A 144179-nucleotide genomic window follows, 5' to 3' on the forward strand; every position below is an offset into this window, starting at 1 on the left:
GTCAGTCTTGCTGAAACTGACTGAAGTTTCTACTTAAAGCTTACTTCTGGTAAATGCTTTCCCGCCATGCTGAGTTGCGATTTACTGACCTAGTACTAGGATAACAAGCAAGCCTTTTAATGGAAAATGAGGACCAGAATATTAAGGCGAGACAAATCCTTGCTGAATTGTGCAAACTCGTTTATCCTCGCAGATTTCTGTTTCATTTAAATTCCTGTCCTTCACGAGCCATGCCTCTGCATATACAGGCAGCCCGTGCGCTAGTCACGCTTTGTCCCACCAGCTGATTCCCCGAGTAATTCATTTCGGCGAAGACCTCTCCGGATCCTGGGCGGCACCTGAGCAGCGCCACACCATCCCGACCCAGCTCTACACGTCCGTGCGCGGGGGACGCGGCCGCCCCCCCGGCAGCTGGGTGGGTGAGTGGGCGGGCGGTGGCCCCCAGGGCTGCGGGGGCGCGGCGGGGCGGGGGCTGCGCAGGGCGGTGGCGGCGGGAGCCGCTCTCCCGCCTCCTCGCACACGCTCGTCCTTCTCATCACCGGCGGCGGCGTTCGGAGTCGCTCCCGCGGCTGCGAGGCGGAGGCACCTGCGAGGCGGTGGCACGGAGCAGCACGGCGCGGGCTGCCCGCGATGTCGGCTTAGCGGCCAAGCATGGCGCGGCGGCTGCCGGCCGGCAGGTGCCGGGGCGGGCAGGGCGGCGCTCCCCCGACGGGACGGACGCTGGCGCTGCTGCTGCCGCTGTGGCTGTGCGCGGCGGGCGGCGGCGCGGCGCCGGTGTATAACCTCAGCCTGGCAGTGGACGAGGGGCTGCCGGCCGAGACGCTGGTGGGCGACATCCGCGCGGGGCTGCCACCGGGCGCGGACCCGCCCGGGGGCTTCCTGCTGTCGGAAGGGAGCGGCGAGTCGGCGGTGCTGGCGGACTTCCACGTCCAGCCGGAGACGGGCATCATCCGAACGGCGCGGCGGCTGGACCGGGAGCGGAGGGCGCGCTACATCTTCGCGGCGGCCACGCTGCGCGGCGAGGTGGTGCAGGTGGAGATCGCTGTCACCGACGTGAACGACCACCCGCCGCGCTTCCCGAAGGACAGTCTGCAGCTCAACATCTCCGAGCTCAGCCCGCCCGGCACCGCTTTCCGCCTGCCGGCTGCCCGCGACCCCGACGCCGGCGGCTTCGGCACGCAGGGCTACGCGCTGCTGGAGGAGGGCGGCGCGGCGGGGGAGCCGCCGCTCTTCCAGCTGCGCTATGTGCGGCCGGAGCCGCTGGAGCTGGTGCTGCTGCGGCGGCTAGACCGCGAACGGGCGGACGTCCACCGGCTGGTGGTGGAGGCGTGGGACGGCGGCAGCCCGCGGCGACGCGGCCGCCTGCGGGTGTCGGTGCGGGTGCTGGACGAGAACGACAACGCGCCCGCCTTCAGCCGCGGCGAGTACCGGGCGCGGCTGCGGGAGGACGCGCCGCCGGGCACCGCCGTCTGCCGCCTGCGGGCCACCGACCCCGACCTGGGCGCCAACGGCGAGGTGCGGTACGCCATCAATCGCCGGCAGAGCGACCCCGACGGCTACTTCGCGGTGGAGGAGCGCAGCGGCGTCCTGCGCCTCCGCCGCCCGCTGGACCGCGAGGCGCGGGCCCTGCACCGCCTGGTCGTGGAGGCGCGGGACGGCGGCGCCCAGCCGGAGGTCTCCAGCGTCCTCGTCTCCGTGGCCGTGCTGGACGTGAACGACAACCGGCCCTCCATCCGTCTGCTCTACCTCACCGAGACCGGCGGCCCGCGGGTTTCCGAAGGGGCGCGGCCCGGCGACTACGTGGCCCGAGTCTCCGTCTCGGACGCCGACGAGGGCGGCGACGAGGAGGGCGCGGAGGGCGACGGCGGCAGCGTCGCGCTGGCCCTGCTGGGCGGCGACGGCGCCTTCGCCTTGCGGGCGGCCGGGGCCGGCGTCTTCTTCCTCTGCGTTGCGGGGCCGCTGGACCGCGAGAGCCGCGACCTGTACGAGCTGCGGCTGGTGGCCACGGACGGCGGCACGCCGCCGCTCTCCGCCGAGGAGCCGCTGCTGCTGCGCGTCGCCGACCTCAACGACGAGACGCCCGCGTTCCCGCAGCCCCACTACCACGCCGCCGTCTCGGAGGCCGCCTCCCCCGGCACCGCCGTGCTCCGCCTCAGCGCCTCGGACGCCGACGAGCCGGGCTCGCCCAACGCCGAGGTGCGGTACGCGCTGGAGGGCGACGCGGCCGCCCTGGCCCTGCTGCGCATCGACGCGCGGAGCGGCGCCGTCAGCACCCGCGCGCGCCTGGATCGGGAGCGGCAGGCGGCGCTGGAGCTGCGCGTGGTGGCGCGGGACAGCGGCGTCCCGCCGCGCGCCGCCGCGTGCCGCCTCAGCGTGCGCGTGGAGGACGCCAACGACAACGAGCCGCGCTTCGAGCGCGCCGTGTACCGCGCGCGCATGCCCGAGCACGCCGCGCGCGGCCGCCGCCTCCTCCAGGTGAGCCCCACACGGCCCGGCGCGGTCCGGCCTTGGTCGGTCCGGCGCGGTCCGGCCTCCGGGGCCGCTGCCCTGGAACGCTTGCGCTCCATGGCACCGCCGCCGCGCTCCAGCACTGCCGCGGGAAGCGGGGAGCGCGGCAGGTGGAGCGCAGCTAATCAGCGCGGCCCTCGTACCGCCATCCTCACAAGCGCCCTGAGAAACGCGTTCCTTGTCCCGTAACACTTGCAGCGTGGGCAATGAGCACAGCTCAGGTCTTCAGAGGGAGTCAAGTGTCAGCTCTGGTTAAACCTCAGAGGGAGTTAAACCAGCTGTGATACTTCTGAGGACTTGAGATGGTGTTCAGAGAGCCGGTAGGACCCATCCCGAGGGCAGCATGACCCAAACTGAGCCAGAGAGAAGGGCAGCCAGTGTAACACACAATTAAAATGCACTTCGGGATCTTTGTGATCGTTCCCGAGCTTTCTGCTAACGATGTGAATCAACTCACCCTGCCTTTGCAGAAACTGATTAGTCCTAATAGAGAAAAAAGTTCTACTTGTTCGTAAAAACCCCTTTTTATTCTTTGCAGGTGAGGTTGAATGGAGGCTTTGGAGGGCCAGAAATTGACAGAGAGCCCTTTTGCTTTTAGCTTGGAAAAGCGTTGCAGAATGCATACCTTTGAAATGAACAAAGCCTTTTCCATCAGAAGAAAATTCACAGCAGTTGGGCCTGTGAATGCTTCTGAGTTTGTGCAGAACTTACACGAATTTGGGAAAAACCATTACTTAAAGAGGAGACCTAGGGAGAACCGCAATGTGTTTCCTCAGTACATTTGATGAAAAATCAATGTCTTTATCTTCAGTTGGCCTACTAAATTAATTTTCTTCTTTTCATATCCGGAGTCACTGGTGATACTTTGGGTCTGACAATAGCTGATTGGAACAAAAGGTGTTTCCTTCTCTTTATATAATTTCTTCTCTTTTTTTCCAAAATGTACTCTGACCTCAAAAAGTACACAATTTGTACAGCACTAATACAATTTAATCGATATAATTTCTTCTCTTTTTTCGAAAATGTACTCTGACCTCAAAAAGTACACAATTTGTAAAGTGCTAATACAATTTAATCTATAAAACCTTGGGCAGGTTGAGCTCATGGAGCTTTTCATTTGGTATCCCAAATCAGAAAGAAAATCCCATTACTACCCTTTCTTTTTCGTTCAACACCATGGGGGGAAGAAAAAAAGAAAACAAACAAACAAACAAACCAACCCAGAACATCGTGCACCGGTGGCCCCTGGAAAGCCCAGAAGAAGAATAACAACATAATTTTGGGCGCTGGCGATGTCCCGGGGCGGGGCGAGCGGCGGTGCGGCAGCCCCGGCCCTGGCGCGGGCGTCCGTGGTGCTGAAAGGCAGCGGGGCCGGCGGGGAGCGCTGCCGCAGCCCGACACCGCGCCCGGGCTGATGGACGGCGGCTGTTTGCTTTTGATTGAAGCGGGTAGAAGCCTCCCGAAGGGTTTCTGAGGGTTTCAAATCGTGGTTTTACTACTGTTTTTTTCTTTAATGTTTTGATGCATTAATAGCGCAGATTTTCTAGGGCCGCACATGTCATGCACTGTGATGTCATGGGCGTGGATATCGCTCATGGTGCACTGAATTTTGGAAGTGTCACCATGCTGCCATAATCCTGTTTAGAGAGTAGAAAGTAATAGTCATGTCCTGATGATGATTTTACCAGGGGTAATAAAGCCACACATGAATGAGAAGGAGGCATGAGAGACATGCACAGGAGGAATAGCAGGTGAGCATCCTATGTATGGCCTGCCAGGAGAGGAAGCTGGTTCTGCTTGCAGCTTAATCCAGGATCATTGTAGTGATGTCCAAGTTTAATTCTACATTGTGTAGCAGGCTTAAACTTTAAAAATGTCCACCTTTTACAATTATCCTCGTATCTTTTCCCCCAGGAAAGGAAGCCTTCTGCTCAAAGATTGTGAGCAGGAAGGGCTGTCATGAAGCGGGCAGCTTCATTTATGTTGCCCCAGGAGTTGGAGTGAGTGATGAGAATGTAGAAAATAGGTTTTGGTTTGGCCAAGCTGTTTGTCAGGGTCAGTCAGCTCCAGGTGGGCTCATGAACTTCAGAGCTGGCATGAGAAGGAGGTAACCATGTTACTGTTATTGCTGTTCCTGGAGAATAGGAAACAAACCAATATATTGAAGGAGGCTACTTATGTCACATTTGCCTCTGCTCCACAGCCTGGGAGGTGGTGATAAACATTTGTTTTATGATGTTAGTCACCATCATGATACCTGGAAGTCTTCTAAACCCTCTAGTCTTTTCCCCCTGCAAGCAGAGGGGCTCTTGCAGTAGGGCATTACTGAAGTAGTCATGTTCATCAGTAACCTTTGCTTGGGGACCAGCTGGTGACAAACCATTGCCTTGTACACTGTTTGTCTAGAGCCTTCTACCTTAGTGCTTTGCTGTGCCTTTGCCCAGGCACTAAATAACTGCACAACTTGTTCTTGACTGCATGTGGATAATGGGGGATTTCTTTCCTTCTGGGAAATCTTGAACTCCTCCTTTGATCATTCAAGTTATCTCCATTTCCCCCCTACTCTCCACAGGTGTAGCCCATAATATGGGCTAGTCTTGTGAAATGGATCAACTTGCATGTAAGTCTGTATTAGTGGTTCCTCCTAGTCTGTAGGAATTCACCAATTAGAAGAATTAAGCATGTACTTAGACATATTTTACAACCACTTCTGGAAATACTGCTTTGTTCTAGGCATATGTCTGGGCTTTTCCTTGTGAACAAAAGACTCTCTCTTCCAGTGCCAATTGACCAGTCAGGGACAATCTGAATCCTGAAAAATAAATGGAATTCGTTTGCATTAACTGATGTAAGAAAGAAATGTGGCGATGTAATTATTGCATTCTCAGGGTAGATAGATAACATAGGTGGAGATCAGAAACCTGAGCAGACAAATGGGAGAAAGTTAAATGAAGAAAAGGGAAAATCAGTGGGAAAGTAGTGGGTTATCAGACTTTAGAAAGTAGAGCAGATGTATGCAGTGAAAGACCTAAGTAGAATTTTGAAGTCATTAACAGCATTTGTTTACCTTTGGCCTATTCTTTGATACTGAACTTCTGGTTTGTTACCAGTTGTTATAGACACACCTTTGTTAAAATGTAAGAATTACTGGGGGCATGCCTAAAAACAAAAAGTACAGGAAGGTAAAAGTGAACACAGCCAGAAATAAATTGTAGATCAAGGCAATTTGCAGTAACTAAAAGGGAAGCAGCAGAAGCACTCTTGGTGTCTTGTGATGTCTGCAGACATTTTAGTAATGCTTTGATTTTGGCAGATGTATCAACATCCTGGTTTCTTCATGGAGAGGTACTGCATGGTAATTTTGAGTGGCCACTGGCCTTAATCAGTTATTTTGATGATTTTTCAGCATAATACAGATCTATTTTCCTGAAGATCTTCAGCATGACCTAGAAATAAGATGGAGGAATGAGTGAGAACTCATTGGGTGCTCTCCTGTCTTTCTTACTGTACTTTCTCAAGGACCAATGGGATTACAAATGTTCCTCGACGGTTGAGTGATGGTGGTGATTGTGTCCTATTTCTGCACTCTTTAGTGTGAGCTTGACAATTTTAGGTAGATTTAGCATCTGATGATGTGTAACACTTTGATAGCTGCACCTCTGTGGCCTAAGGGTAAGGGGGTGTGACAAAGTGTCTCTCTTCTGAGCCATTCACTTATCCTATAAATGAATTAAGAAATAAAGCTCTGTCATAGACCTGCCTTGATACAGAGGTTTAATTCTGGTTACACATTTTATTTTAAAGCTTTTTTTGGTGGATGTAATGCTTCTCAATACTCATTGTTAAGGTTCTCTTTAGCACAATATATCTCGTAATTATAGTACTGTATTGCCAGATTTGTCAGGATTTCCTGTCTTCTAGCTGAAGTAGAGTATTGAAAGGCAATATTCTTTCACTCTCCTGTCTCTGAGCAGGCTACAACTTTATCTGAATTAGGAGAAATCAGCACATCATGTTGGCATCAATTTGCCTGGTATTTTTTACCTAGATGGGATGGAAACACCACATTCTCTTTCTTATCCTCCATGGACTCCTACATAGAAGAGTATTTCCCGTACTGGCTTCTGCAAAGCTTAACGATTTGGTGATGGTGACAGCTGTCAGTTCAACTCTAATTTTGAATTAATGAAGGTGTTTGTTTTGAGTTACATAGCACAGTACATTATGTATGTGTTTGGGGCTTGTAGATTAAACTTGCTTCCACTGCCAGAGTGTGCTGTAGCTGGTAGTGTATAAATGTGTGATGGTCATTCTCTTACAGTGCACGTGCATTCTTATGAATAGTCTATCAAGTTATGTACCTGTAATTGCATAGTGAAGAGAACATTGTCATGAATTAGTAACAGCCATGTCAGTAGCTTTTTAGTAAATTTATTTTCTTTTATGGTGTATTAGAAAATTCATGTTTATTGGCTTTAGAGTCATTGCTGAAAGAGCAGAGGAAGAGAAAAAACATATGTTATCTGGCAAATGATAGAGACTCACATGCATTCCAGTGTTATGACAACTTGTACTTTTCTGATCCATTAAGGAGTCTGTTTCAACTTACTGGGTAGAGTTTCTCTATTCTTTTTATTTAAAAATAACAGACTTTCTGATGCTGAGATTGTGGGAGGTTTGTAAATACTATGGTATCAAGGAAAGATTTTGTTTGAAGGTCTTAAAGCTAATCTAGGTATGCCAGGAATTATGGAATAATAAATCAGTGAGATTTTAGAAAATACTATTTAAAGGTATAATATATGTAAGAAGGATGCATGTGGTTTGAGGATTTAAGTGCTTAGTATATTTGAGAGTTATTATTTGTACTTTCTTGAAATACACATTTCCAAGAGCTACTTGCAGAAAGAGAGAATTCTAAAAAGATGTTATAACATGCATCTTCTCTAATTTTTCTCTGCCTTCTGCAAGATCAAAAAGAAAATTAAGAGGACAAAAAGGAAGGGAGGATACATTCCTGCTTTGAGGGATGGAGACTTAGAGACCGTAATCTGTCATTGAGACACTAAGCAGGTAGCACCAGCATTGGCTGCAGACCACATTTTTCTTCCTTTTCTTTCCCTGAATGTTGAAACAAGGAGCTAAAAGGACAGCCCTTTCCTTCTTGGTTTTGGTTCTGGATCATTTAAGCCCCACTGCAATTACAAAAAGCAGAAATGAACCCAGCAAAGAAGGTTCATGCAAATTCTATACAGTTATGAAATCCAACTCATCCCTGTTAGAGGTAAGCCAGAAAGAAGCTAAAGACGTCATGCCATCCATTCCTCTGCTTCTTGAGTTCTCCAGGTCTTGTTTTTCACTGTATTCAATTTAAAGTCAGCTGCAAAAAAGACAGATTTTTTTTGTTGACTTGAAATGCCACTGTGTTTTAAAACTAATACAGTTGACAACAGAGAGACCAAACCCCAGACTAAACTACAGTAACAGCAAAGAAATTTGTCATCTAATCTGTAACTATAATACAAAACTATTTACTTGTTCATCCAATTTCTATTCTTATACTGAATCTGAAAGCAGTTAACATGTCATCATTTATCGGTTAGATGTGTAATTTTGTAGTAATTATTTCTTTCTAAATTCACAACAAGTATCCCTTCTCACTCCAGAAGCTGTTCAGTAGATTCTCAGTATATTATCATATCTTTGTGGATATAAAATCGGTTTTTGTGGCTATGCACAGCTTTTTGTGATCTAATAATATGTAGCTTTAGGAAGTGTGGGTGGTCTGGGCTCAAAGAAAATAGATGTTTCTTTCAATCTGTGCAGCAGTAGTAGATGACCATGCTGAGTTGATTGCAGGAAGGAAGAAAAAAAAATCAACCCCCAAAATACATAATTTTAATCATTAGGTAACTTCAGGTGAATTGGAACTCTCCAAATACTTTTGCTTAAGAATTCTCTTACGGTGGCCTTTTAGCATTTTAAAAATAGAAAAACTGTTCCATTTAATAATTAAAGCATTTGTAAGAATGAGACTCTGTTCCTTGATGCAAATGGGTGCTTTGTAGATTTAAGAAGCTCTGATGCTGGGAAATTGGAATTGGAAGCCTTTCACTTTGCTTCTCTTAGTTTGTGGTTACTCTTAAATGTGGCAAGTGTTAAAATCTCAGTCTAACACCTGCAAAAACCAGTTCTCCAAAGGTAATTGCCCCCCATCTGTGTAATAAATCTACAGCTGTTTGCTACCTTAATCCATGATTTTGAGAACATATGAAATATTGAAACATCAAAACCACATTGTCATGGAAATATTTGGCTTTTATTGGAGAATTAAAAATTATGTTAAAGTTTAAGAACAAAAACATTTAAAAAGTTTTTGCAGTAAATTACCTTTTTTCCCTAGTTCTCAGGAAAATATTTTAATTGATGTCAACAAACTGGATCTGGAAAGAGGGAAGTTTTGAAAGCTTATGTGTGGCTAAGTCCAAAATTTTCTGCATACTTCAGTCTATGGCTGTGACAGAAACCAAGCATATCTGATAAAGATATTCTTGTTGGAGAAATTCGATGTGTCCCTAACTATGGAAGAGGAGTAATGATATTAAAAAGTCTTAATCATAGACTTTATATTGCAGAGAGCTGTGTACTGAAATATTAGCTAATAGCCTACTGAGAGCACCAGTGGCAAAGATAGAGTTCTTAAATACCTTTGGCTGCTAAATTTTTAGGTTTTTATGCAGCGTAATGAATAACATTTCTGTTAAGTTTCCAACAAGAGTTCATTTATAGCCACTGACCTTCTGGAGCAATGGTCCTTAACTACTTTTTCAGATGGAAGTCATCCCAATTCAGAACACTTGTGTAGTGAGGAATGGGGCTCTCCAACTGATTGTTCAAATGCTGCTACAGGTGTGAACAGCACGGAAGCAGAGATAGCAGCTAACAAAAACTCTTGGGGGAAAAATATCACACAGCTCATTTGGGACAGGAGTTATATGCAGCAGTCAGTATATGTATTGTATCAGACCAAAGAATTTCCCATCTAGCCCCATATCCTTCTTCTTATAGAAGCTAAAAGCATACACCCTGGATGAGTGCAAGAGCAGGGCAAATGTGACATTTTCCTTCATGGATTCTTGGTGTTTAACCATTTCCAGCTTGAGGACATCCCAGGCAAGGTAGTTTCTGTGCATTTGTAACCCTGAATGGGTTTTTTTTCTATGAAAATTACCTAGCCCTCACGTCAGCATTTCCCAAATATCATTGGCCCCAATATGCTGTGGTGGTGGATGTGTCAATCAGCTGCTTACTTCAGGAGAAAGCACCTTTTGCTCTCAGCCTAGAGACAAAGAGAATGTTGATCCAACGCCTTATGATTTCACACATCTGCTGTATCACCTCTCCATTCATTTCCATTACTCATTCTTGTTAGCTGCAAAAACAAAACAAACAAACAAAAAAAAAAGGCATCTGGCCAGCAGCTACTGTTTAACACCAAATGCTGAAACGTGCCACTGGTGAAAATATAAAATTAAGCCTTGTTTACAAAGGAAATGTAGCAGAAGAAAGTTCACACATTACAGAATTAATAGAAGATAGTGCCTTGCTCAGTCTATGAGAAAAGCATACTAATCTATGTAAAAAGGCACTTATTTCAGGAGGAGTAATGGATTTTTAAAATGATGCTCATAAATCACAGTTCATTCAATCAGTTCTAAGCTCTTTGAGACAAGTATATAAGAAGCTGTACAAAATCATTAATCTCATTGGCACTTACGTGACATAATTCTTCTCAGAATATTGAATTGCAAGGGATTTCTGTCATGCTTGAAGAGTGGTGGTGTATTTAGCATTGCAACAGAAGATGTGCAGCTACTTCTCACCTCTTTGTACTGAGCTACTCTGCTATGTAAACTTGTGTATATAATTTTATATTATATATTAATAATCTGCAGGTGATTAAATAGCTGTATCCTTTCTAACACATGCCTGACCAAATGTAGCAACTGTAAGGATTTACAGTAACTACTAGTGCACTCTAATGCAGAAGGGATGTTTGTAAGGACCTGTGTGCTGGCTGGATATGCTCAGATATAAAATCTCTGCTGACTCCTCTGAATACTTGTTAAGTGTTTTTAGGGTGGAAGCAGGAAATATGTACCAAAGTAAGTGGGTTACTGGTTAAGTTGTGTTGTGTATGGAGTCAAATCATATTCCTCAGTTAATCCCATTTAAATGAAATAGGATGAAGAAAGTTTTAACTGGGCTTTCTTTAAGTGGGTGAACTTGACAGTACAACCTAAGCTTCATTGTAACATCTGACAGGGAGAGTTAGCAGGACATTGTTTTAAGGGACAATGCTTATGTTGCAATCCTTTTTTGTGCCTATTTCCTCACTTCCACAAGCTTCCCATTAATAACTTGGGTTACTCTGGATGGGTCAAATCTATGGGCTTTGAAATGCTTTGAAGTGCTTTGTTTAGAAGTGGGTTTTCATTCTATAACTGAAAGTATGTTAGAGATGCAGCTCTATGTTCTCTTTCTTCCTGTTCTCTGAACTAAATGAAAACAAGCATTACATTTATGCCAGACTTTACTAGTTCCATTTCCTGTGGGATATGACTTAAAATAAAAATCAGGATAGTCGTGCCTATGTAGTTGTGCTCAGAGGCTACACTGCTTTCAGCATAAACTGTTGCAGTACTAACATTATTGGCTGTAATAAAAGCAAATGTACTAACTTCCAGCCCTGACAGATGTCTCAATCTCCTGCACTGACCTTGTGTAAAGTGTTTATGTCTCCCCTTCCCCCTCCTTGTCCTCAGCTACTTCCTTCATGCAGGGAATTAAGTTGTCATGCCTATGTCTGTTCCACTTCCACTGACTTGTGCCTACATCTGGTACTGGGAAAGGGGCAACAGGAAGGGCAGTTTTTAGCTAATGTCTGGCTAAACATATGTGAGACAAACAATTTGTGTATGCTCTTTTTTTAACAGTTATTAACAAACACATATGGTTTAATGCAGTGTCCAAGGAACTGGATGTATCTTACCAATCAAAGAAACTGCTGGAGATGACTGCATTCTGCTTCTGGTGCATTACCTTCCACATGACCTTTTGTTTTCAGTTGCACAAACCTCCAGTGCATAGAATTTTATTCTACACATTAAGTTTTTCCTGCTTTGAATTTTGAGCTCATGTCCAGACATACCAGAGTAATGATTTACCAAAGCCTTTTCTTCCGTGTGTCCTTCTGTATTGTGGCATTAATATTAAACCTATCATTTGTATGAAACTGTTTTCTCATAGGCTGTCACAGATATATTGATAGCTTCATCTCTGCTTCTTTACACCAGGTAAGGTCACATATTAAACACTCTGCATAGATACATAGATATCTAATTATTTTTACTTAAGGTTATTTCATTAATCATTGGATCAGCTATTGCATTTTTATTAATTAGGTAATTTTATAGATACATTTCAGTTTGGTACTTTGATCACTAAGATGCTTAATTGACATTTCTGTAGGATTAATGTGTGTTTACATGGACATGGACTCAATAAAGCGTGTCTGTTATTCTCTTCTGAAAAGATTGTCTTAAGATGCTCCCAAATGGAAGAGAATAATCTCTTGAGAGAGGGGTTATCTCTCTGTTAATATTTAAGCCATACATGGGACCATAAGTGCGTGTGGTCTAGATAGGGTTTGTGGTGTACTACTAGAAAATACATTTATCTACATACATGTATCAACTCAGAGTTTAAACTTTAGAATTTGCAGTTACATTCAGGGGAAGGGAAGCAGTAACCTTAAAGCACCAACTCAGCACTTGCTCAGTACAGTGACTAAACACTCAAAACCTGTTTTGTGTACTATACGGCTACTGCTGCTCATGAAGACATGCAACAGAACCTGATTTACAGCATTTTGAGAAATTAAATCACTGAAAGCCCTTTGGATGTTTTGGAGCATGCTGTGCTTACACTTGTGGTTATTCTAGTGAGGCTCTGGGGTAGCTGTTCAGCACCAGTAGTACCAAGAGTCACTTGGTGTTTGGAGCCCCTTCAGGATCTAGTCTCCAGCTCATGGTGCAAAAGTAGAGCAGAACAAAAATTGCTCAAATTGAACATTGTCTATTGAATCAGACCACAAGGTTTGGTAATGATGGGTTTTAAAATAGACAAAACCTGGTGTTTCCTGCCTCTGCCTTGTGCTTGTAGGTCTATAGTAATACTATACAACAACATCACTCCAGTTGGTGGCGGGACAAATTGAGACACAGTGGGAAGAACTGGGAGCATAATTTCAAAAAACTTCTGTTGTTCAAACATACAGGGAGCTCAGGAACACATGCTGCAATGAAATCAGCCACAGCTTGTCCTTTGGGGGGATTTTCAGGTTCTCTGCATTTTTAAAATCCCAGTTAGTTTAATGTTTGTCTGTGGGTTTCTGAGGGGAAGAGAGTGCTGTGTGCATGCCGTGTCGGAGCAAGGGATGAAACAGACTAATACTAAACAAACTAAATGTGACCTGCTTTCCCAGAGCCCAGAACCCTTCTTAATGTAACACATTTCAAAACAATGTGTTGTTGTCACTAGTAATAGTAAAAGAATTATTTTCCCCAAAAGATTAATTTGAAAATGAAGTCACAAGTTATAAAATTCTTTTTCCTTTAGTTTTAGATTTGTATAACTTTTAAAGGATCTAAGAGAGAGCATTTCATTCTGGTTTTCAAAAGAAAAAAGAATGGCAACCTCCCATGTATTTGGTCCTTGTTTGTTTGTTTGCTCCCTTTTGTTACTATGAAAGTAAAATTCCATATCCTGCAATTTGTTTCTTTTTCTTTTTTAGCTGTCTTTGAAGTTGGTGTCTTTAGCAATAATTTTGGCAGGGGTACAGCTTTATAATGATTTTGCTGATACCAGACTGCTTTTGTGTTTTCTTTCCATTCATAAAAAACAAACTCTAGGTCTCTTAGGTTTGTAATATTCAATTAAAGAAGTAATGCTTACATTTTCTCAAAACTAATCAAATTTTTGGTTGGGTTTTTAAAATTTTATTTTAATATCCACTTGTGTCAGTATCTGAGGATGAGGGAAAGACCTGACAGGTGAAACAGCCTTTTTGAAAGGCTAACTGCTTTTAATTTTCAGAAATGTTTGTCTGAAAGGAAGACCCTAGCCAGTATTTGGGAGTTAGACTAGACCATGTGTTACATTTCCAGAACCCTGTGATTGTGGGACACAAGTTATCCCTTGGTTTCTAAATGTTGTTGAAATGCCATGTTCAGAAATCACCAGGAAGCACAAATGTCTATTACATGTCTATGTCTATTACATCTTATTGAAGGCCATTTCTAGTGCACTTTTTGAGATTATGATTTTATGCTATGCCATCATTCTTGCTAATTGCTTCTAATGGAAACCATGTTTTAAGCCTATGAGCATGCACTAATAATGGTAGTTTTTCCTAGAAAGTATGGATGAAAATTAGAACCATTGGTAGGGATTATTGGGTGCAAATCTCAGTACCCACCATCCCCAGAGGCTCCCAGTGACTAAATGTCCCATTGCCTACCCCACATTTCTGGGAAACATATCAGAACTGCTCTGCCTTCTGGAATGCATGGTCAGGCAGGTGTTTTCATCAAGTCACTGGCTCTAGCCAGACCACTGGACCTCTCTGCTCCATCACCTATATTCAGTATTTTCCAAGTGGACAAATTATTTGCAGAGGAATGCTAGTACTTAAGTGGTAAAATCTCACCTCAATCAGTTTGCATTTATCCTTTTTTTAGGCTGGATCTCTTTAACTTATAGTCATCCATGTTTGTGGTTATTTTCTTCCGTTTCCAATGAATAAATTCCCAGGTCACAGCAAGAGATATCAGTTTGTTGGTATGTAATTTCATATTTTGTCATTCTTTATTTATTACTTCAGTCTTGTTCTTCTGTATAAAGATCCTCTTGATCTCCTACACTGATTGTGCTTTCTAGTTTCAGGAATTAGTGAATGTTATTGAGTTGCTCATGTTTTGGGTTTTTTTCTGGTTAATAGATTTAACAAGCTGGTTATCAATACAACCAACATATTTGTTAATTCCCTTTTTTGAGACAACTTGTTTTGATTCCTTCTTTACCTAGTTTTATAAAATATAATTCTTTGACTAAAAGCTGTGCTGTCTGTACTAAGTAGTATGTAAAGAAATGAGATTTCTATTGGTTGCTTTATTACATACAGATGAGCTATCTTCTGTACGTAGAAAAAATGTTATTGGAAAGATACTGAAGTATTTGACAAATGTTTTGTCTTCATTTTTGTATTTATTCCTTGAAAGTTGCTCTAATAGTCTATTTAAGTCAGGCTGATAGGATTGTAGTTGCCACATTCAGTTTTTCTCCTTTTCTGTAGTCCCTCCATTTGATATTTTTTAGGGAGATTGTTTTGTTAGGATCTAGAATAGTTACAGCTGCAAGCTTGCAGTTTGATTTGTCTGTTTTATAATAATTCTATATTAGGTCCTCCCACTTGGAATGCTGTTTGAATTTTACTTGTGAGGACCTGTTGTGTCCTCACTCTAGTTATGCTGGCCACCATCACTGCTGATAGCAGAAGTGCGGAAGGTACTCCTTCCCCAATGGCCAATTTTAACAGCATGCTCTCATTTCATCTTAGTACACACATTTCTCTTAATTTTCTTCTGTCCAGAAATACCTATAATTTTTAATATTAAAAAAAAATCACTTCAGTGGTTAATTGAAGTCCTAGGCTTTCCTCATATCCAGCCGTCCAGGTTTTTTTTGGTCTCTGTTAACTGCTCATTTGAGCATTATGTATTTATCACATAAACTTTGAGATACAGGTTAACTGTTCTTCATTCCTCCATTTCATTTAAACTTTAGTGATAAGTACATAGTCTGAATTTTCAAGTCCAATGGCTTTGCTATTTTCATTGGCTTATGAGTCTCTGAGAAGTCAAAGCGTCTTATAAAGAAATGATTCCTGGTAATATTCTTTCTCCAAGAGTATGGTAATTCTCTCTGTATATCTTCAAATCTAGTCTTGGGGCTAAGGAGACCCAGAGCAGATACTCAGCTTTATTCCATGTGATGCTGAGGGAAAGAATCCACCAAACAGCCGAATATCCTCTGAAGCATTAGCTCAATGCTTTGCAGCTGTTAAAATCTCATCTTCTTGCTCTGAGGACTAACCATCAATGTTTCTCTTGGCTTGTGGGCTTGCACATGAATTCATTCTGGTTTTTTTTTCTTTTTAATAACAAACAGGTTAACTGGGGTTGCCGGTAGAGTTCCTCCTCTGGTGAGACATTTCACTGGCTTATGTGTTAGGGATTTATTTCATTAGGCCATTCATTCTTTAAGCCCCTGGAATCTGAACCTCTGTGGGGTCTCTAAGCACCTTCTGGAGATACCATAAATCTTTCAAGTGACTGTTGGGATTCAGCCCAGCTCCTCTTGGCTTCTGCACTTTCTGGCTTTTCTTAATAACAAAGCTTTTCTGACATTTTGTTCTCACGTGAACTTATGTGTCTCCAACTAAATAAGACCACCTTCTTTCTGCTCTCTGAAAATGTCTGAGATTGCCCCCTATATAGGCTTTTCTTTCAAAGCTTTATAAGCTTATGTTTTATCTGCTCAGTGAATATTTCTTGCTTGGGTGTCCTCTGCTCTCTCCACTTCCTCCTTGTGGACAAGCAGGAGAAAACTCTTTACTGACTTTAATCAGTCTCTCTCAATGAAGCAGTTGTTATTCTTAGTGGCCAGTCATTCTGTCTGGTTCAAGTGGTATGGTTGGAAATAGTGTGTATGAGAGTTAGTCAATTAAAAAAACCCCAATAGTTATTAAAAAAATTCCAAATGTCAGACAGAGTTCATGAGTTGTTTACAGGGAGGATTCATGGACTGTCGCAGTGAGTGTGGATATTCTCATCCTGCAGTACTAAAATTGCTTTTCTTGAGTGGAATTGTTAATGAAGCCTTCACAGAGCCTCAAGAGACAGGCAGTCATCTGTCATATTCCTCACCCTGCTTTTTAAAATCTTCTAGAAAATTCAGGACCTCTGAATATTTAGAATATCTGTAATCCCTCTTCTAATTAATATTCATTGAATTGAATAAGACACATCACTATAAGCAAGAGATAGGATCTCTGACTTGGAAGAATAAAAATCTCAGTTGTATTCCTCTTGAATCTGTGAAGTTCTTATGCATAATGTAATTGAGGTTATAATTCAGCCTACTTTTGTTTATACCTTTGCTCTTGCATGTATGAAATGGGAGAAAAGATTACGCAGGTAATTAAAGTCCTGATGGAAGGTTTTAAAAACAGTTTTAAGATAATAGGAAGGAGGCAGACTAACAAATACAGAGATGAGACTGGAATATTAAGCTGCCATCCATAGCAGCTGGGAAAAAAGAGGCATTGTGTCATTATCATGGTAGATAGCACCCTTTAATACCATATCAATCTAAAATAATTTTTTCTCTTTAGATATCTGAATACTTTTTACCAAGTATACAGTACTAAGACCATTCAATATTCTTGCCCTATTATTTTGCAGCAATAAAGTGGTAGTGTTAATTCTTATCCTTTAAATTATAATAAAAATGGGATTCAATATAATACAGAACCATTAGTTGAGTCCTAGTTATTTGGCTACTCTCATTTAAAATGTAAACTTTAAGAACACTTTTTTGCATAGAACTCCTCTAGAATCATTCATCTCACTGGATTAGTTCACATTCTCTTCATATGTACAGTTATTGCAGGCCTTGGAAACTGTAATGTAGTACACAGATTGAGATTCTGGGAACATTGTGTGTTTTTGTGACAATTGCAGGGGGATTTTATACCTTCAAAGGGTTACTAAGCTATAAGTATATTGATCACACCTAGCTGCAGTATCAATGAATATGGATGATCTTTTTAGGTGATATATTATTCAAAACCTTAAAATACTAACATTGATTTGGTCGAACCATCTTTAATTTGCTCTTTCAATCTGTGTTTTGGAGTAATTTGTCAATTTCCAGTCACTCCAGTACCATTAGTCAGAAGTTGTTTTAGGTGGATTTTTTTGATTGTCAATATGGTTTTGACATTTAGATCAGCAGCACAAAATAAGTAGTAGCAAGATTAGGCTGTTGTTATCTTCTCTGGTTCAAATCCCCAGAGATAGGACTTATATTGGCTCTTTTATCACAATTACTCTGATTCAGTGCTTTAGATCTTATCCTGCCTTTTCTGAGCTGAAAAATTAATACAGGCTTTCACTAGAATGATCCTGAAACTTGTTTCACTGCTTTTTTTTTCTATTTCCTATTAAATATGAAGAGATGAATTTAACAAGGTGCTGCAGGCTGAACAAAATGTTGACATCCTTTGGAAATAAAGCATATTTTTGATCCTTACGGAAGCAAAGAAGTTAATAAAGTAAATGTTCTATCTCTCTTTTTTTTCCCTTATTTTTTTCTGATAGCTCAGTTGTTAATTCACTCATAAAGGGACAGAGGCAGAAATCAAGCTCCCATTTTCCTTTTTCTGGAAAGGGGTGTGTGATATGTGTAGGTGAAGGCTTTTCTTGTTCATTAAAACCAGAAAAAAATTCCATATGTTTTCCACAATCACAGCTGTAGACCTGTGCTTGGAAAGCATTTCTAGTCTTGAAGGTGTTCTTAATCACTGTGATATTAATCTGGTGAGATTATAGCATGCCAGGATGTTTCCCAGGAAACTGATTATATTAAATCCAGGACATGAAATTCATTTTGTGGAAATAAGACTTAAGAGAGGAAAATTGAAAGAGAAAGAAAAGTCCTGGACAGTAAAGCAAGGTCCTCTCTCATAAAGGAGAATTTACTGTGAAATTTCAGTTCTCTTTGTGCTCTCGCCCTACCATTGCTGTTGGTTTATTTACCCCACAGGCCTCTTTAATACTGAAAGCCTGACTTCATTATCTTGAATTAATTAGTTCATTGTGAAGTGGGAAACACTGAATATCAGTGATTGACTTTTGAGGTAACTGCAGGGAAGTTGTAGAAATGGATATAAAAACGTGAAAAGTCTTCAGGAATGCTTTTGCAGGATCAGCTGCAGGGAAAGGCAATGATTTACTTCCAAGCCTAATGGCTTTGTCCAGGTGTTGACAATCTGAAGGGGGACAGTTTCAGCTGTGATCCCTGAAGTGGGGATATAACACTTCAGGCAGTTAATTGCCTAATAGATTTAATTTCTGCAGGGGAGATTACTCATGTAGTCATTCCCATTCCCTAGAAATTTCACCTGTTCAGCATTTAATGTGCCGCTTGGCTTCACTTGCCACTTAGAGGACTATTCTATCACCAACCTGTTTCCTATGTGTTAGTCTGTCCCTGGTTATGGGTTGTGAACAGGAAAAATGGATTACTGGACACAGTAATTGCAACACACTAAACCTGTGTGTTGCAATTAAAACCTCTGTAAGTGTGGATATCATCCTGAACGTCCACTGATCCCAAAGTTTTCCATTTTGGTAGTTGTATGTTGGGAAAAATCTTTATTAATGTTAGGTGTTTGAAAGTCTCACTGGCTGTGTTTTCCTTTGACAAATACAGCCTTTTTGTGAACTCTGCTTCACTAGAGTTTATGCTGTTGTTTCCTGCAATTAGAAATGGATGGGTTTAAGTTACAGTAGATTATTATCTTGTAGTCTTTATTAATTTTGCTAGTATCTGAAAGGTATTGTTAAGATACTAAGATGTGGTAAGGGCATGCCCAATTTAAAATTCCCTGGCTGAAGATCATTAGCACAATGTGTTACAGTTATCCTGCTACCAGATGAAAGTAATCAACTATTCTGCCACTAGCAAGCTTTATTATTTGATTGGAAAGACCCCTTTACATATATATACCAGGTTGTGGTAAGCCTCCACAGCAAACATCTTAATGGAGGTAGTGCTTACATTGCCTTTTAAAAGTCCAGCAGGTATTTTAAAAAAAGGTCCTTACTGAATTTTAGATATCAGAATTTTCTATCAGAGCTGTGTAAAACACTGCACTGAATTTTCTTGGTGATGCTCATGTTTGTAATAAGGGGAGTTAAAAGTAATTAGCTACCTTTCCCTCTCTGGTACAGCTCTAAACCATGTTTAGCCTTGTGTAAAGCTTTTGTCCTCTAAAGCCTCAGGTTACTGAGGCTCTTCTGCAGTTGTACTTTCAGGTAAGAGTATATTAATGAGCAGCTTGAATGATAGTGGTTAAATCAGAATGGGAGGGAGGGTACTTTTCTCCCAGTCCTCTGCTTTAACTACAGAACTTAGTCTTGTTTCTTCTGTATTTTTAGGGATTTTTTTAATCAAGGTATCTAGTATGTCTACCCTAGATCATGTGACTAGTTTGTTTTTCTTATTTGATTTGTAACTGAAGCTGTTTCAACTTCTTACATGTGTCTTGTGTGGTCTGTATGAACAGGTACTTTCCTCAAATTCTCTTGTATAAAACACATGAGTTTGCTGCGCTGTGCTTTATTGTGTGAAACTTTTCATGTTGTGAGCTGTAGCATAGTAAAGTGAGACATAACAGACCATGAAGACTGAATGTGATAGAAAAACTTTTCCAAGTATACAAAGAAACTTTATTTATTACATGGGGTTTCCAATTGCTCATGTTAAGCTTTTGTGTTATAATATTCATCAGTGCATTAGAGCAGTAGAAACTTTCTTGGCATGAACAAGGATGGTGACTTGTTCTGTGTGCTAAAAAAAATTCTCCTATAAAAAATGCTTTTAATAATACAGCTGGCTTTTATGTTTGTCAGCAGTATTTACATTTCCATGTTTTAGCAGTCAGGAACACTTTAGTAACATCAATGTGACAAATGCAGAACACTTAGTCCTCTCATGCTTTTTTGTGTTTGGCAGGGTTTCTCTTTTTCTAATTAAGTCAACAAAAGATGCAATTTTGGTTTCTTTCTTGCCTTTGTGTATTGTGGTTGATAAATCTCAAATAGTCCTACCCAAGATAGTGGTCAGTCTGTTTTGTTCCTGTAGAGAATTGCTGACACACATTAGCAGACTTTTCCAAACTTCAAAGATCACATTATTAACTGCCAGGCTTCTCTGGTTCTGTCAATGTTACTATTTTTTCTATCAAAAGGTAAATTTTTCTCCTGTGTTTCTGGATGTGATGAAAAAAAAAAATCTGTCTTCCAGCTTATTCCTGTCTTAAGCCCTTGAACATGTTCAGTAGCTAGGACTTTACTGAGACATTTAAGTACCTGTAATTATGTGGTCACCTGGCTTGTAAATATAAAGAAGAAGACAAGATTTAACTTTATCTCTGAGGTTTTCTACATAATAATCTTTTTGTATTGTGAATTTTTTCTCTGTGTCTCTGATACTGTGAAGAGTATCACAACTTTGAACAAATTTTCTGATTCTCTGTGTTCTGTCTTTAGATGCATCTATAAATGAAGAGTTGCTTGATTTCATTGTCTGAGTCCAGAGATACTTAAGATAAGAATCAGGACTTGAATTCTTTGATAGCAGTGTATCAGCAGGAATTAAAAACTCTGAGATTATTTAGTTGACAGTAGTTGTCAAATTTCCAGGTGTCTATGGCAGAAAAATTCCACTCTAGCTGTGTAGATAGCCTATGTATCTTTCAGATACAGTTCATCAACAACAGTCCTAAAACAAATTTAAAGCCATACATTTTATACCTTCAGGATGACTATGGGCAGTATTTTATTACAGATTGAAATTTGCTTTCTTCCGGAGCGGAGCAGCTGTAGTGTGTCCAATTGCCTTCATCTAAGGAGCTCCAGAACCAGCAGGTCAGCTCCTATTGTGAAAAAGAAACCAGCTGCCCACTTTCCTTTGTAAAACAAGATACTGACTCCTCACGGTGAAATCAGGGCTCAAAGGAGAGTGAGAAATTTAACAGCTGCTTTTAATTTCTCTTCAGAAAGCTCACATGCCTCCGTGAGGCTTGTGCTCATTGTCTTTAGGCAGCAAAAATCCCAACTGCTTGAAAATACTCTCATTCCTTCCCTTGCCTGGGTATTATTCTTTGTGCTGGGGTGATAACTCTTTCCATGGCTGTTTATCCTCAGCTTTGCCTGTGGATGAGTAGGTGTGAGTAGACTTGTTCTCACAAGTAACGTTGTTCTGATGGCTGCATAACAAACACATGAAGGAAAGTCCACTGGGCAGAACTTGAAATAAACAGTAATAAGTACTTTTTTTTCATGCTGGAACTATAAGCAGGGCAGATGCAGTTACAGTAAAGGAGTTGTATGCATTATGTTCCGGGACAAAAGCAGGGAGTGTAGCTGCTGCTTCTTGAGAGTTGAGAGTTTATGGAACAGAGCTCTGGTGCTACCTCCTTATTCAGACTCTTGGATGGGAAGCTTGGCACTGTCAGATGATATATGCAAAGAAGTCATTAAAGTGCAAAACGAGGCACTACTGTGTGACATTAATGACTGGAAGAGGAGCCCATTAAGTCTAATTTATAAAACTTGTTAATGTACTGGGGTTTGTTAGTGTGAGAAAAAAATTCTATTTTTCTTAAGCACGTTGGATGATACTATAAAAATACTGTTTATACCCTCCTTGGGTGGTTTTCATTTAGTAGTTATGTAACTGCTTAGCCTGTTGAAATGGCCATATTGAAAAGGTGTGAAGTATTACCTTAATAACTTTAAAGGTCTCCTCTTCAACTATGTTTGTATGGTTTTTTAAGTGAAAGGGGTTTTATGTTTGTCAACAAGAGTATTTGAACTTAACAGATAGAATTGTACAAATAAGGTTGAAAATGTGAGAATGCTCTTCCATCTCCTCAACATTTTGTCAGATCTCATTCCTGTAATGGGTGTCAACAACATATTTTCTTTCAGCCCCAAATGATAGCAATTCTTTTACTGTAGTTTCCCTCCAGTGATTCTGTTATTTCATTTCCCTCTCCTTCTTTATGTAACTGTGTTGTCACCAAGCGGCCTTCTGACTCCCCAGAATCTGCCAGTGCTTCTGAAACCCTTCATTCTTGCACTGTGGGACCTGACTGAACCACAGCTGAAAATTCTTCCACTGAACAGCTGCTTCAATGTTTACTGCCTTGTTGAGAAGGGAAGTTCTGTAATCATCTGGAACAATTTCATTTTGTTCAAGGGAAAGATTTTGTTCAAGGACACATCTTACTCATTCAGAATCTAGTGGTGCTTTTAGCCATGGTTCTTGCAGGCCTAGTATTTGATCTGCTATTTATGGGAGGGGAGTTAGTCAAAGGAAAATAAACTGGGAGGAGATGAGCTGAGCGATTGTGACTGCTGAGCAGCTGCTGTGCTGTCATTCAGTCTAGTAGGAGCCCTTCCAGGATTTGAGGCTGTGGTCTGTTCAGTTATCTGCTCTGCTGCAGTCAAACTTGTGAGGCCTAAGGGTGGAAGAACTTGTGATCATTGTGATGAAATCCAGCTGTGGAAGGAATGGACCCCATTCCCCAGATCTCCCCCATCTCCTCCCCCACAGGTGTTCTGGCTTTCTGAGAGTTTGGGAAGGATGTTAAATTCGGATGAATACCAAAGCAAGTAGCCTAATGTTCTGTAGGGAGATTACATTTGATACGAAGGACACTTGAAAGGTGTTAGGGTTTTATAACAACTCTCCTTTTCCACTAGGACAATCTTAGGATTCAATCAGCTGTCCACTACATAGCCTACATCTTGGATACCTGTGAAATCATGCTCTTGTGTATCATAGTGGGGAGGGATGTTGGCAGTACATAAGCCATTATATTTCATTTTCCCCCAGTGATTTTCAGGAGAGGAAAAGCAGGAACCCTTTGATTTTCAGAAAAGAGCTCTAAAACCAGCTCACCACAAGCCCAGTGACCCCTGTGAGGTGTTTATGGCAGTAACAGCCTCACTTGGGAGGAATCCCACTTCTTGGCAGCTCCTGAATAGACTTGGAGGCAATTCTTGTCAAGCATTTCACTTGGATTCCTTGGGAACTGGGAGTTTACAGACAGTAAGTAAATAAGAGAGTCGAATAAATGGATAGCCAAATATTGTGAGCTTCAAAGGAGATCCTTCTCAAATGATTTTTAACAGGGAATATGACATAACTGAAAAACAAGGGGGAAAAGTTAAATTTACCCTGATCTTAAAAACCCAGATTCTTAGGAGGAGCTTTGTAGCATGTAACAAATGAACAGTCTTACTTTTATACAGTCTTATTCTTCATGAATGGGACTGGGTATCTTGGACTTGTTACTGCTGCTTCATTTGTCACAGAACACACTGTGAAAGAAACTAGTCCTTTTGGCAGCCAAGTGAAAAACAAAACAGCCCAAAACTGTACAGTTAGTGAAACCTCTGAACTAAAAGTGGGTTCCTTTGTGGTTGGTGCTGACACACTCCAGCAGGAGCTTGTCTTGTCAGAGTAGAGAAGGGGTTTCATTTTGCCAGGGCTGGCTGCTTGGGGCTTTTATGGGAACCAAATATATGTTAAGGTAATATGTGAGAGTTTCCCACAAAATTAATAAAGTTTCATAAGACTGTTGACATTAACATGTTCAAATGCAGTTGTTCACATCATTATCTGGTTGCACACAAAATGACTGTTGTGTGACCTTTCAAATTTGATAAAAGTAGCATGTGATTGTGGATAGGTTAACCCCATAGACAAAATAATAATAGTTACTTTACTGAATTATTAAAGCTCAAAAAAGAGGGAAAGTAGATATGTTTAGCTATAATCCAGCCAAAGAAAATAAGGACAAAGACCTCAACAGTAGCTCAGATTTATGGGATTCTGACGGTCACTGAAAAAAGGGGCTAGTATCAACTATATACTAGCTTAAAATTAATGCAACATTTGTAATTTTGCATTTATATTGTAACTGTATTTGTGTTGTTAAGCATGTTAATATGAGACAGCTGCTACTGCTTCATACAGAGACTATGTCCACATAATGAGCTGCTTTTGTATGCACCAGAGAGGATCTAATACTATTCATACTTTAAAGTGGTGTAGAAAAATCGTGTTTCACCTCAGAACTTTGTCTTGGCACTAAAAAAGCAGGTTTTTCTGATTTCCACTGATTCAAAGTTCAAAACTGTAAATCCTTGTTATCTGCAAAGCAGCAGAAACAGCTTACTTTCCCAGCTGCGGTTGGTAACAGATGTGAAGATGAGAAGCTTTTAAAAATTGTCAGTGTGTCTGTCAATGACCAGTAGGCCCACGGATGAAGCCAGATGATCTTTGGAGTTAGCATAATTCCTCAAAGAATGCAGAGGAGCTGCATATAAAGTAAAACAGACAAGCATAGCACATGTATGCTCACCACAGTAGTTGTTAACTAAAGGCTGTGACTTTCTACATTTGATCTTTTGAGTTATGTAATTTTCTGTAATGTAGTTATTGATTTTTGCATTAATGAGTTTGATTTCATGGTGAGGTCTCTGACAAACATGCTTATATGATAAGCAAGTATTAATTAAGGATCTAAATATTTTGTTAAGGACTGCTGTAATATTACCTGCTTGAAGAGACTTTGTTTCACTGTATTTTGCAGCAAGGGACATTTCTCACTTCTGTCATGGAATTATCCCATTTACTATTAACATGCCGTCTTTGCTTTTGATTTCAGTTTCACAGTGGGAGACTTTATACTTAATGCATAAACAGTACAGTCTGTTTAATTCCAGAAATGTATCTTTTTTTCCTTGTGGCATTCAATATTTTGGCATTGGCAGCCTGAGCTGTGGGCAGGGCTATTTGTAGTGTTACCATCGATAGGAACAGTCATGCTGGAAGCACTGCGCTCTCATGAAGCTGCAGTCCAAAAAACCTGATCAATCATTCAAAGCTTCCTATAATTTGTCTTTATCCTGTTATTTGTTTTACAAAACATTGTCAATATTTATTAGCAATTTACTTTTATTTTCTTTGGGTACATTATCTCAGTGTGCAAGTGGCAGATAAATACATGCTAGTATGACTTTGCTCATGGTTTATCACTGGCACTACTTGCCACAGAGTGATATTATTTTCTATATTAGGTGTAAAATGAGCCTTAATAAAAGCAGAAAATCTGCATTCATTTGCCTTTGATTGCCAAAGTGATAATGTTATAAGGCTGAAGGTAGTATTTCTGAAATTTCCCAGTCCGTGGCTATCATGTTAAAAAATAGTGGAATTCTTTGCAAGGGGAAAGATTATTAAAGGAAGGCAAATATGCCATGACACAGTTTTGTTTGAGTTTTGTATTAAAGCTTTTTTTATTAATTTCATAATGAAGAACAAATTGCATAAGATTTTATTAGTGAAAATTCTTAGTTTGAGAATTTTAAATCAAACACTGAACATGTATTTCTGTAACTAAAGGAGTCATTTAGACTGGAGGGAAGCTAGAGCAAATAGTTATTTTTCATCAGATTGTAGATTAGATGGCAGTAGAGAAAGGAGATACTTGCAGGGAAGAAAATGATGCTGAGAAAGAGATTTTTTTTCTGCATGCTGGCCTTTCTTTTGTCTGGAACCCACAGGTGTTGACAGTGGGGTTGGTTTCAAAATGTGTTGAATGCTGTCATGGTCAGTTCAAACCAGTCCCTCAGGAATTCATGCAGTAATAGAGAATACTGCCTGTGCTGGGAAATTGATTTTGACATACATTTTGCAAATGCCTTTGCATGCTAATGTGATAGTGTTATTAAAATCCTGAATTCCTTGTGCTGCAGAACAATTGGAATTCACAGCAATGTTGCCATTTTTTAAAAATCTTGTCATAGAACCTGTAATTTTGTTTTGCCAATTTTATTTGTCTAGTATAACTTCAAATTAATTTCATAGTGGAATTTCAGAACTACTTTCCTGCCTTTTGTTAAAATTGGGGAAAAAAAGCCCCCACCTGTAACTGCATTTTTGTCCTATTCTGTCCCATGGTTTTACAAAGTGTTTTATTTTTTTTTTCTTCAGATAGTTTCTACAGGTTTTTTTCTGTTCTTTAGTTGGTCTCATCTCATCCTTCTTTTATGTTATATGCTTTAGGAGATATTGGCCTGTGGCTGTATGTTTAACAAACAAAGATGAACTGGAATTTGCTCTTGGGATTTTAAGTTTGTGTGAAGCTGCACATCTTCCTGGAAAAGCTGTGGCAAGCAAGAGCAATGCATAGTGCTGGTATCACTGTCTTTACATGAAAGCTTATTCTTCTTCCCTTTAGTTGTTTTATTTCTTTACACACCAACAAAATTTGAATGGAATTTGCCCTTTTATTTGTTTAATTTACTCTACCTTTTAAAGTTATCTTTCTAATGTAATTAGATTAGGTTCCTAAACTTACTTTTTCTCTTGAACATTTTTTTTTTTTTTACTGATGGTGGGCTGATGTGGAGGAACCACAGTGACTTCAGAGAAAGTGGTTTTTGGCTCTGAAATTATCTTAGAAATTCATGTTCTTTGCTATGAATGGGTGAATTACTCTAATTTGCTGGAAGTGGATCTTCAAGGAATCAGAAAGTAGACTTTTGTATTGTGGGCTGTGAAAAGCCAGATGCTGTAGCCAGTAGGGTGTTATTGTTGAGGGCAGCTTTAGCACAAAGGACTGTACAACCTGCTACTCATGATGCATACCTGCTTCTTCCTCTTAAAGCTGGAGACCTGGATTTCTGTCATCATCTCATTTTGCTGGAGTTTTGTGCTGAGTTTGCCCTCTACTCCTTTCCTTCTTCTGTAATTCAGTTTCACAGCACTGTTTCATAGTACTCAACCCATGAGTTGATATTGCCATAGCTTGTATTCATTATCTCTAATTGTAGTAATCCAGATCTTGGTCTGTCCTGCAAAGTATGACTAAGCAGCTTCTGGTTTTGAACCATTCTGTGGCTTTTTAAGTTGTGCTTATGTAAGATGCCTATAGAACCAAGTGGAAATAAAGTAAGTACTTCTTCACAGAAAAAAAAATGGTGAATGGCCACAGGATTTAGTAGAGGATCAGTTTGTAGTTCCAGTTTTTTGAATTTACAGCAGAAGTAGACCAAATCCTGCAGTGGAGAAGGCTGCAGGAAATGACACCATGATGTTGGCATTGGACAAGTGATAGATTCATGAGTTATGCATAATTTAATCCTTAAAAGACTCTTCCCATCATCCTCTGACTCTACCTCCTTTGACTTCACTGAAATATATATATATAATCAACTCCCATTCACTGTAATTGTGTGTTCCAAGCACAATAACATGCAAAAGACACTTCCTTGCCCTTACAGCTTGGATTTCATATAATAGAGAAGTAGTAGGAGTGCGTGTCTGCAGCAGTGCTTTATTTGCCTGATATTTTCTCCTGATAATGACAATCTTTTGTGAGTAAAGAATACTACACTACTTCTGGACAGTTTTCAGAGACAGAAAAGCCATTTTCTATTGCTGTTAGTGAGAGGAAAATAAATGTAAATCTCACTGTTCCATCTTATGGTGCCTTTGGAAATTGCCTCTCTGCCAGATGGAGAATGTATTGTAACTTCAAAGAAAGTTTTGCACCATAATGAGAATACAAAGTATCATTTCTGTTGTTTATTTTTTTCTATAAATCTCTTTCTCTTGCTTACTTTTACTTGCTTATTTTTGAGTGTATTGCACAGCCTAGCAGATAATTATTATAATCAAGTAGTTGGCGAGAATCCTCTGCTTTGTAGTTCTGTTTAGCTCTGTTGCTGTCAAGAGGAAGCAGTTTCTTTCTTCATTATAGGCTGTTTATGTGTGTTAATGGTAAAGTAGTTCTACCAGGAATTATTTAAGACATCTCTCTGTTCCTGAGCTTTGGTTGCTACTGTTATGGTCACTGTATTCAGTTATTTCTAGATGTACTTCCAATCCATTCTGCATTTGCTTCAAAACATGCTCATTTTTATATGAGCCCACCTGTGCTCCCTGTGCACGCTACATGCATGACATTGCCAGATGTGTGTGTCCAGGCTGAGGCATTGGGTTACTGGTGTGAAAGCAGCTCAAATGACAGAGCTGTGAATTGTAATGGAGCACAGAGCATGGTGGCTATGTGGAGATCATGTTTCTGTTTCCTGTCCCAAAAAACTGCATCTGCGTTTACAGTATCTGACTATTAAAGTGCTCAGGCTTCTTTAATTCTCCAAGTGTGCATGTGTAGAACTGGTGGGCCAGATGGAGTATGCTTACTTTGTGACAGAGCAGTTGCTTTCCCACCAAGCCCCATTACTCTTGTCATAATTAATTCTTTCATAAACTTCTGAATTGTATTTCGTAACATCTTGTAGAAAGAATTGCATTTAAAAATATTATTCTCTTGCATTTAGTTTTCCTGTGAAGACTATTTTTTTTCCTCCACTTTAAGGTTTCACCACTTTGGAAAGTAGTTCTTTGATAGTAGCACATATGTATATTCATGATGATTTGTTTTGATTTTGTTTTTGTTTTTTTTTTTTCAACTTTTTCATTTAAGACAGTGGATGTCCTCCAACTGTATGACCCTTTCCCTACCATCACTTTTCTGCTGGAGTTAATTTGAGCTGCAGAGATGCTGTGCTCACTTTAGACTGCGTGAGTTGTTCTGTAATTCCATAATGTCAGTTTTTCTTCTTTAGCCTTTCTATGAGTTGATTTCCACCCTGCTCCATTATTGCATCCTACCTTTCACTTAGCTTACTAGAGGCTTCAAGTGCTACAGTAAATGGTGTATTTTCAAATTTGAAACAGCTGCCAATTAAGCAAGCTCTATTCTTCGTGGTGAAGTGAATCTAAATGTTAGAAGTTGTTGTGGAGGTGTGCTACAGTAGTGCCTGTTGATGCCAGATCCAACAGTGATAAAGGCAGACCAACCAGTTCCATCCTCCTTCTTGATGGAGGATTGGTGAGTTATTCAGTGTCAACTGAGAGTAGCTCAGTTAGTCAGAGCATGGTGCTGATGACACCAAGGCTATGGGTATAATCCCATTCATTTAAGAGTTGGACTCGATTCTTGTGGGTTCCTCGCAACTCAGAATATTCTGTGATGGGTTGAGATCACTCCTTAAGAGATCACTGTGTGACTGTTCAACTTCCATCCCTAAGTGATCATTAGCAGCAATTATTTACTAGTCATTACCAACATTCCCACAGGCAAAAGGAGCCTTACTGCAATCTGTAGTAGATCATTATCTGCAGAAAAGGATCTTTACTGGTACTGTTCCATCATTTTTCTAGGACAATGCTGGCTCCACGCTTGTTAAGGAGATAGAATTTTTAGTGCTTTTTGATGGGACTCTGCAGATACATTAGCCCAACTTCCCAACACAAGCTGTGACTGATGTCAAGTGTTTCCTATTTCAGAAATGGGAAAGAGAAGAGAGAGACTGGTATCGTTTATCTTGGCCAGAAAGTGAGTAAAGGGACACTGAGTAAAGAAATTATGAAATAATTGAATATTTCAGTGTAGATATTAGGAGATTTTCACTCATTGTCTAAAAATAGAAAATACTTCATTAATTGAAAGGCATAAATTAAAAAATTATGAGAACATTCTTCCTGGGAAGATTTGTAGCCATGAATTTTCTTGGCAAGGGTTTTTTTTTGAGAGAAGTTGTTTATTTGGGGATTTTACACAAGTGAAGACAGTTCATTTAGAAGAGTTTAAAGAAATAATAAAAGCCTGACCTTTGGTTATTAGCATGTTTAATTATTAAACTTACATTGAGCACTTCATGGTAGAGAGGAAGAGAGTAGTTTAGTTGACTATGCAGTTCTGCATCTTGCTCTTCAGATCTTCAGAATCTGGCACTGACCATTGTCCAGTAACCAGGTCCTGCACTAAAGGTTCAGTTGCTCTGCTCCAGTCTGGAACTTTTATATCTTTATAATGTTCCTTCAAAAGCTGCAGCTTCACTTGGGAAGGAAGGGGGGAAAATGAGATTGTAATGTGGTGAGACAAACTAGGAAATTAGCTCTGATTCTGTGTAGTGGAATGAGATCTTGAGAATAGAATATGCTGGTATATTTATGAGCCAAGTGGAAACCAGTGGTGCAAAGTGGAAAGAGCACACAGAAAGAGCCCAGATATTCCCATCTCTCTTCTGTGTTCTCTCCAGGATCCCTTGTGTGGATGAAATATAATAGTTCTGTTGTGAGACTTTAGTTGCTGTGATTCCCATTTCTGTTGTTTAGCAGGAGCCAGGTCTCAGCAAGACACTGTTTAAAAAGTTAAATTAAGAGACTGTTGCTATGCGTCTGCTGGTGAGGGAGAGCTGCCACTCTCTGAGGAGGTATGGCAAAGGACAGGGCTAGGGATGAAATGACATGGCAGTGGTCAGGAAAAACAAGCCATTTTTTTGGCCATCTGGTGAAAAGTTCCAATAAAGGCAGCTGAGAATAACTAACATCATGGACAGGTACCAATAATATGCAACATAGATGGAAGCAGTTGAGAGCAGAATCTCATTATTCAGTAGTTTGCTATTCTAATGTGTCTTTTTAGCTTCTCTAGAAAAAGGGGGAACATTACACAGCAATGGAAATTAAAGGGCTACAAATTTAGCACATAGATGTGACAAAACTGCAGGGATCCTTCTGTTTTAATCAGAATATCTGGTCTGTTTATAGTTTAAATACCATGGTTCAAATAGTCTCATCCATTAGTTTGAGAAAATTTCTCAAAGTAATGAGGAAATAGGGAATGGGTTGTCTAAAAGCAGCACATGTGATAAAGTGATTTAGTATTGGAGACATACTGTCTGAATATTCAGGGAGGCCTCAATCCTCCCAAAGATTATGCATGTATAAATTCTGTATATACCAAGTTGGACATACACTTCTTTTTGGAGTTGCTATGTTTCTAATTTTTGTTTCTGAAGAGCAAATACTGAAGAATTTCTCTACTTGCCAGCAGAATCTCATTCTTCTGATTGCTGAAGTTGAAATTCATTCCAGTTAACCCTTTTGATAACACAAGGGGCTAAATCCAAAATGTTCAGAACCAATTCCCAGAACAGAGTATTTCCTTTCCTAAGAGAAAACAAAAGACTTTGGAGAATTCTGGAGCTGAGCAAATGGACCTAACTGTCTGATTTTCATAATCTCCCACTTCAAAACAGCTGACTTCTGTGCAAGAAGTATAGGAACAGTATAGGGCTTCAGTGTCCTGTTTGGAGGAGAATTCCTAGTCAAATGAAAGGGATGCTTGTGTCTGTATCACTGATGTGGCCAATTTATACCATCAGCCTCTCTCATTTCCTTCCCAGAACTTAATACATCTGCTATTTTTACAAATTGAAAATTGCTGCTAGTACAGAGTGCGCTTCCTTAAATGTTACACTATGAAACTTAGACACTTTCTGTGCTTGTGTATTTGCTTGAACTATTCCCTTATGTGCTGTTCTGTAGTTCCTGTAGTAGATGGGGTGTATTTTCTAAAGGTCTTAAGGTTTGTCAGGTACTGGATCATGCTATTTAAATACTCTGAACTCATGAACAAAGGATTAATGTAGAAATTGGAGTTTGTAATGCATCTGTTATAATGGTGGGGTGGAGGGGGGTTGTGTACTTGTGCTGCGGGTTCATGACCCTTTCTCTTTGACCCTGTTAGTGGGCTCAGGACTGTTCTGGCCTTGAAGCTTTTGTAACTTTGCTTTTCTGTGTGGTGTGTGCAGCTCAGTGGGACAGGCTGTACCTTGGTTCCCATCTGATGGAGGTGCATCCCTTACAGTGACAAATGAAATATTTGTCACTCAGTGCGCAGTCTGGATGCGTATCCTGACTTGTGCACCTATAACATGCTGGTCTTGTGGCCACCATGTGTTTGTGTGTGGCAGCTGTATGAGCAGGGACTGATTGTAGAAGGAAAGGTGCATCTCGTGGTTTCATTCAGACATGTGGCCTGGTCTGAAAAGGGCATAGAGTACTTCTGGCCCCATAATTCTGAATGACATAGATGTCACTGCATTCACTCGAAGATCTGTAGCTTGTGAAAGAGAGTGTACATGCAATTATTTTTATTATTGATGTGCATGACTTAGTTCGCATGATAATGTGTTTCAGAAAAATTGTACTAGCCCTTCACCAAACAGAATTTCTGTTGTATGAGTAAATGTAATTCTCATAATACTAATCAGGACTTCTAGTTTGAGATTGGGAACTGTTTTATGGTAAGCTCAGTTTTAAGTATTTAGAGTGTTTAAAAGCTCTGTCTTGTGTTCAATTTAGAGTGGTGGTGAGTTTGTCATGCTTCTGCATATCATTGTTCAAACATCATAGATCATAGGTGATATCCTTTAACTCTGGGAGTGGCTCTGCCACCTCCATGTATTCAAAGCTGGGCCATCTGAATCGTGTTTGTAAAATATATAGCTAACTTAATTTGAAGAACTTGCTGGTTTAGTTACATTTATTGGCACTCAGTGGGTTTTGTATACCAAATAAATTACTAAAGGATTCTTTTTTTTATTAGACATTATCCCAGATTTTGCTTCATGTCATGCAATTGAGGTTAACATTTGCATGTTCTGTGACTTTTGTTCTTTCTGAGGATTGTTTATTGTTGCACATTGTCCTCTGCTAGCCCCTAGATTCTGCGAGTGTGAGGCTTGTGTAGAGCAAAAACAGCTAGAAATGCAGACAGGCAGTGTTGGAGAGAGAGAAAACAGCATTGGTGTGTATATGAAAAAATTGATTTAGAGGGAAGGAGGAGGGAAACGTCTCAATACTTTGTGTCAGGCTTCATTTTTGCACCAATTATCAGGAGATATACAAGATCCCTTGCTAATTTTTAGTCTACAATGAACAAAATATGAAAATATTTTTTCTCAAGTGCTGCGAATACAATATTCAAGCTGTGAGTTTGGACATGTTTTAAATTTTCCATAAAAGCAGAAGTGAACTAAGAGAGCCCTCATCTGCTTACTTCCAACTATAGATTGGACATGATTTACGAGACTCCAGTTACACAAAATGTATGCTTTCCTTAGAAGAGAGTTTATTCTTCTTTTAACACTTAGGAACACAACATTTTGCAGGCAATAACTGAAAGTTGTGCAGGCCATATTTCTGAAAGCCGAGCTAGAAGATGCTATTAATACTGTGATTTTGGACATAAGCACGTTAGCAGATACTCAGAAGGAGTCAGGACAGAAGAGGCCAGCTGTCTGAAGGGATTTTGGAAGGAATTTCATATTTGTTAGTATCTGTCAGTCTGTTTAAATGAGCATTCAGATTCTGAGCATTAGACATGCAAAGTGGTAGAAGCCTTTGCCTTCATTTACCATGTGTTCTGCAAAGCCTGTCTTGAAGTGGTGTTCTTGAGCCTCACCACGGTGATCAAAATAAAATGGGACAGATGATGATGATATATTGCTGTTTATAGAAAGACCTGCTTTTCAAGAGTGTGTGGATGACGAGGTAAATAAGTCCATTGTCATATAACTCATTGACTTGGGTAGCAGTCTGAAAGGTAAATAAATATCTGTAAAAAAGAGTATGGGCAGTAGGAAGTCTACCACTATTTGAAGAAATAAATAAACTGAAACAGCTGATGCCATGAGGAAAGCAAAAGAATTTGTCTAACTTTGATCAACTTGCTTTTTCTGAGGATTTTTTATTTTTTAAAATGAGGACTTCTTCCTGATTTATGGAAAGATGGTGACCAGTCAGCTCACTGCTGTGGCAGACACCTATGTGCATTGCATGAATACCCACAGCTGTAATCCAGATGGGCTCTGGGTTGACCCTCTCTGACCCTCTCTTGGACCTGAGAAAAACTGTACATTTTCTGAGTTAACCTTGTGCTAGGGCTTTTCGGACAGCTTTCTTCTCCAGTGACAGCAGGCCTCCTGCTGGCCTGCCATACTACCCTTTCCCTGGTGTTAAACCACCATATCTACCCAAGGAGTGCAGAAATTTACAAGTGCAGTTGTAAGCAGCAATTTAGGTAGGCCACACGTAGTCTTTGCTTACTGTAAAGGTGCAATAACGAATCCTTTCAGGCTGACAGCAAAGTTTGAGCTTTTAATCTTAGCTGCTCTCTGCTACTTGCTAATGTGACTTGGAAAAGAGCTAGGAAAAAATTTTCAGTAATCTGACTCTAGACAAATAAAGCTTCTTGGGTTTCATTCTGTCTTCTTTTTCTTTAAATAGACCGCTACTCTTAGTGATCTTGTTCACAACAAAGCTGCATAAATAATTGTAGCAGTCCAGTCAGGAATATTGGTTGGAGCATTGTGGTTTGCAGGCAGGATTCAGCAGCTCAGACTGGTTTTGGGGCTTGGAAAATGTTTGCACAAATGTGTGTAAGTGTTCAGATTTAGCCTCTCTTAAGACCATGCCACTACTTGAAGAGGGTTTAGGCTCTGCCTGGACTGAACTTTTCCTACCACCTTCTTACCATTTGCCTCAGGTCAGTTGCATCAGGAACTGCCTTGGCTGAAATCAAATGATGCACCAATTACAAATTTTTTATGATGAGCTTTTACTGGATCCTATTCTCGATCTGTCTCAAAGTCCATTTGCACGAAACTGTGCCAAAAGGAATGCAGCTGGGTGCATGGTTGCTTTTCGACTTAAGATTTCTTTCTCTCCTTTGTAGCATTGTCCTGCAATTTGTCTATCACAGATATGAGTATAATCAAAAGATTTTGTCATTAGTGTTCTAAGATCACATGCATATGCTGAATTCAGGATACATACTTCAATCAGTTAAATAATAGATCACATTACAGCTGTATAAGTATATACTTGTTACTATGAGTATAGTAATGATGTTAATTGATCCAAGCAAAAAAATGGAATTATTCTAAAATTTTTTATTCATCCTATAATACATGCTACTAATAATAAGTTACACTATTGATTTGCTTTTTTTACTAAGTTGCCCTAAACAAGATAGCTAGTACCTTGAGTTTTGCTTTCTAAAACAACTTACTAAATCTAAAATAATCCTCCCACTAAAAGTTAAAATATGCTTCAGTGTACAATTATTAAAATAGCATGTTCAGTATGAATAGTTATTTTTGAGATGTATATTCTCAATTATAAAACCCCTTGCTCCTTGCTTTATGCAATTAGCACAGAATAAGGAAATTTTTGTACTCTGCCGTTGTTTGGCAGAGGTATTCAGTCTTGGGGCTCTGTAGCTTACTAATGAATAAAAATGGATTTGTACTTAAACCCTTAACTGTGCATAGCAAGGTTTTGGCATGTTATAAAATCTAAAATTATAGCAGAGTATGTGAACAGAATTAACAAATGGATGGAGCTGCTCTCACTGAAAAGTAGGGGGTTTGACTTTAGATGATTAAATAAGGCTTTAGTCATGCAAATATTTGCTAGTTGCTGTTAATTCCTTTTTCTTTCCTCAGAAATACTTTCTTTTCACTTCTGTTCTTTCAGTTTACATTAATGATAAAATTAAGTTACTTTCTTTTTGATTATATTTGCACAATAAGAAGGAAGCCAATGTAGACCAAACAGACTGACAGAGTAGATGGTGCTTTTAGCAGACATTTTCTGTGTTGGAACTCAGGCTTTGTACTCCCAAAAAGACATTTTTTAACCCCTACTCTATCATGTAATAAGTAGGCATTTAGCAGTAGAGCTACTTGCTATGAATTCAGACATTAACAATTGTATTTTGTAGCAGTCCAATCCGATCAGTGTAATAAGAGTGATAAGGTCAGGCATTCCAGGTTGGACCTGCCTCCCACACCTCTGGATCCTGGCTCACCTCAATGTGATCAGCTGCCTGTGCTGTTTTGCAGAAGGCATGGTAGCACAACTTAAGGCATGACAGGAACAGCTGCATTAAACTGGAGTGAATTCAGGCTCTGGCTAGCATCAGAGCAGGATTTGCAGATTACAATACAGACTGAAATGCCTAGTTCTTCCTGGATCTGGACTTCACTTGCTGAATAGTGTCTGGTGTTCAGAATGAAAGAGTGATGCTGTAATGTACTTAGGCTGTTTTCTCCTCCAATGATTTTAATTTTTCTTGCTTTCTGTAGACGAAGTGAAAGCAGTAAATCAAAGATCTGTCAATATTTTTTATCGGCAGGTTTGTTCACAGTCATCAGTTAGATACACAGAAGAGCAGAGAAGGCAAAAACTAAGATCTCATAATCGTTCATCATGTAAATTAAGTTTCATTTCATTTGTTTGTTGTGGGGAAGATAGAGAATGTTGTAAAAATTGGTGTATTATAAAGAAGGTAAAAATCAGTATGATCTTTCATGAGAGATTTGTATGTGAAGTGGGGTTAGCTTTACTTTATTTTAAAACCATGTAGTTAATTGGAATTTCTGTATAACTCATGGGGGCACAAGTGGAGGAAAAAACCAAACATGTAGTTGTTTGAAAAGTCAAAATCAAAAGCCTTATAATTAAGAAATATTATATTTAGTTGAGGTTACAGTGAATACCACATTTCACATGCTGTCCTTGAACAGAGAGGCTGCCTGGCCTCTGTCTCTGCTTGCATTTAGGCTTTTCTCTTTTCACTTGAAAGGCTGTTGAGAATTATTGAATGTTTTGATGGGACTTGCTTCTTATTAGCACCTTCATAAAACTCATGGCAATTTCTAGAGTGAATCAGAAATCAACTGAAGGAATCAGCCTCAGCTTCAGTACAGGTTAGCAAGCTTGTGTCTGTGCAGTGCTTATTGTCAGTTGTTCAGCTGTGGTAGTCTCCATCCTAGCACAGATCAAAAGAATGCAGAAAAATTGACATTAGTCAAGTCCATTGACCTGACCAGCACAGTGAAGATTTTTTGTATCAGAGCAAGGATGAAGACTAAGGATTTTCTTATTTCTTGGGGATTTTTTGAGTATCTGGTACTGTGGTGGTTGACAAAGTAAGCATCAATGCCAGTTGAATTAGCAGCTTCAATTTCAGTTGTTATTTTGATTTGTGGCTTTCCAGATGCAGCCCAGTTTGAGAATGAGGAATGGGGCTTTTTCTGCTGTCAGTGCAATTGTCAAGGACCAGCTGTTAAGGCCTCAGGCAAACAGTTCCTGTTCTCAAAGTCAAGGCTCATGCTTTTAGGACTTCAAGTGGATCTGCCGCTTTATTCCCATTTCCATATGTTAAACCTGCTGCACTAGGGAGCAGGCTAATTGTGGGTGCTGATGCAGATAGATAAAATTCCAAAGTAATGTATTTATTACACTCTTTAGGTTTGGTGTCAGCATTATTGTCTGCACTGCCTCAGGCAGCTGTGAGGTAGAGATCATTGGTTTGTATTTGATATGCTATTTTTTCACTAACCAGGGTTGTAAGTCAGAGCACTGGCTTGAAGACATTTGATGATGTGTGATTGTGGCACACGCATGCTAATCTATCATACAGATACACCCAAGTAACTCAAAAAATGTAACTTCACTGCTAATATTTCTATGGTCACATGTTTCTAACAGCATGCCACCAACTCAGACTGCTCCTCTCATTCCCTGTGGTCGTGGACTGCATGAAACTCTGGCAGAGCAGATGCTTCCACAGTAGTTAACCGTTCTGGTGGTGCTTGGGCTGCCTACATGAGGAATTAAAAACTTCTCTGGTGAGGTTTGCCATCAGGTATTGCTGTACTGCCTGGAAAAGGCCTGCTGTCCTTCAGTATGTCAAATGTAAGGATGCTGGATTTTGTGCTGTTGATAACTGCAGGATAGATCCATGCTTACACCATTGATCTAACTCTATCACTGAACCTTTTCTTTTCAGCTCCCTGGTAGTTTCCTCTTTTTTTTTTTGTTTTTTTTTTTTTTTTTTGTTGTTGTTTTTTTTTTGTTTTGTTTTGTTTTGGTATTGTTTTGTTTTTGTTTTGTTTTGTTTTTTTTGTAGTTTCTTAAGCTGTGAAGAATTGATTTAATATTTCTTAGTCTCATTTAATTGCTATCACAGATGACCATGGTGAAGACTTACTTGACTGAATGGCCTGGTCTTTCCACTGGTCTGGTCTATCTGAAAGATGTAAAACTAATCCTGGCCACTCACATGTGAAATTCAGCATTGCCAATCAGTCATCTTTAAGGCTGCATACTCTAAATCCTAAGAATTATTTTTTATATAGGTTCTGAATCTTTGATCTGCAAGTAATAGGATTGTCTTTTCTGTTGTGGTTTTGTGTGTACAGGATACTTTCCCCATTTTGCATATAATGTAAAATATTTGATCTGCTTTTCAAAATATGTTCATTTTTAAGGAAATAATATCTAGGAAGCAAAATAAAGAAAGGTAAATATAACCACAGGGACTTGATTTTAATTCGTTGAGGATAAAAATGAGTGGAAATTTTAAAAAACCAAAAAAATAACGGGAGTTTTCTCTTAAAATGACTTTGTGTTTAAAGCAATGTAGAATTTAGTAGCAGATCTATTTCTCTATAATCTTGTTTACTATTAGTTTATTGGCTACACAGTTCAATGACTGTAAAATATGGAGACATTGCCCATTGCTACGAGTTGTCATCATTCCACTGAAGCAGCTGAAGATCTGCCAAATGTTGGCTTTCTGTAAGCTCTGAAGTCTCTGCTTTCTCAGCATAGAGCTAAAAAATGGTTTTGTTCCCTCTTATTTAAGTGCGCTGCCTGCATTTTTTTTTCCATTTAAACCTGGACATGTGTTACAGGGTTGAAGTGCACATGTGGGTGAGGGAATTAGGGTAGTTACCCCTAAAATCACAGATTCTTTGAGATCATCCCCTTTTTCCATATACAAATAGAAGATTATTTCTGCCCTTCCAACACTGTTGAATTTTATTTGTCTTCTTACACCCTTTAGTATCTACCACTTCACACCATTTATTTTCCTCTTGCACTAGTCTGTCTGAACATCACACAGGTGGGTCAGATTTTTTTACTTGTTCTGCACAACATTTCTCTAGGTCCCCCTCTTTTCTTCTCCTGAGACAATATCTGAAGTCTAACCACTTTATTGGTAGTGTCAACAGGACAGAACAAACTGGTTTTTTCTCTGACAGATTTTTAGTCTTGGCATTGAACAAGCTGACCAAAGGAGGCTACAGGAAGCATGACTGACAGGAGAAGTCCAGCCAGGAGCTATGGATACAGTGATTCTTGTTGGCTTTAAAATATGTTTCTTGGGGAAATACTTTGTCCTGAACTTAAGATTAACCAAGTTTACACTCCTTAAAAACTTGGATGTTGAACTCTTGCATTGAAAACAAATTTAGTGAAAGGAAAAGACCTTGGGGGCATAACCTTTCCTTTTCTTCCCCTTTATTTTTCTCCAAGATTCCAGTCTTGTATTAGGCTTGTCAGAGGTGTTACATATTTGGTACTCTCTTGCCTCCCACTTCTTCAAGGCACATAAATCCATTCAACTCTATCACCTTTGTGATATTGCTAACATGCAACTCTCTTGATCAGTCCACTGTGAAAATTCCTTCTGCTGCCTTCATTTCCTCCTGTTTGGGCTGCTGTAACTCACAGCTCTTGGGCAGTTAACAGCTGTTAATACTTTGTAGGATTGGTACTCACAGTACACTATCACAACTCAATGTTTTTTGGACAGTGACTACTGTGTAATTTAATTCCTAAAATCTTCAATAACATGGTCACTTAATTGTGTCAAAAAACTTGAATTCGTTAGCATATTTTCACTGAATTCCTCCTTCTAAATCAGCTTGCATTTAGCTGATAATCTTAAGGGTCCTTTTTCAGCCTCAATGATTCTATGATCATAGTTAATAGCTTCCCTGACCTCAAGTGTAGTGCCATTCGGTGTCAGATCTGTCTGCTACAGGAAATTTTTCGTTTGCTTTTAATTCCAGATCTTCCCTCTTCAGATCCAAGGTTCCATGGTGAGTGATTTAAAAAAGGACTACTAAGTGGGTAGAAATTGAATGGATGTGAGGTACTTGAACAGGGAGAAAGATTATATTTTTCTCAAAAAATGGATGCCACTTAGTTCTGCTGCCTGAAAGATGATTATAGTAATTTAAGTTGATCACAATTAGACCTTTAAATTTGCATAGCCTTGAACTGAAGCATTTTTATTTAAATTCATCACTCATTATGCCTTTACATGTACTGTTCAAAGTCTGAGGACTGCATAATTTGCAACAAAGAAAACAAGTCACCGAACGTAATGAGCTAAACTTCTAACAATACCCTCAAATTTCACCTGCAATTAATCACTCATGCTCAGTTGCAGACAAAAATGTCAGCATTTACACATGTAACTGCATGTAGGCACAGTCAGACAGAACCTTTCAGTACTGTCACCCCTGTTGGATTTCAGGCAAAAGAAATAAATTGAAATATTTTTCTTATAAGGGCCAAGGGAATTATTGTTCCATAACATTAGGGTGGTAGATTACTAAGAGCACACTAGACATATGTTCTGTTCTTGTTTTTATGACAGAAATAACAAAGTACGAGGCTGGAGAAGCATGCATGTTGTAGACTTGATTTACATTCAGCTGTAAAGCATTTTTAGAACTGGATCTTTGTTTAGCTGTGTGTGATTGTGAGTTTTGCCTTTAAATTGCCCAGAACGAGTGGTTGGACCCAGGTCAGGAGTGGCCACGCGTTGCACCCTGCTGCAGCTGTGGGATGCCAACTTGCCAGGGTGTGAAAAGGGCATGAAGGGCTCTGTGAGCACAGAGCCCCCCTAAAGGAGCTTTCTTTTGTGTGAACTCTGGTATGATGGCCTTTGGCATTGTGAAAAACCTTCCTATGGGAGGAAAAATGTAATGGAGCATGTGGTGCAGTCACAGTGGTACTTCTGAAATATAAAAAATCTTGAGCTTCCACGAAGAAGTGGAAAAGTCTGAAAAGCAAGCAGACAACAAACCACAACAAGCAAAAAATGATAATTGAAATAACACGTGTATCTTTTGGGCTGTCATTTTAAAATTCTGATTGATGTAGCTTCTCTAGAGTAAGTTTTAACTTCATGATTTGAGTTGGCACTTTTTATGTTGTTTCCTTTTCTCCACTTCCATGCTTTCCAGGCTTCTCAAGACATATTTTGTTCATTTGGTTTTAATTCAGTCCCAGCTAAGTATCTCAGAGCCAAAACAATTCCTGTGTGGACAAAGAAGGGAGCTTGTGATGCAGGTGCTCAATGGTCTTTATGGCCACATTTGTTCTGTAGGAGCAGCAGCCAAAGGCTCTTCTGGGTCCCATGGCCAAATGACCTGGCACAGCTTGTGTCCATACAACTAAATTAATTTATATCACCCAAACAGGGTGACTTAATCCAAACTTACTTCCAGGAATACTCTCTGGCCTGGACTGTTTATTTTGAAACTCTACCTAAAACTGTGCCAGATGGTTTTCTGTACAGGCAGACACGTGCAGACCTCCACCTCTGCCCTGGCTTGATGGCTGTGGGTCTCACCTTATCAGCCTGTGTCAGGTGCAGGCATTGACTGGCACAGGTCTTCTCTGTGGCCTCCCACCAGTTCTAACTCTTGGGCTTTCTTAATGCATGCATAGTTTTCACTTAAGTTTACAAACATTTTGGTAGAAAATAATTTATAAAAATATCACAATGGAATGTGCCAAAGAAGAGCCAAACTCAGCACAAAACACTTATTATCAAAGATCTCAGGGGAATAAAATTGAAGGAGCAATGTACCAAACTTCTGTGTTTATCAAATACCACCTGTGGGTCAAAAAGCATGAGTGCCACCAAGCCCTCTTTCAAGTGAAAACTAAATTAAGATCTGGGGAGTCTTTTATAGAATACATTAGGTAAGGATGTCGTGCTGCGCTTTTCTGATCCATGTGTGACATAAGAGCTTTTTGATTTCTCGTAAGAGCTACCTCCACTGGTAAAAATAACATAATAAAGTTATAAAACTATTTTCCCTTTATTATGTTATTTTAAGGTATAGCCTATGGACATGGCTGAAGAGCATGGCTTTTCCAGTCACAGGAAAGGAAGAGGATTGATATTTACACTGTCGGTAGCAGAGATATTTACGAACTGCTGGCAGCCAGCTTAGGTAGCAGAACATGTTTATATGTATTCTGTGTACGCACGTTTGCTTTTACAACACAAACAGGTTCAAAAATCACAGACACTTTGTTGTAATGAGTAATAGTTGCACTGGCTTCATTTTTATCTCTGTTGTCTCTTTGCAGGTCAAAGCAACAGATGCAGATGCTGACCAGTTTGGAGAAATTGAGTATTCTCTTTACGATGGATTTAATTTTTATGAAAAATCCAAAGCTTTCCAGATTGACCCACACACTGGTCAGCTCTTCGTGTCTCAAGACATTGACAGAGAAGGAGATCCAACCACTTATGATCTCTTAGTAAAAGCTACAGATGGGGTAAGTTTCACCTTTCTACACTGCCAGATTTGTGAATGCATTTGCAAATTTGGATGTCTGGTATACTTTTAAATGAGAATGTAGCAACTATGTAAAAATTGCATGAATTTGAATAAAATGTCTTGTCCTTAAAGAGAGCAGAAAATTATATTCATGAACTGTGAATTTTTACACAAACTAATACAATTGGCTGGGAAATACCCAATGACTCCTAAAAAAAGTTTGGAAAAATGTTTCTAGGATGTTATTCCTTGCTAATTTTCCTCCTCCTATTCGAACCAATGGACACCAAGTTACTTCTGCTCCCTGCTTTCAAGACCCCTGCAGCAGTAGTAAGACAGTACCCAGTACCATGGGCTAGAACTGCATGGCTGCTGTGGGTGACAGTGACTTTCCTGGGTAAGTTCCTTGTCCTTTCTAGGTGGCTGGTGCCATTGCTGTTGCTGTGGCTGGGTGCAGCCTCCCTGCAGCTGCATGTCTGCAAGTTTTCCAACTTCTCAAGATCTGGTGCTTGGAAGTGAGCATTCATGGTACAGCAGGGGCAGAGTAGTTGTATGTGTCTGAAATAGTCCATTGCAGCCCCTGGCAAGGAGGTGAGGAGACATTTGCTGTGGTGGGAACATGTTAAGATGTCTGGGGATGGACGCTTTGCCCACCTGATGCCATGTAACAGAAGATTTTGCTAGTAAGCTCCAAAAAATAATGGAAGAAAACTATTCATTGTATTTCCATTATGAAATATTCATTTTGTGATTTGCAGTCTGAGGTCGTTTGCTTTGTAAGGCCCAGTTCGTACTTGTCTTTACCTTCTTCAGCTTAATGGTGAATTGTGAAGAAGCTGAAGAAAAAGGTTATTGGTTGCCTTCAAATGTTAAAATTAACATAAGGACACTTTTTGAAATGTTATTCAGGTCACATTTTGCAGTACAATTTGTCCTGAAAAACATTGAAATTCAATTATTTCAGCCTAAGCAGTTTTTATTTCTTACTTTGAATATTAAAATTGCATTTAAGATAATGTCCTAAATGTATCTAATATAACTTTTTTTAAATGCAGTTGTGTTAGAAATGCTGTATTTTTCATTAAAATGCCTGTAGGTTTTTTTTGTTGTACACTGAAGAAACTTAGTGAACTATGATTTCTATACCTATGAGTAGATTAACTTAAACAGCTGCAGTTGATGGTTGTGTTAATTATTTCATTTTGAGAACGTAGCCATTGAGGGTATATCTGTTTTGTTGAATTCAGATATTTGTGTAATAGTTAAACAATGTTTTTTCTTTAGCTGTCCCAATTCAGTGCTCATTTCAGAGGCTACAGAAATATTCTTTAATTAATATTGCCTTTAGCAGTGTGCTTTTTATTCCTCATAGATTTCTTTAGAGCAGAAAAAATTACATAAATATATTGGTAGATTTGTTTCCATACTCATCTGATTTTAATGTCTAATAACTTGACCCTGCTCATTACAGGGAGTTTGGACTTGACAGCCTTTGAAAGGTCTCTTCCTACTCAAAGCATTCTATGATTTTAATGTAAGGATAGAAGAGTGGGTTTTTCCAGGAAAGTGCCTGTAATGTCTATAGCAGAGGTAGTTCTATCTGACCATTTTGGAATTTCACTGTGATTTCTGCCTTCAAAATTTATACTTGAATATATATAAAAACTTTGAGGAGTAAAGCAGTCTGTATTGAAATGTATAACAGCAGAAAATTAGGCATTCTGCTACACTTGATATTTTCATTTTTCCTATCATTCACATGTTTTGAAGATGTATAAATGTAAAGGACACATACACATGTCTGGAATATCAAGATTAATCATTAATAATGGTTATGTGAGAGCTCAACAATAGCAGTGAAATTCTGAAAAGCTTCTAAGATATTCAGTCAGGTACAGAAAATTATTTTGAAAATCTGAAAGAAAATGTTTGCATGAAAAAAAACTTGATGCCTTAATTTTTTTAGTTAAATTACTGCTCTATTGATAAATCTTACCTTAAATTTAAGGAAAATAGACAATGCTTTGAAACTATAGGGTATTTAATTTTTAAATTGCTCTATCATTTCTCTCTATTTATGGACCTTGTGTTTTCAGAAGTTCAGTAATGGGGAGAAAGGTTCAGGTTTTTATTGCCTTGTTTGTGACAGGTAAGGCTTGGTCTTTTTACTGGAGGTCAGCACTTTGTAGAAGTTTGCCTACCTGACACTTAAATACTAAAGTGCCTGAATTCAACATCAGCTTTTCAAAGTTTTTAGTGCACCTGAAATTGTGTTGAGCAACTCTCTACCTTTAAAGCAGAATTATAGTAGGTTATTTATCTTATTTCCTGATTTTCTGCTGCTGGTTTTGATGGATTAAAGATGTTAGGTATGGGGCTCAAAGTAGAGGCTGTGACTGGGGGAGAAATGTGCACAGAAAAGAGAGAGGAAGGATGAAAGGTCACTTGTGACAAAGAAAGGTAGAGACATGAAAAGGAAAGAAAATAACACAGCTAATTAGAAATGAGGAGGAAAATAAAGTATTTTCCAGGTGGTGTGCAGTTTATCTTACATCAAAACTATCAGTTTCCTCCACCTGTTCCTGGCTACTCCATTACATGGCTTTAGAACTTGTCAGTCACGTCTCTAATGCATTGTGTAGAAAATGTAAGGAGTGAACTTGAATTGCACACAAGAGCCCATGGAGAGGCAGGTGGGAAAGAGCTTCTGTTAAACTGGTTTTAAATAAACATCCTGTGAGAGCTTGTGGGAGCACTCTCACTGATTAAGCAAAGATGAAAAGAAGCATCCTTGTCTCTCCTGTATGAAATTGTAGGTCTTCAGTTTTTCAGCTTCTTCATCATCACTGAAAGGGTTCAGTACACCATCAACAGGCGTGTTAGTGACTCTCTTACTGCCTTTCTGCATAGAGACACTTTGTCTCTTGCTTTTTGGTAATCCACCCTGCCTATCCAATTTTATTTGTCTTTTACATTGGAGCAATTGAAACCTAGATATAAACACTTGACACTCACAGGCAAAGCTTCTGAAGAACTTAAGGCTTTTGAAATAATTGGAGACATCTCTCCACTTTGACAGCATTACTTCAAGATGACATATCCTTTAGGTTTGAAAAAAAAAGCCTCTGTGTCAGAGATTCTGTATCTAACGGTTCAGTTTGGAACAAAAATTTGGCAGCATGGTTCACTGACAAAAACTTTGGAGGCTGTGATGAAAATCTTGATAGAGTTTTAAGCATTTTACAGCACCAAAAAAAAGAAATACAGCTGCTCAAAATAGCATAATTTCTACTTATTAAGACAAAAGAGTTTCCCCAAGAATAATATATATTTTTTAAGAATGATAAAGAGGTCTACTAATAGTTTTAGCTATTCACACAGATTTGATCCTTTTGAAGTAATGAAAACATTAATTGCTGTTTGGACTTGATGGTAGTTTATGTCCCCTTTTTCTTCCATGAGGGACACAACCCTCAGGACTCTGACAGCGAAGTCATTGTAATTGTGACTGTTGCACCAGAGAGTACAACAGTAGTTAAAAATACTTGAACATTTGAGATAAGGGGTTTTAAAATGAACAGCTGTAGCTTTCTGCTCCTGTTAACACGTTTTGACAAATGTAATTTTCTGTCAGCAATAGATCTTATATAAGTCAGCCTTCATGTTTTGGAAGATAAATGTTTTGCTTGCTTCTGAGTAGATGAATTATATCCACATCATTAGAAGTAGAAGGAGCTTTAGTTCCTTCTCAATTGGAATGATACGTTTTTCAGTTGTCAGAGCAAGAATTGGGCCACAACCAGTTAATATCATTAAGTTATTAAGTAAATATCATTCTTGGCATATGAAGGTATACACTGCTTCTTCAGGAAAAGAAGGTTCTGTGTCCATCATAAAATACGATGGTGAATTTACATAGAGAATAGGTTTCCCTATATACTTAATCAATTTCAAAAGACTTTTCAGTCTTTACCTAACTCTGTAACACAAATACAAATTGGCTGAAGAATGGAGTTTGGGGATTTTTCATGTATGTTTAGCAATAATGAAGCTTGAAAGAAGCAGCTTAACACAAACTCTTATGAGCTTGGTTTCATGCTCTTCCAACCATTTTTTTTTCAAGATACTTTTTATTCTTGACCTCACTTCTTCCCTAGTCCTCTTCTCTTAAAAATACTTTTGATTTCTGTTCTAAAGTACTGAAAGCCATGGACACACAGAGCATATTCTGACAGTGAGTAGAGCACATTCCCTCCCCTTCCCCTGCCTTCCCTTTTTAGCTCCTGTGCAGGGATTTCCTTATCATGGAAATCAAGATACCATAGAAGGGGCTTGCCCTGAAGTGGGGGTGTTGGCATTGGGCTCACTGCCATCTCCATTTCTCCATATTGGCATGGGGTTTCATGGCAGTCCCAGTAATTTGTAGGCTGATTACTGTCCTTTAGAGTCCTGGTCTCCAGGCAAGAGTCCTGGCTGCTGGCTGCCTGTGCAGCAGCATGAGCCCTGGAAGCATGCCATGCCTTATTTTCTTCAGAAGCACATCAGGCGGATGTGGGATAGATCTCCCTGTTTGTGGGTGAAATACAGACACATGATGCATAAGATCATCTTAATTTTCCACTTACTTGAGCCTTTATGGGAATGTCACTTCACCCAATAGAAGTAACATTTACAACACAGAAAAAAAAAAAGCCAGGATAAAGCAAAAAATCACTATGAAAATGTGAAGGTAAATGCTGGTAATGTTTGGTTTTTTCCAAAAATAAGTCTGAACCTATGGACACGCTAAGCAAACACTCAAAAATAGTTTTGTGGGAGATTGTTATATGGCAGGCTAAGTCTCAAGGAATAATATCCAGTCTGAATCCTTGGATAGTTTAATGAAGGTCAGGTTTAAAAATAATTGATGTGAACAATTGGATCGCAGAATTATGCAGCATAGTTGGTTTTGGATTGGTGTGGTTTTTAGTGTATCACGGCTACTGTGACGGCAAAATGAAGTTTGCACTAGCTCAGCATTGTTTATGTGTGTGCATGAACATCTGATCTGTGTCAGCAGTTTCTCAAAGTGACTGCTACAAGCACAGCATGCTCAGTGGACTTTGAAGAGCTCAGGATTCTTCCTCCATCTGTATTTTAATGTACCACATAAAGCACATGCACACTGTACGTGCTGTGCTGCCTCATGCCTCTGAGCATGCGAGTGCCCTAGAATTCACTGTTATCACTGCCACAGTGGACCTGCTTTCTTTTAAAAATGCTTGTACTTCCTGTGGCTACAAAATAGTCTTGGAAAAATGAACCCCTCCAAACTCCTGGAGGGAGTCCTCTGAGAGTAAATTGCCACTAGTTTCACTCAGGTGCCTGTGGGGTCTATACTTCAGTACCCAGAGAATTGGGTTTTTTTGTAGATTGTCAGAAAATTCAGTGCTTTGTCATAGCAAAACAGTATTTTTCTGTAGCATGGTGTGATAAGCCAGCTTGTAGTCGCTCCTTTCTTCTCCAGTTTCACTCCAGAGCAAGGCTAAATGTGGTCCCATGTGATATTTTAGTGGGCTTTTGTAGGGCATCTGTCAGAAAATTGAGCATAGGTATTGTAGACAGCAGCTTGACAAGTCAGCTTTTGGCTGTCCTGCTTTTAGTTTGTGTCCCTGGTTGAAAAATCCTCATGTTCACTATTATGATGGTCATGCTTTTACATCTGAAAGTCTCATAGAGAGAAGTTATTTCTGCTTTACTGGAGCACCACAGTCACCTGAGGGACATGTCTTCCTGGACCATAAAGCCCTGACTTTTATCTGTGAAGGAATAAGTGGATTTTTGGAGATGTCAGCAGAAGCATGTGAGGTTAGACTAGCAAAGTTTTTTATGTGTGTTGCTCATTAACATTAACAAAACTGACTTTGTGTTCAGGCCTCGCTGTTGTAGAGAAGCTGAATTTCTTTATGCACTCCATCAGCCCTTGGTGCTGTGCTGAGCACATAGTTTACTTCTGTGCAGTGTTTTGGGGTATTGCAGATACTGTAATTTGCTTTTAATGGACATTTTCATTGATCAATATTGTTGCAGCATGCTCCATTTCCTAATGATGGACTGAAGCCAGCTGTGTACCATCCTATTTTAAAAGTTATCTTGATTTTTGTTCTTTTTTTTCTTATTTATCCAACAGGGTGGTCTGAGTGCCCAAGCTTTTGTTCGCATCGAGATAGAAGATATTAATGACAATCAGCCTGTTTTTGAACAAGACACCTATGTGACAAGTATCAGCAGTCACACACAGCCAGGAACAGAAATCATCAATGTTGCTGCCACCGACAGAGATTCAGGAATATTTGGCATTGTCACATATGAACTGGTCCCAGGAGAATTTTCTTCTTTTTTCACAGTGGATTCATCCACAGGTAGTGTATGTGTCTATGATTCAGAAAGGTTATAATTATACAATATATACATTCTCCTTGATTATGCTTTTTGTATTTGGAGTCATGTCACACGGGTGAAATTTAGATTCTGATGGAAAATAATTCTAGAGGTAGATGGAGGATTTAGGTTTAATGTGAAACCTTTGCATTCACTGGAATAAGCCGAAAAATGGAAAACATAGTACATGCCAGCCCAATGAAGGACAAGCAGCATGCCACTTATCCATTATTTTCAGCCCTAAATCTATAGATCTTTGTAAGAAATAATAAAGTATTGCTTTTTTACAAAAATATCTGCATTTCTTAAATTCTTACGGCTTACTCTTGAAGAGCAATAAAACACCCTTCATGATGTTCCTCCTTTCATTTTTTTTTCTGTTCTAATCTTCCTCTGTACTGTGCTAAATCCTCATTCTGCTCAGTCTTACAAGGCATATTTGCCTCCCTGTTTGACTCAATGTTTAGCTTTCTAACTGTGCTTTTCAATAAGTGATGGGCTAAACTGAAATTGCCATTTTTCTTGAGGGCCAGCCCTTGCATGTGAATGTATCCTGATCAACAGATGGTCATGGCACATATTATTTTATATGTTTAAGATCTTTTTAGGCTCTAATACATGTGTGTATATATTAGGTCTTTGGCATTTAAAATCTTGCAGTGTTCTATTCTTTCTAATAGATGTCTGTTTTTACACAATTCCCAAACCATTCTGATGAACAGAAGAAACTAATCTTCTTAGGAAGTTAGGCTGCTTGTCTTGGCTATTTCAGAATTTATTTAACTGTGGACTTTTAACTACCTGTCAAGTCAGGTTCTCAGGGGCATAACTGATGTCAAAAATACGTAGGTCAGTCAATAATTAGGGAGCTGGATCTCCACAGGCATTTAACTGGTCATTTTAAAACTGTCCCATCAGGCTTGTTGAAGAGAGCCCCTGTGGATCACATTAGCAGCACTGGCTTTGCAGCAACCCTCTGCTGAAAGAAAGCCCTTTGAAAGGTTTCTTCCTTGGATTGTGACCTATTGGCCTCTCTTTCCAGTTTGGCACTTTGTATAGGAAAAATGTCATGCTTAATGATGAAGACTCTATAAGCTTGTAAGTTACTATTACCTCATGGATCTATCATGGTATTTTATCAAAGGCAGACCAAATTCAGGGTGAAGTTGCTTGAGGTCATTACTGCTGACATTTCATGATGAGAAAAGCTCTTAGGTCAGACACTATTCCCAGCATTATAGTGCTTGGAATCTGATTGCACTTAATCAGATCTCCTGGGTAATTCACAAGGTCAGACTGTGTCTAATTTTAACTTATTAATATTAATGCTCTGGGCTTTTTTTTTCTGAATACATTTTTTCCATTTATAATCTTCCATATCTATTGAAAATAGGGCTTATGTTCAGTCACTGGTGAGGTGAATTATTTTTAAACTATAAGGAAAAAAAAACCATTTTAAACAAAAAAAAAGCCCCCAAAAAAACCCCCGAAACATTAAAATTGCCAATATATCACACAGAAGTTCTGCAATCTTTGAGCTCGAAAACCTGTCCAGAGAGAGATGAAACAAGTGGTTCACTGTTAGGGCACAGAGATTTTGAGCTCTTCCTCCTTACTGCTTGTTACAACAGAGACAATTTCCAGTGTTCATTTCCAGACACGCTGTGCTATGTGTCTTCATATGCTCTGATATATGTGTGTCCTAGTTTGGCTGTGCCTCTCTGAAAGTTATGTGAGGGACTTCATCTAGTTAGCTGGGCAGCATTTTGTGGACACAGGGCAACAGACAAATATGTGAAGGAATAGGCATTCCCCAGGAGATGGGTGCTCAAACAAAAAAGCGAAATGAGATGATATTACAGTTTGGTCTCTGTTTTTCTGACCTTATGGATGTGCAGTCTGTTTCTGTTGTGTTCTGCATTTTTTCCAATTTATGTATGTATGGCATATTCTGCTTCATCTGCTCTTCTCATTATTAGAGGACCTGAACAGAAGGACAATGATGGTGTTGGAGAATTCTGTGGATTTGGCTGCCTGATAAGTTTTATTTTTTAATTTTTTTTTTCTTGCTGATAGAGAATTTAGAAAGGAGAAATGAAAATCAGCGCATTAGTAATTTTGACTTACTATGTTCATTACAGCCCTTAATATTTTATGTGGACAGAGATATTTTCAGTATTATGAGATTTAGAATAATTAGTGGCACATTTGCTATGATACATTAAAATAATATGCAAGATGATACTATTGTTCATGATGTATGTAATTTTCCTTTTTTTTTTTGCATCTTCTCCTTTTCTTGGCAGGAAAATTTCTCACTGTAATTTTCTTCAGGGATGTTTGCTGAGTGCTGCTCCTAGAATACTCACTAAAAATTGACTTTTGAATTTTTGGAAGATAAATGGATAAAACAGTAAAATAACAACTGAAACCTGAATTCTTCATTACTGCGTCTTGCTTCTGGCCCTTGTTTGTTAAAGCTCTTAGTTTTTCTATGAGCTATGTTCAAAATATCCTACCAGTTGGTCAACTCCTCACTTTATAGAAAATAACAATACTGCTCTTGATACGTAGATATTAGGAGGTTGAGGCACATCCAGGCTCATTGAAGGGGCTCCATCTTTTGTTTTCAGTACTGGGACATGTGGATGTTGTAAATAGATAAATTCAGTGGGAGTGGGAAGGAACATGCTTTCATTGACCAGACAGACATTCCACTGAATTCTTTTTCAATTCTAAACAAGATTTTATTAGTTATATTTGTTTGCTATTTTAGCTTTTAGACACTGCATTTGTTGTTTGTGATATGCTCTTGTCCTCATAAATAACATTTATTATGTTTCCATTTTTGAAAATGTTGAAATGTTTTTCATTTGGTTGATGATAGACTTTCCACAAGAAAAACCACTTTAAGAACTGTATAACTAGAAAAATGTATGGTTAGGAAACTGTAAACCAGCTCCTCTGCTGGTTCGTGACTCTTGCTATCGTTTGTTTCTAGTGTTGGTGTAAACAACATCTTGGCTTCATTATGTTGCCTTTTGTAGATATCTGATCCATGCATGATCTATGAACAGTACTGGTGAATTGATTAGAACAGGGCAAGTTGAAGAGCTCTTCTGGCTAAGAAACTGTTTGAGCTATGTTTGTTTATTTTCCCATTGTTACCTAACAAGCTATCTGAAAGACAGTGTATTTATAGTTATGGCTGAGCTGGTAATTAAAAATGTAAGTCACAGAATGCAATCATAAGTGTGGCAGAAAACCTATGCAGTGCTTGACTTTAAGACTTTAGGATTAACAACTGAAATAGTAAACTTGCATTACAATAACAGCATTAATACTTACCTTCACCCAAGGGCATGTAATTAATTTTACCATTGATCTTCGTGATGCCCTTTTCGAGATTGGTAAAAAGATGGTTATCATCATCACCATCATTCTGGTTCAGAGAAGTTATTTCAAACCAATGAAACTGTAGTCCTTGAAAATTATTCTGGACCAGTGTGACTTTGTGTGTCAGTCTTCAGGTAAATAGTCTGTTCATAGTCTTAAAACAAATCCCCTTGCCTAGTCCCTGTGTGCAGAGAAAACTTCCATGGAGGCTAAGCAAAAGGCAGCAGCCATGGTTTGTCTTCATATGAATGTATTTGTTATTTAAACCTAGCATGAAAACCATGTAGAGCAAGTATCATTCACTCGTTGTACGTTACAGCAGTGTAAGCATTTAATTTAGCTTCTGTTTCTTTCAATTCTATAAGATATTTAGGCTCGTGTTTCTGTGATTCCTACCTAAATTAGATGCCTAGAACAAAGGCTATGACCTTCCTTTTGTGCATTTTATTAAGAACGTGTCTGTCAATATGGCTGATAGACCTGGGCTGGATGCCAGGTGCCCACCAAAGTCACTCTATTACTTCCCTCCTCAGTTGTGCAGGGGAAGAAAATGATGACAAAAGGCTTGTGGGTCAAGAGAAGTGCAGGGAGAAATCTCTCAGCAATTACTGTCACTGGCAAAAGAGACTCAATTTGAGGAAATGACTTTAATTTATTGCCAATCAAATCAGAGGAGGGTAATGAGAAATAAAAACTACATCATAAAAGACATTACCCCTCATCCCTCCCTTTTCCTGCACTTAACTTCACTGCCAATTTTCTCTATGTCCTCTGGCCCCAGCAGTGCAGGAGGATGGGGAATGGGAACTGTGCAGTTCATCACAGGTTCTCTGCTGCTCCTTCCTCCTCACACTCTTCTTCTGCTCCGGCACAGGACATTTCATCAGGGTTCAGTCCTTCAGGAACAGAATGATCCAGTGTGGGTTTCCTGTGGGGTCACAAGTCCTGCCAGCAAACCTGCACCAGTATGAGCTTCCCATGGGGTCACAACCAGCTTTGGGCATCCATCTGCTCCAGCAGGGGTCTTCCATGGGCTGAGGGTGGATCTCTGCTCCCCTGTGGACCTCCATAGGCTGCAGTGGGATAGCTGCCTCACCATGGTCTGCACCACAGAAGCCACTCCTGTAGTCCTGTAGCCCCCACATGGCCAAACCCTTGCCACATAAACACAGTACGCTGAGATACTTGGAGATCTCTCCATTGACTTGAAGATACTTGGATCACCCTTTTGTTACAATACTTTGTTACTTATTTACACCAAAAAACACATTTTGAGGAGAACAGACAAGCCTTATTGTGAGAGCTGGTTAGTAATTGAACATTTAAAAACATAAAAACATAGCATAAAAAAATAATTCAGCACAGAAGTATAGCTCCTGCAAAATGAACATTCTTTTGTGGAAATTTTGACTTTAGGACTCTCCCTTTAAGACGCACTCTGATTCCTTTTTAGATAAGGGCATCATGTGACTAAAATGTCCTGTAAATGATTTAGAACAGTCTAGGAGCTTAATCTGTTGGCAAAGAATAAATGGATGAATAGACCTAAAGATCATACAAATTTAAGGATGTAAGAAGTACCTCATCCAAAAGCCAAATTCAATTCCAGCATCTTGTCACTTTAACAGTGCCTAGTAATGGATACAAGAAGAGGAGCTGTGTAGAGCTTGTACAGAACAGTGCCTCACTGGTATATATTTCTTATGGCAGTGTGTATTTTAGTGCTGTACTACTTTAATTACTGCACTATGGAATTGCACATATGTAAATGCAATTTAATGGCAAAATAACTTAAAATAAACTTTGATTTGGTTCAGAATAGATTCATTCCAGTTAAGGATGCTGAAAATTTTAGTTTTATTAAAAAATAGAACTGTTTTTTAACAGCTGCATCTTCAGAAATTTTAATTGCTTTATTTTTATTGCAATACAGGTTGAAAAGTAATATTGAAATACCAATATTTATTTTTATGGGGGGAAAAACCCCCAAAATTTTGCTTAACTCTGTGTATTATACATTGCTTAATATATAGCAGATCGTATTAGGCATCAAAGTAAAATGGGGATGCACCCTTTCTAAAGCAAACAAGGCCCATATTTGTGATGATTGATGATGTTTTCATATGGTATTGTAGGAAAAAAATACTTTATTTTTAAACTACTTTTGGCATTTTCCTACAGCATATAGTACATTTGCTAAACATATGAAAAGCTTCACATAAATAACATTTAAAATTAGGAGTGCTTTATTTTGGAACATTTTGAGGCCACTTCTTTTTTTAAACTGCAGTTTCTTCAATTACTGTCTTTCTGATCTGTCATATGATATTGATAGTGTATTTGGAATGCTGCAAATCGGCGGAATATGTCTGAGGCGTTGGTTTGGCACAGTAAGTTTTCACCTTTGAAGAATTTTGTTTGAGTTAAATCGAACAGGAAAAATTAGTGGTCTCAGCTGAGTTATTGTGGGCATTTACCTTCACTGAGATTTTACCTGATGAGAAATTTACCATAAAGAATGCAGAAAATAGTATGTTGCCCTAGAAACACACAAAACTTGCTGTAGTAAGTGTAAGGGTGCAGATTTTGGCCCTGAAAGAAAGTTGTGTAGCAGAACAGCATGAAAAAACATCTATACTGCTAATGTATCTGTTCTTTTCTTTTATGTATAAAATCCAATAGAATCAACCATCTACAAAGAGAAATAGTCCTACAAGCTATGTGCCATAAACTCAACAGTGCAATAGTGGAGTGTATGTGAGATTATTTGTGCATGAAAGAATGCAAAGTATTAACAAAAATACTCTAGCCCATACTCCTATGTCCTAGTTAAGCCAATGCCAAACCTCAGAACATAAGAACCCACCAGAAGAGGCAAAGAGTGAACTTCCATGTCATTGCACAGATGATGTGGATTGATTTTTTAAAAAATGGTGAAAAGGAAAAAGTTATGCCCAAACCTCCCATTTTAGAGACGGTGAATAGTGTGATAATTATACAGTGAAATTCAGACAAGCAACCCTTTTCTTTGCTAGAGACTGCATGGGTCTCAGAGCACAAGATATATTTACTGTGCTTTGTGTTCTTAGTTAACATAAAGAGAAGAACAAAGTGGCAGGTCACAACAAGGGAGGAGATAGCTGTGGTACCATATTAGAATGAATGTGGCAGGGAAGTGTGTGCAGCAGAAAATCAGTCCATGTAAATGAACGGCAGCATCTGGAATGTTTTGTAATGCTCTTAATATAAGAACAGCAAATACAGCTTTTTTAGCTTATAGCAGGCTTCATTCTGTGTCTGTCCTGTTATCTTTTTCTTCAGTACCTTCAAAGAAATACTATCCCTGGTTACCATGGCAGTCGAGTTGTGTTACCAGGTTGTGCACTGAGCTATTTTTGGATCTAGAGGCTGGCAGCTTGATTGAAAAGGTCCTTGACTGAAAAGGTCATTGATTAAATAGACATTTTTGAAAAGCTTTGATAAGCTAAGCAAGGAAAGGTGACCTGTTGAGAAGGTGTGGCAGGGCTGGAGCTGTGCAGATTGTGGGGGAAGGTCTCTGCCTTTGTCTTTGAAAATGCAGCAATTCACCAGGCCAAAGTCCTGCCTGCTTACTGTGTAAGCTTTCATTTCTGGATGGACTCATGCTTGTGTGAGAGTGTTCACTTTGTACACAATTAAACAGCAAACAACCTTTGAGTTACTATTAGGTCAGATTAAAGGAAATAAACCAGGGCAGAAACAAAGGAAATCTCCTTGTAACAGTGAATTGTATCTCTTCAGTTATCTGTTCTACTGAAAAAGTAGAAATTTTCAGAAGGGGTTTTTGTGGTGTTGCTTGTTTGTTTGTGGGTTTTTTAGGGAATAATTATTTAAATATGTAATAAAACAAAATAGAGTTAGGAGGCACCTGATCTTCTAAACTGGCAAACTGTAGTCTCTAGGGACATAAAATTTTGCATCCCAAATTACAAGACTTTGTTTAAAAAGCACTTGTGTAAAAGAAAACAGCCTAGATGATACAAAACCATTCTAGTACTAAACTCATGCCTTCTTTTGCTTGATATTAGAGGCTGATGCTCAGGTGGGTATTCTGTTTGTGACTAACGGAACTGCTGTAATTAGAAATTTGTATTTTATGTGTTGATGAATACTTCTTAGCTCACTAAAACTCTCTGTAACCTGTAGTATTTGAAATAGTAGTGTCATGCTTCTGGGGGAGCTGCAGTGTTAAAACTGCTTATGTTAGTTTATAGATCCAGGTACTAGTTTGTTATGTGCAGACTCCATGACCAGACTTTCACATACTAAGCAAATTCTTGTGATTAAACACAGTGTGTTTATATCATATTGGTTGTAGACACTAAGTTCTTTTATAGCTATTTCTCTTTCTAAGAAGAAAACTATGAATTGAGCACAAGAATTTGCTACAGTGGGGCCAGTGTTGAAAGCATCTGCAGTCCAAGGGTATGAGACCTGAAAAGTACAAATGTAGCTAGAAGATTGATATGGGTTCAATCAGTCATTTACTACAAAAACATTCAAACACTGAATATTTTCAAACTGTAGAAGCCCTCTTCTTTGCTGAAATGCAAACCAGCATTTGTGCCATTAAAAGTAAGCTTTTTAAAGACTTTTCATGTGAGGTGAAGCTATGTGTATTACAGTAGGTAGATTGTAAATGACAGTTTAATTCCTTCCTTCCCCTGGCCGTTATTAAACCAGCTGTTCAGTGTATTTGGCAGTGTTTCTATGGTTACCATCAAGAATGCATCTTCACTAAAAAAGGTGCATTTTAAGTACAGGTGAAATGCTAAAGCTGGAACCTGTATGCAATGCCAAGATGACAGCATAGGCAATGAGTTGGACAAATTTAAATAGAAATGTCAAGGAGAAACACTATCATTCTTCCTTAAAAAATGCTAATTTTAATGTTAATGAAAAATGCACACCTCCTAACTGCATTGATCTTCTGGAAGATCACCCTGTCTGTGCTCATACTGAATTTTTTTTCTGACATATAAAAAGCAAAGTTGTGCAGGCACCCCTGTACTGGGAAGCTGCTGAGTTAGGGTGGGTGCTCTGGGCAGATCAGTGGGTCAGCTCTGACCTGCACAGTAGTGAACAGCAGGTGCGGTGGCCAGCTTTGAAGGTGAACTGGGGTGAGGAACCATTTGGACCTTTTGACCATCTGCTTGTTGTCTGAGCTGTGTCAGACAATGACAGCTGGCTCATCCTAGGTTATTTGCTGAAGAAATAGTGCCATCATTTAAAGTTTGTTAGGGTGTTTGGTTTCAAGGGCTTAGGTAAAACCGCCGGCAACTGTTGATTTGATTCCTCTTGCCATGTTCTAAAGTTGTTTGTTTATTTCATGAACAATTATATAATATTAGGAGCTATTTAAGTATGCATACCTATGCAATCCAGACTTTGTTGCTGAAGTTAGTGCATCCTGATTTTTGTCTTTGCAGCACTTGACCAAATGTGGAAAACGTTTGGTTTACCTACAAATGCCTACAAATGTAGGGCTGATTTTTGTTCTGCTTATGGGAGAACCCTGTGCAAAGCAGATTTTCAAAGTACTCAGATGGAGATGTGTGTGGAAATCCTGTTGGGTTTACCAGTATGAAATTTTCCCATTCAAAAATTCTTTCGGTGAGTGAGCTTACTTTGGTGCTGGATGCTGTAGTAAGATTAGGACTGAACACAGGGTCATGAATATCATAAAAACATGTATTTTAAAAAATCACTACATATGGATTCCAGTCTCCTGCCTTCAAATGTTGAGAAACAGCAGTTAACCCCCTCATGGAATAGGGTGCACCTCTACAAAAATAAGAACAACAAAATCCCATGAGAAATTTTGCCATTGCTAGAGGACAGGGGAGAGAGTCCTATCCTTCATTAGTGCATTTGCACTTTCTGGGCAAATAGGCACAAAGTGAAGAGCAAGACTTCTTGGAAGTTCCTGCCCTACCATGTACAGTGAGTGAGGAAGTATGAAGCAGGTGAAAGAGCTGGCAGTCATGATTTTGCCTTCAATAGTTCTAGTTCTCCCCATACATTCAGTGCTCCAAACCATGGTAATGATTTCTGCTAGCCCCTGAGTACACATTGTTCTGCAGCAAAACATCTGTGAATTCCAGCATGGCTGTGCTGACCTGCCTTGCAGCAGAGCTGTTCCCAGACCACAACCTGCAGTGGCAGTTGATGACATGCATCCAGAATTGCAGGTTCTGCCTGAAATCTGTATCCAGATGATATCCAGGCAGCAGGCACTCTGTATGTCATGCTTTTGATTTATAAGGGTTGGGATCTGCAATCAGTTATGCCCATATGGATCTAGTAAAAAAAAATGAGATTGCCAAGGTGTGAATGAGGCTGGCTGTTAATGCTTCTTCCAGTGTGTAATTACAGGATTGTTCACCTGTGAAGCAGAATTGATTCCAGCTCTCTCTCATGCAGAATAAGGAATTAACCAGGGATAAAATCTTCAAAGCACTGCAGTGATATAAATATTAATTTGAAAAATGGAAATTAAATGTTTTTAAAGGCAGCAGATATTCATTTATATGGTGAGTCAAGCTGCAAGAAATATGTCCCTTTTCTTGAAGTTGACCCACTCTTTGTGGTCCCCCGTTGGGAGCTTTGGTAAAACATTCCTTGCAGAGGACCTGTCTCATTATTCCCTTTTCATTGTCAATGTTTATAGAAACTGTTTTTCATAATGGAAGAACATATTCTGTACTAAAGCAACCTGATTGTCTTTTAAGTTCTCTGAAGCCTTGAATTGCAAGCTGCAAATGATTGTGGCAATAACAATAATAAACTCCAATTGTAATTACAAAATGAGGAAGAAAGGAAAACCATGGTTTATGTTCAGGTGGTTACTTAGTGAGACATGCCTCTGTTGAGTTTTGCACACTGAACCTGTGATTTTGACAGTTCCTGCTCCTTGAACTTTCCTCCATGTTTCTGCCTTTGCAGTGCAGTACTCAGGCACCTCCTGCACCATGCTGCAGCAGATGGAATGCACCCAGCCAGCCTGCTCTCAGGTGTGCTGGCAGCTGCTTTTGGCCCAAGTGGTCCTGACTGTCCATTTCAGTCACAGTCTGCTGTTTTACCTAATCATACAGAAAGCGAAATCCCAAACGCTGCTTTCTTCCACAGCTTCTTTCCCATCATGTGGTGCCATAATAGAGCCTAATGAGGCATGTTCACTAACATATGGCTGAGCTATCTCAAATGTCTCTATAGATTATGTATCACCAGATGCAAAGCTAATGCCCCGTCCTACAAATGCTGAAATAAAAAGAATGCACATAGTTAAAAGTCAAAATGGGTTATTAAATTTCTGCATACTACAGTTTTTGAGGTTGGAGGGAACCATATGGAAAATACATACTTTTTACTTGGATTCTGCCCTTGTTCTTATGGTGTCCCTGGTCCTGCAAAAGGGAGCTGAGTTGGCAAGATGTACTTGCCTGTTCCCCTTTTTCCCTATGCACAGCAAAAGAATGAAGGAAAACAAAGTCTTTTATTAATTTTCTTTTTGCTTTCTGTGACTGAACTGGCATGGAGCATGCTGCAATGTGTCTAGGTCAGCAGAGAAGGAGCTTTGGTTCTGAAATATTTCTGTTCAACAGGTCTTCAGAGCTCCTGGAGTGGAGCTCTGTTTGCTCCACCCTTTCATAAAGGATGTTCTGAAGTCTTTAGTTACTGCTTTGAGAGTGAGATTTTCAGTTTGATCATTTTCTGTAGAAGTTTTCTAGTTCCCACATTCCTCTTGAAGTATCTAAAATCAGAAGGACATATTTATATCCTTGTCAATAGAAAATATCTAGTTGGAACATTAGTAACATATAGTCCATTTGATTGGTTTAAATTAATTGGACAGAAATTATGTTAAAAATCCATGTGTATATGTTTATCCTTTGGAGAAAAATAGTTAAACCCATTTTTCCTTCAAGCTATAATTGCTCAGATTACCTCAGGAAATACCAAAAGTTTATGTCCTTGAAGGACTACTTTGTTGAGCTGCTGAAGTAATCATAAAACTCAACCATCAGAAGAAAAAAAAATTTTAAAAGCCAAAATAAGGTTGTTTCTTAGAATTGCATCAGTTGTTAGCAAAGAAGCTGAATCAGTACTGAATCCTGAATCTATCTGTATGTATCACTGTTGAGCTTTTAGTGTGATTTGTCACACTGGAATAAACTTCCCTTTTTGTTAGTGAAAAGTGTTTTCCCATGGTCCTGAAGACCCTTTTACTTCATTTTAAGCATGTCAAAACACAGTTTTTATAGTGTCCTAGCAGTATATTTGGAAAGTATACTGCATGCACATTTGAATATTTATAAGAATTTTATTTATTTTCCATTACTCTGCTTAAAAATGGATTGTAGAAAGTTCACCCTAAATTCTGAGAAGATATATTCTCAATGAATCATCCATTGATTCTCCTAAGGCACTTTGAGCTAACTCTAGTTTTACCCTGTCTAACCACTAAGTGTCCAACTTGAATGGCAGACATCATCCCTACTAAACTTGTCTTGACAGCCAGGAGATTATAAAGGTAGCCCAAAGTTTAAAGGTTTGGTTTTACTGAACTGCCAGAGGTTCTGTGTCTTCACCAGCTTCTACGAAAAGCTAGGTGATTTCTTAAAAAATATCTATAGGTATGTAAAAGGTTGTCCCTGTTAGTTGAGTTACTTGAGTTTACTGCAATTTTACTACTTAAACACACTGTGATTCTAGCATTTAGTGTGTATTTAGTTAAACATACTCATTGCTAAGAAAAATTTTCCTGCATTTGGTCACCTTTCATCTTCATTTTCATGTTGAAAATTTTACTTCACAAATGGATTATCCTGAGGAATGTACTTCCAAAGCGCTATATTTTGGGACTGAACATTGTATTTTCTTTTCAAATAATTACTTCATAAAGTTCATATAAAATGTAATTGTTAGCAGCTTGCAAATTCAGTGGACCTTAGAATTCACTATTAAGGGGTATTTTGACAGAAACTTGTGATCAGACTGCAGGTGATTTCTTTCCAGATACTTTCCACAGAGATCCCTACTCCTAAGAAGTATATTTTGGAGCTTTGACTCCTTTTGTGTGTATATTTTATTTAATGAGTTACTTAGACAAAATGTTTCTACAGCCTGTTTGAAATAACATTAACTTTACCATTTGTAGAGATAAATTAATCTTCTGAAACAGTACTTGTTTTCCACCCTGATGCATTTCCAAATTGGTATCGACTAGTAGTAGTAGTAAAATTTAGCATTGTTAAAGATTTAACTAAATCTAAAATTAGATTTTCTAAAGTGTTTCTAAATTAGAATTCTGTTTTTAAACAGAACTTGCTGTCTTTCAGTGGCTTGGTGAATGGTAAAGATCACATAGTTTGAAAAGAACTTGGCTCTCAAAAATTGAATTGGGAGTGCTGATTTTTTTCCACATGGTCTGACCTTCTCTTAGAGTAGCGATACATGTTGAAACTCTTTTGACAGCCTGCTGAATTTTATCTTACATCTCTCTTAAGTGCTATTTTATTTCTGTGTACTCTCAGGAATTATTTACCTGACCTCAGCTCTTGGCCACCTGGCACATTCTGCACTCTTCCTGACTGTTTCTGCACGGGATGGGGGTGGCCTTCCCTCTGCCAGCAATGCAGCTGTCAAAGTAAACATCCTTCAGACTGTTTTGGTCCCTGCCATATTTGAGAGATCCCGGTATAGCTTTTCTGTTCCAGAAGATGCACCTGAAGACAGTGTGATTGGCACTGTAAAGGCCAGAGAGCCTCCAAGTAAGTAATTCTTAGTCAGAGATTATGTTGTATTTTCGTTGTGACCATTAACTGGAAATAGCTGTTGATTTTTTTTTCCCGTGAACCTCTCTGTTATTCATTCAGTCTGTCAAGCATTAAATAGAATTTACCTTTGGTATTTACAGCAGCTGGTGTAATGGCTGGTTTATCAGGATGCTCTTTAGAACAGTTGGAGATTTTTGGTACTCTCCTTGGTGGTACATGGAGATTGGCAATGGCCTCCATTTTCTTCCTGATGGATTTCTGCAATTGTAAATGAGGAGATAGGAAGCATGCTGTGAAAGTTTAAGTAAGTGTGACAGTCTGGCTCAAGTTAAAGCATTAACCATGCAAGGCATATCTCAGAGCAATACTTAAAATCAGAGAGTATTCAGAAGTTTCAGAGGATCTGCAAGAAGTGCTTCTGGCCACCCCTCAAAAAACCAAACCAGAACCAACCGACCAAACAAAACCCCACATTGTCTCAAGTTAAGTGGAGAAGTCCAGATGAATGTTTGCAGGACCTTTGGAAAATATATTTAATCCATCTGGTTTTGTTATCATTTGTAAATGGAAATGGATTAGCTCCTGACAGTCCTTGGTCATAAAGAACCCTGTCCAGAGAGCCATACATATTTGGTTCCTATGCAGAGCAGTGGGATCTGTGAGTCCACATAACAGCCTGATGATGCATCTGTAAGTGTAAGGTGGTAGATGGCAAGGTTTCATACAAGCTTCATTAGTCAGGTCCTCCCATTTCCTTCTTTTGGGAAGAACAGTCCTCAGGGTGGAGATAGCACCCACTGTGTGGCCTTGGTAGAAAGCCTGAATCTTTAGACAGCTTGTTCTTAAGCTAGCATCTGATGTATAAATGTTACAACAATGGTCACCCATGAACAGTAAGTTTATTAAAATACATTTTTTTTCAGAGAACTGCCACCTGTTTCATTCCTTGCTATAATGAATGCCTGTGTGTAGTGAAATTGCTCCCACAAGACTAATTTATAGGCATGTTTTTTCTGTATTTTAGATCAGGGAGAAACAAGAGGCTATTATGTGATTTTTCTCTGTGGAGTTTTATAATACCAGTGTGATGAAAATCGAAGACTGCAGAAGTGAACAAACTGTATAGATTCATATTTTACTGAAGGGGCTCCAGGGATGGGAAGAAGGGACCATAAAAAGCCCAAGAATGTCAAACATCTGTGCAGCTTACATTTATTCCATTGAATTTAACAGCATGCATTCTCCCCAGATGTTCTTGCCAATGTTTATGTTATCACTTCCATTTTTTTGGTTACACTTCTTGTTGTTGTTTCCATTTCTAGATTCACTAGAAGTGGTTTCTTACAGAATTTGCTCCGGTGATCCGCATGGGAAGTTCTCTATCGACCCCCAGTTTGGCATTATCCGCACCAAGAAACAGCTTGACCACGAAGCTCAGTCTGTTGTGGTGCTCACTGTTCAGTCACAGCTGGGTGACTCCCCCATCTACAGCAGCACTCAAGTCAACATATCTGTGACAGACATCAATGACAACCCTCCAGTGTTTCTTACCAAATCTGATAAAGTAACCATCTCACATACCCAGCCTCCTGGCACTGCTGTCTACATTGCTCATGCAGAAGACAAAGACAGTGGCCTAAATGGGGCAGTCAAATACAGCATTGCAAGCAAGCAGTCAGATGCATTTAGCATTGATCCAAGTCTCGGAGTGGTAAACCTTACCAGGACAGTGTTTGCGGAAAAGCAGCAGGAATATATTCTACATATAGCAGCCAAAGACTGTGGAAGTCCTCCTCTGACTTCTTTGTTGATGTTGACAGTGGTTATTGAAGAGCAGAAGATGGGCCCTACTTTGGTTTTCCAAAGCTTGGTGTATCAAGTAGAAGTCAGTGAAGCTACTTCTCCAGGTGCCCAAATCCTTCAGGTTCAAGCCCACTCACTTGATCCACACAGCATTACCTCCAGCCTGATGTATTCCTTAGAGCCTAGCACTGATTCTGTTGCGTTTGGAATCAGCTCTGATACTGGCTGGATTTATCTTCAGAAACATTTGAACTATGAATGCGCACAGATGCTGAGTTTTAGAGCCTTGGTCAGCATGTCTGAGGACGAAAACCTTAGGCAAAATGCAAGTACCTCTATAATAGTTAATGTCCTGGATGAAAATGATCATTCTCCCATGTTTTTGCGTGAGAGCTACTTCTTCGAAATTGAGGAAAATCTGATTCCCAGTGGTGTGGTTGGCACGGTTACAGCTGTTGACAAAGACTCGGGAAGAAATGGACAGCTTTCCTATTTCCTCTTGTCTGATGGAAAGTATTTCAAGATGAATTCCAACACAGGTAGCATTTTATGATTTGTAATCTGCCTAATATTGCTTTTGGAAAGCAGCCTTCCCTAAGGGTACGGAAGTAAAGTATAAAGCTTCCAGAAATTGCTGTGAATCTTTTGGGTTGATATATGAACATTTTAACTTAGAGTGTCACTATTTGGGGAATGAAATAAATCCAATATATTTTCATGAAGAATGAACTAGCTCTTGGGATTTTTTTTTTTCATTACTTTGTTCAGGTCACTTGGTCATAAGTTTTGGTGTTTGGCTGAAACAAATTAAAAGGAAAAGTTTTAAGTTATAGCTTCAATAGTTCATGTGAGAAAAATTTTTGCCTGTGATCAAGTAGAGTTGAAAAGTACAAATCAGCCATAACTATAAAGGTACTTATGAAGTTAGACAAAGTGATTTAAAATACTTGTGAATGCTTCTGTAACTGATGTCAAAACTGAGTTCATGTTGTACACGGCATCAAAGAAGTCAAATTGGCTGAGAGAAATTTTTCACAGCATAGGGTGTACTCTGCAGTGAATCCCAAATGCCTCAAGTAATAGGGGTTATGTCTACACAGTATAACACCAGAGATCAGAGCATGGAGAGCCTAAAGGAAGAGAATCCTTCAAGGGATACAGGCACCGTAAATAATCCAGTTTAGCAAAATTCCATGTAGGAAGCAATGATCTGCTGTTTAAAATTCCTATTTCCAGATGTCCAGTCCCCATGGGGAGTGAATAGGCTTTCCCAGAATTTCTCTGTATGAAATTCCTAAATAAAAGCAGCTTTTGAGTACATTTATGGAACTTTATGGGCAAACAGATTACTAGGAGTTAACCAAGAAGGTTTTAAAAAACTATGTGGTTACCTGTGTGATGAGCTTTGGTCAACCGCAAATCTCCGCCTATATTGGGTATGGCTAAGCAGACAGGGAGAATATTGGTCAGATTTATTTGCTGGGTTTACCAGAATGTGTGGGAGACATAAGGGCTTATGATTAATGTACATAATTAATAAAGGCCCCTTGTCAGCACTTAAACCCCTATGCTCATGTGTTATCTGTCCTGGAGTGTGGTGAAGGCCAGATGGATTTCTTTGGAAGGTCAGCACTTTGGTTCATACTGTTTTATACCTTTGCTCTGGGGCACCCAGTGTACAGTAAAACAGGTCAATAGGGCACTAAAGTACACATGCAAAACTGTGATTGACAGAATGCTTCTGCAGGATGGGGTTTGGAAAGCTGAGGTTTTCATGTCAGTGATCAGGTGTATCAGAGGGCATGTATTGTTATTTCACATTAAATTAAATGCATAATTGCATGCACCGAGTGCTAGCACACAATAAATGCCTAACTCCATTTCTCCCCCCTTTTCTTTGGCTGTCAGGTGAAATCATAAACTGGGCGGCGCTGGACCGCGAGGAGCAGGCACACCATGAGCTGCGGGTGCTGGCGACGGACGCGGGGCAGCCCCAGCGCAGCGCCACAGCCACCGTGCACATCGCCGTGCACGACCGCAATGACCACGCGCCGCGCTTCCTGCAGGGGGCGCTGCGCCGACAGGTGGGGCGGGGCACTGCACTGCGCTTCCTGCAGGGGGTACTGCACCAACAGGTGGGGCGGGGCACTGCACTGCGCTTCCTGCAGGGGGCGCTCCGCCAACAGGTGGGGCGGGGCACTGCACTGCGCTTCCTGCAGGGGGTACTGCACCAACAGGTGGGGCGGGGCACCGTGCAGTGCTTCCCGCAGGGGACGCTGCGCCGCCAGGTGGGGGGGGCACTGCACTGCCCTTCCCATAAAGGGGCGCTATGCCGACAGGTGGGGCGGGGCACCGTGCTTCCCACAGGGGGCGCTGTGCCAACAGGTGGGGTGGGACACCGTGCAGCACCGCCCTGTGGCCACACTGCTCACTGCAGGTCCTTCCGAACTGGGGAGCTGCACACAGCCAGATCTGAAGAATTGCACAAGACTAACTCTGTTCACGTGTGCGCTGGAATTCCTTTTGGTTTCTGACCTCTGACCATAGTAAAGATGTTCGAGTTAGTGCTCTATGCAGACTGTGACAGAGGATTGCTAGAACTCTGTTGTTTAACCATCTCCTGAAATGCTCATTGAACACTAAATATTACTGAAATGGAAAGTAGTGCAGCAGCTAAACTCTTGTGTTATGGCAAGGGATTTGTTTTAAGATGGGTTTATCCACGTATAATTTCAAATCATTTATGAACTGCTTGGTGACAGGTTTTGGAAGGGCAGCCATCAGGGACACTTGTTGCCACCATCTTTGCAAAAGACTTCGATTCTGGAAACAACGGTGTTGTATTATATTCAATAGAATCAGGTAAGAATTTCAAGGGTTAATTAATACAAAAAGGTACATTAAAATAACTAGCATTTTAGAAAAGCCATGTATCATGCAAGATTTTATGTTTATTTTGTGTCAGGTAGAATAAAGCTGCCTTTGTAAATAGGAATCAGCACCACCATGTGTCTTATGAAGTATTTAATGAAGCGCAAGCAGCTGCCTTTCCTTCCTTTGCTCTCTGTCCCATCTTTCATGTGGTTTGGTTGCTTCTGTGGCTGGCCAGAGAGTGTTCAAACAGCTCTCAGAAAGGACTAGGACCATGATCTTTTACTGTACAGTTTAGTATTTCAGTCAGTTTAACATCTTAAAGGAAAAATTAACTCCCTTTTCCCATGACCAGTTGAAAATTTTCCTGCTAAAATAACAGTTTGTGACAGTCTGAGACAGGGATCAGAGGGATCAGCAGATAATCTGGGCAAACAATGAGGTTTGTGGGTTTTAGTTCAGGTTTCACCCTTTGTTTAATGTCAGTGTGTTAACCTGACATAGTGTGGCCCCTTAAAAACACTTCTCTTTAGTTTTCCCCATAATTCCTACATGTAATAGTTCACTTCTGGGGTAAGTGGTAGGATCCAGTTTTGTTTGCAGTGAAATTAATAACAGAGCAGTCCCAAGTTAGAACATGAGTGGGACTGGGGCATTAATACTGGTAGGAGACATAGATGTGATGTCTGTATTTGCTGCGTACCACTTGCTATGCTTCCATAAAAGTGAGAACTCCATCGATAACCAGGAAGAAAAACAGGTCTTTTCTTCCTGCTTTCGTTCACTATTGCTTCAAAACAGTAAGAGTTCCCAGGAACAGGAGTATTTACTTTTTTGTTTGGTTTCTGTTCTATTCTACCAGTTTTATGTAATCAATACTTTTTAAGCTTGGGATTTGTAATCTATGGTAAGTTGCATATAGATCTTACAGTTTCATCAGAGCAAGAAAACATAATTCCCTTAATTTGAATATAAATGACTGCCTGTTCCAGAGGGAATTGGATGGTATCTTAGACTTCTGCATAGTGAGTAAGAATATTTTGCACAAAAAAGTTCCCCCTTGTTAAAAAGGGAACGACTAATGTGCAACCCTTTGTTTGAAGAGTGATAGCCAGGCAATACAGTAAGTGTTTTTCAGGGGTCTCTGCCTGTTCGTGTATCTAACTATATCCCCTTCCTTCAAACAGCACATTGGATTTTCTTACTGGCTTCACTGTAGAGCCCCCAGAGGGGAATAAGTAAGAGTTCAAATTATAAAAATGACTAGCAACACAAAATATGACTAGTCTTGCAAAAGCCGTCTCTGGAAAGAACAAAAACATAAAAACAGCAGCAAACACACCCCCATCTCCCCCCATTTCAAATGCAAAAAAACCACTAAAAATCCCTCCCAGCCTTGGAACTAGATGTTTTCCTGATAAACAAATCCAGAAACAGCTGAGCTTCTCTGATACTAATTTTTGTTGTTGTTAGTTGGCTCACAGCCTTTAACATCTGGTCTTCTGTTTCTTGGTGAAGTTTTTGCCTGGTTTATATTTTAAATAGTACTTTCTTGTTCTGGGACACTGTTTGGTACTTAAATATGAAGAAGAAACATGATCTGATTTACAGCTATATTTGTTAAACAGAGAGACAGCAGGTTAGTTGGAGAACTCCATGCAGACCAGTGCTCCATTCTTCAGTCATGGGGCTGCCACAAGATGGAGAGCTGCAAGTGTCAGTGTCAGCTGTGAAGCTTATAAATGTTGCTGGGTAATTTTTAATGTTCTTGAGATCATAAAGAAATTTCAAGATAGGAGCAATATATTAAGCTATTAGGAATGTTAATGACAAATGCCAACAAAATACATGAGGGCAAATCTGTAAAAGAACTATGAGGTTTACACACTAGATGAATTTTAGGTTACAGGGAAGTGTTTCCTTCAAAACGCCCCTTCCTCTTCCTAGAAAATCAAAGCAAACCATCCTTTAAAAATGTATATGCATGGAAGTGGGTGGTCTCATGACCCTACTTCCACTTCTGTGCTATCACTAATTCAGAGGGATTTAATCCCAGTTGTGTGTACTGTTTATTCCTTAGTGATGCTGGCAGTCGGAAAGTGATTTGCCTGGTCTGCTTATTACTGTCAATAGGATATAGTATAGCATTTATAACAGAAATTAGTATTTATAGGGCATCTGGAACTACTGCTTTGTGTGTTAAGTCTAGCATTGACAGAGGCTTTTGCAGTTATATTTGGAGCAATTACGTGAATGCAACATTAGCCCTTGACTACACAAGTGCCAAGAGAAGCCTAGTTACACTGCTAACATGGACAAATTGGGAAGTGCTGTCCATGTGTCTGTGAAGTCCTTGTTCTCCAGAATGGCCTGCAAGCAGTGTGTAGGGAGCATTTATAGACTTGCAAAGGGCTACATTTCTGCACAAGCCCTGATCATGTTCAGGTTCTTTGGGAACCATGGCCTTGCCTTCCTCCTTTCTGTTAAAGGGAGCAACTTTTCCATCATCTCAAAGGAGAAGGACATGGTCAGGGCACTAAGTATTTTAACGCCTAGGAAAGGAACAGTTGTTCAGGAAATTAGGTGAAAATACGTAGCTAACTATGACTGTGTGCTGAGGTCACTAATCTCTGAGAAATCTCTAGTGTTATTTTCTGTCTGCTTTCTGGGCCATTTTGCCTAAATGACAGTTTCTGTAAGGCCTGAATGTTCAGCCAGCCAAAGTTCACAGTAACACATTGCTTGGTGTTTCTGAGGGCACCACTGGTTTTTTCTTTTTGGTTCTAAACTACAATTTCTCTGATCATCTTTGAGAGCACAGAGCTGAAAGAGTGTTTGAGTTTTGGGGAACCTCATGTAAATGAAAGTCTGGCTGACAGTTGGACAAGACAGAGGTGAAAAATTTAATTGTAAAAACATGTATTTATTAGCAGGTTACTTCTGCAAGCTCAAGAAGAGACTGGGGCCCTTGGAGTCTAATTTATGAGACATTCAATTTTTTCTGTTCCATGCTTCATCTGCTTTTTCCAGTTTCCTTATTTCTTATCCATTTCTTCTATACTTTCTTCCTTTTCTCCTCAGATACAAAAGGACATATTTAGGGTGTTCGATATAAACAGCAGTTGTCTAATTCAGGTGACTTATGGAGATGAGAGCTAAGGAAATATTTCTGGAAGTGCAGTGAGCATGAGCTTTTAGACCAATGATTGTCATGCTGTGTAGGTGTTAAACTTTTTTCTCAGTGTAAAAGTTTTTTCTGAATTTCAATCAAATGGCTACAGTTGAAATACATTTTTAAAAATGCCAAAAAATCAGACATGGGGCATTTCACTTTTGACTGTCTTTATAATGTAGAATCAGATAAAAAAATGAAAATGTGAAACACTTAAAAAATGGAAGTCCCAAGGGGTTTTTCTTCTATACAATGTCTCTTTCCAATATTTTCAGACTTTTTTGCCACCAAAATATGCACAAAACTATTTCATGCAATACTTAGTGTAGCTGTAAGTGTAGGTTTTAGCAAAATACTGAAAATATATGCATGCAATTCACATTGTGTTCTGTTTCTCATATCTCCTGTGACTTTTACTTAGCTGGGATTTTGTGTCATTAAACATTATATGGAACAAAATAGCAGATCTGTGACTGTAGCCATATTGTTGGGACCTACACCAGCAAAGTAAACCAAAAGCTATTTATGAAAAGAGTAATATAGCATTAATATTTTGAAACTACCATGAAAAATGCAAAATGCAAGACTGTCGCATTCAATATAATTGTCTTTATCTATTGTTTCCTTTTGTTGGCAATTTCCTTGTTAGTGTTCCAGACAGCAAGACTCAACTCAGAAAGGACTGATGGAGAATTAGAAAGCTATACTCATGCAAAAAATAGCAGAACAATATTGAAAAAAACTCCTATTTGTTGGTTGCGAAAACTGGGTTAATTAGTTTGTTAAATGTTTTTTTCTTCAAATGTTGCAGGTGCAAATATTTTACTGTTGCAGATGATATAATTGGATACAAAAGTGAATATCTATATGTGCAGTTAACTAATTTGAATGTGCAGAATTGGGGAACATAAACAGCTTCATGCTCACTTAGGTGCCTATGGAAATATAGTTGTTTATGTGTGTTTTGTGTGCTACATCTGCACTGAATTTAATTTTACCACAGTTGCTTACTGTAATAGTGGCTGTTATGCTGCAGGACTTTATTTAACCCGCTAGTGCACCTTATTGAAAATTCACATAACAGAAAGCTGCTTAGTAAAGCTGGATAGTATTCTAAGAGAGAAGTACTTATAACAATTGCGATTTTCTCAGTGTCTAGTGATGTATACAGAGTAATAGATACTTTCCCATTTTACTAAAATTTGAAAGTAATTTGTATTTTATTTCTTGAACATGGGGGAGCTATGTATCAGTCTCTTTTCCCATGGGAGCTTTAGATTGGAAAAATTTCTTTACTTAATGGTTTGTCAAGCATTGGTACAGGCTGCCCAGGGAGGTGGTGGAGTCATCTTCCCCAGAGGTATTTAAAATGCTTGTAGACATGGTACTTAGGCACATGGTTTTGGGAATTTGACAGTGTTGGGTTAAAGGTTCCATTTGATGATCTTAAGGATCTTTTCTTCAACTTAAATGATTCTCTAATTCTAAGTCAAGAAGAGCTATCTATTAATCTGTGGTAAAATTATTCTTTGCAACTCTCAAATAAATGATGTGGCTGCAAGTAATAACTTTAATTAAAAGCCACTTATTGTTAGAGTGCCACCAGTCCTCAGTGAAAGACATGAGCATATTTTCCAATATTCACATGCTGCTCTGCAACAGCTTACAGATTGTGTAAGATTCTGTAAGATTGTGGCTACAATCTGGCTGCTGGTACAGAGCGCAGGGAGGGCAGGTGGCATGGCGGGCTAGGGGTCAGCAGTGCTCTTTGCTGGCCCCATGATCTGCAAGTCACAGGAGATACTTTACCCTTCATGCCAGTTTGGAGACTAAGACTTAATTCTTTCTCTGGCCCTGTCTGCCAAGATTAGAAATAGGAGGACCAGTCCTGAGTTGTCACCCTCCTGATGCACACACCATTGGTGTGAGTAAAGTTGGTACAAAACTGGGCAGTTGGTTTAGTACTCTGTGGAGTTAAGTGGTTTATAATAAGTACTCAATGAAGGAAGAGGAGGTGAACCAAAAAAGCCAGAGACATCCAAATGAGTGCAGCAAGTCCCTTTCCTCCAGGTCCTGCTCTTTTTCACTGTTCATTACAATGTTCAGTACTATGTAGTCAAGCTATTACTGATTTGCAATAACACATACCCATTTTTACCCCACAGAAGAAGATATAGGATACTTCCAGATTGATGCTGTCAGTGGAGAGTTAAGAACATCCCGGCCTCTGTCACATGCTGAGAGATCTGACTACAGAATGATGGTGATAGCCAAGGATCAGGGGATGCCTTCGCTTCAAGGACGTACTGCTGTTTACATCCAGGTACTTATTTACCTTGTACAGATAGAACAATTATGTTAAATGCTTTGTTTCTTTGAAGAAAAAAAAACAATTTTGGAAGAAGGTTGGGAAATAAACTGAAAAAAGGAAGAAACTCAAAATTGTAAGCACCTTGTCTCATGGTAATTTAGCTTAGCTGTTTTTTTGTTAAGGGAGGAAATGAGGGCAGACTCGATTAGTTAAGAATGCACAACAGCATTCTGGATCATTTTGCAGATAGATGGTGCTTGTGCTTTAGGAGATAATTGGAAACACTGGGAAAGAGGAGGAAAACATCCAGGTAGGCAGAGAGAAAAATATCAAGTGGGACTGAAAGTGGGGAAGAGAGTAGACTTGTTTGTTTTCTCCACTAAGTTGCTCTCTTTTCTAAATTCTGTCTCTATAACCTTGTATAAGGATATCTTATTTCTTTGTGCTGATTTATACAAGGCTGCTCTTCATGGGAGTGTGAAATGCAGCATGTGCTCATTCCATAGCCAGCCACCTGCTGTTCATCGAGCCACAGTGGGGCTGCTTTGTCCAGGCCACCTGTGCACTCCTCTGTCAGAGGCTGAGTGTTATTGAAGCTGCTATGTTCAAGTCACCCCTAAGATGGTTAATTTTGAATAGTTTGTAGCTTCAGTTCGGGCAAGGCAAATGCTGTTCCTACAATTAAAGAGAGTTAAAGGACTCCTCTCCCTGAGCAACGGGAGAAACACCAGGTGATGAACTGACTGTAAACCCCATTCCCCGTCTCCCTGCACCCCTGGAGGAGGAAGGAGGGGCTGGGAGGAAGGTGCGTTTTTAAGCTCTTTTGTACTTCTCATTACCCTGCTCTGATTTAGTTTGCAATAAGTTCAGTTAATATCTCTATTTCTAGTCTGTTTTGGCCGTGATGGTATTTGCTGAGTGATCTCTCCTGGTCCTTATCTCAGCTCATGACCTTTCATTATGTTTCCTGTCCCCTTTCCAGTGGCAGAGGGGAATGAGGAAGCAGCTTTGCTGGTACCTGGCATCCAGCCATGGTCAGCCCACTACACATTACACTGTTCATAATGACAGTGGGAAAATATTGCAGTCTTTGTGTTTTGGTTGCAGGTGATCCCACTTCCCAATGGGAGATCTGGCTTCTTTCAGAACTTCAAGCACTTTGTCGTACCTGAAAATTTTAAACCTGCGCAAGTGTTGCATTCTCTGAAGGCATCGAGTAACCATCTAGAACTTACAAGGAACCTGCATTTCAGTATTGCTAAAGATGATAATGTTCATTTTGAAATAGACAGCTTAACAGGAGACCTTTACCTTTCCAAGGAGCTTGACTATGAAACAGATTCACACTTTCTTTTGCAAGTTATTATAAAGGATTATAATAACCCCCCACAAAATAGCACTGTCTTCCTAAGTATTGATGTAGAAGATAAGAATGATCATTCTCCACATTTTCAAGATGACTTTGTAGTGATTGGCATAGAAGAAAACGTACCTGTTGGCACTTTGGTTTACACATTCAATGCAAAGGATGGAGATGGCGGTTTTCTGAACAGCAGAATAGAGTATTCCTTAGAAATAAGTAACACAGGTGAAAATCCATTTCTTATGCACCCTTTATATGGCACCTTGACCACAGCTTCTCCATTGGACAGGGAGATTACTCGTTCTGTGATCTTAACGGTGTTTGCAGAAGACCAGGCAATAAATCTGACTGATCGTCGGCTGGATTCCCTGGCTGTCAAAATTGTTATTTTAGATATCAATGACAACAGTCCCAGTTTTATGTCTTCACCTCTTTCCTATGTCATGGAGGATGTGGAGGTGGGCTTCCTTGTACACCACATAGTTGCAAAGGATCCTGATGAGGGAAGAAATGGACAAGTTACATACCACATTCTTTCAGGCAATGAAAACAAAGCATTTGTACTGGATAAAATCACAGGTACCATGACTTCTCTGGGGTTTCTTGTGTTGTGATTCTCACAGTAACTTTTGGGAGTGCATACCATACAATAGTGAAATACCACATTCATGTGGCACTCTGCTGAGGTGACTTATTGTCCTCAAGGGTGATTGCCTTGGGCAGAGCACCACGCAAGCAGAGCAGTGCAGAGCACAGTAGTTAAACACTGTGAGACTCAGCTCAAAAATTTTGGCATAACACTGTTACTGTGTTGTGTAGGTGTACTGGGGCATCTTCCAATAATGTATTGAGGAAGGTGGGAAGAAAATGCAGGCAGTGAAATACTTTGTTCTGATTTTGGCATGATGCATACTTAAAGCATGTGCACACGTGTATGTTATGATATGTGCACATGAGGAAAGGCAAAGTTGAGATCAGGAAGTCTGCATCACTCTGTGAATGGAATGTGTTCAGTGGAGGCTCAAAGTGCTGATGAATTTCATTCTACAGCTCTCTGAAATTCTCTGCTTTCTAACTATTAGCTCTCACAAATGCTAATATCACTTTAATTGTTGTAATATTTTCTGGTTTTTATTCTGATTTTGAATCTATTAGGTGATGCAGCTGACACTGATTTGTGGAGCTCCTAACTGCATAACCTATGTGCAAAAGAAGACAAATATTTAAGTTAAATATAGTTAAAAAGTTAAACCCAAAGTTAAATAAAAAGCAATTTCTGAACTTCACTTGAATTTTCCATGAATCCCAATTTCCCTGGATACCAAAGGCAGTATTTCTGGGCCAATTAGCACTGTAGAGGGAATCACAGGTAATGAATGACTGCAAAGTCCAGAAGCCTTGCAGCAGTGGCATGGTGAAGCTACATTGGAGCTGTGAGTGCTGGAACAGCTGGGATCCTAACCTGGAGCAGAGTTCTTTTTTAAAACCTTTTTTCTTTAAACTAGGACTCTTAACTACAGCCCAGTTTCTAGACCGCGAGGTTCAGGAGCACTACAGTTTGACAGTCATGGCTCTTGATGATGGCAGCCCAGCTCTCTCTGCCACACAAGTTCTAACCATCATTGTTCTTGATGTGAATGATGAGGCCCCGGAATTCCTGAAGCAACTTTATGAGACTGCAGTTCCTGAAAACAGAGATCCAGGGGAGTTTGTCATAAGAGTGGAGGCTGTGGACCGAGATGCAGGTAATTTGTGTCCTTTTCCTTGTAATATACTTGTGAACCATAGTAGACCAATCTGTTCTTGATGCCTTGTGTGTACAGCTGCTGTGCTTTTCCCAAGGTAATGTATGTCTTTCGAGTTTCAAAATATGAGTTTTGGTTCAGACTCTCAATCTTTAATTAGAGCTTGGAGCTATTCTGACTTGCACTTTGGGATAGCTTCAGCTCTGATGGGTATATTAAATGTAAAATGTGTTCTTGTGTGACACAGCATGTTGTAGGTTTCACATGAAGAAAGACAACGTTCTCTGGTTATAAATCAGCAAACAATATTCAACTCAAATTTTATATCTGAACGTTTTGTCCCTCTCAATCAGAACATTTTGGATAAAGCAGTTTTAAAGCAGTTCACTAGTCAAGAGTCCTGGTTTTGTAAGAGCTGGCAAATGTGCGCTTATCTCTTCTGACCAGAGAGGGGCACTGTCATCCAAGATTTTCAAGCTGGTTGAGCTGTGAAGGGATAGTGGAAGCTGCTCCGGGTTTTAAAGAGGCTTTTTCATGCTAAAGAGTGTTAATGCATTGCATTTCGAAAACACACAGAATGGAGAAATAAGATGTGGGGATGGTTCATCTCCTCAGTGAATCACATGTGAGGACTAAACCTGAGAGAATCTGCTAAGCAACAAAAAATTCCCTCCAGTTCTTCAACTACCTGCTCTTTTGAACTGTTTAAAATGCATAGCATACGATGTTACAGTTCATCCGTGTACTGAAGCACTTATACAAGGTCTGTGTGATAAATAATAAAATCTGGAAAGAGAGTTAAATATTACAATACTGCCATCTTTGGCCCAAAGGTAGTCTCAGCTCTGTGAATGACTTCATTTTTACTGTGGGTTCACTTTCTGTATTTCTTTAGAATTGTGTAAGATTGTGCTCTCTTAAAAACAGATAATGGAACTTGTTAGCAAAATAATCTTATGTATTCAGTAAGATTTGTAATTTTAATGTAGAACACTTATTGATTACAAAAGGCTGATGTGGGCTCAGTAAGAGGTATCACATAGAAAAGACATTTCCCCACGAGTATGTCAAGTATTTAGAAATTAGGAATGTGTAGGTATCCCAGTCTGTTTTGATTCCACAGCAGCTGAGCTGTACTGCAGTCTGCCTCTGTATCTCACTCTTCCAAATATTTTCTTTTGTTTGTGGATCACAAAAAAGGTGGTACTTGAAGAAAGGTTTGGAAGATAAAGGAGGCAACTGAGAATTTGCTTGAATTCTTCTCCCTCCTTTTCCATCCCTTATATTTTTTTCACATCTTGTGGGAAATACAGCAGAAAGGAACTTTCCAGAGCAGTTAGTGGGAGGGAGTCAGGGTGGCTTGGCAGGGTGGAGAGGAAGGGCATTCCAAGTGTACTGTGTGGCACAGTGTGTGCCAGCCTGTGCAGACAGTTTGGGCTGGAGTACTGTTGTGGCTGATGGTTCCTTCCTGCTAGTTTTTAAAGTTCATTTTCCAGTAACCACAATCCTTCTGTTGGGTCTTTTTCTTACATTTGCATGACTTGGCCCCATGTCATGGGTGTGTCATACTATTGTGTCAAATTAATATTGAAGTGATGTTCATAATGTAAGAAAATTTGATTAATATAGGAGTCATATAAATAGAATGCTACTCACTTTTCTTATGTTTTTGGAACACAGTTTTGGAATAAAATTACTCCTGTCATGGTGTCCTCTTTTTTGTTTTTCCATCATATATTTTTTTTACACACTCTTTAAATTGCAGTTCACATCCCATTAATAGTATCAGTGGAGGACGTTTTCCCATCACACTTTTTTGTTCACTTTGTATGTTCCCTGAGTGACCACTGGGAGGAACCAGTCATTATCAACTTTTTGTTTTATTTTCCTTTCTTCTTCTTCATTCTCTGTGACTGGAAGGAGATCTTTTTTTGGGGAAATCACAAGTAAAACTTCTGACTTTGGAATGGTTTTCTTTCACATGAATATCCCTGAAAACTTTTGTTCAGCTACCTCCCTCCTTGACATTACAACACCCGCACTTACTGCATCTCTATGTGGCATGACTTTGGGAGCCTTAAGGGATCCCTCCATGCCCTCACCCCTACCCAGCTGACATCTGACAGCTCAACATCAGCAAATGCAAGTGTAAAAGACGGTAACATTGGAAAATATGCCTGTTGGAAAAATGTACATGGCAAAGCAAAGATACCAGCAGCATATTTAAGATAGGTGAGGGCTTTTTCTTGAGGTAGGTCTTTGCAGAAGACTAAACTAGCAAACCAAACTAGCATTTGGTAAGGTCTTCTTTTAATCTGATGTGCACCTCTGTGGTTCAATAGTTATGTCTGGAGCCTTAGGAAAAAAATCTTGAAAGGTTAATAGGAACCATTGACTTTGAGTTATGAGACAGGGCTTACTGCCATCCATTGGACATTATTGTAAAGTCCTATAAAGATGAAATTTGAATCTGGATTTGGGACAGGGAGGAAATTTTTTATTTCAGTTTGTAATTTCAGCTTCTAAAGTGTGACCAGTGCTACTGAATAATTAACCAGCAGGTTGGATTGAGTGCAAATGTACTAGCTGCTGTGCTGTGGTGTGTGCATGTGTAGAGTCAGCATGCTCCTCTCCTGGACAGGGTGTGCAGCTTTTTCCTAATGCTACTTTACACTCCTAGCAGTTGGATATGGGAAAGAAGTCAGTAAATGATTGGTAAATAAATGTAATTAAGATGTCACATATCTGTGTTCTTTAAGGGTTAAAAGTTTTAATTTCAGCATTGTGTGAATAGTCAACTTGGATGGCACCCATGTTTTTTCAGCCCTGGTTGTGAATAGTGTCCATTGTGGAATCTGCTGGCGAAGGAACTGGGTTGAAGCAGCTCAATTGCAGGAGGCAAGAAGTTAATACTATCAGACCTGCAGCTTTGTGTCTCTTTTTTTTCATCTGTAGCGTATTGGTGATAAAGGATAGATAAATGCAAGCAGAAGTGTGAATAGCTTTTAAAATTTATTTGAATTTTATCTGATATGGGCAGATCAGATAAATATATGTATGTAACCTGAGACTTTGAAGGCATTCACTTTGACTGTCCTCACTGATGTGGTTTTTCTTCCTTCTTCTGTAAAACTGAAAGGATTTCTGTAAGTCATTTTTCCTCCTGCTGTGTGTTGTATACATCCCTCCCTTGACTTAGTATAGGTGTGAATGCATTCACAGTAGTAATTCTCTTAATCAAATTTCAGTAGCACTGTCAACCACTTAACAAAGCTATTTAAAGGCAAATTAGATTAACTATGTTAAAAACTGTACACTCTGTTTCTTCTCTCACATGGGTGTTTCTCCATCAACTCCAGTGCAGATTGTCTTGTGCTTGACTGCAGCAGATGAGAACAGGCAGGCAGTGTTTGCAAATGACTAGAAGTGTCATGTAATTTTTCAGGTGTACCAACTGTCCTTACCCTACTCAAGGACTAATTCTGGGTGGGAAAAACACAGAATGGTTGACTGGAATGTAAGAAAATATAAAAAAAAATAAGGGCACAGTAGTTAAATCCTTCAGGTATAATGTAGGATTAAACCCATTAAAGGTAATAATATAGGTGTGATGGAGATGACATTATACTTTCCTTGGGAGAATGTTTCAACTCGAAGAAATATGAAAGTAATTATCTTACAATCATAATAGGTAAGAATGTTGAGTCTCATTTCCTGTTCAACTAAGGTGGGCAACTTTGAAAGAAAGGTTTCTAAAACCTTTAAAAGTTTTAGCCTATTTCCTAGAGAAAGATGGGAAGGCTAATATCCCTGCACTATATACAACTGGTAGGTCTGATCAGGAACTGTATGGAATTATCATTCAGAAGAACCTGGAGGGGAAAGAAAGAGACAAATAAGTAGACCTGAATGTGAGAAGAGTTGCTGTGTTTTACTAAGATTTTCATTCTGTTTTAAAGGGCTGAATTCATTGCTTCAGTATGAAATCTTACCAGGAGCTGGTTATGAGAAATTCAAGATGACCTCAGACAGTGGAGAACTCGTAACAGCTGCATCACTGGACAGGGAAACCCAGGAGGTTTTCAGTATTAAAGGTAGCAGTGTGAAATATCTATGAATGCCTCTAAAGTGGGAAGTGAGAGTGAGCGAGGTGTTACTATCAGCATTACTTTTTTCATGCCTTCTGAATTCAATGCACATAGTAAGATTTTCCAGTACAGAAGAGCATATGGCTTTTTGCATAGCATAAATAACTCTCCTACTCTGATATTATTAAAGAACGTCTATTGTTGCAACCACAACCACTGAACGAAAATTGCTTTCTTTTTATTGATCTTAGTTTTGGTTCGAGACAATGGAACTCCGTCGCTGTCGAGCACAGTGACAGTAATCTGCACAGTGCTGGATGAAAATGATCACTCTCCCACATTTCTTCTTCCTCCCTCTGAGATCTTTATTCCAGAGAACCAACAGCTTTCTGTTGTTTACATTATCCGGGCTGTAGATATGGATGCTGGCAATAATGGAGCTCTAAGATACAAAATAACTGGTAAGTTATATTCCATCATTTTGTTAGTATAAATCAGGGAAATATTTATACAGCAGCATCCAAGTTTTAGGCTAGTCTTGATTTTACCAGGCCTCCTAAGCTCCCATCTTGTCCACATGCTTCTTTTATGTGGAAAAGAAAAGAGATCTTTCACCCTTTTGTAAGCACTAATAAGCACTTCCCAGGCATACTTTCATTCTGCGTTCTGGATTTGAAATAGTGCAGAACAGAGAAACACAAAAAAAATACCAAATGCTGGAATGAGGCATTAATCATGAAGGCATAATTTTTGTCCATTTTGTTATAGTTTTAGAAGTCTGAATGTAAATATTCCCTTGAAAATATACCCAAGAAATAATTGAAATTTATTTATTTAATGCCATTTATTAAATTTTATTTTGTGAGAGCTTCTTTCACCCAGCAATTAGTAATGTCATACTTGGCTTCCATCTTGCCAAACTCTCCCTGTGTCCACTATGCCAATGTAAGCTCCACAACTGTTCAAAGCCTCCTGTAGTATCTTTGGACAAGTACAAGTTTGCAGTGCTTTCTTTGGGTTGTGGCTGTCAGCAATAGCTCAAATATGGGCAGAGAGCTACTGTGGTTAAAACCAACACATTTTTATTTGAAGAAACAGTTATGAGTTCCTTTGTTTTCTTGGTTTTAATGTTGTGATCTCTATGACATTTAATTTAGTTACCTTTGGTCTTTCTGCATGTTATAAACTATGTAAGCCATTCACTGTTACTAAAAATGCTGGCTTTTCAGTTGATTGCTTCATATTTATTCCCAGTGCTCCCAAATCATGACCTTGCCCAGCTCTTGAATTCTAAGAGATAGGTTTGTAGAAGAGAACTAGGTGCAAGCAATTACAATTGTCAGCAATGCTTTATAGAGTTGTGGAATTTGTAACTAAGGTTGTGGAATTTGTAACTAAGGTTGGGAAGAGGTCACTTCATGGAGCAGCGCAGACGCATGAGATTTTATAAGGTGGGCTGGTTTGGGAACAAAAGATATGCATCTGGCCAAAAGGCCAGTCTGTAAATTGTTATGACATTCTGCATTTCCTATCACTGCCACTCACTGATTTAAATGAAACACAGGTTTTAATTTGTATGAGAAATATAATATGTGAAAGGCACACGAGCACACCAGCTCTATGAGCAATTGGACCTTGTTACTGCAATTAGCATAGAATATTCACAAGGGTTCTTTTTTAAAAGTAGTTTTTTGTGATCATTTCATTTTTTATGTGTTTGAAAGGTGGAAATGTTGGAGAATACTTCACACTAAATAACACGTCAGGCAAGCTGCTGGTCACTCGTAGCTTAGACAGAGAAGACATCGGCAATTTCACTCTTGTAATTGAATGCCATGACCTAGGCAGTCCCTCGAGAAGCTCCACTGCACAGCTCTATCTAACAGTCTTGGATGAAAATGATCACAACCCGTTGTTTGCAAAGACCCAGTATCAAATCTCAGTGACAGAAGACCTGGAGGAAGGCTCAGCCATCCTGGACCTCTCTGCTTCTGATGAAGATGCTGGCCTGAATGGTGAAGTTATGTACTCCCTTATTGATGACACCTATGGAGCATTTGCCATCAATACTGTCACAGGATCCATCATTACTACAAAGGCACTGGACAGGGAGACCAAATCCCAGTACACTTTTAGGGCTGTGGCAAGTGACTGTAGCACCCATTTTCCGAGAAGCACCACTGTCAGTATTGTGGTGCACATTAATGATGTCAATGACAACGATCCTGGTTTTTTGCAGAATCCTATCAGGGTCTTTGTGCCTACTGAAACTGCTGTGAATGAGACAGTAGCCACTGTGAAAGCAGAGGATGTGGATCTGGGGTCAAATGGAGCTGTTGTTTTTAATTTGATGATGGCAGAAACTGTATTTCAGGTCAATGTGAAGACAGGTGACATCATTCTTCGGGAGCCCTTGGCTTCCGAGAACTTCAGTACCCAGCTGCTAGTGATGGCTTCAGATCAAGGCATCACACCTCGAACGGCCACAGCTGTGGTCATTATCTTTACAGAAGAGCAAGAGGAGGTGATCTCATTCAGCCACAGCCTCTATGAAGCAAGTGTGCCTGAGAACAGTGCAGCAGGTGGGCATGAAATCCCTCTTCTTGTAGTTGACAATCTCCCCTCCTTTTGGAATTGAAATTGTAATGAATAGTATAGGGAAACCATTTTTTAATGTTCAGCAGCAGGGAAAAGTTAATGTGGATGTAGCCAATACCCCTTTGCTCCTTTCAAATGCACCAGCACGAAAAAGATGCAATAGGGGAGGGATATCTAATCATCAGTGGGTTCATTCATTTAGCAAAATTACTATAATGATGGGTGGACAACATTTACTTGTTATTTCGCTGGGCAGTGCACACAAGCTCATATGAGTTGAGTGTTGGGACCCAGTTGCAACCTGGCATTTCTTGTTTTCACAAAACCCTTCACAGACTGTAGTAGCTTTCATAAATACCTTACTGAAGTTTTAGACTTTGCAGAAGAAGGAGAAAGGGGAGTAGGATGGGGTAGAGAAGGTCAGACGCTATTGATGCATGGTCACTTGGGCATGCTTCTACAGTGTCTCTCTAGGTAGAGACTGTACTGTGGAATGCCACCTATTGACCAACCAGCTTCAGTCACAAGGTGCTTACAGATTTATTTGGATTTGTTCTGGATATTGATGAGAATTACCGCTCTACTTTTTTATAATTCAAAGAACATTAATAGTTATCCCTCCAGCCAATTAGATGTGGTGTCTTCTCCTGCATCAGGGATTGGTCCTGATGAGGGGCAGAAAGGAATGGCTTTCACATATTTCTGTCCACAAATCTCACTATTTAATTGGCCAGATGTATTTAAAGATCTGACTTGCACTATATTCTCAATTAAAACAGCTCATGAGATTTGCCTTGAACAAGTAATTTCTCTTTTATAATTCAAACTTCTCTCAGTAAAACAAAAGCAATATTCCCTTATATCCTAAGGGTTTTGTGAGACTAATGGATTCCTAGCTCTTGAGTAACAGCCTGTATATTGGATTATGAATCAGTAAATAAGAAATGTGTTAGTAATTTTGGAAAACTAATCAATATTCTTGGATGATTGCAAACAGAAGGGGTGAAGATGGCTGTTGCAGTAATTACTGCTGTGGTTATTCAGCCATTCCTTCCTCTGTGCTTGTTTGGGACTACAAGCCAAATTTTTGAATTGTTACATTTAATGAAAGAAAATAAAGTTCAGAGCTTTATGGCAATAGATAAACTGCTCTGATCCTAGATTTTTTTAAGTGTAGATGTGTTCCTGGGTCAGGCTAAAAAGCCAGCCTGAAATTACAGAAATGCCCCAAGGAACTGTGGTATCAGAATGCCATTTTGTTCTCCCATTCAATCTATAGAAATATAATTAAGATTCAATTTAAGTTGTTTTGATTAAAGGAAATTTAGCAAAGCTTCAGGGTAAACAGGCGGGTTTGATCACAAAATGTTAGTTTGTGTTTAATAATACTTCTATTTGCTAAGAAGATCAAATTCTTCTAAGAATATAAGCGATTTTACCAAATACTAGTACTGTTTGTCTCTGTTTATACTATTTCCTTTTTTCATAAGCATAAATAAATATCAAATATTTTACATTTCAGTGGGGAAGAAAAGCATGATTGTAATTAAAACTCCCATAGAAGTTAACTTATAGGATAGATGTGATCCTGGGACCCCTACAAACGTGAATGGTACCAGTGTATTCAGTCCAGGGAAGATTTACATTACATACTGATTATTTGTAGAACTGGTATTAATAAATGTGGCTTCTCTTCATAATTTTATTTCTGCCTTAACTGATGGAGGGGAAAAATGCTACGTTTATTTTAAAAAGAATAAAAAATGTGAATAATATAAACAACAAAAAACCAAAGCCAAGGGTCCTTAGTTTTAATTTAGTCTGAACTCATCAAATGGGCAAGTGCCTCAAGAACTGGTCCTTGTGGTCACATTTTCTTTAAGTGTTTAAACTCCAAGTTTAATGACCTTTAGAAAACCCCACTTTTCTATTTTTTTTGTTTAATATTGAATATTTAATGTCTTTAAATACTATAAACGGTTCTACAGCAGGCACTCAGAAGCTAATCAATAAATAATCAAGTGACTGTGCTCTTCAGGGGGTAAAAAACCTTTATTATTTACCTAACTTTTAGTTGAATGGTTGTTTGCATAACACTTGGAGACAGATTCACCAGTAAAACTTCTTGACTCCTCTATTTTGTTTTTCTATTAGATATCAAATATGTATCCCCTCATTCTTTAACACCCACGTCCCCTGAAAGCCCAGCAGTGAGCGCAATAGCCCCACCACACTAATAAGACAGGTCAAGGTATAGCCTATGGAAAGGAGGCAATGGGCTACATTTTCTAAGTTAGAACATAACGGCAAAGGGGTATGAAACAACTCCTGGAAGGCAGATTTAGCAGTAAAGTGGGACAGTCAAAGAATCACAGAATGGGTGAGGTTGGGTTAGGGACCAAAAGGGTCATCTGGTCCTACCTCCCTGCTCAAGCAGGGTCATCATAGAGCACATGGCACAGGATTGTGTCCAGACAGTTCTTGAATCATTATCTCCATGCTCAGCTTTTCATTTCATGGCAATTAAGAGGTCTGAAGAAATAATAGCAAGGGTGAACACAGGTTAGATGGCAGAGGACAGTGAAAAAAGACTACTATAATGAGGACTGAAGAAAGAAGAAAGTGCTACAGTGATACAGCTGCTCTGTGTGGTGCTGGTGTTAAGACATACATATAAAAAACCCCCATATATATAAAACATATATGCCCTAACAAAGAATTCAGCAAGTGTTTTGGAGCTGATTTGGCCAGGTAGGCAAATGCTGTTCACTCTGCTGGATCTAGGCTGTATAGAACAGTTAGTCATACTTCCATATGCAGTCAGACTGTATGTGGAAAAAACCATTAAAAAACCCCTGAAAGAACCCCTGGATTTACATATTTTACATTACTCTTCATGCCTTCCTATATTTTCTACTAATTTATAGGTCAATTGCCTAGCATTTCAAGCTGATCTGACTGCTTTTGCTTTGAACTTGATCTCCCTGCTGCCTTGCTCTATCTTCAGTGCTGAATGTGTTTTGCAGGGAGAAAGCTCCCTTTCACTGATTTTTCTCTATTAAGAGTTACATGATGTGACCTCTGCTTGAGGCAATGTCTGAATTGGGTGTGACTGGAATGGCAAGTTCCAGCAGATGGACATTTTCTATTGCTCTTTATCTGTATAGAGCCTGTTTATGTCACAGCTGACCTCACACTTTGGTCATATTTTTTTGACAATGAACTGTAAAAATTCACTGGTGGGAGGAATTGTTTTCTGTGAAGGGTATCAGAACAAGAGATTTGTGCTCTGCTGAAAAAGGAGTTGTAAACAATTCTATCTGCATGAAAAATGTGCAGCTTAAAGATTAGGATATGAGGACTCAGAAAAAGAGTTTATTAACCTAGCCTCTGAAAAACAGGGATTCAAGTAGAAATGCTGCTGCTTCCTTTATTTCTGGTAGTATTTCTTCTTAAACACACAAGCAAACAAAAAGATGCAGAGAGTGTTAAAAGATAAAGAGGTATATTCTTCAGACCTTGGGTATTTTTATCTCTAAATCTGCTCTGAGGATGGTGTGAATGATTGTCCTTGCAGCTTTCTGTAGTAAACCAAAGTTGCTTGGCAATGAAAATTCAACCTACAGCCCCTTATTTTAGTTCCTAAAGAACTCTAGGTCAGCATTCATATATCTCTCTTTACATATTGAACAGATAGATGTTGATTCCAGAGCTTTTCTAGTAAATATCTTACAAGTATATTGACAAGTACAGAAAATCACATGTCAAAATTGGCATACTTTTTCTTTTGGCAGACAGATTTTGAGAGCAAATAGTGAACCCTTAATAGAAAACTTCTGGTTTCTAAAACATAATATGTAACTGCGCAAATAAAAAAGTATCAGATCATTGTAATAGCAAGGTTTTCTCTTATTTTTTATACTAAAGTCTTTTTCTGTGGCATCCAGGACACTGACTATGACCTTTGTGATATCATAAAATAATTAGTTGCCTCTAATGCTGTTTGAAAGAGCTCAGGTTGCCTCGTTCCATCACAACAGCATGGAAACAATTACAATTTAATTAAATAATTAAAAACATTAAAATCAATGGCCATATATGCTAGACAATTTTGTAAGTCACTTGAAAAGAATAATTATTTGGAGGTTGTGATAATGCCTTTTGAACTTACTATATTTTTGTTAAATGTGATGGTTCTGAGCCGGATAATTTATTGAGTTCCACATTTTCCCTTTTATTTTATTCCAAACAGGATTTCTATTTCATGTCTCCTACATTTTATATTAAATCATTGGTCTTTTCATGGGATTTGGATTCTATGTGAATTGACACATAGCTATGCACATAGTTTCATCTTTTCTTTCCCTTTGTCAAAAGGTGACTGATTAAAATTCTGAGGGATATTTAATTTAAGATACTGTTCAAAAAGCCAAATTGAATCCTGATAAATGGAGAAAAAAAATAAACTCTTTCTGGTCATTTGTGGGTGACATGATGCACCAAAACCCAAAAAAAAATTAGATATGACTTCAGGTAAGAGAGAAGTCCAATGATTCCTGTGAGTTTGCAATTAGGAGAAGTTAAATCTCATAATTTTATTTAGGCAGGTAAAGTTGTTATCCGATGTATAATTTACTGAGGAAGGAGGTATAGACAGTGCTTTGTTGATGAATTTTTAATATAGGAAAAATAATGGAGAATTATTGTCTACTAAACTAATGAATGAGCACCTAACGTAGTATGTAGTTGTCTATTTCCTATTTATATCAATACTGTAAAATTAGAACAAAACCTTCTAGGTCAACATGATGAAAATGTCTTATTGCTTCCATAGGTACATCGCTTCTCACAGTAGAAGCCTATGAACACAAATTTACAGGAGAACACATAAAATACAGCATCTTCAATGACCAGGAAATATTCTCCATACACCCTGTTACAGGTACATCTTATAATTTTTTTCAAGTGTCTGTGTGTATTTTGGAGCATTAGCAAGTTCCTACCACAAGAGCAAGGGCTAGATATCTTAAGAGTACTACCTAGTAATAATTCTGTTACAATGAGCAGGTCATTAGTAAATCCAGGCACTGTCATAAACTCGCGGTAAAAAGAAATTGAGCACCAGTATACCTGTTTAAAACACTCAGTTCTGATTTACTGTTGATCACCAGGTGTTGGGAGTTGATAAACTACTGCTTTGTGATTCAAGCTGAGATTCCACCTTGTTTCTCATCATACAGTTTCCCAAAAACTTAATAAATAAAATTCTTCAAAACACTTCTAAAGTAGAAGCATTAGACTTTTGTTGATTTAATGCTCTTTTTTTCAGGCAAGCATCAACATGTTTTAAAGTTAAGTCTGTTTAATTTTTTTGTGATTATACTTGTGTTCTGCAGCAGTTCTGCTTTCACCTGCTTTTTTTGTCAGGAATTCCAGGTGCAGGAGGGTGAGGTGTTCCCCATGTACATTTACATTTTCTCCTCTAAGGCTCCTAAGAGAGCACAGCTACTCTGGTTACCTCTCAGGTCCTAAACATCTGCAATACATTTGGCTTCCAAATAGCTGCAGTCTCTTTTTTGGGATGGCATATAGACAGTGTAAGCAGTTTTCCTCAGAAACAGTGTAAATACTTGTACCCTTAATAAATAGCTTTATCCCTGAGTTTCTGAAGACTTTAACCTCTGATTATCATGATGTCTCCAGGCAACAAATTCCATTCCACTAAAATAATTTTTTTAGATGAGGGGTGCTTGAAGCGCATACTTTGATTTTCAAGTCCTTCTTATTTCACTGAAATAAAACTAGAGAGATTGGCCTTAAAGAACATCTTAGACCCAGACAGGTTTTTTACTGAGGAAGTGAATCTTTCCCAATATCACCTTAAAAAAAAGAAAATTCAAATGGTATTTTCTCCTTTTTTATCAAGCTAGGCTGAAAAATGGTTATGTGATGCTTTGAAGGGTCTCATTCCATTGTCTTCACAAACAGGAGTGGAATTTCTATAGCAGTGAATGTCACAAGCCTTCTTTTGGAGACATTTGATCCATTGTAGTTTCTTCTGTTTCCTTTCCTCTGAAGCCTCTCTTGTGTTTCTTAGAAAAAAATAATTGAAGTTCAACCTTTAAGGACTTTTGAAGAGCAGTGCTTATATTAGCATAATTTTGACACCAGTAATTCTCTACCCCTTGCTTCTACAGCAGAAGTATTTTGAGCCGTACCAAAATTTTGCCCTGTCTGTAATTCATGTTCTGAACAGCCAAAGGTCTGCTCTACTTGCCTTTTCAAGCACTGATGGAAATTAACCACACTTTGGAGAGCACTTTATACCATTTTCAAATTTTTTATTATGCTGTAGAATTATAGAAAGAGTAGGAAGTGACTCAAAGACATGAACTAGTCTGTATCCCTGATGCAGGAAGGGAATCAATTGTGCCAAAGTATGACAGAAATTTGTACTGTCCTTAAAAACCATCAGGGACAGTGATTCTGTAAACCCTCTCAAAAGTCTCCAAAAGTCTTGGCAATTGGAAAGTTTTTATTCATATTTATCTGAATGTTTGCTGAAATGTTTTAAACTTATTACTTCTTAACCTAGTAAGAGTAGACATAAGACAAAGGCAACCCCCCTATTATTTGCATATTTGAAGATTGTTACCCTGTTTTTTCTTCAAGTGCACTTCTGAAGAATGAGCAGCTCTGGTTCTTTCACATGTTCCTCCTAGGTGGTGTACCTCAAACTTGATTATTTGTTTCAGTCTTCAGCAGAGCCTTTCAGTTTGCTCTCTGTCATCTGGAAATGTATTTCTTCTGCCACTGTCTGGTTTCTCTGTAAATAGAATGTGATATTTTAAAGTGTTGTGCTGAAAATAAAACACCTTTGAAATCCTTATGTTCAAGATGCAGGTCCATAAACAATAGTTAATGTTTGCTTATCCTAGAAAATAAAAAATAAAAAGCACTAGTTTGGGGAGCCACAGTTGATGCATTCTTATGATAGCCCAAGTTTGGGATAACAAGATTCATGACATCATTACTGAAAAGTCCATGCAAAACTGAATTTGAATTCTAATGAAAATTAATATACAAATCAAGTATGTTTTATGCTTAGATGTAACAAAGAATTATGAGTATGTTCCTAGAACATTAAAACAATGTCTATGGATTTTCAAGGACATTTAATGTGGAGGTGACCAGTTGTCCTTATCATCTCAATAAGTCTCATTCTTTGTTTTTTTGGTGGAGTAACAGCGCAGGGGAAGGGGGCTCACTGTGTCAGAAGGAGTGAGTGTTTTGCCTGTGTGTCAGTCAGATACAGAAATTGCTACAGCTGTTGCCTGATGTGGATTTTGGTGGAGGGGAAGATGTAGCCACTGTCAGATGAAGGACAAGAGTCTCTTCCGACATGGCTGTCTCACTGTTGTGCGCTGAGGAGGAAACATCATGCAGACACTTTTTCTCTATTCCTCTGCTAGCAAATTGGCTTAGTTATTGGAAATTGCCAGTGTAGTGATGGTTGGAGAAAACTTAGCTATCCAAGATTTATTCAGTACCTAGTATGTTGGGGTGATGGTAGGTAGAAAAAGGACACAATGGCAAGCTTGCTGGAATTCTGCCATGTGTTCAATGGAGGTGACCATATACGTTTGGAATTTCATAACTGCATTTGTACACATTTTTTCCTGAATGAGTATGTCACATCTTGAGATTATTTTTTTTCTTGTAATAAACCAGGCACAGTCACAGTAAAAGATCCAAAGTACCTTGATTATGAAGATAAGTGTAAAATACATCTTACAGTTGTGGCTGAAAATAGCTTCAATTCAGTGTTCTGTGGAGTGACAGTTTTGATTCAAGATGTGAATGACAATACACCTAAATTTGAGCAAAGCTATTACACAGCATCAATATGGGAAGGCCAGGGTCCTAAAACAGACATCATACAGGTAAGTGAAAGTATATCTTCCCAAGCGCAGTGCTGTAGTTCAAAAGAAGTTTGGCTGATCTGTTAATCACTACAATCCTGTTAGCTCTATCTTGGACCATTCTGTCCTAAAAACTGGGAGTAAGGTTCTTGGTGTTGCTACTAGTCTGCTTAGATATCTAAAATATTACATTATTCTTTCTTCTAGACCATTTTTAGATCAGATAATTCATTCAGGTCTGTTGAGCTGAAAGAGATTCTATATCTTCTGGGCAACTGTGCACCTGGAATTTAAATTCTCTTTTTAAAAAAAATTCTGTTTCTATCTTCAAGCAATTGAAAAATACCATTCAAATCTGTGGGTATGGTTACAATATAGGCTGGGTCCTGTATTAATGCCTCTACTGAAAGGACTATGGCAATAAAAATAATACTTTCTGCTCATCAGACTAGTAGAGTCAAACCCAAGTGTTCAATTTAAAATCTGCTGCCTAAAGAGCAGCTTGTCTTAATTTAAATGTGCAAACACTTCTTCCTCTGAATGGGTCCATTCTCCCAAAATGTTTCCATCTGGCTGTGTTAGAGCAAAAGAAGACATCAGTTGGACTAGAAGAACATATAATTTCCTCAGTACGTGTTCTTGCATTGCAAGTCAGGTCACGGTGAGGGTCATGTTAGGTACTAAAGATACTCCCTCTCTAGAGAATAAATAAATGAAAAGCTACAAATGCCTCCAGGGCAAAGTGATTAGAAACTGATGGACATTCTATTTAGAGAAACATATGTCCAGGAATGGAGAAAAATCAAAAGACAGTCAAGCCAGATGTGTAATCAAAATTTTATGACAGAATACATTCTGTTTTCTTTATTCAATCTGACTGGTTGCCTCTGCTATGTTTTGGATCCCAGACTCATTATAATGCTTGTTCAGAAACAAAAAAATACAAAGATGATTCTTCAAAGAGTAAGAAGACTCTTTGAGTAACCTGTTCGCTGCTGCTGAATGTTCCTTATTCTGTTGGCAAATCTTTACAGATTGCCTCTGCCCTTTTTACATTTTCTGGTTGGTATTTTTAAAAGGTAATTATTGAACTATTCCATGAAATCTCTGAAAACATAGTAGTTTAATTATTTTATCCTTTGTCTGTTTGTATAGCAGCAATACTTTAAAGGTCAGTCCTGTACCACTGAGAAAGTGGATTTTTATGTGCTCAACAGGGAGAGCATTCTAACAGCAACCTAATAGTAAAATGATTGCATTCAGCCCTAATGCTTTATGTAGCTGAATTTCAAATTACTCATTCATGTGCAGTCCATTGCAGTTCACGAGCAGATTTTGTGACCTTACACAACACTCAAGCTGGGGACAAAGATGATTTATTTAAATACATGCAGTTGAAAGGAAAGTAATCAGAAATAACTGACTGTAGTATAAGGGTTTTCCTTCTGAAATCATGTTCTACTGTTTTTAATTAAGCCTCAGGTTTGCTCACAAACAGGTATTTGCAACTGACCTTGACAGTGGGCTGAATGGAGAAACTGAATACTCAATTGTATCTGGTAATGAAAATGCAACATTTCTAATTGATTCAGCACGAGGAATTCTAGCAACTAATACAGGCCTAGATTATGAAAACGCTTCATCTTACAGGTTTGTATTTAAGGTTCCCATAAAAATGTATTCTTTTTATGTAGTCTAACTTGAGAATATTAATGTTACATATTTCATAGTTTCCTGTTAATATCCATTACCCACAGAACCTGGGTGCAAGCCAGACAGCACTGAGAACATTTCTAAAGCTGCCCATTTGTATTATAGATTCTTGTGTAGTTACCAAATTTAGAGAAAGAAATATAGTCTAGTTTAATCAATGACAACACTTATTGATGTGTGATTACTCACTGTAGGAACAATGACAGTTCCTGGATTTTAGTTTATTGATAACTGTACAGCCATTCCCTCTCTGGAAATGTACTTTATAAAGACACAGTGAAAACAGTCAAATCAAATCCAAGAAACAGGGATATGTTCTCATTTTTATTTGGTAGAGAGTTAAAAGTTTCTACTCAATAATGTGGTAAAGACTCTTCTTAAACTGTTTCTATCTATTACCTGTCTTGCACTAAGTGTTCATTTTTTCCAGTTTTTCTGAAACTCTGAATAAATATGGCCAAGTGGACATGACAATTTTTCTTTATGGGTCGTGCCATAGTTGGAATTAGAAAGCAAATTATTAATGCCTAGAAGAGAAAATATTACTATGAAGATGCATTAATAGACCCATTTTAAGTATTGCAGTCTCCACAAAAAGTAGTATTTCTGTGTATGTGTCAGTAGAAATTACTTTTTTTTTTTCCCATCTGGTTGTGGTATCAATTAAAATATTTGCACGTTTTCCTGTCCTGTGGGACCTCAAAGTTTTAAACTTCCAATTAGAATTCTTATGAATGAGAATAACTTGTAGAAAACCACATCCAAGAATATTGATAGAGTATGTGGGGCTTTTTTTAGTATCAGGCTGATTTGATAATAATGTCCCCACAATACTTTGTTTTAACTTAATACACAGGACACTTAATTTGGAGGATTTTTTTCAGTTTTTCACTAAATCAAAAACATAAATTCTGATTTTCAAAAACTTAAATAATACATTTTATTTGTAACTAATACTTTAAAAGAACACCTGGAATTAGTCCTTCAAATGAAGGATGTTTGCTGGTGATGAAATGTTCAACATGGGAGCATAGTAATTCTCATATCTCACTTTAAATGGGAACCTGATTTATTTCCGTATCTATATTAAAATTCTAGACTTTCAATTTGGCAGTTTGTTCAGGGAATCTGTGGCTTCATATTCCTTCTCTTTAAAACAAGTTATTCATCTGGATATTGTTAGGTGAAAAGTTAATAGCAAAAGAAGCTTTCAAAAGTATTTCCTGTTTGATGTCAAAATGTTACTGTTGTTTTTTCCAATATGCAAGGAGTTGTTTATATATCTGAATTGAACATTTTCATCCCAGAAGTTCTAAGTCCCTTACAACAGGGTTTATAATGAAAGTGTTGACAGAACCTTAATTTTAATGCCTTGGCTAAAATGTTTTTGAGAGGCTTTTTTTCCTGAAATCTTAGAAAGTGATTATTTTTAGTAAAATATTTCCATATGTATACCTTACCAATATTCATTCTAGAAAAAATACACTTTCTATATGGAATTAGGCACGGTCACTGATTGAATACTAGCCTGCAATTTAAGTTATCTTCTGTTGGATCAGAAACCACAAGGATACCCAGAGTAGCGGTGGTGTGGTCAAGGAATGAAAATGCTGTAAGCCACAACTTGAGTTACAGCCTTGGCATTCCATATTGTCAAGTGAACATTTAGGAAGTAAAATATCTATTTGACACTTTTAAACTGTTACTTAAAAGAAAGATGGAGAAATAAGATGTTTAAAAGATCTTTGGAGAGGCAAAAAAAAATGCGGTGCAACATGACAACAGTTGTTAGTACATATAACATTTAATTGAGATGCTCAACTTTGACCTGTATATTCTTTAGCCTAACTCGTTATTTTCTTTTTTTTTTTTTTTTTTTTTTTCAAGATCACCTGTTGAGTTAGATTTTATTTTGAATTCATTTCTGGAATCTCCCCCATTGGGAAGTGGTAGTCTACCAAAGAATCTCAGTTTATATTTGCTTTTTATTGTTCAGAAGCTGCTTCCCATAAAGAGTAAACCTTTTATCCATGTTTATCATGGTGCTGCTCACCATTTTCTTTGCTCCATCGTTTGCGGAAAGGTTGTTTACAGAATTTACAACCCATCCTTATGCAGATGTGAAATGGAAGTTTAAAGTCAAAACTCTTCTAATCTGACAGCATGATTCTGATCCCACTAAAATCAGTGATAACTTTGTCAAATGGTGCACGTATTCAGACAGAGTAGCCCTTCAATTACATTATAAATGCAAGTGATAAAATGAAATATTTTATTTCATTTTATCACTTGCATTTATAATATAATTGAAGGGCTACTCTGTGTCTGCAGGCATTCTGGCTGAATACCATTTTGGATTTTTTTGTATTTTGCAATTTCCACATCCCTTTTGTCCCTTTATAAACAATGAAGAGAGTCAAGTTGTTAATGATAATTTAGTACTGAGGTTTTAATTCCTGCTCTGAATTACCAATGGGAGAACTGTGTCTTATTTGAAAGAGTTGTTTAACCACTTACATTTGGTATGAAACTGGATTAAATGAGTACAGACAAACACTTCCTTTTCTCTGTATGATTTTACTATTCTTTTGCCATGTAGAATCTCCTGGACGTTTTTCCTGCAAAACCAAAGAGTAAAATGGTGCACAGTCAACCTTACATAAAGATGGAATTTAAGAGTTGCAATGAGGAACAGAAATGGCTACTCTTTTTGGGTTTAAAACTTCCCCTGCTTATAATAGTGGTGCATAATTCAGTGATTTCTGATCAAAAGTGACAATTAATGCCTCCTTTAATTGTAGGTTGGTTGTACAAGCTGCTGATAAAGGAAACCCCAGACTCTCTGCTACAACTATTGTGAGGATACAAGTGTTAGATGTTAATGACAACGTTCCAGTTGTCCAACCACTAGGTGAAGTGGAGGTCCCAGAAAGTAAGTGTTAAAGTACAGCTACGTTTCCTTCCTAATTCCTAAGGCTAGGAATTCAGATAATGATTTAGTGCTTTTGGTGATTTGTGTAACCAAACAACTGCAGTAAAAATTATAATGGGTAGTATTAAAGCTGAAATATGAAAGCAAATTTTGATCTGCTTTTATTCTCAGAGTCATTATTTTTAATCTTTATATATTGTGGATAGTTTGGAATAAAACCATAGGCTATTTAAAAGGAGGGAAAAATCTGCAGAAATACAACTTTAATCTGTTCATTTTCAGTATTGTACTCTTCATATGTCTTTGATTTCTGCTGTTCTCCAATAAAAATATTTGGTGTTAAAACCAGCATTGCTAGAAATGAGACATTTTGAACTTCATTGTGTTGAAAGAAATACTTCCTATAAATTTGAATGTAGTGTTACACAAGCTCTATAGCTAAGTCTAGTTGATGATTATTAAGAGAAGGACTCAGGACCTCCTGAGTTCTCAACCCAGCATGCATTTTGTGTGTTGTGTGACATTATCTCAACATCTGCACAGCTTGAGTCCTGGGCCTGTAATTTTCAAATTACAGACATCTTACATGTGAATGCATTAAGACACACAGCAGAAAAATTATAAACACCAGTGCTCCTCTTAACAAAAGAGATCAAGTTTGTCTTTTCTGATATATTTTAGTCTTTCCTAAGTTTACCTGCTACTGGTAATGACAAGTACAGAACTCATAGATGCACAGCAGCTGTAAACTACAGGTTACTTAATTAATATTTTGTATTCCATTTAAGAACTTACTTTAGGACATGGCACAGTATTTTTGAGGCTTCATGCCCAAGGCATGTAAATGAGAAATGGTTTCGCTTCTGTTCGTTCCAGGCTTTGTGAAAAGATCACTAACAGGTTCAGTTTGCCATCTCTGGTACTGTCAAATTGGCCCATGACAAAAGCTGTCTGTATCCAGTTTCTCAGTCTCATAGGATTATACCTTGATCTCTTAATATTTTTGTGCCATGTAGGTCTGTTTGAAGGCCTTGTTTCTCTCTAGTGGCCTTTTCCTCATTTGGAAAAGCTCCAGAATTGCATTTGCTGGTTCTACGCAGATCAGCATGTCTAAAGCATCAGTTAAATATTCTTGTGGCATTGTTCAGTAAATACATGTCACATAAATGCTTGTGGAAAACCGTGTAAGTTCCTGCTGCTGGTGAAGAAACTGTTGACTACACTGGATCTGGGAAAGTCTAAAGAAAAGCCAAATTAAAATTGGAATACAGCACATCCCTTTGAAGAAATACATTACTGTTTCCATAGCTTTTCTGGATATTGTGATTATTGTAATACACAAAGTTTGAACACACCAAAAGCTATACAGAAAGATTAAATATATCCAAGATCCAATATTACAAATTAGGCAAAATCTTGAGAAATTGTAACATTATCTTTTAACTCTGACTTATTCTCAAAATTATTGTTTCAGATGCCCTGCCTGGTTTTATAGTGACTCAAGTGTCAGCAAGTGATGCTGACTCCAGGCCAGCACTTCAGTTTGGTTTTATTTATGATAAGAGTCCTGAAATGAAATTTGCCATCGATCAGCATACTGGTGTCATCATACTGGTGGAACCATTAGATTTTGAAGAAACTGCTGTGTATACGCTGCATATCATAGTTTCAGATTCAGTGCATCAAACAGAAGCAGAACTCACCATCCTTGTTTTGGACACCAATGATAACCCTCCAGTGTTTACTCAAGACTTTTATCAGGTGGGAACACGGCAAATGAACAATCAGCATGTGGTTTCTTTCCATATAGGGTGATAAATAGTAGGAGTGCTTGTTCATATTTGTCTTTGAATGCATGCGAACACTGAGAATAAAGGTCTCGGCAAACTATTACTGAGCAGAAACAGAGCAGAGCTCTTCTAGGGACCTCCAACCCCTTCCTAAGAATTCTGCTAGGACAGAGGAAACTGCTCACTTTCAGTGTTTGTGGTTTCTGTCTTCAGAAGGCAATTGGTGTGAATGCTAGCTCATAAACCATGCATTCATCACTAGGAGTTACTAGATACAATCCAATGCAGTTTGGGGAGCAGGGTCCAGTATTCAGAACTTCTTTCTTCTGAGAGAATGCTAAACAAGTTGGTACCTTTATACTGGCCCAGTTACTATGGCAGGAATTCCTTCATTTTCAGTTACACAGCTCCACAGAGGTGTAGCAATTGCCCTTGAGGTAGATGATGCATGTAAAGTTTGCAATGTGTAATGCTGCCTTATGGCTATGCCACTCACCTAGGGAGTGAAGGATATGAGCTTTGACCTCCCCAACATCCCTTGACTGAGGAGGGTACAGAGCTCAGCTTTTGGACTCCTGGACAAGCATTTGAACTGGTACTGTTGTAGAAGTAAAGTTGTCCAACAGTGAAAGCAAATCTTCTTGTGACTATGGACAGCTATGGGCCATAAAGAAAAGTTGAGATTAAAGAAAGTGGAGCATATATAAAACAGAATCATTGAGTTGTAGAATAGTTTGGCATGCATGGCATCTACAAACATTACCTAGTCCAACTGCCTGACCGCTTCAGGGCTGACCAAAAGCTAAAGCATGTTGTTAAGGGCATTGGCCAAATGCCTCTTAAACATGGACGGGCTTGGGGCACTGACCACCTCTTGAGGAAGCCTGTTCCTGTGCTTGACCACCCTCTACATAAAAAATGTTTCAGCCTCAGGAGGAGGAGGCTTAGTCTTACCAATCTGTTTAAATACTAGTGTGGGCAAGTAAAGATAGGCAAACCAAAGTCTTTGTTGAAGGACAGAAGTCAGTGGGCACAAATGGATATACAAGAAGTTCTGTTTAAACATCAGGAAACTTTTTTTTTCCCTTCAAACTCTAACAGTGACTAAGCATTGGCTCAGGTTGTCCAGAGAGGTGGGGCATCTCTGTCTCTGGAGATATTCAAAACTCAGCAGTATGTAGTCATGGGCATCCTGTTTTAGGTGACCCTACTCTGACCAAGGATTACACCTTGTAGGTGCCCAACAACCCCAGCCATTCTGGAACTGAACTGTTTGACTTGGTGCTTTTTGTGTGTGGTAGATGTCTTCAGAGCCAAAAATATGAGGCACCACAGAAGACTTGGTTTTAATAATGCTCCATTTGTAAGTCTCAGACAGTTTTAGTAAAGAAATAAGTCTAAATATTTGGCCTAGTAAGGAATTTTCTACCTCTGAGCATTTGCAGGCACAGTAGTTTAGTCACTTAGATACCTCTGGGACAAACTGTAGACACGTGTGAAACTTTTGGATGCCTGAGTGGACAGAATTTGTGTAAATTTCCCACTAAAAATCATAAATCCACATTCTGGAAAAAATGCATTATTAATACTCAAGTGATTTTTAGACCTTTATTTTCCTCAATCCTCATATGTGTCTGATTTTGGAGAGTAGTTTAGGCAAGTACTTGCTTGTGCAAGTGCCAGAATTTTTTTTTGTAGGTTGGAGCAGACATTGTAGGGAGCATTATTAATTGATTCAAAACAGTGTAGCTTTATTTACTATTTTAATGTAAACTGCTGAGCTTCTCTTTCCACAGTCCTGATATTTTGATGTGTTGCTTGGCAAGTTAGATACACTGCTTCTTTTTTGGTTGATGATATGTATAATTCCCTATTCATCATCCTGTATTTTTACCCTTTTATTGTTCCTTTAAATGTTTTCATATTTATGCTCCTCATATGTAGCTTAATATATGTATGTGGTTATTATATACATATAATCTCTCTGTTTAAATTACTTAAACTAACTCTTCAAGTTATGACAGAGGTAGCTGCTGTAGCATACTGTTCATTTGAAATTGGATTTATAAGGTGGAAGGAAACTTTGGTCACAAAAGTGCGGTATGAAACTTGAAACAATGAAAATTCTTAAAAAGGGAATGGATTTTCTTGGTTTCCTAGAAGAAAAAAAGGGAAGCATTTTGAAAAGTCAAATTCTAGGAATAATCCAGTGGTGATTAAGTGCCCTAGTGCTGGAGTTTTCAGGGTGCACATATTGGCTTTTTTAGCATTCAGTCATATACTCCAGACAGAGACTGCAGACTGTATTCCATGTATGGAAATGAAGGGGTTTTTGAAAGCAAAGGGAAAAGCCTTTAGTTGCAGTCCATAATTGTACTCTCAAAAAAAGTGATTCATTTTTTTTCTGAACTTGCTGTCATAATGAACTAGATGGATTTTACTACTGTTTAAAGCTTACTATGAATTTTGGCCATATTGAAGGCATAGTTTGCAATATCTCAACTCTTTCTGGTTTTGTCCCAGAAGAAAATGGGTAGGTAAAACTTTTTCCAAAGCTGGGAATTGTGTGGGTTTTACTGATAAGATCAAATAAAGGCAATTTTTTTGTATCTTAAATCTTTTATTAAGCTCTATTTTTGCTTTATATGTCAGGTGAACTTGCCAGAGCTCATTCCTATGGATGCCACTGTTCTGACACTCTCTGCCATAGATAGGGATTCTGAACATAATGGAATGATTTCCTACAAAATCCTCTCATCCTGTGAGGGATTTTCCATTGATCACAAGAATGGTGAGTCTGCATGGTTTATTATTTCAGCTTTTTAAGTATAAATCAAAGAGTCCTATTCCTTTCTCACCTGTTGCCAGTGATTACTTGACTTCTGGAAATTTGTGGTGGCCAAAGTCCACTGTGTTTTTGCTAAATCTGCCATTATCAGTGAGGAACCATCACATCAAAGACTGGAGTTCTCAGTTTTTCCACTGGAGTTCTCAGTTTTTCCCTAGACCATGCATGTTTTTTCTGGTCTAAGTGCAGTATGTGTATTTGATACTGCATCACTGGGGGGAGGCCTTGCCTTCACAGCATCGCTATGATTTCTTAGCTTCATTGAATAGCTTGGACATCATCTTTAATGGTCATCTAGTTCAACCCCCCTGCAATGAGCAGAGACATCTTCAGATAGGTCAGGTTGCTCAGTGTCCTGTCCAACCTGACCTGGAATATTTCTGGGGATGAGGCATCTACCACCTTTCTAGGCAATGTGTTCCAGTGTTTCATCACCCTCATAGAAAATAATTGTTCCTCATATCTGATGTGAATTTACCCTCTTTTCGTTGAAAACCATTATCTCTTGTCCTATCATAAAAGGCCTTAATAAAATGTCTGTTCCCATCCTTATAAACCCCATTTAGGGCCAATATAAGGTCTCCCTGGAGCCTTTTCTGGGCTGAGCTATCTCAACCTTTTCTCAGGAGAGGAGCTCCAGTCCTCTGATCATTTTTATGGCTCTCCTCTGGACTTGCTCCAACAGGTCCATGTGTTTTCTTTGCTGAGAACTCCAGAGCTGGATGCAGCACTCCAGTTGGACTCTAATAAGAGCAAAGGGATTGAATCATGTCCTCCTTCCTGCTGCCCACGCTGCTTTTGGTGCAGCCCAGGATACAATTGGCTTTCTGGGCTGTAAGTGCACATTGATGGGTCATGTCCAGTTTTCCATCTACTGGTACCTTCAAGTCCTTGTCCACATGGCCACTCTCAATCCTTTCCTCCCCCACGCCGTGTCAATATCAAAACTTGCCCTGATTCATGTGCAGGACCTTGCATTCATCTTTGTTAAACTTCATGAGGTTCATGGACCCTCTTCCACAGCTTGTCCAGGTCCGCCGGGATGGCATCCCATCCCTCAGGCATGTCAGCTGCAGCACTCAGCTTGGTGTCATCTGCAAACTTGCTGAGGGTGCACTCTATCCCACTGTCTGTGTCACTGGTATTCAACAGTGCTGGTCCCAAACCCCTGGGGGATGCCACTTGTCACTGGTGTTCATCCAGACATTGACCCACTACTCTCCAGATGCAAGAGAGTAATTTTGTTGTGTACAGCCATTACAGCTGGGTCATTTTAAAATATGACTGTTTAGAATCAGCTTTTGGAATCACATTTATTTGCCTGTGAAGTGTGGGCTTTTGTTAATTCTGTTTTGTTTTCAGGTTCACTGTTTTTCATGGAACCAGTTATGCAGCTGAAAAATATTTCCATTATTCATCTCCTGATAGAGGCCACAGATGCTGGCAATCCCCCTCTGAGTGCAGTTGCCTCCATAGAGGTGCACATCGAAGATGTCAATAACTGTGCCCCTCGCTTCACAAAGGCTCTGTACAATCTCAGTGTGAGTGAGGATGCCTCAGTTGGAGAAAGCGTCCTCCTGTTCTCAGCCGTTGACTGCAACTGGATGCATGACAACACGTTTGTTGAATACTCCATTGTTGGTGGCAATGCAGAGAATTTATTCTCCGTAGAAACAAGTGTCATGGGGTCAGAAACATCCTACAAACTTGTCAGCAGTCTTGTTTTGAGCAGTGCTCTTGACAGGGAAACAGCTGCTTCTCACCAGTTGGTTCTCCTTGCCTCTGATCGTGAAACACCCTCCTTGAATTCAACTGCTACAGTGCTAATAACTGTGCTGGATGTTAATGATAACCCTCCAGTATTTAGCAGCCCAGAGTATCATGTTCATGTCAAAGAAAGCATCCCCATAGGCAGTCATATCACCGAAGTTTCAGCAAAAGACTGTGATGCAGGCACTAATTCAGAAATCACTTATGCTATCATCTCTGGAAATGACAGAGGGTATTTTGGCTTGGATGGTAGAACAGGATCTGTAAATTTGACAAAAACGCTGGATTATGAGGATACCATGAAATTCACTTTGGTTATCCAGGCCACAGATGGAGGAACTGATGTAAAAAATATGGCTTTTGCTGTTATTCTTGTTAGTGTCCTAGATGACAATGAGTATGCCCCGCTTTTTTTGTTTCCCAGTCTGAGCTGCACTGTCAGTGAAAATCTGCCTACCTTTTCTTTTGTGTGTGCTGTTTGTGCATTGGATTTTGATAAAGGCTCCTATGGGCACCTTACCTACTCCATTCAGTCTTCATGTTTGACTCATCATGAAGCTGCTAGAGACCATGACATGTTCTTCATTGATCCTTTAACAGGAGATATTCATACAAAGCAAAGTGTTTGACTATGAAAGTCAAAATAGGTACTGTCTCATAATCCAAGCAAAAGACAAAGGTGATTCACTGGCTACCACTACCGTTCAGGTAGATATTGAGGGGAGAGATGAATTTGATCCAGTGTTTACACAAGAACATTATTTCTTTAATCTTCCTGAGAAGAATGAAGCAGGCCAGTTGATTGGTAGAGTGACAGCATCAGACAGTGATGGTGGACTGGACGGAGTTGTTCATTACTCCCTTCTAAAACCTTCTCCATTCTTTTCTGTGAATCAATCCAGTGGCAATATTTATTTGACTCAGACTGTTCACAGAAGGAAAAATGGCATCAAAAGGAATGATGATACTCTGAAATTGTTGGTAAGAGCTCATAGCCCTAAAATTATGTCAAGGTTCACAGTATGCACTGTTTTTGTGAATGTTTCCAATTCTCCTGAGAGTGATCCCACAGTGTCAGCACACAGCCTGACAGTGAGTGTTTCCATCTCACTGATGGTATTTCTGCTGCTTGCCATCAGTCTTATCACACTTACTCTGAGACTTAAGCAGAAATATCTGATGAATGCTTGTGTGAAAAGAAATCCAGTATCCTCCTCAGCTGCTGATGTGAATTCAATAAGAGAAGACGAGGACTGCCAGAAAATCCAAAGTACGGAGAGCAGTATGCTTCCCATGGGTGCTATAGCAAAATGGCTGAGCCTAGCAGGGCTTGGAGAGAGGAAGGATGATGATGTCTCCTGCAGGCATTCAGACTCCAGTGGCCATGGTTCTGCTGAAGGAGAGACTGCAGAGGACGAGGAAATCAAACGGATCTATGAGTGTCCTTGCAGAAAAAGCATTGGCTCAGCACTGAGTGAGCACAGCTTGCAGATGCCAGATTCAGGGATCCCAAGACAGTCTGATCAGTTCTCCTATCATTCTGGAGAAACAGCTACCATGCAAAGCATGGAGAATGTGCAGACCATTAAAGGAGAAAGCAGAGAAGAAGCCTGTGACACAGCCTATGCACACAAAATCTTGTCTCAAACACTTACAGAAATTGGAATAAAAGAGGAAGGCATGATGACAGACCTCACAAGAGACTATGTCCTGATGCCAGATGGGAAAGACTCTGGGTATGATTTGCTTGCAGTTGTTGGCACCTCAGATGAGGATCTCAGAGGTGGTTATAACTGGGATTATGTGCTCAGCTGTGAACCCAGATTTCAACCTTTTGCCTCAGTGTTTAATGATATTGCAGAACTGAAAGATGAAAATGTTCACATTCACAGCTTCTCTCAGGAGAAGAAATCTCTTGTTTTCCCTCCTCCCTTGATAACATCAGTAGCACAGCCTGGCATAAGGACAGTGCCACCAAGAATGCCAAACATAACATCAGGGCAAGCTTTTAATAAATGTCCTTATGCTCCCATTATCCATTATCATGGATACCCTCCACCAACCATGACCCCCAGATTTTCTCCTACTCTCGCTTTGCTTACCATGCAGACACCTTCTGCTTCTCCAGTAGTGTCTGATGGGAAAATGATAGGAACATGTCTTATTGATCCAAGCTACGAACTTGCAACAGAAGAAGAAATTCAGGTCTAGGTTATTAACTGACAGTATTTTATGGTAAAAAATATGGCTTAAAATGTATTTTTTTACTTTTTAACAGCAAAATATGCCTGTCAGAGCTGCATCACCAGTATTCTTTCTTTTCATGAGCCTAAAAAGTTAAAATATAAAGTAGTCAGAAATTTGGTAACTATACTTCTTGTTCTTCCCAGAATACACTGTGAGACCATGAGGCTTCTCTTCCACTTCACAACTGTGGTTTCTATGTAAAACACACAACCAAGTGCCTGATAACCAATTTGACCAATTTGACCATTTTTCTTATAAAATACATTAATAACAAACAAATGGAAGTAATTATTTATTGTGGAAAGCATTTGTTAGCATACTGGTGGGTTCTGACTGATTCTGTGGTGGTGTTAGAGGAGAATACTGGAGGGATGTGTAAGTACAGCAGGTGTGGGCGTGAACAAAGGATAACACTTGGGTTCCTACTGAGCTCTTTCTGTAGTGTTTACCCAGGTTTCCCACATCTCAGCCTCTGGGTCCCAACGATCTGTTTGGCCTGGTGTGGCACTGGCTCCTTAGTGGACTTTCTTAGCTATCATTGTGCTGTGGAACCCAGGTTCTGTGCACCTTTTGTTTATCTCCTGGTTTAAAGCCAGCAAGTCACCATAATCTGAATAATGGATGACCTTTAGAAAACAGAATAATCAGCCATCTTCTCTATTACTAGATCTCAAGTAGATACCTATTGTCTTTTTGTTGCATTACAGAAGGTGCCCTGGGGCTCAGGCAGCTGTAAGAACAGTGTTACAGTCCTGAAGGTTGGGTATGCCTCCACCCTGGTCTTTGGTTCTGTGCTGGACCAAAGATCTCTGCAAGACCAGATAATCTGGCCCTGTTTGTTGTATGTATGTATATCCAGACACATGCACATGCTGTATATGCTTGTATATTGATCAATAAAATACACAGACAATACATCTAGAATAACTCTGGTTTTTCTTCAATGTATGTTCCAAAGTCCTTTGCATCACACATAGAAATGTGTAATTGGTACCTATAGGAGTCTGCTACTACAAGCTGGATGTATACAGAGTTATATATTGTACAGGTCATAACAGGTGGAGGGAAAGCATGCAGTGTGGTTAGGCTGAGTGATTTTGTGGGATCAGTAGCATGTGTGCAGTGGCTGCTTTTCCTCAAGCATGCATGTCAACAATTGCAGCCTGTGGGCTCATAACCAGTTTTTGAATAAGATCCTATTTCTGAGGCTACACTGACACTCTACATCTTGCACATGCAACAGGATCCATGATGCTATGTGTCTTTTAAAGCTGGCATTTATTTTTTGTACTACCATGGAGTTGGAAATGAGCTTAGGAATTCATTTGGACAGACAAATTTTACTAAGAAAGAAGATGGGATGGTAAGTTTTGTAGTCAGACAAAAAACTGTGCTAGGGAGAAGAAAGAAAAGAGAAATTCATTCCTTGTTCATATCTAAACACAGAGATTCAATTAAAGGACATAATTTCGGATTGAATGTTCAGATTAAATTCAGAATGAAGTTGTTCTCTGCTGTCAACACTCTGCCTGTTGGCATTATGCTGTATACAACCTGATTGGCTTTAACTTATATGTGTGAAATTGTAAAGTAATTTCTAATACACTGAAAAGCGTTCTTTGGGTGTTGACTTCTGTGCAATTCTAGTATCAGAAGGCACACAGAGCTACCTTTTTTGTGAAGTCAACAACTTCACTAATTTGATTTTAGTTTCAGATGGTCATGGACAAGTGGCAGCTATTGCTCTGGTGAGCAATGAGCACGTGCCATCCTTAGAGAGGTCACATTTTCAGCATGGGATCAGTGGAAGAATGAATGCTTTACACAGCAAAATTGTTTCATCTTCGCATTGATGGATATGAAGCAGGTAACAAGGCCTTCATTTCATGTATACGGTCTAGGCTAATGGTTGAATAGCTTTTTCTTTGCTAATATGGCTCTTACAAATGTTCTAATGCTATTAGCATTAGAAATCATTAGAAAGCGTCACTAATCCTATTTAGGACAATATTTGGACCTCACCTTGCTAATGGGTGCCCACCTCCTAGAGTTCTTGAAAAACAAGAAAATTGTTTCTGTTTGTGCATTTTTAGCTCCTTCAAATTCAGCTTGATTTTGATGCCTTTCTAAGAAGATTAGATATGATTTGCATCCTATTTATCAAGCACATGATATAACCAATGAATACTTTGTGCTCCATTTAAGTGTTACAGCACTGTTCTCCTTGTTTCTTAAGTATTTATTGATTTTCTTTTTTATTGAATGGGAAACAACACTTAGCTGATATATTGTTGTGTCATATATAGTCAAGCTCAAAAACTTGAACATTGAAACAAGTGCCTGCAATAAATCATGCACAGTTCTTTTAACCTTATTGGTTTTTTCCCTAAGTAAACAGTATAACTTTTATAATTTACCATGACTTTAATATTAGCTTGCCTTGAAGAGGCTGTGTTACTTTGCAATTCTGCACACCAGTTTTAGCACTTTGGAGAAGGTACAGAACTTGTTAGTGGAAAATCATATTAAGCTCGAAAAGCATAAGCTATAAAATAAAAGACAGTTGTCTCTTCTGGAATTTTGGCTGCCTGCCTTCTGGATTTACTTGTTGGCAGCCTTGACAACACTGGTGTAAATCACTACCAAATGGATATAAAAATTCCATCTACTGGTAGTAATTGTTATATTGACATTCAAGCAGATTTCTGTGCAAAGGGAAAAAACCTTCATATTTTTGGGGAACCCATTATTTACGGATTATAACATTGTAGGCCTGTTTTCTAAAATGATGCTAAAAACACCAGTTAGCTACCCAAGTCCATATTTATTTTGTATTTTATCTTCAGCTGATGACAAATATTATTCCTAAAGCAGTTTTAGGTAAAAATAGTTGTGATAAAAATGAACCCTTGTTGCTAAGTCTATTGCATTGACAATTCCTAGTATCATTTACATTTGGTAGCCATCCATCCTCTATGCTGCATGTCACTTGTTTTCTATAACTGACATGTAGCTTCCTGAAAACTATATTTAACTGTTCTCTTTGAGACTTCTATAAACTGCAAATATGCTGCCCTGACACACACACAAAAAAAGTTACTAGAACATCAGCTAGTGCCAGATTGACAATTGTACCCATATAGCTTTATACTTCTCCAGCACAAAGACCAGCTGGCAATCCAGTTGGCCACCGTAGGCATGTGTGAGGCCATTGGGATATTGCTGCCTGAAAACCAGCCCTCTGGGGGTGAAGAACACAGAGGAATTGAATCCTTGCAGGAAGGGAATTGCACTGGTTGGCTGCAAGTGGAAGGGGGTGTTCCCTGAAACCTTGTAAAAACACTAATTGGAATAGGAGGCAGTTGTGACTTTGTAATTGAATATACTGTGATGGGAGGTTTATATTTAGGATTTGGCTTGCTCAGCAAGTGAAATCGCTTTGCAGCTTCTTGCTCTTAATGTCTGTCACAATAGAACCAACTCACCATGGCAATATGTGGCTCAGTTGCCTGTAGATGATCTGGTTGTAATAAATAAAGTGTTGCAGAATCAAATTGAGTATAGTTTTGGGTGCCTCAGAGTTGCTAGTTTGTTAGCTGTTTGCTAGCACGTATGGAAAGCCTAATGTATATTCAGTCTGTGCATGGATTTGTATGTTTAGAACTCATTCAAAAAGCTGCAGTCTGACACCAAAATCCTCTTGGTGGCTTTGAAAATTCCTCCATAAATACATACAGCATTTAAAAAACACTGGGAAAAATGTGGATGCCTAAGCAAAAGAAAAGGGGCCTTATAGAAGGGGAAAAAATCAAGATCTAAAACTTTCTGGTTAAGACTAGAACTTTACATTGCTGCTAGGGCTATTCCTCATAAAACATCAGATGCTTTCCTTCTGTAATGTGTAGAAAGTAATAGTAGAGCATCTGAAAAGAATACCAAGAGGCAGCAGGGTAGGCTAGAATTACAAAATTATTCTGTTTCTTGACACTTATGAGTTATTTGAGCAATGAAGAAAGTACCAAATCCTTTAGCTCATGATAGTCACAAAAATCACAATTGCTACCTTGTTACTATATAAATGTTTAACTGAGCCTAATAAGTCTCCTGTACTGAATGAAGCATTAGGAGCCAAACAATATGCCTGAAAATGCAAATGTCATAGTAAAGGACTGAAGGAATCTGTCATGGTTTTCAGAACTTCAAATGAAAATCTCATTACAATTAGAAAACTCAGATTTCTTGAGTATCATGTTTAAAACAAGGTATTTCTGCCCTACAAACCATACTGAAAACTGTCAGTCACATCTGTGTAGCCTTATCCTCTTGAAAATAGTCTTACGTTTTACACTTTTTTTGAAAGTTAGTATTTACATAGTGCTTTTCACCTTCCCTAAAACTTCATGTTGATTGCCTATGGAAAGCTCTCAGAAAACTCAGAAAATGGTAGTTAAGCTGTTGATTGTGAGAGCTGTTCAGCTGCCATTAACTATTGTATAGAAGTGACATTTCAGAGTGGCTGGGGGTAGATGGTGCCTACTCAATAGCTTGACCTGGGGGAATACCTGGCTATTGCCTGTATCCACCTGCACCATTTTGTTGGAAAATTTTTGTGGGAAAATTTTAAATGGGCAACTCAATAGAATTTCCAAAATTGTGTTACTGGTGCCATAACCAAAAGAAAAGAGTAGCAAGTCAAACTTGTTTGCATTGACCTCTGAAAGTTCTGTCTCAAGCCCCATCTTGCTGGCTGCAGACTACTTTCCAGCATCTCCCTTTTAACGAACTGTAGGTTCTATTTAATTTCAAAGGTTTGTTTGTTTTTTTAAATACTGGGTTCTGATCCAACATCCCAAGACTTTTTCCACTGATTTAAGTGGGACTTGAATAAAAAATGCACTTGGAAGTAATGGGCAACATATGTCTTGCTGGTGCTCCTGCAAGAGTCAGTGGCAGAGGAGAGCTGGCTCCCCAGTGTGCAGGGCTGTAAACCTGTAGGAGGGAGCATTGAGAGAAGAGAAATCGAGAGCCTAGAAAATAGTAGAACCAGCCATGGGGCAGGGGGCTGGGATTTGGAGTGGAGGTTGCTCTGTGCTTCCAGGTGATTGATGCAAACCTTGCTTTATATGCTTATTTTAGAGTGACTTTCAGAGAAATCTAGGAAGGTCTGTAAGGGAAAGGTCATTTACTGTTTCCCTATTCTTCTTTTATGTAAACTACAGTAGGCTGCCTGATTTGCTACTGCTTTTATTGAAAGCACAAAATAATTATTCCTTCAGACAAAGATTTCTCTACTTTTCTTCTCTACTTGTCTATCTGAGATCAAGTACACAATTAGTCTTCAAAATTATTCTAGTAACTGTTAAGGTAAACAGGAAGGATTTGGGAATTGAGTGGTTGTTGGAGATTTATCTGGGTTTTGGGAGATTTTGTGGCACTGGTTTTTGATTGTGTTTTTTGAGAGATGCACGTGTTTTTTCAGTTTTAGGCTGAAATCGACAGCTTTTGAATTTTAAAATCTGTCTTCTGTCACACTAATGGAGCATCTTGTGCCATTGGCTGATCATATAGTCACTGAGTAGAGACTGGTAAATTTCAGCAGCCTGCTCTTTTCTCCGGCAATAGAATAGCAGTAAATTGTATTTAATTTTGTTGCTGAATGTCATAAACTCTAGGCTTGATCACTGATATGTTTGAACTCCCCACTTTTCCTTCAGATTTTTTCCATATGTAGCTAAAATGTTTCACTGTTCACCATTTTCAGCCCTCACATACTTCTTTTAACTTAGTTTTAATAACTGAAAAATGGGCATTCTGATCCCTAAGCACTTAAGGTGTGGAGCCAAGTTGTGAATATATTTCCTGTTAAAAGAATGTGGTGTGTTCTATCATTATAATTAGAGATAAATGCAGGTTTAGTAACACAAGCCTCCTCTTACCGATAGTTTTTGTGTGGGATCTAATGAAGTCTTCTGTGATTTGCAGAGTTAAATAGTGAAGTTTATAGCACAAAGACAAAAAGCAACAAGGAGATTTGATTACTAAAACTAGTGCAAAGGTGAAATGATGAAGCAAGGAGGACATCTTGATAACCAAATTTTAAGTTATGAAAGTGAGTAAAAGGCCTATCCAGTTAATCCACATGCTTGAGACCTTGACTCCTTAGGAATATCTTGTGTTAATACTGCAAGATAATACTTTGGGGAATGCAGGCCTGCTAGTCCTTTGTTCTTTTCTTTTGTAGCAATGATAATTCTCACATGTATAAACAAAAGTGCCTGATACTGTATCCCATGTCAGAATTAGTGATGCCTTATGGCAACAATGGGAACTGAAACACCACCATCAAAGCCATCACTCACTGAGCTTCTTAGTTTACAAAAAACTTGCCTAAAATAAATAATAAAAAGAGAGATTTTGGGGTATTCTTCCTAAGAGAGAAATTAATTATGAATCTGAGCAAAATCTTTCAAGAGACTGCTGATTACATTCTCTCCTCAGCAGAGATGTTGTGAGTGTCAGCAATGGAGAGATGAAGGTTTACGATAAGGAAGAGAAGATGGGATAAACTGATGGATAAAGATGGAGTTGAATGGAAGAGCAAAGATACATAGCAGACATAGAGTAGATCTCTGTTAATGAGGACTCCCTGCTAGAGAGAACTGAGTACTTGACAGGTCAGCTGTTTCAGAAGATAATGTTGTGCCGCCTGCCAGGGACAGAATTACATGTTAAAGACACAGAAATAATCTCTGAGAAACAAAAAAGTTTCTTTGCTCGTTTGCAGTCTCCTGACAAAAGGCACTATCTGCTGGAGTCTGTCAAGGATAGTGATGAAAAGCTGGGGCCTCAGGACCCTGCAGTCTAAATGACTGTCCTGGTTCCAGCCAGGACAAGGTTAACTTTGGCAGTAGCCAGAAGGAGCCAATATTGTCGATTGTGAGGTGTTTTTTTTAATGCGTGAATAGTTTCTTTTCTTATGCCCTCCATTGCCAGTATTGTTACTGTTCATTTTCTTATCCTATTGCTCTTTCCAGTAAATTGTTTTTATCCCAACCTTTGATTTTTGCCTCTATTTCCTTCAATTCTCCTCTCCATGCCAACACAGGAGTGAGGGTGGAGAGGGGAAGCGAGCAGCAGTGTGGGAGCACTAAACTGGAGAACACATTCCTACAGCATGACAATGACCTTCACCAGAGTTCTGCTGGTCAGCCAAGTAGAGGGAAAGAATAGGGGAAGACCATGTGGAGAAGGTCACACATACGATTTCTCAAGCCTGGTCGAGTTAAATAGAAGAGAAAAATCAGGTGTGGAGGTGAGATGAGTTCCAATTGTAATTATTCCAGTTCAAAAAATGCTCACTGTCCAGGTGGAGCAGGTTTTGGTTGGTTACAGAGCCTGCTGTAGCCTCTAAGGTAGGCTTAGGCACACCTTATATATGTACACATAGGATTTTCTGTAACTGTACTTCTGGGGTGTTTTCTGTACTAATATATATATGGCTGGTAAACAGATACTGCTAATAATATGGAGCTAACACACTTATTCACAAAGTTATTGACAAAAGGTGATCCGTATTCATTTTTATTTTCATAAAAAATTAGCATGCTATAGAAAACTTTACTGCAGAAAACAAGCTTTTATCTGTAACAAAAAGTTACTTTGGTTAAAATAAAAAAAAATTTAAAGCCTGTTCCTAAGAAAGGAAGAAATAGGTCTGTAACTCGGAATTACTTCTGCACAACATTAACTACCTAGCAAAGTGATTACTTCTGAATGGGCTGATTTGAATATCTGAAGCTGTTCTGCCACATTCTTTGCTCCAGCTAACAGACTCAAAGTTCACTAGCTCAAGTGGAACATCACACTGACATAGCCACACTACCCACGAAGGCTTTGATCATATTCCCTACTGTGTTGTATAAGCTAAATTCTAGGATTACTAACTTCAAAGAACAAACTTTCATAAATATAGAGGTGAAGGCATTGGGACACAGCAATCTGAATGCTCAAGAGGTTTAGAATTGTATCAAGCTAAAGATGTGAACGTTAGCTGGAGCTGTCTGGATAGCAGAGATTATTCAGGGCCAAAAAAGCCCCACAGGGTATGGACTGTCCAGTAAGAAGTGCTTATGTTTAAACTGGGACAATGTGTAAGGATTGCAAAAATTCAGTGAATGGACTTGAGAATACTACTGCAAACTGCCAAAGGCTTTTTGCTCATAAAAAGAAAGAAAAGAAGTAAGAACCCTGAAAATCAAGGTAAAGGTTAAAAATAATCTCTTCCAGCTAAAGTGAAGGCATTTTTAACCTTAATGTGCATTGAAATACTGATAATGATGATCATGAGATTAATGACAGGACAAAGGTAATAATAAGGGCAGGGAAGGAAATGAGACAGCCCCTAAGGTGAAGACACTGTACTCAAATAGAGGGGAAATAATAGTTCTTGTCCTAAGGCTGAAATAGAGTATGTGGGTGCAGAGCTAGCTTGCCCAACAGCATGGTATGCTAAGGCACGAAATGGTGTGGCTTTTCACCAAGGAAAGGATAAAAGTATGCCACTGGAAGTCATGATGGAGTCCCCCTAGCAAAGAAGGGGAAAATAAAAGGATTCACTCAGCTCTCCAAGTGTTACCTCTACTGGAATGGAATCAGCTTTGGGGAAAAATCAGGACACACAGATGCAATAGTATTGTGCATGAATTTCAGGGTAGGTCAAGTGCCCAAACACTGCACTCTTTGAGAAGATAGCTAAATACATAAATTCTATGGAATTCATGTATTCTAGTTTCAGAAAGACATTTGACCCAGTGCCAAGTAAGAGTTAATTCTAGAACTGGAACATGATACATTTATTGCAGAGTATATTGGCAGGGAAAAATAGAGTTGGAGCGAGGTCATTGGTAGAGACAGATAGATTTTTCTGTACTGTTTAATATTTTCCAATAGAGTCAGCAACAGAAACAAGCCTGATTGAAACAGAGCTTGGTCAGTTTAAAAAAGGGAATTTGGTATAATTTCATATGTGAATTGGCCAAATTTCATCCACCAACTATTGGATCATATAATATCTTTTTCTGCTTTAGGTTAAGGAGCACCTGATATGATTGCTCATTGTAACTGTATCTATTTTAATATCTTTTACCTTTTCTACTGTCACACCATATGTCATTTTCTCTAATCCTTGAGAAATTTTTGTGGCTGTCATCGGAACCTACATTTTCAACACCTTGAAATATATTTAATTCAGTTGTTATTCCAGTATTCTTAAATACTGAAAATAATTGCAACTTTACATTTGTAGACCTGAAGTATTTGTAGCCAATTTTTATTTGACCATTGTTTGCAAAGTACTCCAGGTTCTGACTCAGCCATGTTCATCCTGTTATGTGTTATCTGACTTTCATAATATCACCATTCCTTCACTTACTAATGGACTGGACAATGCTTATAATCCATAAATAATGTTGGAGGTTCTTCGTGTTCTTCCTTCAGAAGAACAAACCAGAAAGAAGTATTGAACACTTCTGAATTAACAGTGCTTCACACACACTTGTATTTGAAGAAAGAATTTACCTTTATTTGTGCAGAGAAAGAAAATACTATCATTTGAAAAGGTTTCATAAAACATGAATGCAAGTACTAAAGAGAATGTGCATATTGGCATGGGCTTCAGTACTCTTCAGGGTACCATAACTCACAGAGCTCTGTTTATTCCATTAGGCTCTCTAGAACTGCCATTTCTTGATGAGAGTTTGGGACCAATTGAGTTTTTTCAAAATTTGCCCAGGGATTCAAATATTTCAAAATATTTTGTTTGAATTCTCTTCAAGGTATTTTGAAATGTAATGGAGATGTTCACATTCAATAAATAATGGATGAAAATTCAAAAGCAGGCACATTTTACTTAAGCTTCCAATTTCACAAATCTGCCTCTTTTTTTTTCTTTTTCTGTTTCCTTGCCTCTCTTTCTCCCCCCACCCCCCAATATCTCTTCCTGCCAAAAATTATTTTGGGAATTGAAGTCAAACCAGAGAGCTGTAGTCAGATTGCTGAAAGCATATTTTGCTATCAAATGTTGCATTACTGAATCATCTCACTCCATTTTAGAGATGTGAAAGTACAGAAGATATGTGTTTGGGATAGATATAAAAATTGTAACATTTTTGGAATGTGGTCTGAGAAAGTTTTGCAGTGCGCATTTGGAAAGATTCAGTATTTCTGAGTGAAGATACTGTGGGTGAGTTATGTAGGTCATCTCCAAGAAGCCACACATTTCACACCATAGCTCTGTTGATGCCTGATATTTTACAGCAGCTTATTCATAAAATATGTTAGTAAGTTTTAAAGTTTTATTGTTTCTATTTCTGTCTCTGCCTGTAAAGCCAAGCTCCATTAATACTACAATTCCAGCTATAAAGAATTCTGTGAGAGGAAGGGAACTTATAAATAATGCATTTAGAAACCTCTAAAAAGGATCTTCAGAACTTTCGGCACTTGTTAAAGCAGAATATCTCATGATCAGTGACAGATTTATTTTTTTTAACCATTGACAGGTAGGAAGAGCTTCCTGTTTTCTTTAATTAAACAAATTTTTTTTTTTTTTGCAGCCTAGGCAGGTCATTAGGCTTATCAGTAGTTTTTATTCTGAGCAGGCTAATTCCATGGATGCAATTTACAGTTTATTTTGGCAAGAGAAGAGTCAACTTGGGGAAGGCATCACCTTGCTCACAGGACTGGTGCCTGAGTCCTCTGTGCATCCAAAACTACCACAGCTGGATCCCGAGTTCCTATCTGCTGATACTCTGCAGAGCATCATCTGTAGCTCAAGGGTTGAATCAATCAGTGGTTTTTATGTATTGCAGCCTATAATTGTATAATTTTATGTGGAAATCTTGGAGGAAATGCCCCAAGTTCAACAGTTAGTACGTCCTCCTCAGGAACTTTCCCAGCAGGCTTTGTTGTTTTAAATTAATTGCTGGTGGTTTAATCAGTTCTTTTTTCCTATGGATGTTCCTCCTGGTCAGAGTGCTCAGTTCAAATGCAATATGATGTCCTTTCTTGAATGGATTTCAAGGCAGGAGCCATTTTCAGTCAGGGGACACAGCAGAGAGAAGTCCCACTGCTTTTCTTCTCTCTAATGTCTTTTCCTCTTCTAGACATCAGCCACAAGGTTTGCCTCTTTTCAGTACCTGCAAGTATAAGACTGTAACTTAGCCATTTAGGAATTATTCATTTGAATCCAATTCTTCCCCAGGGTGTTAGCGTTCAGAAACACATAATCACATAAGCGATTATATGCTGGTGCTTTTATTAAGAGCTCTGGAAATCAGGGGTGTTTGCACCTCAAATCTGATTCCGCCATACATTCGAGGTTAACATGCTTTTATATTCTATCGTTATATAACTTTCGTGTTAATTATTAAACTTATATTGTTCTATTGTATACATAGATTTCAGCTAAGCATAGCCCCCCCTTAAGTTTCCAACATAGTTTCTCATGATTCTTCCTATGATTATATAATAATTATATTTAATTACTAAACAATCATCACCTCTAACAATTATATAATTTATCATACTGCTTACACAGGTGCAGTGATCTGAGAAAACACAAAGCCTAACATTTTCAGAATCTATCTTTAGCGTTTTCCAGGGTCCCATTATCAAAGGCATCAGTGGGAATTCTCAACCAGGACAGATCTCTTAGATATGTGGAAGGGTGCTCACAGCATGAAAAATCACATCATTTTATGCTTCCTTCTGCATTAAATCTAACACTATATGACTTTCACAAAACTCACTACTCAGAAACCAAATTAGGGAGTCAGAAACACCTTCAATAAATAGGCTGTAAAAGATGTAGAGTCCCAATAAGAGATAGTCTTTGTGTCAGAACAAAAATTTCCAGTGGTTGAAAAGTCTGTGGAAACATGTGCTTAAATCCTGTGCAGCTTCACATTTTGATCTAGAAGATGTAGCTCAATGTAGCTTGAAGAATTTCAAGAATTCCTGGCTGGCTTTCACCAAAGGAAAAACAAATCTTTGACTTCTTTTGTCTCCTCTTTCTTTTATTGTAGACATTCTGAATGCTTTTTTTATGTTTTTCATCTGGCATAGTTTTGAAGCATTTCAAATTATTTTCTCTGTTACATTCCCATAAATGTTAAACAGCTCCTGTCATTTGCACAAGGTATAGGCAAAACAGAATAAAATTCTAGGCAAAACAGAATAAAATTCAGTACAATATTCAAGAAATAACTTTGTTTGACAGTGGCTGCTGTCAACAAACCTGGTGATCTTGAAGGGGAAAGCTGGAGACTCGACAAACAGATAAAAAGTGAAGTGAACTGAACACTTTCCCAAATTCTGTGGTTGTTAGATGGCTTGGCTTAAGTAAGAGGTTTCTTTTTTTTGGTGAAGTTCCTGGATTGCAGCTCAAGAGTTTTAAGCCAGATCCTGCAATTTCTGTCTTTGGAATGCGCTTTGTTCTCTGGTGGGCTCCTGAGGTGATGCACCCACTGCTAGGATGGACTTTAAATTTGTAATCTGGTCTTTGTGGGATCAAAGGCAACCCATCAAAATGAAACTCTTGAGGATAATTTCCTTGTTCTGCATCTTGCCACTTGCACTCCTGCCCACTGTAAAACCATTTACATGATCAAAGTCTTTCCATGGCAAGTGACAATAATTGAAATGTGGGTTTGAGGGCCTATAAAAGAAAAGGTAATTTAGGGTTTTTAACAGAAACAACTTTATTATGTTGCCAAAGAATTTAAAAAATTACTCTTCTTGGGTCTGGCTTGGTTCTTGCTTGCCTGTGCTGAGATGCTTTGGAGTATTCCAGTTGGTCCTTCACTGGTTATTAGAGGTTGATTAAGGCAGCAGTAAAGTATCTTTGATGTTTTGGAAAGAATATGTAAGTTGCTTATTTTGTATTAGATACCTTTCACACTTCAGTCTTGAATACTGCTAAAATTAGTACTGAAAGGAATTCTGTGTTTTCAAAGAAATATGAATTGTCATGGATTTTTTTCTCTTTGATTTTATGTAGCAGGTTTTATTCAGTTATAGCTGCAACTTTGCAAATAGATTGAAGATTGTAAAGCAGTGAAAACCTAAGGTTTTACAGAATTGAAGACTTTTTTCTTCATATCCAATACTTCCCTGGTCACCCATGATAGTGTTTTCAATATTGAAAGTGATTCGAGAATCATTTTTCTGCCTAACTTTCTATGTGATTTTACCTGACCAACCTTGTTTCTTCACTTCATTTCTTAAAGGGCTCAGAGAAAGTTGTGTGCTTTGATGAATGACAAAATATATTAAACTGATAAGCTCTTAACAAACAAAGAAAAAAAAGAAGAACATACAAAAGGTGTAAATCATATAAATAACTCCTAGAGTTCTGTGTTTCAGTATTGCCTGGTGGATAATGGCATTTCCCAGTGGTGCATAAGTTCAAGGTAATAGTCTGTCATGTATCATCCAAATGCTTTGAAGACTTTAAGAACAGGTAAAAGACAACAGTAATTTTCAGATTAGTCAGAATGGTGTTATTTTCTTTTCCTTGCATTTATAAATTCTGTCAAGAAGGAGTTTCTGTTGTAATTAGTTGTCCAAGGAAATGATTCCCAGAAGAGGAATCTTATTTTAAAGTGCTAAAAATTGACATGGAGGAAATTGCTTAATAAGAATTTCTTTGAAGATTAATGCCAGAATTGAAACCTTTCTGACATTGTGGGAACCATTCATTAATGTAAACAAAGAGGTGCAGATGAGTGATGTGTAGGGATATTGAGATATTTTAGAACTCTCAGAAAATGTGACTGGGTGAGCTGAGGCTGATTTTTGTTTGTTCCTTTGCTGGTTGTGGCCTTATGTGATTTCTTATATTGTTTCCAGCACAATGAAACTTTTAAAACAACCAGCTGTGGCCACCATTGAAAGAAATATTCCCTCCAAAAGCAGAGTGGGAGGTCCAAATAGCCTAGCTTAGTCACTGGCTTATCAATTTTATAAGCATTTTATCTTGCCAAGGTTCTTGCCTATGCTGAATTATTTACTCAGTCAGTGAACTCCTTACTGAGGCAACAGGTGCCTCTGGAGATGTTCCCTGGGGAATCAGCTTTTAACTTTGTTGACTCCCTAAAGAGTCATGCTCAGAAGATGACCTGGCTGTCATCACTGTCCCAAGGAATGCACAGAATACAGCAGGAATCTTAGATTGCCTCTGTTGACCCAGAACTGATGTTCCCTGGCTGCAAAGGAGTAAAAGCTCTCATCCAAGAGCTAAGAGTTATGAGGTAAGACCTATCTTAAGGAATCGTAACCACCAACATTTTTGTCTCAGGGACATCCCTGACTGCCTGGGGACAACAGGTTTTTCTGAGGGAGGACTCTCCCATCTTCAAAGCTGAGCTGATGCAAGGATTTTCTTAAAACAGGGAAGAGTAAGAAGCAGATTTTTTCACACTTAGTAAAACTCTTAGAAAAGGTAGTTGGTTTATTGATTCTTCCCTTTTAGCTGTCCCTATTCTTACATCTGAGCACAAGGCCCTCACACCTGGTGGAGTTTGGAAGAAACTCAAGGGCTGGATTAGCTCAGATCTCCACACCCATAAAAGAGAATTATTTCTTCTAGAGGGTGACTTCAGTGAATGGCAGGCTCTGCAGCAATACAAAGATCTTTTTGAAATCAGTGCATGTTCTCACTCACACCTTCAGTATGTCCACCTGTAGACAGCATCTTAGCCATGAGTACACAGCATGCTGTTTGTGAAAAGCAACAACTTTGCTAAATTAAAGCAAATTACTTTCAAAGAATGCAAGGGCACTAATTTTCATTGATTACTCACTCAGTCATGGCCAAGTTTCAAATTTCATCTGTTTTTACTGTAGTTCTTCTGGAAAAAATTTGGTTAGAATCACTCTCCCATAACCTAAAAATGGTTGCAGGGATTTTGCTTTGACTGTAAGTGGATAAGAAAATCTCTCTTTAGGCATGGAAAACTTAAGCCTGAACAATGAGTGATTCAGAAGACTGTGGTTGTGGGGAAAAATGGACTTTTAATTGGATTCATTTTGCTTATGTAACCATTTGGCCCCTACTAAGCAGCTATTCTAACAATAACTTTGCTTACCAATGATACGTGGTCTCTTCTAAACTAAGGTATCAATAGCAACAAAATGTGTTGCTATTGATATAAATAGAATAGAGGCTTGTGTTTGTATGCAAAGTTTAAAAATGTCCGGCAAAAATCTGTGGAAGAAAACCCTTCCCAGAGACCTTCATAGAAAGACATTGTTCTGGCTCAGGAAATCCTCCAGCCACAAGTGGCTGGAACTTGGGAACATATTCTGAAAAAACTAGATTTTCTGGGTTAGATGGAGCTTTGATCCAGTTCACTCAGACTTGGGTGAACAAAACAACAGTAGCGTGAAGAGAAGTTTCCTGTCAGAAGATTGAATGTTTACTGCTTTGTCCTAAGTTCCATGGAACAAACACCCAGACTTCACCCTCCTGCTGTGGCTGCTGTCATTGCAAATATCCTGAGAGCTTTTAGCACCCCACTTTGTTCTTGGTGAGCCCCTGCACAGGATGGCTGGAGAAAGGTCTTGCCTTCTTGTGGCTTGGTGAAGATGAAGAGCTGGGAGTTGTTTCTTGGGTTTGCAGCTGACTTTGCTTTTAAATGATTCAAACTGGTTAATCCAGCTGGGTCAGCCCCAGTGGATGAAGCTAAGCAGAAAGGCTTAGAGATGCAGTTCCTGTTAGGGAAATACTGGAGGTGACAGATAGAAGAGGCAAGCAAGCGATGCTCTTATTCTGACTGGTCATGCAATGATTTCCACTGACGTAGTCAGATTAACCCAAAGGTCTCAATAATTAGCTTGTAAAGAGCTACATGAGAAGGGGCTGGTTTTCAGATGTGGTAGTCCCTCACACCATGGGGAATTAAAAAATGTAAACATTAAGTCAATGTTGACATTGAGACAAGTGGAGTCAATACGGTGGGCTTGTCAGCCTGGCCGAAAAAAATGTTGGAAATGTGACTCAAGAGGGAATTAAACAGCAATAAAACACCTAATGTCAGTTCACAAAGGAGAGATTGAGGTAAGAGAAAAGATAGTTTACAATATAATTCAATAGAAAATTTGTGTTCTAAGTATATTGTATAATTTACAATATAATTCATGGAGTAAATTCACCGCCTGAACAACACCTGTCATGAGCTTGTGACCTTACTTGCTAATGATTACTGTAGTGATACAAGATGTCTGGTATTTTACTTGTTTTTCCTGGCTGTTTTAGTTTTGACATAAGAAGTAAAACCCGTATGATCTCTAGTCAATGAAATTAACAGGATCAGATCTTGGATCTGTGCAGTTTCTTACCTTTTACCAATGGCCCAAAGAGTAGAGTTGCAGTTTAACCAAGAGACCAGTGAATGAAGAGCACCCAAGGGAAATGTTATGGCAAAAAGAGGCCAATCAGATACTTTTGGTTCTGGTGTGGCACTCTGTCCTGGTGCAATGTCAGCCACATTTGTCATAGCACTCTGCAGTCCAAGGAAAGAGCTGGGAATCATGGTGGCTAATGGATTAACTCAGGCTGCCTGTTCAATTGTCTAAGTAAATGTGTGCTGAGCCTTCAGCCTTGCATCTGTGATCAAGGAGATCTTACACGGTTTGGGGACTTTCTCATGTTTGTACTTTGCAGAGAGACTCCTGTGCCAAGACTGTCCTTTTCCAGCACTTGTTATTCAAGGAAATGTCACATATTGGTTGGGTTTAGAGTTGAGGCATGACAGTGATAACAGTATTGATAAGTGACACTCATTTCCTTCGGCTGAACTTACCATGCTGCACCAAATAAATCTAGATCCAGTCAAATGAAAAAGGCATCTAAACTGCTGACTGGGGTCTTTACCTTCCAAGGAACTGCTTATTGTAAAACACTGACGCTTTAGGAGGAGGCAATAGCACAAGCCCTTTTCACAGGGGAGAGGCTGCCTCTCCTGGCATGAGAGGTAGAGCCAAGAGGGTTTTAAGAGGAGTAACTTCCTGTGTGCTACATTTAACGAAATAAAAGCTCTAGACACAACAGACAGTCCCATGTAGGTAAGAATAGATCCAGCTTTAGGAAAACTGTGATTGTCCACCCAGGTTTGGAGCATAATGCCCGTGCAGTGATCATAAGCTTCCTGAGCATTTTGACCATTGCTACCTTCCTTATGAACTCTTTCCTTATGGATCAGGAGGGTCAAGGAGTATTAATGCTGTACAGCAGCAAGTCTCACTAGAAAGGCATTTCTAAATTTCAGTAAGCAGGACAAATGGTTGTCCCTGGCTGCCTGCACGAGAGAGGTGTTAAGACAGTAAGTTTCTGGGGTTGGTAGACAACCCCCAAATCTGCAGGAAGTGGTGAAGAAGGTTCAATGAATTGTGTCCTTGTAAAATCATAACCACCACCAAAAATTGATTTAGTTGAAAGCTCAAATAAAAGCATTTATGGGTTTTTTAAGTCCTTAGTAAACCAAGAGGCAAAACAGTTCAACTTAATGACAAATCAAAACATTTGGCTTCTGAATTGTTTGAAGGTCCAATTTTTTTTTGGGCCAAAAAATATCAGTTAATTCACAAAGAATTTTGACTGATTTAAACAAACATTTTTTAGAGAAAAGCATTTCTAAAAAAAAGGTCGTGCTTTTTTAGTCAACAGAGCACTATAAACAAGCCAAGTAAACTCATTAATATGTTATGCAAAACTGTGTAAGGACCCCATCAGAAAGTGATAGTCCCTTTTGAGTATCTGTTCCATCTGTTTGAAAATGTGAGCAAGAGCTTAGACATGATAATAAACTGAGGAGTTTAAGGTCCCTCCCTTCCTTGCCCCACAAACATTATGAAGCTAGACAGTTTAATCCAAGTGGTCTAGTATCCAAGAGCTCAGAGCATATCTACTGATCTGCAAGATTTCTGCATTTTTGTTCTGGTTTTGTTTGTTGCCATGGAGTCTAGTAGGATATTTAGATGTGTGACCGTTGGACAGGATGTTGGTGATTGCAGCACGTGGCTGCTTGCCTTCTCCATGTGGAGAGGAGGCTGGGCCTGCACTCCAGCCCTCTCTGGATTTTGGCTTAGGGCTTAGTTCCCAGTCTTCCACCATGTTGATCAGTGTAGTCCCAGAAGGCTGAATTCCAGTTTGTGTGCCGCCAGCAGAGCTGCAGCACTGCAGACCAGCATGCCCAACTACACTGTGTGATGTATCAGTCACAAGAACCTGGCAGAGATCAGGCAAGCATAGAGTGGTTCCCATGAGGAAAACCTCCCTCTTTCCTGCCTTCAGAACTGCCATTCACAAAACTAGTCTCCAAACCTCCTGACAATCACAATTAAAACATTATTTAAAAAAGCAACAGGTTATTTCACAATAAAAATGTCATCTTTGGAAATATGTTTCCTTTTGATTATACATAGAGAAATAAAAATATGGCAGAGTCCCATATTTGACATTTCAAGCTGAAGGTATTTACATTAAGGAGGAGGAGGAAAAAGAAGTATTGCATCTCCAGTCTGCTGTTTCTTCAGATATGCCATCAGTTTAAGCACAGAGACATCTCTTAAGGAACTGTCACATCAATGTCTGTAAAAATCAACAAAATGGAATTGTCAATTATTTAGAAGTGTAGATGCAGCAGCTGGTGAGCAGTTTGCTATGTGGCATTCCTCGTGAAGAGAGGTGCCAGAAATTTACTGCCAAAACACTTGAGCTAAGTGATCTCAGATGAAAAAATGACAGCTTCTGCTAATGAACAGTCAGTGCTGTGAGCATAAACATTCATCATAGTCCCAGAGTGGCAGGACTGTGGTAGTATCTGGCTTTGCAAAACCCTTTATTTGCACCCTGTGCGTATTTAGCCCAGTTATACTCTGTGATGGTTCTGGAGCTGGAGTGTGTACCATGAGAAGAAAGAGCAAAGGGCATCTGCTGCCAAGGACACAGCTCAAATGCCTTGGTGACCTCTTCTCAGAGAGTCTTAACTTTGCTCCAGAGGCAGCTGCAGGGAGCCTTGCTGTATCCACAGCTCCTAAGGAAGGCAGCAAAGATCACAGGAACCATCCCACATTCTGCCCCCGCCACAAGCAACTACAGATATCTAGGAGAAGAGTGCCACAAGCAGAACAGTGCTGTCCGCTGGGGGCCTGGCATCCACTGTGACACATGGTAAGCTACAAGGGGTAGGGACAAAATTGCCTGCAAGAGCCACTGCACTCCCCTGTTTCCTGTTAACTGCCCTAATATCTTTTTTAATTCCTTTAAACTTCTGGTTTCCATTTGGTAAGGACACCATATCATCGTGCACTTTGTAGGAAAAGGCCTTGCTTTATCTTCATGGCATTCAAAATGAGTTGTTTCAGGTGATGTGTTTGTTTGGGAATATTCCTCTGCGAATGCAAATGAATTGTTAAGACTGATGCAAGCGTCAACTTGATTTTAAACCTAAAGTATTAGATTAGAAGATTATGCACTGCAGACACCAACAAACACCTTAGAGCGTTCTATAGTAAATACCTACTAAAGAAAGAAGACAGCTGTGGCTCTGGAGCTAAAGGTTAGTGTCTTTATTTGTGGGAAGCCCATGTCAACTGGCACAAATAACATCCTGACATTGCCAAAAGGGGCTTTGCAATGCCTTCCAGTCACCTCCAGGTGACAAACACACAGATGTCTAGAAAATTAATACAGGCCTGGAAGAGATTTGGTATCTGCGGAAGGATTTTCTACAGCATTTGAGAAAAATAACTGGAAATAGTACACATCATCTGGATGTGAGAAACCTTGCAAAAATATCTAGGCTCTGAGAGAGTACAGGCCATGGTGGGCAGTCATGCCTTGGGGTTTAGATGCTTTAGAAAGTCACTGAGGCTGATAGGCCAGCTGGGACTACACTTCCCACCCTCCACACTCAGATTTCCTTAGGATTCCTGATTGGCATGGAGGGAAGTATATTCAAAATTGTAAAATTAAGGAAAGACATTTCACTATTTCCTTAAAAGAATATATGAAACCAATAAAGCTGATCACCTGTGCTAGGGATATGAACCCTGGCAAATGAAAGAGTTAATTGAAGGCCAAAAAAAATCCCTGCTCCCTCAGAGGGGGCAGAGGTGAATGAAGCTTCTCTCAGTTATGGTCTACTGCAAAAACTGTGTTCTTATTTTAAACAAGCTTTGTCAATCCACAGCTATAGCCCCCTGTCCTAGTCCCCCTGCCAGAGGGGAATATAGCTAAACAGAAATAGTTTGCATCTAATTTAGCCAGACATGACTCAACAACTTGTCTTTTATCATTAAACACTATCCATTTCATACCTAGCCTTTGGGGCTTTATTGTGCTCTTACAATTCTTTACTTGTCATTTTTCAGGCAGGAGGCATGACTTTAGTCAGTCTGCCACAAAGTGCAGTTTTGGATAGGTAATCTTAGCCTGTTCTGTGCTCAATCCACTGCACATTGAAAAATGTTAGTAAATAATATAATGGCTCCTGAAGGGAACTGTAAATCCATCCATCCATCCACCCACCCACCCACCCATCCACCCACCCATCCACCCATCCACCCATCCACCCACATCTAATCCATACAGAAGTGCAAGGATCTAACATAGAACTTGTACTGCAGGGTAGGTTTCTTTCTCAATGTCCCTGTATGAAGTCACCAGGATGTGCTGTCCTTCCATGTGTCTCACTGCTGTTGCTTTGGTGAAAAAACACATTTTTGCAGTTTCATAAATAGCTATCAGGTGAGGTAGTTATTAGCTCATCTTCCATCTTCTCTGTTGTAGAAATACATGGCATACCAAGAATAGCTTGTTTCCTCTCTTTTTATCCAGACCAAGAATATTCTCCAGTCTTAGAGAGCTCAGACTTTCCCCAGATGTTTGTTTTCTACATGCATTTCAGTCCTCTAATTTGAATGCCCCATGTGTGACATTTAGAGTCATCCTCTCTGAGGAACTGAGAAAACATGATTTTTTAGCAAGGCTTGGCAGAGAGTTCCCAATGGAACAGCCTGTGGCAGGCTTTTTTCCTGCAGCATTTGGGGGTGTTCTCAGCAAAATGACAGCCTGTGGATGTTGGCAAAAATCCACATCAAAATAAATACAGAACACACCCCTCCAGATGCAGCAGTGCACCTGAAAAGTGAGTTTTCTTTGTGGGAACTGGGCTCATACACCTGCCAATCAGGTGGGCACCATAAAATGCAGAGACTGGGAGTTAATAAATAATATTTTACCAGTCTTATAGGCTTTTTCCTCTACTATAAAAATTCTTTATAATCCTTGCTATGTTTCTGGTTTTATTTATTCACTGCCATCTGCTCTTTGTCTCCTTTCACTTTTTCTGAGGCTTGCTTACCATCCCCCTGCTTGTTTGTGTTTTGGGGCATCCCCTTCTTGCTGCTTCTGTGCTCTTCCCACTGGCCTCTTCTCCCCATGCTTTGCTGAGCAGTGGCATTCTTTCCCATGCATGTTTTATGTCTGTTGGGGTGTGTTAAGTTTTAAATATGGACATTTCCAGCTAATAGGGCAGAAAGAGACAGTAGCCAATTTTCTTCACATCACTCACTTGCAAAATCGTGTTTTCAAAACTAATGTGAAACACAAAAAGATTTATCTGAGCGGTCTGAGGTGATCCATTGCATCTTTTCTGTAGCTATCAATTAATAGCAAGGCATTTGTTTGCTGTCTCACATCTGTCTAAGTTATAAAATTAATTTACCATATTTACCACAGCTATCCCTGCTTATGAAATTTTTGGAAGAACCACTAGGAGGAAGTAAAATAACTGTTGAATTTTATGGAAAATTAATCTAGCTTTTTAGACAATGAGAACCTTTTATTCTCTAAGTTAAAATAGAATGTATGCAGCCTGTTTCTAATTCACATTGTGAAATTGAAGCAATGGATTCATCTTGACTTTCATGTTTGTTGTCCCAAGTAAAAAATGCTCTCCATCAATTGCCCATTATTTGCTGAGGTTGTTTACTGCTAAGTTGGTGTATGATTGCAAATTAAACAAGCACCACTGTCTAACACATGGCCACTATTCATAACTGGCAGGGCCTGTTTTTCTCGTTGAAAAAGCATCACTGAAAAATCACCTCAGATATAGTATTTTTCTTGATATTAAAAAAGTGTTGTGTTTTAGATCTCCTGTTGGGCAGAAAGTACAGGAGATAAGCAGGTGGGTTAGTATAAAACCAATCTATTCTATGCCTAAAACAGTAACTAAACTTGTTCTATGCAAGCAATTGAATATTAATACAATGAGGTGAGAAAATAAAGATCTCATATATGACTATGACTATATGTACAAATATTCCAACAGAATATGATTGATTGTTTAATTATTGCTAAATCAAAATTATAGTGGAATGATTCTTAGTTTTTAGAAAGAGTTTTTAAGAGCAATGGATACCTATGTAAAATAACTTTTTTCCTATGTAAAAAAACCATGTAACTTTTTACTTATGTAAAATAACTTTTTTCTTGGATACCTATGTAAAATAACTTCAGAAAGGATTCATTTTCAGAAGGTTACTTCTTGATGCTTTCTGAAGACCTGACATTGTCAGAGCCTCTCATGTGAACACCTAAGATGTGATGCACTCAGTGCCATTATTTTTTAAACTTTACCCAATTTCATTCAAAAAATAATGAAAAAAAATTTTTTAAGTGAACAGGTTTATCAAAGGAGAAAATCTTTTGCCCACCACCACTTTTCCTTGCTGAAGGATGACTACTTTCTAAGCACCAAGCCATGCAAGTACAGAAATACCAGTAGGATGTCTTCAAGGCGGAATTTTCACAAGCCTCTGAGTCTGCAGGAGCTGCACTTGGCTGGTAGTGGGCATTTACTCTGCTGGCCGTGGTTATTTCATGTGGCTGGAAACACCTCCTGAAGGGGAACTACAGCTGCTTTACATGGCTGTGTGCTGTAGGAGATCTCATTGGCTCTTTTTCTTTTCCTCACCTCCAACTGCTACAACCCATCTATCATGGCAATTGATTTCTCTTCCTGAGGACCTTCATCTGGTGTCTCCTGTTCAGAGCCTGATCTTACAGGAGACTGGGAAGCCACAGCCCACAGACATCTGTAACAGATAATGCAGTAAAAATGAAGGATAAGGCACTGCCACGCTTGAGCACAGCCCTCCGCCTGTCACACCGTTCTCTCTTGATTTCTTTGTATTTCCTTTTCCCTGCTGCTGCTTTTGGAAGGGTGAAGCCCTGCAGAGCTGGAGCCCAGCTGATATGAAGGCAGCTGTCAAATTGTTCCTGGCTGAGGACACAAGAAGCCACAGCCTCAAGTTTGAAAATTACACAGCACCATTGCAATGTCAGTGTTGCTGCTGGATATCCCTATTCCCAGTGGCCCCCCAATGAGCTCCAGAATGGGGCAGTTGTTGGCTGCATCAGGGGGTGAATGGTGCTCAGTCCTCCCTGTGGCTGGCAGCTGTGAGCATGGGGAATCACAGCAGGCAGGCTGCTGGGTAGATGAAAGCTGTGTAATCTGCACACAGTGTTTGACAAGCTGCTGGGGGAGAAAGGGCTGACAGCAAGGCAGGGGGAGTAGCAAGTTTTATCTTCCACGTGGCAGCAGTCAGTGATAAAATAGCAGTGGGATTTATGTCCCAGGATCCGACTTGGCCAAGGAGAACACTTCATGGGACAAACAGCAGTGTCAACAGAGCATGTGTGTGGCATTTACATTTCTGCATAACCCAAGAATGCCAGCACAAGGTAACAGCTGACATCTAACCACGACTTCTTTAGGCCTCCATAGGTTTATCTTGATCTTATACCCTATGCAATTTACCCTTGGGCCTCCATCTGTAAATTTATCTTTTGTAAGACAATGTGACCCAGCCAAGGACACTGAAGAATGAGGTGATCCAGCTGAGCTACATGGAAATTGAGATTGCTAAGCAGCTCTGGAGATCAGGCTGCAAGTTATATACAACTCCTTAGAATTTTGCAATATCACATTTGGCATGGAGATGAGGCTTCTTAAATTCTGTTGTTAAGGGAAAAAAATTATATATTTTTCACACCATAAGGAGAAGTCATATTTGGCAGTGGCGTCAGCTTTGCAGGAGCATGTAGGTGCCTAAAGCTACTGGCAGGCTCCTTGTGAAACTGATAAATGGATGGAGCAACTGTCCTGGATTTCTACTGGGAGCCCTGGCACTGCCAGGTCCTCCCAGGGGCTCCAACTCCAGCAAGGACACATCAGCCTGCAGGTGGTTTACCAGAACTTGGGCACATCCAGCACACTAAAACTGAATCCCTGGTGAAGGCAAGAGGAAGACTTTTCAATTCATCGTAAAAAGGACCTGATCTCCACAAATTTAAAATAGAAATTTATTAGTTCCAGTCATTATCTTATTTCCTAGTATGGTATGTTGGTGAAAAGATGGACATTGTAAATAACCATGTCAGTAATGGATATGAAATGTAACTTCAGAGAAAGCTCAAGAGGTATTTCTGAAGCATTCAGTCCTACAAAAAATTGATTGTTTACTACATTTCTGCAAAATGTGACACTTGCTATGTTTTTTTCAGGCAGAGAGCAAAATGTGGTTTAATTCTTCATCTCCCTTCCCCAGCTCTGGGTAAGTCTGTGGCTTGGGGTGGAGAGGAGAAAGGCTCCAGGCAGAGGAATGAGACAAAATGTTCTTGTGGTCATTCATGTGGCTTGTTGTCAGCTCCAGGGGAGGCAGGCACAGCTCTTGTGAAGGCTCTGGCAGCACTGAAACCAGCTGGGATTGCGGAAAAAGATGCACAGAAGGAACAGTGCTGTGATGAAGAATCTGTTTCTCACGTGGAGAGAGCCCATCACAATCTGTAAAGCCAACCCTGCAGTGATGGAAAGTTGTGGAGGGGTCTGAGTGCACATGAACACCAGGTCACTGATGTGCTTACACATGACATTTTCTGCAACCACACAGCACAGATGCACAAAGGTGCCTGTTCCTAGAGGGACAGGTGGGAGACTTCTTTTGCTTGGAGCAGCAGGGAAAAGGGGAAACACTTCCCATCACGAGCAGTGGGGAGAGCAGCTGCCCACCACCCACAGATGCCTGCCTGCTCTGAGGCATGTGTCCTGCAGCCAAGGGTCACTTTGCCCACTGGAATATCCGCTCTGCACGATGCTTCTCCTGACGCAGACAGCAAATTATCCACACTTAAGCTCCACAGGGGAACTTTCCCAAGAGGAAGGAAAACCAGAGGGAAAAAATGAAAATAACATCCTTCCTCTTCCAAAGAAAACAGTCCTTCTCCCAGACCCCTAATTAAAATGCAAAGGTTTAACAGACAAACCAGCAGAAGGCTTAATCATTGTGACTCAGCTCACAGAAAGACATCCAGCACTGAGCTGAACAGCAGCAGATTGTTGGCTTCCTTTGAGGACAGACTACAGTTCATCATTCCCTGGAAAGTGCCGGATGGTTTGATTGCAGGGGATGTAAGCAATGGCCTGTCATCTCTCATTTGTAAGGGAGTCAAACTGGTGAAAGAAAGAGGTGAGGACAGTCAGGAGAGCAAGCCTGGAGTCATGGGCTCACAGAGCTGTGGTGGAGGTGTGGGCTTATGGACCACCCAGATGCTCTTCCCTTTCATACTGGAACATCAGCTAAACCCAAACCTTTTCCAGCAGGCACTTCCTGGGTCTGATCTTGAGTATCTCACTCCAGCACAGACAAGTTTGGGTGACATTTAGCTGTGTCATAAAAACCTTTATCTTGATGCTTAGCCTGAGCATCCCCAGGTGCAGGTCTGTCCCATTGATCCAGTACCACATGGGCACCATGAGCCTCAATTCTCCTTTCAGTCTTGCCCTTCTCCCAGCTGGAACTGTGCCCTCTACTCACCTTTACTGAGGTCCAGTTTTGTGCCACTCAGTTTAAGCAGTATATATTTTCCAGTAAACTGTATTTTAAAGGTGGGCACCTGACAGCATGCATTATGTTTATATATACATTTATGTGTTTTTAGAAATATATATTAACTTAGCACCAATATTTATTTGTGTATGATCTGTGTGGTATAATATGAAGTTCGTGACATGTTATGGAAAAGAAATTAATATAACAGACATTTTTCTTGTGAATTTATAGAAAACTCCATGAATGCTTCTGGTCAGGGAAACAAACCAGGAAAGCAAAAAGAGCACACCTTTTTTCAACATTTGTTAAGTAAATTTAAAAATAAATAGATTTTTAATAGCCTTTCACTTGGAAGTTAGTGTGTTCTAAAAGTTTTGAATCAGATGGAGTGTTTTAGTCCAGTGGAAGTAACACTGAGAAGGGAAATATTCTGCAAACAAGTGCAATTTGAAATTGGGATCAGGAGCTGAAACCATTTAGCTTTTGTCTCTCTCAGGTTGACTGGTGAATTGAGGCGATTAAGTGCATGGCTTCCACTGTCTCTCAACACAGGAGCTCAGGAATCCTGCTACCCTGGATTTGTGACCACAGGAGCCTGTAAATTATGAAAGAACATTTAAGCAGAGGACTCTGACTACAAATAAAAATACATCTTTGTGGAAATTTAATGTGAAGATAATTCACAGGTATGTTTATTGGGAGGAAACTGTTGCATAAAATGTAGGGGTAAGGTAAAACATTGGTTAAAATACCACCCAGGTAAATCAGTTTCCCAGGCAATATATGGAGAGTGCTGCCATTTAACTGCTCTGAGGCAGCCAGCAAAAATTCTAGAGCTGTCTGCCAAACAGCTAGATGTTGCTGATGGAAAAAATTAGCCTCAGTACATTGGCATCTGGAGTCTGTGACTGCCATCCAAAAAGAAAAGGGACTGGTGCTGTGGAATTGGGTAATTGCACTCCAGAAGCCTACCACAAGTCTGCTGTGGCTTTGTCATTAAAAAAAAAATTAAAAGGTTTTTAATTTTTAAAATGTTCTTAATTTAAAAATAAGAGTTTGAAAGTATAGAAAGTAAGATGTTAGGGGGAAACATACAGTTAACTGGATAAAAACAATCTCAGTTTCTGTGTGTTTCTGAGTACAAAACAGACATATATGTGTTTCCATGCATGTGCTGGTTTGTGTTTCAGAGTACTTGCTTCTGTGTCAACTCTGTGTCCATTTCACAAGGAATTACACACTCCATTTACTTGAGATTCCAATGTATATTACTTGGGGAAAAAACCCAACAATCTCTGAGTACAACCTATGTTTTAACAATTATATTCCTTCCCCTCTTCGCTGCCCAGTCTCTGCTGTAAATAAATAATTTGGGGGGAGGGAGGCTGCCAGTTACCAGCAGTCACCCCCTGTTGTGATTCCGAGGGTGGGAGTGTAGCTGAAGTAACTACTGTGGAGAAGCAAGTGGAGATAAATTACCAGTTCTTAATCTGAAAGCATTCTTACTCATAGGAGAAATTTACAGCAATCATGGCACATTAATGCAAAATTTTAGTTACCTGAATTGTCACAGTTTGCTTTACTGCTGATGTCCCAGAGATGACACTGAAATCACTCTGCTTAGATTTCTGCATGGCACTTTCTTTTGAAGGCTTTAGTTGCAGGTGTTTAGAAGTCCTTCTCTCCAAATGAGCAATGACACATACTTCTCACATTTGAAACTTCCTGGAAAATCCACTTAGTAATTTTCCCATTGAATTAAAAATCACTGTATTTCTTGTACAAGACTGAAAGATGGTGTAGGTTTAGAACCTCAGGCCTAGAGAGCATCTGGTTCTCAGACAGGGATATGTTCAGTGCTAAGTTACCTGTTCATAAGAATTCAATGATTTAACAATGACAGGAAACTGCACAACATCTGGATTTCAACATAAGATTGTAATTCAGACTTTGCTGGATGTCTTTTCTTCCTACAGTGTTATTTTTGTGTGGGTCTGTGACAGTTAACCTCACTTTCTATGAGCAGAGCAACAAATAGGTAGTGGTTCTTATGCTATGGTGGAATACCCATGGAATAAGACAGCACCTGTCTTGTTCTGCCTGTCACAGCCTTTCTATACTACAGGCAAATGTGAAGAAAAAGGGGAGGAGAAATCAATTAGAGGAGAATTAATTTTTGAGTGAAAATATCTGATGTCAAGAGAGGCGTTCAGAGATATTTTGTTGGAATACACATGCTTTTTTTTGGGATGGTAGACATACTGAAGTCAGTGCTAATTTGTAGAGGCAGTTCTTGTATGCATTAATAATGGCAGATAAGAAACATTAGTGAATAAATATTTGAAATTTTTTTAGCCATTTCTGGAAAGCTATTTTTCTTAAAAATTAAACGAAGCAGAATCAGAATGCATTCACTAAGAAAAAGGCAAGACAAACGTTAGTACAGAGAAAAAACACATTGACTCAAGCACAGCCCTAGGCAGCAAAGCACTTAAGCAGGTACTTAAGGTAGGGCACATACCTATCTGTTTTTCTGAATCATTGCCATGATTACAGGGCATTTCATTTGCTCTTTGTGGTGTCCTGGGTTCCAGGGATCTTTTTGCTTTCACAAAGAAATCGCAGTCATTAATCATAAGGCATTAACATTCCCACCGCTGGGATTATGAATTACATTTCTGTAATAAATGTGAATGCCATTTCCCTCATCTCCTGTTCTTTCAAGAGCCCTAAAAGTTTTATTTCAATTTGCAGACTTGCACTGAGGGCTTTGGCTAGGAGTTCGTGCTTCTGGCTCACTTGAGCTAATTTGGCAAGTAATTTTAAAACAACTTCTATTGTACATAGAGCTGCAGGGTTTGAAATATTGCTCAGTCAGCTCTTACTTCATGAACAGTTTGTTTGATTAGGTGCCCAGGTGAAACACAATCGGGGAACCTGGTGAGCTGTAAGCCTTCCACAGGGAGGAGGAAATGAAGTGGATTTGCTTGCTCCTTGGCAGAGCGTTCCAGCTGTTCGGCTGTTGTGCAAAGGTGTGTCGCCTCCCCCTGCCCACCTTTCAATAGAGTTGCTGCTGGATTTATTGAAAAGCCCTATTCTGAAAACTCCTATGAGGCATGTCCTTGGGCATCCAGTGGAGTGACCATCTAAGTGGGTCTTGTCTGTGGGCCTTGACTTGGCTTAAGCTTGACGAGCTGCCAAGGCTTGGGCAGCACCCGGTGTGGGCAGGAGGACCATGCTCAGCCCTTTCCAAGGGGCCATGCAGGTCCTGGTGCTCCCAGAAGGGTCAGCTGCCTGTTGAGCATGGGCTGTCAGGATTCATATTTTGGATTTCAACTTCTAAACTTGATCTGATCTTGATTTTGTGGTTCTTGGGACTTTTTGTGGACTTTAACTTCTTAGAGGTTCCAAAAGCTGCTTTGGCCATGGTGGATTTTACAGCACCTAAACAGTGATAAAGCTGAGCTGGTCACCAGGGCCCTGGTATGATCTGGCTGTTCAGGGTCTCAGCTATTTCTTACTGGCTATGGTGGGCTCCTATTGGAGACACAAGCCCATAGGCTTCAGGTGGGTTTTGGGATGTGAAAAGTGAGGATGCAGGCAGTGCACCCCATTGTTCTGTAGAGCCTGGCTCTCAAGGTCTATGAGGAGGAGGAGGAATCCCGAAACTACTCACAGAAATCCCAGCAACGAAGAATTTACCCTCAGCAAGGAATTAATAGAAAGTATAAGCATGAGCTGTGGAGAGCAAGAAAAGCAAAGGAAACCAAAAAACCCCAGAGCATTTGTTTCCAAATTCTTCCTGAAGCAAGACATACTGTATCCCAAGGACAGAACAAGAAAATAGATTGAGTTTATATAAAGCTGCTTGTGGAAACCTCCCTGGTAACAAAATGAGCTAACAAAAACCAAATATCAATGGGAATCCAAATATTCATCTTTAAAATCACTGAGCAGTAAATTACACATCACAGACCTCTTCAGTCTTCTGGCAAAAGCTGCAGAAATGGAAACTCTTAAACGCAAATAAAAAATGTGTTTGTTTAATTCTGCACTAAGAGCAAGTCTCTGGACAAGCTGCATTTTCTAAGTAAGGCATTTTTTGTCACCTGAGTGGAAGAATGCCTTATCCAACACAACCTGCAAAGCATTTAATCAGTCCTGATGGTAAATTTAAAATGGCAAATTCCTTTCTGCCTTGCCCCAAAGTAAAGAGCTGGGTGCATTTCCCAGGACAATTTGAAAGAATTTTTCAGATATTCTTTACCATATTCTGCAGTCTTAAAATTAATCCAAATGAACTGTGTGGTTTGGTGACCACCCCCTGTCAGGGGCTTTTATGTGTTCTCAGCCAGGGGCTGGATCACATCACAGTGTCATGAGAGACTGCTCAGCCAAATGAAGACTGAGCTCCTGCTGTCATCTCCTGAAGCCTGAAGAGGAGAAAGAGGAGGATCCTGCTGTCCCAGGAGGAGGAGAGGAACGCACAGGCAATTGTTTAATAAGCAATTAATTTAATAAGCAATTATCAATGTTATCCTGTGTGGATAACATTGGGATACAGGTCTTTTATGTCACCTTTCTCTCTGTCATGATGTGATGCCCATGGAGCTCACCTCACAGGTGCTCTGCTTTTCTCAGCGCTTCCTGTGTTGGTGATGGCAAAGTGTCCACTGTCTAAAGTAGGCATGGACAAAATAGCAGTGCCTATCTGAGCAGCTACTCATAGATATCAGGAGGACCTTTGCATAACTCATTCTTTTTATTGATTGGGAATAAAGCAGTACAGTATCTGATATTTTATGAAGTAATACGCAGTTACTCAACATAAGAAGTAGCAAAATGGGGTTGCAAAGCCCTCAAAAGCTATTTTAGTTGTTCTTTGTACCAAACTGGTTTAAGGTGACTGGCATAAAAAGCTATATTGATGATTATTTGGCTCTTCTGCACTTTCCCCTTTGGTGAGCTGTGGTGAAACCATGTGAAAAGCCCATTTTTGGTAGCATTTAATTGTAGATGTCTGCACAAGACATTTTAAAGCGTCAGTGATAAATTATAAACTCTTTCTTTTAAACATGCCATTACAATTTCCCATTATATTGTTGCAGTGGACTGAACATAGCAGCAAACCAAATCCTAAATCTATAAAGGCAGTAAATTAAATGTGGCTCCAGTGGTTTTGGAGCTTGACCAACAAGTTATCTTTATTAATGCATTCAGGGAAAAGGTCTCATTTTATTACATTATTTTCTTAATGATAAAGGCAGTAATGGAATCTCAGCAGAACAGACCAAAGGAATCTTAGTTTGCTGGCAGTTGGGTGAAATTTTTGTCTGTGTGTGCTTGGTACAGGGTTAAGACTTGGCAGTGTCCAACTCACTGACTTCTGTCTTGAAAAGCACAGTATTTTGCTGCTTCTCTGTAGTTGCTAGTTGACATTTTCTTGGCTTTAAATGAAATTTTGACACATAAATCCCACATGTCAAATGATATTGTAAAACAAGCATCCAAGTGTCAGCACATAGCCCAATAGTCTAGGGAGTAGAGAATAGAATAAGGAACACCTTTATGCACTCTTTCATCTGCATCCAGCCATCTGCAAGTAATTTGAAACCAGTTTCAAATGAAGCCAGGTTGTTTGGTCTGTTAAGGCACACAAAGCCAAAGCAGAAGTTTGGAGTCTTCATGGCTTTTATTGACTTGCTAATAAGTAGATAAAGCCTTTATTTTCCAAAGCCATACTTTTCTCAGATAGCCCGTTCCAAAGAAAGCCTAATTGAAATTACAGAAGTCTCTTGCAGACTGTCACAAATTCCATTTTTAAATACCCTGCTGATATTGAAAGACTTCATGATGAGTCTTTCACTTGCAAAGCAGAACTGGTTGGTTCCCCACTGATGAACTGTTTTGTTGGACTTGGGGAGACATTAATGGTACCAGGTTCCTACAAAACCACACCAACAAAGGAGTGTGGATTTACATGATGATGGGCTGGCCCCAAGATTCACCACTAAAATACTACAGCAAGCCTCATTTAGCTGCCAGCTGCAGTGTGTACTTTGCCATACATATTTCTTTTCTGTGTAGTACCATTGGAAAAACACAATTCAGGTAAGCCATGAGCTAACAGGGTTTGTTTGTTTGTTTTTTTCAAGGGCCTTCAGCTGTGGCAAACTGGTATTTAGTAGAAATAAACTGCACATTCAAACGGTAGATTAGATATGAAGACAGTTATGAATTTCAAATGATACAAAAAGACAGACCTTGAAAACAATTATCTGTGTTGCCAAGACAAAGTTGGTTTAGTTTTCAGCATTTCAGCTCTGCCTGATATTTCTTCATTTGCAAATGTGTCAGAACTGAATAGGCAGGGTGTGGAGATACCTAGGCCCTCCACATGTAGTTTAAATGGTTGTTGGTACTTCAGCAAGTGCCTGAGATGCCTTCAATTTGTGCTGGTTATTTTTAGAGGAAAAAAAAACACTCAAAGCCTACATACACAGAGGAACAAACCAAAATATTCAAATTTTTACAAGCAAGCTCTGATGGCACAAGACTGGGGTAGAAGGAAACTCTTTTGTGAGCTACTCAAAACACTAAGGCTTGCAGAGATCTCAATCCTGTTTGGTCTGATTTTTGACTGTTTATGGTGCTGTCTTGGAGGCCCTTGTGGTTCAGTGTGTGTGTGAGCAAGTGAGGAATCAGATGTTGCAGTCAGAGGTGGTTCCATTGTGTCCCTGCAGTCCTTGGCCTTGCACTGATGGCAGCAGCTGTGCCTCCCTTTGGTATCCTCCAAATCCCTGGCAAGGGTGACACCAGCACTGCCCCTTCCTGAGAGCTCTGAGGGGAGTGCAGTCCTGGAGTGTCATACAGCTTGTCAACTCATCTCAGAAACACAGGTCAAGGGAAATAGGCACCATCCACTCATCACTGCAGCATTTCTACCTACTCTCAGCACCTCATACAAGGCCACCAGGTGCTTTGAGGGAAGTGGACACAGCCTCAGTGCATAATGCTCCTTTCACAGTAAAACACACAGCTGTTGCTCCTCAGCACCTGCAAAACCTGCTGAAGGAAGCTGACGAGCACAGTGGGGACAGAAGGTAGGAGTGTTGGGTGCATTGACAAAAGCCAGCTCTCTGCCCTCTGTTTCAGAGAATTTACTTCTCCAAAAATATCCATGAGATGAAACTGCAGCAAATACAGGAGGAACCTCTAAAAAGAATCTCTTCTTCTGATCGCAGGCTCTTTTCCATCTTTTTTCATCAACCTCTTTGTTGCAATGGCAGACTCTTTATAGGAGCAGTTAGAGCAAGAAGCACACCTTTAGAAGATGGGCAATGGTAAGTGTGGGCATGCCAAGACATTGTAGAGACAGAAATCTCTCTCCCCTATGCCCAGGAACTGTTTGAGACAACAGGCAGGGCCTGTTTAAACAGTATATTCCCTGACATTGCTTGATTTACTTCTGTAGGTGTAACCTGGGGGAGCCTGGTCTGTTACCCCTGCAGAAATGTGGCCACTGTTGTTGGATTATATTCTAGCCATCATACTTTATCATGTGCCTGGCATTCTCAGGATCTGTTTTGCTATCTGATTTGAGAAACATCAAAAGGCATTTAGCTGACTCAAAATTATTAGTGGCTTTGCTTTCCCCGTGCCTCGTACAGCCAATGCCTTGCTTTGCTAGCATACGTTCCAGCACGCTACACAATTTCCCTCTTTATTCAACTGTGCAGCATAAAAATACAATATAACAGACATTCATATGAGAACTCATGAATAATAAGTTTTTAGTGAGCTACTTTCCTTAGCATCTAAGAGCTTAGTATGAAAAAAATTGTCCAGAAGTGTGCTCATTGTAACTTCTTTAAAATCCATGCAGCTCCTGTTAGGGAATATTTTTATTCACACGTATTTATTTCAAGCTCCTGCAGTGTTCTATTTTCATAAATTATGAATTTAAGACTCACAATTTTAGCATACTTGAAGCTGAGTTCGCTGATGGACACTGCTATTACAAAATCCTGCAGAAAATTTACAGGACCAAGTATATGATTTTGAATTTGAGACATGTAGAGCTCAACCCATTTTTGAGAGTGACATAATAGCACTGAAAATGAATGTGATCCATTTTATGTACTGATCTCATTCAACAGCTAGCAAATTTGAAATTGTTCTTTCTGAGATAAACTCCACACTTTTCCAGTGAGCATAAATGGATTTATTCCAACACACTCAGTTTCTCCAGTTCACAAGGCTACAGCAGAAACTGGGTTTATTTCATTCCTATGGGCAGCCAGCAAAGCATACTGACACACTTAAATAGTTTATTGATCTTGGCCATTAACAGCGGCATCACAAATCCAGTGATGCAAATTACATTTTGTGGAGTTTAAAAATTCTATGGTTCTATGTTTTTTGAGCAATATGCCTAAGTAAAAGGAGAAAAAGCTAGCAGAAAGGTATGTTTTGCAAGAACTGTAATTGTGTTAGGGCAACACAATCAACAGTTTTATGGAGTTTAACTAGCTTCACTCATTTTGTAATTAAAAGTTTCATCAGCACAGCAGACAGAGGGTGGCATTTGTGGTCTCCTTAGACTTTAGTTTGTTTTCATTACAGTGTTGATGCAGTCCAGAGAAATAGGAAACCAGCACTATCACAAGGCATAGGCTTATGTAACAAATTTTACATTCCATGCTTTTTCATACTCAGGGGTCAGCTGTGTAGCCTATATATTGACAGGATACAGATGATACAGGGTGATTGTTTTATACAAGTTCATCTTCTTTCACAGTATGGAAATGTGTAGCTAGCTGCCTGGTAAGCTTTCAAGAAATTATTAATACCCAGAGACTTTCCTTATTCAGAAAACATGTCCCTGAGTTGTGCACCATCACAACAAAGAAGCTTTCTCATGATGCCATCTTGACAATCACTGAGTTGAAACACATTTTGCTTGTATACAGCTGCACATAATAGAGAAATTTGGAGAAGCTTCTGTACTTTGGAGAAAATTCCTACCATTTCCTTTTCTTAAATATGCCACTAGCATTGTGTACTGTGTATGTATGTGTATAATTTACCAGGTGTATGAGCACATCAGCCACATGCAGCATATTAATCTACCTCACCAGCTGCATTAATCCAGCTCTACAGCATTCAGGACAGTTTCAAAGAGTCAACATTTTAAATAGCTTGTGGTTACAGCAATGTTTCTTCCCCAATTTTTTTCAATCACCACCACATGTGTTTTAAAATGCAGATTAAAATTTAATCCTCAACTGGGGACACATTTGAGGCGCACATGTGGTTCTGCATACAGGGTGGAATCCAAAGATGAAGTATGCATTTCTCTTCCAGACTTATACCCAAACAGGTGAGAGTGTGAGAGGGTGTCAGTAACAAGAAGGCAAGTTAGGAAGTCTTGATTCAAAGAGGCTTGAGTATTTGGCTCTTTGTGGTGCTTGACTATAGGATTTTTCCTAGCTTGCTGCTCCGTGTCTTTCATAACTTTTTTTTCCTGTATGCCTTTGCATGAGAACAAAATACAAAATGTTGGATCTGTGTGTCTTGTAAGGAAATGCTTTCACTGATCTGCCACATCTACATAAAACATATATGCTACTCTCAGGATCCGCCTGAAATAATAAAGGAACTTTCTTTAATGTCCCCGAAGGCACTGTGCTGAAAAGATATTTTTGCTGTTAACACCATGACTAAGTAAACAAATAAAATATGAAAAGATAATAGCTTAATTGAAAACATTTGCATATTAGCATGATTTCTATTAAGTGCACTGATTCTAGTGACAGAGGCTTGGAAACATTTGAAACTTAGTCTTTAATTCAGTCTGCTATCTTTCCTTAAAAATACAGGTTTTTTCCTTGTTTTCTCACTCCTCCCACATCTAGTTGTTCACCATGGGAATTCTCAGTTTTATGCAGATAAGGGCCTTTACTGTCCATTCTAACATGGCAAATTTTCTGTCTGCCTGTTTGAGTCTCAAATGGCCCCTGAGTTTTTTGAGACATATTTTGGTTATAAGGTTGAGAATGTGTAGAGGAATAATGCATAATAATACAGCTGGGCCAGAAAATGTTAGGACATTGAGCATACTTAGACATTGGCTGAATCTTCATAAATATTACTCATGAGACTGTGGTAGGGAGAACCAAACTTCAGCTCCAAAGTGGGAGAAAAAATGTCTAAGATGCTGCAGTGGAATTTAATCCTAATTTCTGTCTAAATTTAAACCTGTAATTCTGAACATCCACTTTCATCTGCTTCCTAACTTCATCTCCTGCTCTCCAGATATCCAAGATGTGCCTCTAAGAAGATAAATGTGTTTTCTTCTGGGAAGTCTCCACCAGGGGTGCATGAGTTTGCACTCAGGACACCAAGGCTGGAAGACACAGCTGGAAGAGGATTTGAAGATGCACCCCTGTGCATTGGGACAAGGTCAGTTACTCTTCCCTCATTCTTGAGAAAAGCCTGACTTGGTCCGGGCCATAGAGACCCCACATGCAGCGTGCTGTAGTGCTCTAGTATCTGTCTTATTGGAAGGTGTTCAAAGTGTCCAATCTGAACTTTTTGCTGGCAAGCTGAGCTCTCTACACTTTGTCCTACTCCCAGAAACACAGAGAACAATGTGTTGTTTCTCCATGCTGCATGATAGGATAGATACTTTCCCCTTTCTTGGTGTTTGTATCTTCAGGGTGCTCTGAGTGACCTCATGGGTCACTTTTTTGAGATCATTCTTGTTCATCTCTCCTTTGCAGTTTCTCATGTGTGTGTGTGTGTATTTTACCCAGTGACTATTAAACAGAAAATGTGGCCATGTAAAAAGTTTCTTTTGGCATCTGTGGAAGCTCCAAGTTGTGGAGACCTCCACAAGAGCCAGGATTTCTCCACAGCTGTTTGGGCCCTTCTGTCCTCTATGGAATGCCTGTGGCAAGAAATCCGTGCACAAACCGAGCTTGCAGCAGCTAATGTGGAGAAAGGGAAAATATGTGAATGTCCTCTGACAGTTACAAAACCAGACACTTGAAAGGATGTTTTACAGGGAGAACAGTTATCGTGATGTACCAGAAAAAACCCAAAAAACCAAAAAAACCAACCAAACAAAAAAAAAATCATATTTAATTCTCCTGGCAGTCAATCGCCCTTGCAAAAATTTCCCTTGCAGTATTCCACGCTGCTCAGGGAAGGCCTGAGGCAAGGTCAGCAGTACCCAGAAAGCCAAAAATGATGTGTTTGAGAGTTGATCCCACTGCAATTTGGAACTATTTTTGTGGAGATATCTGCCTTTCCAGCAGTGGTGTCGAGATTGCCCCATGCCCGGCCATGGGGCACTGGGAGTGTGGGGGATGGAGTGTCAGCTCCAGGCCATGCTCCTGGCACTGTCACAGCTCCCTGGGCTCCTGCCACTCTTTGGTGAGGAGAAAGCCCACTCTCCTGCCCTTTCCTGCATCCCCTTGGGCTGCCACCATGTCCTGTGCTCCACAATAGTGCGGGCAAGGATCCCTGGTCACCGTGTCCTCTGGGTGCAATCAGCTGTAGCATCCAGGAATGAGAGGGAGCAACCAAAAGCAAAAGCAGTCAGCAGAGAGGATGCCAGCAGATGGTGCTCCAGCCCATGCTGCCTCACTCTTCAGCTTGTCAAGGTTATTACTGAAAGTTATCATCTTGTTTGGAGGAGCAGCTTGCTTCCTCTGTCCCCTAGTTTGGAGTGTGAAGTTATTTACACCACATGATTTAGAGGATGGAGTCAATTGGTGAGCACAGGATGAATTTTGGATACCAGCTATATCAAATGCTGTCAATGGTTAATGACCTGTCTGTAGAATAGAAGCAGATCTATAAGGACTACGATAAATGTGATGGACAAAACAACAATTTGAAGAAATCACAATGTTCTTGCAGCGATACTGAGGGCAGACAATAATCACAATTAATTCTTAAAAAATAAATATACCCTGATTCATTCTAACTCAAAGGAGGCCCCAGGAAGTCCCATGTATTAGCTCTTCTGCGTTTAAGCTGTAACAGCTGATAGAAGCTGAGATTAAAAATGTTCCCCAGAACAGGGGAGTTGTACAATAATGAAACATACACCATAAGTTAACAAAGTCATCTTACCTCCCTTGATTTATGTCTAACATAGCTTGATGCTAGCCTTGTGACAAGAGTGCAGCAACTCATTAGGCAGATCCACCTCTGTATTGACCCAACAGCCTCCAGCAGCTGTTTTGAAGTCAAAGTACTCAATTTTTAGTGGTGTAAGTAAAGGAAACTGCAAGTTGAATTCCATTTCTCATAAAAAATTGAGCAATGCTGGTTTGTTTTTTATTTTAATCATTATAAGGTATATCAGTAATTGCCTGCTTGGTTGGGTTTTTTTGAAAAAGCTTTGAAAATCAAAGTCACATTCAGCATGTCTATATAGTGATTCAGTCTAGCCAACAAGTCTTTTCAGCAGGCAAAGGTAACAGACAATGCCCAGAGACAGTTTTTGCATCTTTCCTTCTGACATTGCTTGAATTTTACACTGCTCTATACCATTTACTTTAACCGGACTGGCTTAGTAGTGTTTAATCCATTCACTTAAAACCAAAGAGAAAGATGAGGGAAAACTGGTTTTATTCAGCCTGTTTCAGCCCTTGGCTTTCAGTGTCAGTTCCATGCTTTGCATCCCCTCTGTGCTACACACACCCACATGGAGGATTTAAGTAAGATTTGATACTGGTCCCACAGTAGCCCAGAGTGGAAATGGAGCTGCACACTTTATGATGCTCAGTGACCCATGTGAAGGGGTGGGTCTGGTTCAAGATCTTGGTATTTTTAGATGTCTGTTCCAGCCTTAACAATTCTTTGATTCTGTAAGATGCCAGATACTGTTTCCCAGACCACTGTAGGTTCAGAGGCAGATTTATACTTTGACCTGCAACAAGCAGTAAGTCCAGAGGCTTTCAGGGATGAAGTGAGTTGAGTTTTACATGTGAAATGGGTGGTGTGGATGGTATAGAGCCTTTTTGGGTTCCATCTTTCAACAAGAGAGCATTAGTTTGCCATCCTCAGCCTTTCACTTTCCCCCTGTTAAATCCAGCCCTTGCACAGTCAGGGCTCGGGCTGAAATGAAAAAAGATTCCTATGTCATGTCTGCCTCTCTCTCTCTGTCTGTCTCACTGCTTTTGCTTATTTGTAGAGATCAGTGCAGGTGACACTTAGAAATTGCTTACACTCCCTGATCTCTTGAGTGTGTTTTAAGTGGTGCTGCCCTGCTGCTGTACCTCTGCAATGCTTACTTTACATTTCCCTCCTAGCCTCTCACACACATCATTTACAAATGCTATTTTGATACACATCAAGTAGAGTCATAAGGCAGGCAATATAATCTTGTGGGGATATCTCTCTAGATGGAGGAGCAGTAATTTAGTGTTATACAAAGAAGACTCAGTATATACAACTTGAACCTTTGTGACTTCTGTCAATAACATTTGATCCTCCACATAGTTATGTGTAAAGAGCAGCTCAGCCAAGGAAGTGACAGGACATAACAGTCCATATGCTTCTGGTTTGGGCTGCATGAAACACCTCATCCTATGGCAAAGATCATAGAATCACAGAATGGTTTGGGTTGGAAGGGGCCTTAAAGATTGTCTAGTTCCAACTCCCCTGCCATGGGCAGGGACACCTTCCACTAGATCACATTGCTCAAAGCCCTGTCCAACCTGTCCATGAACTGTCCACCCACAACTTCTCTGGACAACCTGTTCCAGTTCCTCACCACCCTCACAGTAAAGAATTTCTTCCTAATGTCTAATCTAAACCCACCCTCTTCCAATTTAAAAGCCATTACCTCTTCTAAAAGCAATGTTGTTTCAGAACAAAATAATCAAAAGATTTTATTCTGAAATTGCCAAAAGAAAATTATTTGAACGTACATAATTCTGTTCCTCCTATCCTCTATTTTGGACAAATGATACAGGAAACGGCATCACATTTGCTATTGGTTCTATCACTTAACAAAATTTTGCTGTACTCAACCAATTTCTCAGCTAGACACGTGCAGTTTCGTGTTCCGTATCAATGTATTTTCTGAAACTGCTCCTGCAGGCTTCATTGTTATTTATTATTTGCATTAGCACTGGTGGGTTTAGGGGTCCTTGTCTGACTATGTAATAAAAACAATATTTGTCTCTGAACACTCACAATTTTCAACATCTCTGAGGGATTTTGATGCATTAAATAACTTGGTTCTGGTGCTCTACTTGGGTTAACTAGTTAGTCAATTCTTTGAGCAATGTACAGAAAAACTTGGATACTGTAAAAAAGACAGCAGGCATGACTCCTGATGAACCACCCCATAATATTGACCAGATTTAGATCTCTCCTTTTCATTCTATCTCCCGTCTAGAGCAGTCACATGAAAGACCAAATGAATGAGCTATAAGAAATTCACAGCACGCAAGATTACTATAAGTAATAAATCTCCTGCAGTAAAGGAATTTGTATAGAAATAATAAAAGTATCGGATGCTAAGAAGAAGTAAAACCAGCTGTGTAATATAAAAGAAAATCTTTATCCTCATCTCACTGGTGAAAACTA

The 144179-nt window shown here is 39.4% G+C and overlaps 1 protein-coding gene across 1 annotated transcript; it reads left to right on the plus strand.

The window, feature by feature from the left end:
• Nucleotides 1–558: 558 nt before the first annotated feature.
• Nucleotides 559–104432, plus strand: DCHS2 (dachsous cadherin-related 2). The gene is given in 21 exon segments (XM_030948275.1): nt 559–2475; nt 42610–42801; nt 48973–49204; nt 62195–62431; nt 63760–64779; nt 66149–66324; nt 67003–67102; nt 72449–72606; nt 73702–74536; nt 75463–75702; nt 79662–79796; nt 80042–80251; nt 81515–82372; nt 87223–87330; nt 90120–90331; nt 91809–91960; nt 94825–94955; nt 96430–96716; nt 99398–99536; nt 100956–101983; nt 101985–104432. Coding segments are annotated over 21 exon segments (9864 nt in total). The 5' UTR covers nt 559–651; the 3' UTR covers nt 103575–104432.
• Nucleotides 104433–144179: the final 39747 nt, after the last annotated feature.

The sequence above is a fragment of the Camarhynchus parvulus genome, chromosome 4 (assembly GCF_901933205.1).
Source record: "Camarhynchus parvulus chromosome 4, STF_HiC, whole genome shotgun sequence".
NCBI lineage: Eukaryota > Metazoa > Chordata > Aves > Passeriformes > Thraupidae > Camarhynchus > Camarhynchus parvulus.